The 144,179-nt window shown below is 43.9% G+C and overlaps 1 protein-coding gene across 2 annotated transcripts; it reads left to right on the top strand.

Annotated features, from left to right (window-relative positions):
- Nucleotides 1–49,275: 49,275 nt before the first annotated feature.
- SNX7 (sorting nexin 7) lies at nt 49,276–107,812 on the top strand. 2 transcript variants are annotated; one of them, XM_066624258.1, is made up of 9 exons: nt 49,276–49,502; nt 65,381–65,563; nt 67,274–67,384; nt 67,852–68,016; nt 68,850–69,054; nt 70,476–70,675; nt 78,158–78,244; nt 88,802–88,954; nt 107,389–107,812. In XM_066624258.1, exons 1-9 carry the CDS (start codon nt 49,317–49,319, stop codon nt 107,467–107,469), a joined length of 1,371 nt encoding a protein of 456 aa, XP_066480355.1. In that variant the 5' UTR covers nt 49,276–49,316; the 3' UTR covers nt 107,470–107,812. The 2 variants fall into 2 exon arrangements, with proteins under 2 accessions (XP_066480355.1, XP_066480356.1); XM_066624259.1 differs by lacking the exon at nt 67,852–68,016.
- Nucleotides 107,813–144,179: the final 36,367 nt, after the last annotated feature.

The raw sequence follows: 144,179 nt of genomic DNA on the forward strand, positions 1-144,179 counted from the left end.
AAGTAACGATGCATATAGCCTAATCTGCCCTGTTAGTTTCACGAACCACCAAAAACTGGGTCTCGAAGCACTGGTGGGTCCCAAACCCACACTTTTGGGAACCATTGGTCTAGCTTATGTTTTGTATACAGAAGGTCTCAGATGCAGTCCCTGATATCTCCCAATAGGGCTGTTCTTTTTAACCCCTTGAATATGACATGCTAATTCTAAGTCCTCTGGAAGCTTCTCTTCTGGGTTGTGCAGGCATGCCAGGTTGCCAGTGGGATATCCTGGGACCTGGGCACTATTTCTATGCTGGCCCTTCTTTGGAATCTAGGATCCTTGGCTCTTCTGTGCTCTGCTCCCTCAAGCTCTAGATTCCCCACAATAGATTACCATGTATCACCACCAACCCAGTTGCAGTCCTACTGGCATGGGATCTGGGATACCGCTGTGCACTTGTGCTCCCATGCATAGCAATGGGTCGTGTCCATTGCATTCAATAACCAACAGAAATACATGGCATCTTGATCCATAAACACCTTGATCCAATAATACGTAGTTTATGGATCCGCAAGAGACCTAAAGTGCACGCAAAGCTTCAGTATGTGCATATCACGTTTAAATGAAGGGACAGCTCTGAACATGAGTACTTGCACCTGCACGAAGCATTCCCCTCCATTGACATGAATGAGCAACTTCAGTGTAGTAACATTTGGCCTGGACAGGGTTTGGGAACCTCAGCTGTGAACCTGTAAAACGTTCCTAAGAAACATTACTTTCAACACATTTGTCTGTTAAGACTTCAACAGTATGTCTTTTTCCAAAGTGTGGTCACACCTTAACTTTTATTCTCACTTAAAAACCGAAAGCAATTAATTAACCTACCTAAATATGAGCATTAACTTTAAATTAGGCGGAAGGTGCAAAGCAGTTGGCTAATTTAATTAACAGATTGCTTTTTAGAAAAAAAAAATATATGGAAACAAATTCAGGATGAGCTTATTTACAATAGAAACGTGTCCAGTTCAATGAGCGTCTAAGCCTGTGTGCTTTCAAACAGGTTACAAGCCATGATGGGTATGTGCAACCTCTGATTTTAGAAGTAGGCTGCCTCAGAATGCCAGATGCAAGGGAGGGCACCAGGATGCAGGTCTCTTGTCATCTTGTGTGCCCCCGGAAGCATCTGGTGGGCCACTGTGAGATACAGGGAGCTGGACTAGGTGGGCCTTTGGCCTGTTCCAGCAGGGCTCAAGTTCTTATGTGCAAACATTCATCTCTTTAACCACAAGCAACTTGAGACCACTCTGAGAAAAAGATGGTGGGTGGTAGTCCAGGTTCCCCCGATCTTTGATTGCCTAACATCGATGTGGCCCTGAGGCTTCCCGTTGTTGATCCCAAGGCAGGACTGGGATTTAGGCCTTGTTGCTCCAAGGTTCATCAAGGCTTACCTTGATGGCAACAATGGTTTTGTGTGTGTGTGTTTGTGTATGTATTTCCATCTGGGGGTGGGAGTTCAGCAGTAGTAGTGCAGCTCCTCTTGGATGCCACCAGCCGTTCCGTTCCCCCCCCCCCCGCCCATGGTGTCTCTGATGTACCTATGGATACATGGCAGCCTTGCAAAGCCCAAAAGCAGGGGACCCGAAAGCAGGCAGTAGTGGCAGTTCCTCTAGCATTAGCCATGGACCCTGCCAAGAGGCAAGGGTCCTGGCATCTATCCAGCACTGCCTGGGCACTGCCAAGCATACCCCTAGGCTAGAACATGACCATTTGAAATATGAATGAAGAGTCATAGAATCCCAAACAATGGGCCAGAAGTTCAAATTTAGTGGCTGGTGGCATGGGTGTGTATGCACAGAGTTAAGGCAGCCCTCAGTCCTGATCGAGACCATTCTAGAATTAACTAGAAGAGTTTTATCATGAATGGCATCACTATAATATGAGAATGTGGCTGGAAAATATGCACCACATCCTCTGGGTTTTTATAATAGGCTCTCGGGTCAACAGCAAATTCCTCATTTCTTACCGATTTAGAAGAATAGCTGGAGTTCCCATAATGCACTGGGAGTGGTGGCGGAAAGCGAGTGATTCAGTATATGTGTGAGAAAGCCCTACTAGGCAATTCTTATGAGGGGATGAGACTGAGAGCCTTCCTGTCGAAAGCCTGTCTGTTCCAGAAACTCAGCAATTCAGTGGTTCCTCAGGAGCATCTTAAGTTCATGCTGTTGCTGTTAATGGAAATAAAAATATTCTCCTAGCCTGGAAAGTGTTAGCAGAACTACATCGGTTATCGTGGTATTGAGCAGCATGCACAAAACCATGTTTGCTTCTGTTAACTCAGGCATGATAGCTGAATAAAATACATTCTGCAGCTATGAAATGCAGCATCAATTTATGAAAAAAAAAAAATAGTAAAAACCAAACCCCAGTCTCAGGAGGATATATGTTTCTCCTCATCTTATTGTAGCTTTTTTCATTTCAGTATGGAATGGAGAACTTCAGTGATCTTCAGTTCCACAGTTTCTCATATGTGCAAATGTCACTCTATCTATGATGTATGTCAGTTCTTCACATATATGATCTATGCAATGCTGACTGGACAAAAAGGTTATTTAAAGCTAGTGTACATCGAACCCCTGGAAATCAGAGCTAGCATGAATGAAAATACCTATATGCCTTCTCTTTTTAATCCTGTGGCCACATGGATTTATGAAAAGATACTTTGGATGGAAGAAAGCTAGAACCCGATGTTACATCAAGCATGAGGCCACCAGGAAAACAGCAGCCCCATATCTTGTTCTCCTCCCCTAGTAATGTCAAGGGATACTCAGGGCATGACAAGATGTAGGCATACTGTGAATGCTCCTAGTAGACAGATTCATGGAGAACACATCTATCAATGGCTGCTGGTCATGATGGTGAAATGCTACCGCCAGGTTCAGAAGCAGCATCTGAAAATGAGCTGCTGGAAGCAATAGCGGGAAAGGGCTGCTTAAGTCCATGTCTCCCTTCTGGCTTTCCAGAGACATTTCCAGAGAAAAAGAAATCTTCTGCATTTTTAGTTGCTCTGAGGGGAGGAGTACAATGTTCTTGAGCCACGCCAAATTATTTGAAAGTACCACTCATACGTGGTATAAGGGTATTGTTCTCTGCAGGATTGTGTCCAGGTCAATGCATCTCAGTCACTAGTTTTCTGAACATTAGGTGTGTGTGTGTGTGTGTGTGTTTGTCTGTTTTAATCTCGGTCATTTGCATCTAACTGTAACTGGGCAAAAAAAACCCATGCCATATATCATAAGCCCTAAATTAGGCTATATATATACCAGCCCTAACCCTACTTTTGTGTTTTAAAAATTAAAAAGTACATCTAATATAAATATGCATATATTGGGACACAAATGTATGGGACACATGTATGTTAAATAAACAATAAAAAACAATAAAAAACAAACAAAAAGACAACAACAAATGTATGGGACACAAAAAGAACAGGCGCCGATGCATTTGACTGGGACACAGTTGTCCAGGACGCAAAGCTCCTGTCATTCTCATACATATGTGAGTCAGAGCCAATGACTGCTTCAGGCTTACTCTCAACAGTTCAATGGCAACTAGAAGTGATCCAAATATTCCTCCAAGATCCACTTGTGCCATTTGGGCACAAGTCAAAATGTGGGGTTCAGATGCAACTGCATTCTTCTCTGAGAGGGCAGCACATGATTCCGTAATTGAAGAAATGTTTACATTTTGTGTGGGAGGCATTTTGGCTCATAAGTACACAGTAGGAAGAAAAAAAATCCTTACTGCTTCTGGAAACTGGTGACAACCAACCACACATACAAACCATACATTTAACTCTTTAACTTAAGAAAGCATTGAGGGCACAATCCAGAGGCGCCCATGGGCTGGCGCAAGTCCCTTGCACCAGCCCAGGAGGGTCGCAAACATGCCATAAGGCATGTTTGCGCCTCCTCAGGAGGAAGCTGGGCCAGTGCTCAGAGGTGTGCTGGCCTGCAGAGGCTGACACAAACCTCCGCACCAGCTTCCTCCATGAGTCTTGCGTTGGCCCTGCTGGGCCGAAACAAGTCTCTGGGGTGGGTGGAGAGGAGGCGGGAGAGAGGTATTTCTGGGCAGGGGGAAGCGGGAGGTGGGCTGGGATCCAGTATTTATGCTGGCTCCCAACCCTTGTTCCCGAGGAGTTTGGAGTGGCTTGAAGCTGCTGCACTCTCCTTGGACTTGTGCTATCTCAGGAGGTGGTGTAAGTCTGAGGAGACCCATTGGGGCAAAGGTGCCTTACCTGGAGGTAAGGGGAAAAGTTTTTCCTTGCCTCTGGCTGAGCTGCCTTGGGCCCCTATCCTGCACTGGATACAGCACAAGCCTCTTGGCTTGCCTGTTCCAGCACAGGGTAGGATTGCACCCTTATTTGTACGTTTCAGCAAATTGGCTGGAGCAGGAACAATTTCATGCACTGAAAGGGTCAATCCATTACACTCTTAGGTTGCAATCTGAAATACACTTACTTGTGAGTAACTGTGTTGTTAATGTGCTTGTTCTTTCCATTCCTTCCTGCGCCAACTTGTAAGTAGACGATTTAACCCTTTCAGCTTCCCTAATATATTTTGATTGATTGAAGTCAGACATTAACTTCTTTGGTTCCTGACAATGAGGCTCACAGGGAAGGTTCCCCCCTTTCTTTTAGCTTTTACTTAGGTTGGCAGGGGAAGAGATGATACAGATTCATCACTGCTAACATATTGCAAACATCGATGACGTCTGGGAGAGGAGAGGTGGGAGAGAGAGCGCACACCCAAGGATTCTATTTCCTTACTGTCAAATAGGCTAGCAGAGAGGCAGCCCAATCCTGAGCTGCCTGGCATGTGGGGCTGCCACGACACCAAAATGGCTACCCCGGCATCCTGAGCATGGCGGGCAGCTGCTGACAGCTACTCGGGGGAAGGGAAGTAGCCCCTCAATGGGGCGACTCGATTCTGCAGCAGCTTTTTAGCAGGTGCAGAATCAAGGTGTTCCTTGTTGGGTCATGTGGCCTGACACAGGGCTCCTGACCCAGCAGAGCTCCCGCCCCCACTCCTGCCCTGTTCCCTCCCCTCGCCATGCCTTTCCCCCGCCCTCCACTCACCCCAGAACACCTCCTCCCCTCCCTGCCTCATCTTACCTCTCCACTGCCTGGCGCTTCACACAGAGAGCTGGGCAGAGGACTGCAGGCCCTGTGCTGGAGCTGGCCCAGCGTGGGCTCGCTCTGGTGCTGGGCCTGTAGTAAGGCTCGCAAACGTGTCTTGCGGTATGTTTGCAACATTGCGTGCCAGCGGTGAGCCGGCGTGCAAAGCTCTGGATAGGGCTCAAAGATGCATCTAGGGCAGTGGCTCTCAAACCTTTTAGCATTGAGACCTACTTTTTAGAATGACCATCTGTCAAGACCCACTGAAAATGATGTCATTAACTTGGAATTGATGTCATGCCCGGAAGAGACATAATTAATTTAGGCTTCAAACCTAAGCTGCAGTCAGCCAAAGGTCCCATTACACAGTGCACTGATGCTGTTATTATGCATAGCTTGGAATTCAAACATTTCAGCTCAGAAGTCAAAGCAAAATGCAGGCTTGGATCCTTCTCCAACCACACAGCCCTCCTTCCTTCCCAGCATCCAATCTTCCTACCTATTCAGGTCAAAGCACCATATCTCTCCCACCAGGAGTATGCCCTGCCCAGCAAACTGGGCATGCTCTGCCCTGGATTTTCATGGTACCCTGTATTTTCAATGGTGGCTGAGCAAGGACTATGCAACCCGAAATTGGCTCATGATCTGCCTAGTGGGTCCCAACCCGCAGTTTAGAAACACTGATCTGAGGGATTTAAAAGTCCATCCGTATATCTATAAACCACTCTGTATAAGGGATACATTTCTCACCCCACTGAATGATCTTTAATAATGTGGGACCCGGTACAACTGCTGATAATTGTTGAAAAGAAATCAAGGTGTAATGATGATTGGGCTCAGGCCTTCTCGAGAGTATCTGCGATCATTTTTTAAAAGGTAGTTTCTAGCCTTTGTGATTTGACGACTAAATCTCTGAGATGGAAGTGGGAAGGGTCGGGAAGAGGTCTGCAGTGGACAAGAGAAGGCTTTTCCATCCTTTGCCCATCTTTGTACTGGCATCATTTATACAGGAGTCACAGGAGGACACATCAATGCAAATTATCAGTGGGAGGGGAGCTTTGCCCGCTTCTCATTATCCCCAGCGCGGCTGGTGTTTAAATGCATGGGCTCCTCAAGTGTCGGAGGACCACCCTGAATTCTTCACCCTCATTATTCACATGTCACAGTGACAGAATATTGTGGCATCTGTACAGGCATCCCCAAAGGCTGACACTCACACTTCTCAAAACAATGTAATGTTTCTCTCAGATGGCTGCTAGCTTGTGCTCATTAGTAATGAAGCACATGCAGTACCTCCTTCCCCACCCCCAAAGCAGGAGAGCTTGAGAGTTTTGCAAAGCTTCTAGCTTTTCTGTCAGCCAATTTGTGGAAGTCCTAAATTTAGCTAGGAATGAAATCTGTTCTTCCACATGGTGGAATAATACATTATCTACAGCATCTCTTTACTGGCTTATATATACTACTTAGCATGATTCAGGAATTATAATGTCAGGCTTGGACTTTGCGTGCATGTGTATGAGTGCCGGTTTGTCATGTAGCAAACATTGCCTTTTCCAGAGGGGTGAAGGAATGTTTTTGATTTCCTTGGGAATTTGCAAAAGCTAGAAAACGTAAGCAAGTTACTCACATGAACTAGGATGGTCCAAAATGCCAACAAATTCATGTTTCGTTCAGAACAAGACTGAACTTGTGTTCACCAGGATTGTGTGGCCACAATCCTGTGCTGGATAGAGCACAAGCCTCTTGGCTTGCCTGTTCCAGCGCAAGATAGGATTGCGCCCTTATTTTGAGTAGGTGGGGGAGAAAGGCTCCTAGGTTGAAGGATACTTTCAGCCCAATCCTATGGACCATTTACAACAGCAGATCTATCGATCCACTGCCATAAATGGTCCTACAATTGTGCAAATGTTGCATGCCATCACATGCAACAGAGCCACTGGTGGAAATGGCCAGTGGCTCTGCACACATGCCAGGCTAGCCTAGATGCTCTGCTGGCCCAGGTGAGGTGGTACAGAGGTCAGTTTATGGATAGTTTCAGGGCAGGGAGGGAGAAGGCAGAAGTTAGGGAGTGGGATGGAGAAGTGGAGCTAGGTGGCAGAAGCACAAGCTGGATCCTATCTCCAATTTTTCAAACCAACCATCCCTTCAAGTTCTTCTTGAACTTATGCCAGCAAAATAGCTGGCGTGGTTCAAGGAGTCCCGTAGGCAATGAAGCAGCCTACCAGGTAGTAAGTAAAAAATATTTTTACTTATATGTTGCTGACTATCTGATTACCTGCTTTTTCACAGCACTCACTGCCCAATCTTGAACAGTGCGCACCATCTTACCACCAGCATGCACTGTCGCAAATGTGCCTTAAGATATGTTTGCACTGGGCTAGCGCCGGGTGGCCGCCAGAGCTCCGCCACTCGGTGGTCACATGGACCGCCAAGCAGCAAAGAGATAAGTGGTGGTGTGGGGGGAGGCAGGGAGGACAGTTCTGGGGAGGGGGGAGGCAGTCAGAGGGCAGGGAAAGGTCATTTTCAGTGCCACTGCAGCCCCGCACCCAGGGCAGCTCAGGATTGGGCTGTCGGTCAGCACAGCCATATGGGAGAAGATAATGGTGGATAGGCTTGGATTTTTTGTCATTTCACATTTGTTGCTGCTAAAATTATGACAGCAAAGAATTGGAAATTTTCCAATTTTCCCAAAGCTCAGAGTATGGTTAATTAAATTATGGGACATAGCATTAATGAACAGATGAACCTGTGTATATAAGAACTAATAATGATTTGCTAGTAGTTAATAAATTTAGGGTGGATTGGAATGTGAAACAACTAATTCCATGGAATCTGTTTTGTCTGTCGTGATTAAGGGTATGACTTTATAGCTTGAGTATCTTTAATCTATGGTACTCTGATTGCATCTGTAAGAATCTGCACTTCTTATATGTAAATGATATCCCTTACCTTGACTGGGTTTACAAGGATCTGTTGTTGTCGTCGTTGTCACATTTTGGTGTTAAATCTCATGCTTTGGTCAAATATATAAGACTTTCAGCTCAATCCTATTCCAGATTGGGCTGTCATGCATAGCCATTATGACAGCAGAACAGAATTGCACTGTCATAAAATGGCTGCCGACAGAGTTTGGGTCATTGATAGTGTAATCCCAGGTGACAGTAGAATTGAGGATGAAGAACACGTGAACACAAGATATCAAGACCTATGAGTAGAACTTAGGCCTCTCTGGGAGAAGAAGGTCAATATTGTACCAATTGTCATTGGGACCCTTGGAGCCTAGAAGTATGAAGAAACATCTAGATATCCTTGGCCTTGAGCAAATTACACCAGTTCAGCTCCAGAAAACAACACTGCTTGGAACAGGAAGAATCCTACAGATATATCACTGTGTTTCCCAGGATCTTGGATAGATCCTGAATTGCAGGCTCTAACCAGCCCAACATAATCTGTGATGAAGTACGTAATAAAATAGTAATTCATCTTAGAACTTGTGATGAGTTGGTGATGTACCTGCTCAGAAGATGAGTCTTCGTTTCAGCTTTCAAGCATTTCTATGAGACTTTCAGAAGTCTTTGGTATTCCTAAAAGGAAGTCAGTTCTAACCATTTTTAAAGGGTCACTAGAATTTCAGGCATAGACTTTTATCCACATTCTAACCATGTGAAACGAAAGGGCTACTTATTCTCTCTGTTTTGGTTTCTGATTAGTTTACAGCTCTGTAGTTCCAGCTATTTTATTCTGAAACTCTAAAACCCAATCACTAGGGAGGTCTGTGTAATTGCCCTTAATATGCGCCACATTATCCATTTCAGGAACTCTGCTGAAAGACAGCCGCAATAAGGGGTTTTCTAAAGGCAGTCTGGTTTACACTAATGGCCCTAACAGGAAGGAAATGCAATTTGAAAGAAGCTGATGCCTATGTTCTATTGTTGAATATAATATTTGATTTAATTATTAACTGTCAGTGATGGAGAGGCAGACCCTGCTTCGTTCCACATTGGTTCTGGGGGTTTGCTATTGACAAGAACCACCCTTAAGAGTCATGTTTGAGTGGAATGTCGATACCAGGCATGACTTAAAGATATTCACTCCTGTATCTTATTTGTATAATTCTCTTATTTCAGTGGTTCTCATACATTTAGCACCTGCACCCACTTTTTAGAATGAGAATCTGTCAGGACCCACCAGAAGTGATGTCATGACCGGAAGTGACATCATCAAGCAGGAAAATTTTTAACAATCCTAGGCTGCAATCCTACCCACACTTACCCAGGAATAAATCCCATTTACTATCATATCCCATTTACTATAACATTACCCCAAATGCAGTCATATACCATGGTAGCATCAAGTCTACTATATTAAAAATTAAATATTGAAATGAATGGGGACCCACCTGAAATTGGATCACAACCCTCCTAGTGGGTCCCGACCCACAGTTTTAAGAAACAGTTTTAAGGCGCAATCCTAACCCCTTAGGTCAGTGCTTTCCAGCATTGACATAAGGGCAATGCAGCTCCGAAGTAAGGGAACAAACATTCCCTTACTTTGAGGAGGCCTCAGTGAGTGACACCCAACTGCAGGATGCAGCACATGTCCCATTGGCACCGCTATGCCAGTGCTGGAAAACACTGACATAAGGGGTTAGGATTACGCCCTCTGTCTTATTTGAGCCTGTGCAGTACAGTGAATAATGTGCTGGGCTTAGACCTGTGGTCCTAATCTCTGCTATCCCATGAAGCTTTCTAGACAAGCTTGAGCTTCTCTCAGCAAAACCTAGTCATAGGGGTGTTGTGGGGATATAATGGGGGAAAAGCCCAAATGCCCTGCCCTGAGTTTCTTGGAGGAAGGATGGATGTAATTGTGGTTAATAATAAGATGAGCATGTATACATTCCTATGACATCTTTGAAATTGACAGAGGTTCACATTCAATGCTGTTATGTTATTGGAATTGGGAATATGTTGGAGAGGAAGGAGGGCTTTAACTGTTACTCCTTTTATACCTGCTATGATCCTGATCTAGGTCAGGGGGCTCTGTGTTTGGTAGTTCACTGGGGAGCAAAATTCCCTTTGGAATCCTGATTAGGAACAGGATACAGCAGGAACAAAGGGTTCAAATTCCCTTGATACAGTCCTAGTCCAGATCAGGTCAATTTGCTTGCTAATTAACAAAGAAAATTGATGCAACAGCAAAGCATATGTTTAAAATAACATCTGGTTTACCCTTTTCCTTTTAGGGATTTTTTTTAATAACACTTTGGAGCATTAAAAGTTATTGTCCCCTTGCTATGATCTGAGTGGTACAACCCATTCCAACCTAGGTTTCTAGCATTTCATTCCTACTTTTTCTGCTGCATGTATACAGATCCAGCTGGATTTCAGTCCAATTCTTTAACCAGCATTCCTTTTTTGCTAACCAATCTGTGTTCCAAAGATCATTCTCTTACATCCTATGCATGCCTACTCAGAAATAGATTCCACTAAGTCCAATGGGGCTTTACTTCCAGGAAAGTGTTATAGAATTGCAGCCTTATTGCGTTTGCTGGCATGGTCTGTCTGCAGGTCTGCACAATGCTACGGCCAGCACAGCAGCCATAAAGTCATGTGCTCCCAGCAGAGAGCCACAGACTAGGTGCCATCAGGATACTGCCAGCAGAGGGTTGGGGATTTTGCCAGGTCGGAGGTGGATCAGGGCAGGATGGGTCAAGATAGGGGTGGGTCACAGTGGCACCAACATCCACTCTATCCCAAACCCCCAGTCTGCCCTGGACATGCCCCCAGTAGATGCCTCAGAGTTATGCCAGCAAAAGAAAGGACATGGATCTGAGAAGTCTCATCAGTCTCTGGGATGCATAGAGCTCGCCTTGGCCAAAAAGATTCTGGGGCTGCAATCCTATTTACACTTCCCTGGGAGTAAGCTCCATTGACTATAATGTGACTTACTTCTGAGAAGACAGGCATAGGATTTCATTGGCATCCTTCAGTCTCGGGAGACTATGGTATCGAGCTCTGAAAAGTGGTCCTGGAACAGTGCCTAGTGTGGCTGAAAAGGCCGATTCGGGAGTGACAATCCCTTCCACACTGGGAGCAAATGCAGTCTGTCCTTGGTGTGTCTCCCTGGCTGTGGGCCTTCCTTCTTTGCCTCTTTGCCTCAGTCTGTTGGGCAAGTGCCTCTTCAAACTGGGAGAGGCCATGCTGCACAGCCTTCCTCCAAGTGGGGCACTCAGAGGCCAGGGTTTACCATCTGTTGAGGTCCATTCCTGAGGCCTTCAGATCCCTCTTGCAGATGTCCTTATGCAGATGGCATAGGATTGCACCCTAAGTACCATACTAAGATACTAAGAAAAGATGTGACATTTTTCATTTCTTACCTCTCTCAACTAGCCTGGTTCCTGATCAGCCCACTGGATGCAGCAAACGCTGTTCTCACAGCCTTGCATCAAGCACACCAGCCAAGGATAGGATCGGGCTGTTAGTTTACTTAAAAATGCAAAGGGATTCATTCATTAGGTGAACAGCTCTTAACCTAAAACTGGGGTTTTCCTTCCTTCTCAATGACCTCCCCAAGGCTGCAAGTCTCAATGAACACAGTGGAACTTACTTCTGAGTAAACATGTTTAGGATTGTGTAGCAAAAAAAACATTTTCCCTCTATAGACCAAACTAAGTACTGAAAGCAAAAACTTTCAACTACCAAAGAGTAAAAGTCCGAGCTCTCTTGAATCGTTTGGATAGAAAACAGGGGTTTAACACCATGAGCAAACAAAATTATTATGCTGTGTAATTTTAGTTGTGTATTTTGTAACTGTCTGCTAAGATTATTATCTTTGACACCGGGCTGGACAGATTCAGGAGCGGAGCTGAAATTAAACAATTGTAATGGTATTTGGAATCCATCCAGAATGTTCACCATTGTTTGTGAAAGTGGCTTCCACATCATTATTTGACCCACAAGTTCTCATCTTTCACTACATGTATGCTTTTGCATAGAGCTCGCATGGCATCATCTCAGTGGGGTGCATTTTCTTTGATGATTTCAAAAGGGCTTGTTTATTTTTGCCATGAGGATAATCGAAAGCAACAAAAGCTTCCTGGAAATACCCCACCACAACTGAAATGCCAAATTGACTTAGACAGATTAAGGAGAAAACAGCACGGCCATGGGGAGTGAATTTTTGCTCTTGGAATAAGAGTCGGGCATGTCTTGGTCAATCACCCACCCCCTGCAAATGGCAAACCATACTTATTACAGCATGATCCAGCTCAAGCTTTATAGTCCATCTGGGTTGTAAAGAGAAATTAGCTATTTGTATATTGGAGGGGGAGAAATGTATATACTCTGCATTCATATATACATATCTGGGGATGATTGTGACCCCATATTCCTTTTTTTTGGCCAGTTGTACAAACTGAATTTTAGAGAGCTGCAGTTGGACAGATTGAATCAATATTGTTGCACATTATTAGGGAAAGCGAAGGGACACCACGTGCAGTGCAATCCTATCTTGCGCTGAAATAGGCAGGCCAGGAGGCCTGCACTGTATCCAGCGCAAGATAGGGACCCAAAATGGTTCAGCGGGAGGCAAGGGGGAACTCTTCCTCTTACCCCCGGGTAAGCCACCACAGCCCCAATGGGTCTACTCAGATTTGCACCACCTCAGGAGGTGGCATAAGTCCGAGGAGAGTGGAGTGGCTGCAAGCCACTCAGGGAACAGGGTTCGGATCCGGCATAACAGCTGGGTCCCAGCCGTGCCTCCCACTTCCCACCTGCCCACCCCGGGAGCACCCTCTGCCCGCCCTCCCCCCACCCTGGAATGCTTCCCTCCCCCCTTCTCCCCGCCTCCTCCCTGCCCTCCCCAGACTCCTATTTTGGCTGAGCTCGGCCAATGCGAGCCTCCCTGCCTGAGTCGGCACGGAGGTTGAATGTAGCCTCCGCAGGCTGGCATGCCTCCCTGTGCTGGCCCAGCTGACTCTCAAGGACTTGTGTAGGCCCTAGGTGCAGTCAGGATTGTGCCCTGAGATGGTATGCTGTCACATATCACCAAATCTTGATAACTTGATAAAAGGACAGGTTTCGTGGTTTGTTTTCTTCCTTTTCTCATGGTAATTTCAGAGGGAGAGGAAAAGTTTCAGCCTCCATTACCCATGAGGTACCCAAGGGGGGGGGGAAGAATTTGCCTTTCTTTCCTTTAGCCAACACAATGAACTCTATCCCTGGTCAAGGCTGGAACTCAGCACCCCCTGGGGCCCACTTCACTATAGGTTAGACCAGTGGTACTCCAACTTTTCCAGCCAGTGGCTTCCTTGACCCCCGTGGCTGTCGGCCATGACTCCCCATCATGTTCCTGAGGGCTGGAAGTGACATCATTAAACAGGAAGTGGCCAGAAATATTAACTATATTAAATATATTAAATATAATATTATAATATTATATTTATTATAATATAATATTAAATATATCTTAACTACAATATTAATTATATTAATCATATCATTAATTAAATGCAGATCTTAATATATTATTAATAACAGCAATATACATGCTTTATAAATGATCAGCTGCTGATCACTGTTGGAGACAGGATGCTCGAGTAGGTAGATTTTATCTGATCCAGGAGGACTCATTTTTTTAAACTTTGTAAGCATACCAATAGAACTGTTTTATCAAATGAACTTTGTGAACAACCAGTCTGACCAACATTACACACATTACAGGTAACATTACACATTACCCTGTGGACCCCAATCCAACTAGTCATTTCTCCCATTCTCCTTGGATAGGATTCAACCCTTTATTAATTTAATGAAATTAAATTTTTCCAGCAGCTGGTGGGGAAAACAAACATAGACCATGAAAATAGTTCAGAGCTGATAAGGGTTTGGTTAGGAAGCTGATTTGTCTCCTATACTAGGAGATGCACAGCTCAAGCCTATGCATGTCTACTCAGAAGTCAGTCCCATTAGAGTCAAAGGGGCTTACTCCCAGGAAAATGTGGATAGGATTGGGCTGGCAATCACTTCATCAATGGCTGATAATTATTTCCTTCAAATAGCAAGATTCATCACTTAAAAAATACAGCCTCTCCTCTTCAGTCAAACAACAAGTTTAATAAATCACTTTAAAAACAGTACCCTTTTCCTGCTCCTGGCCAAGTAAAATGTGTGCTTCTCTCTCTCTCCCCCTCCCCCATGCCAACTGCATGGAAGCAACTTTAAGACCGCCTGGTGACTGGTAAAATAGGAAGCGTTTTATTTGGGGAGGGGGAAAAAAGCGGGAAGGTTTGGAGATCGAAAGGGGGGAGTGGAAGAGGGAGGGGGGTTGAAAAGAGAGATTTCACTTTGATGAGAAATGATCCCAGACTGGGAACTAGAAACCAACCAGACAAGGATCAGTGAAGGTTAAGGACTGCAAGCCGAGCATGCTCGGAAGAGGGCGGGGCGGCGGCAGCCACTCTGGCAGCTGAGCACTCCTGTTTCTTCTGCTTTTAAAAAAAGCGCAGACTACGGGCAAAAGACGGGCTCGTATTCTGCGCAGGGGTGTGACTGTATCGCTGCGAGAAGACATCCCGCGCCTCCCCTTTGAGTTCCTGGCGCCGCCCTAAAGAGCCGCGCCTCACCTTTTGAATAACACTGGGTTAGACTGATATCCATGGAGGATCCATTCTTGGACACCCCGTGAACATTGAAACTGGAGATAATCAAATCTGTGGGTGAGGTCCAATAGGACCTCTAAGCGTGACCAGAAGCACCCTCTGGTCATGACTGGAAGGCTTTCTGAGGTGGCCTCTCCTGGCCTCAGAAAGCCTCCCAGACATAACCAGAAGGCACATTTGGTTGTGTCCAGGAGGTCCTCTGTGAATTCTTCCATGGGTTTGGAACCCACAGTGGGTCAAATCTGCGGATTCCAAATCCGCTGATAAAGAGGACCCACTGTATTTCGCTCTAGATATAGGTGACATGTTCATTGACAATAGTTCTATCTACAGTTATTAAACACAGCAGTTACATAAATCTTCCATTTTCAGAGGCAATACACCAGATGCTGGGGACAAACAGCAGGGGAGGGCTAATGTCTTCATGTCCAACTGGTAAGCATTCAGAAGTGTGGGTTTGGTCACTTTTGGCAACAGAATGTTGGCTTAGATGAATCTCTAATCCAGCAGGGTCCTGTATGCTAAAAAAAAAAACACAAATCTTGGAACTCATAGAAATCAATACATGGACTCAGTACAGAATTGCCTAATACTAGTCCACTAGCTAGCTTAACCTTGTAATTTGTAGTAGATAAAAAGACCTTCCTTGCCTGTGATAAACTTCTCTTTCAACTACCATAGGCTACAAGCTTTAGAGGGTGGAGGGGGTCCATTTTCCATATCCACCTCTCACCATAATTTCCTCTTGATTTCCAATGGCCAGAGCACATTTCTTTTGAGAGAAACTCAGAGGTGAACCTAGTGACAGTAACTGTAGCACCTGTCAGGCAGGTGCGTCTGTATCTAAGTGAGCCATCCTAGTGAATGGTGAGTGTGAGTGTGGTGAGCCAAAGTATGGCAGGAAGGGTATCCAGACACCATCTTCTATGCTGAAACAGCGGCATGCAGAGCAGCTGTCTTCCTTCTGCAAGAACTTTGCAAGGAAAAATAAGCTGGACAAAATGAGTCCCACTTGTGAAGGCCTGGTGTGTCACAGCTAATTGTACACATAGCACCATCTGCACCTGCACTTATATAAGCAATATTTTTCCTTATACCCAAAGCCCCCCAGCTTTTGGCCACGGTCTTAGCTAATTCCACAAAGGGATAATAATAGCAGAATATGATAAGAAAATGTGAGGGAATGATTAAAATAATCAATTAAGACAAAATTAAGGCAATGATGTGAAACCAGTTAGAAGCCAAGGAAAATTGCAATCTGCCCACCCATTGAAAATCACTACCTATTATAATACCCACAAGCGTACACTGATTTAGGATACGAACTCTGGTCACCATTCAAACAGCCCTTTTAAGAATCGTGGCCTTCTTTGTCACTGTAGGGCCTTGGTGCTTCCTCTCCAGTTTCCTATAATCCATTGCATACACACTGTAATCCTTATCATGTAAAGAAGACCTGTCAGGTCAGGACTATTGTTTAGAAAAATAAAATGTGGGTTTCTTCCATAGGGCCCCACAAAGGACAAAAGAACTGAAAGTCCCACAGACTGTGTTCAGAAAAATAAGAAAATCCTTAGTCCCACAGGTATTTGTTCACCCTTTCATTCCCAAGACAGTTCATCTAGGCAGCAACCCAGGTCTCCAATGAATGTCCATCTGGGCAGAGATTGCCTGGATTGAGTCTTGAACGCAGTTATAATTTCCATCTAGACCATGTCCTTTTGCATTTCAGGGTGTCAAGAGCCTTGTTTTGCATTAAAAAAAAAAATTCATAGTCCAATCCTGCCTTTCCCTAGCTATTGGAAATTAGCAGTGATAGGTAACACCTTGAAAGAATATGTTGAATGACAAGTAGCTAAATTTGAAGCTCTGCGGTCCAAGTGTACAACTTTGTCCAAATAAAGAGGTACATGCTGCATTCTGTGTGGGGGGGGAGCAATAACAGCGGCCTCCTCAAGGTAAGGGAACATTTGTTCCCTGGGGCTCCATTGCAGTTGCATTGGCACTGAAAAGTTGATTAGGATTGGGCTGCAAAGCAAGCAAGAAGAGATAGGGTTATTCTTTGTTACACTGAAAGTAACCATGTTGTTAGAAGGAAAGATCATCTTTAATATTGTTTTCTTTTCCATTTTCTATTACGGAACATACCAGAACCACGGTCAGTGGTGTCCCTGGCACTGGGTTTATGTGGTACCAGGAGGAGAGGTGTTGCACAGCATTCCAGAGTACTCGGAAAGCCTTCTGAACCTCTGGAGGGCCCTTTAAACAGTACTTCTGGTTTTCTGTAAGTACTGTTTAAGGGCCCTTTGGAGGCTCAGAAGGCTTTTCAAGCATTCCAGGATGCCATGCAAGGCTCCAGAGCACTGAGGTAAGCAATGGGGGGGGTGCCAGTCTTGCGGGTGGGGTGGTGCCAGCCAGCGGAGCACTCTGCAGTCATGGTCCTGGGCATGACATCGTCCAGGGTCGCCACTGACCACAGCCTCAAAAAGCAAACACTTGAATTAACCTCCACAGATTACAACTGGCCCTCAGAAATTAATCCACTAAAGTTTGAGTTGATTGATCTCCTGACTAAAAGTGACACTTGCTCACATTAAAATCCTGCCTTTCAACCAAACTGAGATCTGCAATTAAAACAACCTAGCAGTAATAATCACAATTGAAACCTTTAAAGAATAAAGAGAATAGAATGGTGATGACATGAAATAGCTTTCAGGACATCCAAATAAAATGGGCTTCCAAAAGAGACATGGTTCTCCTGTGCCACAAAAACAAAAACTAGCTTTTGCAATCAAATGCTTGTACACAAGTAGTCCAATGTGTGTGGGTTTCTGCCAGGCATATGAATGCATACAAATGAAGCATTTTTTTCTGCATCCATGGAAAATGCTGAGAGATCGGTTTGAGAGAGCTCACTCTGAATGCCATGTACATGCATGGTGTACGGCAAGTATTAATGGCATTAGGTAGACCTCACTTAGCCTGTTGAGGGTTGTTCTCTGATGTCATTACAGGAGGGAATGAATTTTCCCCAATGCTGACTGTCAGCAAGGCAGCCGTGGGTTTCCTTAAAGTAATAGAGGTCTAGAAATAGAAAGAGTATTGATCGAGGCTTTCTTGCCTATAACTGAAAAGCAAAAAGACCCAGCAGGTAGAATACTAGAGTAGCTTGCAAAAAAAAAAAATTACATATATATCTTGCTGCTGGAGAAGCCACTGTACTAAATTTCAAGATGAATCATTAATGGGCATCCACAATGCTATCATTTTCCCATAGTAATTTATATTTGGGGGATGGATGATTAAAGTTTAAAAATCTAGGAAAACAAAGCAACATCTATGTTCAATTTTAATGCCACAGAAATCCAACAGAGATGGACCATCTCAAAATGCGTGGAGGACAACACTCTAAAAACACCTTTGTGTGACAAATCTCCCTGCTCATGGAAAACTGCTTTAGGCAGAAATCTGGGGCAGAGGGTTTGGTACTGATGTGTACACTTTTTCACAGGGGTGGCCCTTTCAAACATGAGCTTTCCCCGTGCGCATTCTGAAATGATATCAGGGACTGCCTGACTGAATTGAATCATGTCCATTATTTGTGAAGGGTAAGTGATTGGCTGACAGTAGCTCCAGGGGGATGAGCTTAAATGTATGACTGCCAATCCTGGTCTGATTTGGGCAGCTTGTGATGTGACTGTTACCATTTTCCTAGACCTGTCGGATCCCTGGATCTCTCTCCTTTATAGAAACATTCAGCATTTGACAGGCATGAGACCAGTGCAGTACAAGATTGCAGAGGTTTGAAGTATTGGAAGAGCCAATAATTTTCAGAACTGTCATGTGGGTGCATTTAAAAGAAAAAGGCCTCCAGACAGAGATCCTTGATGATAAAAACAAAATCATGTTTATTAAGTACACCCACTGCAGTGAGACTATTTATGAACTGAGCTGCTTGTCTTCCCAATTTTTACCATGAGAAAATCTGTTCCATGTCTTTTCTGTGGAACCTTCAAAAATCTACCTTAGACCTCGTCTATATTTCAAAGGATTCTGGGGAATAGGGTGCAGGCTCGCTTCACACAGATCTCACTGTTGCTCTGTGACTTCAGAGTACAGACTACACAGCTATGGGATGTGCTTTTTGGGGAAAGGCTGATTGTAGTGGCAAACTCTCATAGACTAGAAGGCATGTGGGATCCATACAACTGAAATATTAAACAGAGAAAGAAAAAAAATCAGGTTTAACCCCTTCCTTTCCCAAGATAAACATCTTTTAATAGCCCTCGAAGACTATAGTTGCTGTGAGTTCTGTGTGCTTACTGAACAAGTGACCTTTATGAGATTATTGTTTATGCTTTCTTGGTGTGTGGCAGAGGAAGAGAAAAGAATATTCCAATTTATTTCAAAGGTTACCTATCAAAACTGAATATTCAATACAACTGCATTATCATATTGCATAGATTTTACATATGCGATTAGACCCCCAGCTCTGGATGCCCTTGTGCCGGTTTAATTTTCTATTCCGAGGCCAGATGTAAGTGAATGATTTGTACTAAATCATTTTTTTTTCCAAAGCACCTTAGTTCTCTTTTCCCTAAAGCGCTACTGACTATGAATTAGTAACAAACAAAAAATATGGACGGTTATCGTTATTCAAAATAAGTCACAGGATTTCACTGAAGAGTGCTGTCCAAATACTTGGAACAATGCATGTGCTAAGGCAGCTCTTTGTTCCTACACGTAGGGCAGTTCTCAGTACAACCATCTTCAACTGGCATGCAATACTGAAGTGCTAGAATTCCACTAGAATCTTCCAAAAAAATTGCATTGCTTTAATTAGACATGAGAACATTTGCTCTTACTGCCTGTTGTCAGGCAATAAGTTATTTCTGTGCTCCCTGCCCAGCATTAATGGGGCCCTGCCTCTCACTGACACTGGCACCTTGTGCCTTTTTGAAAAGATGCTCCACTGTGCAGAAAGCTTTCTTGAAGCTCTGGAACATAGATGTGACATTCGTGCCCTGTTGCCAAGCTACGCCAATTGTCAAAAACTGCGGCCACATTTCTCTTCTCGACTGGATGTTTTCAGCGTCTATTCTGAACGGTTCTATGTGTCAACCAAGCTCATCTGTACTCTAAGAGAGATGGACACATGTGCAAAGCAGCAGCGTCCACAAAATGCGACAGAGTGGCATGAACCTGGATGGCTTCCATTGCGCCCGCGCGAGAATGCACAGGTCTCAAAAGGGCAAGGTGAACAAAATCTTGTTTTGTCGTTCCAAGCCAGACATGCTCTCTGCTTTGTGGCAGCAGCCCCAAAGATGATGTTTTGCAGCAGGCCATTAATTCAGTGGGCACTGGAAATGTTCATTGACCCCTTTTATCAATGGAAAGTTGAATTGGGTTGGATAACATTTGCATGTTTTCAATAGCGTAGTAGAAAGGTTGATTTAGGTCTCTGTCTTTCACCCAAGGGCTGGAATGTTTGGTTTGCTGTTCAAGAAGCAAAACCAAGTACTGTATATATGTTCTTTCTCATCCAGAGCCCTAACAGAGTCATCGTGGATAAGCCAACAGTTTCTCAGGATGTTTTTCATCTATGACCCTCTTTGCATGTACCTCAGGCACTGCGGTGTTGACTGCCTCCATAGCAGTTGCTTTCAGGACATGGATGTGCAAAGACTTCCACCATGTCACTGCCCTGCTATCATGATTAGCAACCATAGAAGCAGCATACTGGGAAAGAGCCATAGCTCAGTGGTAGAACGCATACTTTCCAAGCCAAAGGTGACATTTCTGGCATCTTCAGGTAGGGCTGGGAAATGGAGAAACCCTGCTGTCAGTCAGAACAGAGACAGTGAATCCACCATTTAATGGACCTCAGTTTAACAGTCTTTGGAAACAATGGATGTTTTCTGGTCCATTAAAAACTAGTCGTCTCTGTTTTCCACACGAGTGACTCCATTGATTGAATGCATTCAGATTTAAGAGATTTTTGGCATTAATGGGCACCCCTCCGCCCATTAGTCCTTTAAGTCTAGGGTTCATTGTATTACTGAGTTAAACAACTTAGGTCTGGCTCAGTATAAGGGTCTAGAGTCCCACAAGCTGTGAATCATGCAGATTGTCCTAACTGGGCCTTAGGTTTAATTCAGTATAGTGAGGTGGCACAAAACAGGGCCAACTATGCTGGGGTAGGGGAACTTCAGCAGTTTTTCCCTGATTTCCTTGGGGGAAAAAATTTCCTTTGGCTTTTATTACAACTGCAGTAGAAACTTTTTTTCATTAAAAATACTGGGGAGCAGTGTGATAGGGAGGAAAAAAAAAAACTACTAAAGCCGCCAACCTCTACCACTATGGTCTTGCCCCATTTTATTCCCCCCACTTGCTATATATAATTAAACCAAAGATCCAATTAGGGAACTTTGCCTGATTAAGTACTTGTTGCCTAAGGCAACACACTATGTTTCTGCAGCTCAAGGAAGTGTTTGCATAATTGCTTGCCATACCCCCCCATCTCTACCTACATCTCCTCACCACTTAGCACTGTAATACAGCTTCAGTCCATTTACCAAGTAGTTACATGCTTAGTGCCCTTTGTATGCGCCCCTTTTGCAGCTCCAAAGATATTGGCACATCTGCATTTGACCTCTTTAGGGATATGTTGAGATGGCCTATGTGAAGGAATCCATTTCTGTATGCAACCACAGTTAAACACTTGCCGGTCCTGTTGGTTTCCATGGATGATATATAGGTGCAAAAAGCTTCCCACTGACATCAGTGGGGGAAAATCCAGTCAAAGGTAAGCTGTTTCAAATTCTATAGATTTCAGTGGCAGAGATTTACATAAGAGCTTTAGCTCTTTCCCATTGAAATTGAGGGCAAGTGGCATGCAGCTCTAAGCTTGATTATTCGGATGTAAGTCCTAGTAAACTCAATGAGATTTATTGTCTGGTAGGTGTAGTCAGACCCTCCCATTCACAAAACTGACTGAAGGGGTCACCTCTGTCCATGGATTGGCAAGGAAAGCTCACCTTTGTCCTCTCACTCATTTCCATTGCTCCTCATCTTCCCACTTTCTGGATTTGAAAAGGGTGGGTGGAGTGGAAGAGAGTGGAGGACAGGAGATTGGTGGGCTACAATGTCTCTGATGCTCTAGTCCACTCTCTTCTCCACAGTACTTTTCTGGTCCATTCCCCTCTTCCTTAACCAATCTCAGGAGCAGGAGGAGGGGAAGCTGGCACATCACCAGGTAAGAGGAGCATCTGGCCCACCATCACAGCCACTGGGAGGTCTCTGGCTGGCCCTGGGAATATTTAGGATTACACCCTAATTTAATTTTGGCTGTATTATGCCCAGTGGGGGTTTAAAGTGCTTACTTGGTTCAGTTCAAGTTTAGATGTCTAGATGGGTTAGCCATAATAAGAACAATAGCATAACAGTAAGAAGAAATGCAGTAGAATAAAATCAGGCAATCATCAGGCAGAAGCTTAAAAATGTCATGTAAAAATGCATCTGGTATTCACATTAAGATCAAATATCACACAAAATCAAGTATCCAACTTGCAGTTGACTACCTGTGAAGCAAAGTAATTTTGTTGCTGCTTCACAGCAGCCAAGGCAAACGTGGCAACAGCTTGAGTGATCTCATTATCCTTGCTAGCACACAAATATTCTATTTTTTGTTGATTAGAGTGCTTACTTTGACTGGAGCATGCCCTTTGTGTCTGCCTGAGCAATTTCAGAACCAGCTGGTAGGTGCAGAAATCGGTCATCATCTCTATTTTTTTGTTTCTTCTCCATTTTCTAAAATTAATGTTGATCATTTCTGCATTTGCCCAGACCTAGCCACAATTGCTGAAGGTGTTAGATTCTCTTGTAAGCCATGTTATATACAACAGTACTTTAAAAAGTCTACATAAAGACTGAACGTTTGCAACACACTCTGATTAGGAGGGCAATCCATTCACTTCTATAGCATGTAGATTACAAACCTAGAATAAATCAGAAGGGGCCCTGAGTCATTGTCATCCATGGCCAGTTGATTTCTAGTTTTGCCTGGTTTAAACTGATATGATTAGCAGTTGACTGTGCTCACCTCCCTGTCATTTCATTTGTCATTTCAACAAAATTATGACTGTAGAAATCAGAGAATTGAAGGAGGGCTGGATTAAGTGTTATGCTAACAGTGTTGTGGACCTGTTGAGGATTGGGCTGGCACACAGAGCTCTTTGCGATAGCAGAAAGCACTTCTGCTGCAGGACTTCCAGTCTGCCAGTGGATGACCAAGCACCCACTGGAGCAGATAAGGTAGAGGAGGGCAGGATGCGAGCAAAACAGGGCAGGAAGACTCAATTTTGATTGAAACCCCTGCTTTCTCATTTCTCTTCTTCTTCCTTCTAACATATCCTTTCTTTCTGTCTGTCCATCCCTTACAAAACCTCTGCAGCTTCCACCTTTTGGATTATACTGCTTTCTGGACTGATAAACACCATTTCTCTGTCTCCTTTCACAATACTCAGAACAGAATCTATGCTGTCACATTCCAATCAGAAATATTTGTTTCAGCCATTGTGGCCTCAAGGACTGTACTGAGTTATGTTCATTCTATTTTAATAAAATTGCGCAGACAGATTTCTTAGTTTAGCAACTGAACACAGGAGTTGAATGGCAATCAAGCGGCATTTGAGGCAGTCTGGTCCAAGCTGTTGGCTCTGTTTAAAAAGACAGAGCACACCTCTGTGATTCTCCTGCCAAATCTGGCTCAAGAATGAGACAGGTGAAACATTTAGTTCCATTGTATCCTACTGCCTTGATCTCCACCTCTCAGATTTGTAGCTTGCATCAGCAAGTGTCTTTTTTCTTGTTGCTGTCCTACTGGAGAGATTATCCCTTTTGTTTCTTTGCCTCACAGTAGACAGTGATCTTGCCAGGAGCAGAGAGATTCGTTTTACTTTTAAGGAACCTTCCTCAATTCACTATTTGGCATGAGAATAATATTACAGGCATAACAGAAAAGGACTGTCTACATTTTTAGTCTATTGTATTACAGCTGTGTTATTAAATACACCAATATATCTCTAACTAGCGCCCAGTTATGCAGAGGGGGCAAAGGGGGCCTGATCTCTCCCTTTCATAACAGCCTCCTTAGCTAATTTTTAGAAGGCTGTAGGAGGGGAGGGGATTTGGCTAAAATTGGAAGGGAAATCAGGGTGTTGGATTTGTGGATTTAATTAAGGACCCCCTTATTTTTTTCTTCTATTATTCAAGCACTGTTATCACTACCTGTCTAGACAGACAAGCAGGCAGACGCACACACACACACACACACAGGTTTTTTGTTTGTTTGTTTTATTAAAGCCTGGGTGGAACTTCTTAAAAAGCTTCATTTCAGTGTATAGAAAATCCATTTGGGTGGCATTTCAGATTTTCCATGAAGACCTCTGTAAATACATGTGTGAGATTATTTCTTTACACATATATCCCAGCATTTCCCAACTGGGTTTTCTATTGTAAAATCATTTTAGACGGGGGGAAAAAAATTATTGACATGAAGTGGTATTTGGAAGACTATGTTGTCTGCGTAGGGCTAGGAACTGAAGCAGATATTTGCCTCTTGAATTGATTGCTTCCGTTGTTGATGCTGCTGAGAGTATATGTGGATCTAATTGCAGAATGAGTGGCACAACTCAAAAAAGAACCCAAGGAGGGGGTTGGGATTGCAGACAAAAGGTGAAGACCCCTGGGAAAATCTCCTTTGCAAACCCCTTGGAAATGAATGGGAGCTGTGAAAGAGCACCACAGGACCCTTGCACATAGCACTTGTTTCTATGGGACTAGCTCAGGAGTCTTTTTTCCAACAGACAAGTGTCTGTATTCTGAACATTCAATGCGAGTACAGTCACTTATGCATTCCCACTGGAAAAAAAAATGTCAATTTAAAGCTGATCCGTTATTTTTATATTAAAAAATCAACGAGAGAAAAAAGAAAAGGAGGGAATCATGTCAGTATAGATATAGATACATCCCTTCCCCCAATACTAAACTGGTAGCATAAACTTTACCCAATTAAAGTGATTTTCAGCTTATCAGATATAGCCAATTAGGAATGTTAAACTTATTTTAAAAGAAAGACACTGACAGTGTCTAATTATACACATATATGTTTGGGAGGCAAATTAGTTGATGTGAAAGTCAATGCGTCCGTCTTCCCGTCCTTATACAAGACTTCCATCTAGTGGATGTTGTTGGGATGGTTTGTTTTACTGAAAGGCAAGGCAGGAGAATTGGAATTAAACCATGTAGTATGAATATGGGGGGAGCCCATTCCATAAAACAAAGTGATTTAAAATAATCATTTCTAAAGCTGTGCATCATTACACCTTTTAACAGGCCTTTGAAATCTGTTCCTTCTGAAACCAATGAGATGTTTAGCAGTGAGTGGGCTTGGGGAGGTAGAGCTGGGCGCTGTGCCAAACAGCTTGTAAGCCCTTGATTCCAAATAAATGAAGGCTGAACTTCAATCATTTTTTTTCTTCCTGTGCTGTGATTTTTCTTGTGGAAATGGCATTATTTGGAAAGTGACAATGACATCCATTTTCTGCACCCCTGCTGTTAGTTGGGGCTGTTGGCTGAGCTACTAATTCAAAATGTATGATGATTGGAAGAATTTGGCAAAGGGTGCTGGGTTTCTGAAGAACAGAGTCCTGCACTTTTTTGGTTGGGTTTTTTTCCCCCACCTTTAATTTTCAAACACATCCTGCAGCAAGTTTTTCTCACAAAGCTTTTTTTTTTTTTTTGCCCAGTTCCCTGCCTAGCAATGATTATATTCAGCAATTTATATATATATATATATATATATATATATATATATATATATATATATATATAAATTGTGAAGCATTTAGAATGTTCCTATACATTCTCATGGGTATACATTACCCATGAGAGGCTCATGGGTAATCGAGAGGGTTGGCACTTAACCTACAGGGCCTTGTACATTCTCAACTCGCATGGCAGATTGGGTATCACTGCCACCAAAGTGAAAAAAAAATTCATTTATATCAAAAAGTCTTCTACCGATTCTAGTCTTTTGGCCCATTTTGCCCAGTATTGCCTATTCTGATGGACAATACACCTCCAAGTCTCAGGAAGTGCTCATGTATAGTCCTGCTATCTTCTAGCTGCAGATGACAGGAAATAGAAGCATCATTTATTTGTATTTTTTTTTCCCATCATGGAACTCAAGGTAGCTTCTCTAGAGTCCTAATGTGGTCACACATCCAGGCAAAGTACTGCTGAATCTTTTTTCCAACAAAGCATTGTAGAAATTGATGGCCCAATCCTATCATTAGGGCATAGGGCAGGAGGTCTGGTCTAGAGGGTAGAGCCTCCGTCTGCCTGAAGATAACATCCACAAGGTCGCCAGTTCGAGGCCACCGGCACCGTGTGACCTTGGAGCAGCTGACAAGCTGAAGCCGAGCTATTCCATCTGCTCTGAGCGTGGGAGGATGGAGGCCAGAATGTGAAGCCAGATCGGAATGAAACACCTGAATGTAGTGGTTCTTGAAAGAAAGAACTTTCTTTGAAATTGTAAAAATCCCTATTTAATAGGGATTTAATAAAGCCTGCCTATGTAAACCGCCTTGAATAAAGTCTTGAATAAAGACCAAGAAAGGTGGTATATAAATACCTATTATTATTATTATTATTATTATTATTATTATTATTATTATTATTATTATTATTATTATTATTATTATTGTGGTCTGCCACTGGAACTAGTGTTTCTGGCTCTTGTATATGGCAATCTGGTGACCCCCACAGGAAAGACGGCAAAGGTCCAGCACGTGATGGTGAGAAGAGGAGTGCCCGCGACAATGGTCAATCAATGGTGGTGTGTAATGGGGTGGGGGGCAGGAGGAAAATAGTCAAACGGGGGAGGGGGAGGCATGTTGGAGGCAGGAGCGGCTGGCACCCAGTATGGCACTTGTGCCAGATGCTACCCCCTTTGCAGCAAGCTGCTATGTCCCCCTTGTCTTCTTGAATTTGTGCCAGCTAAAGAGCTGGCACAGGTCCGAGGAGAACCACTGGTGATTGAGTGGCTTATGTTCCCTTACTCCTCCCAAGTCTCCCAGTTGGCTCCAATACCACCATAGCATGCAGCACAGTCTGGTTTTGGCACATCTGCACGCTATGCTGGAGCAAACCACAGAACTGGGCTGTGAGTTACTCAAAGCTAGTGATCCATAGATCTTTGGATCAGATTAACTGAACAATACGTGGAAGTCTCTGTACACCTTTTATGCCGCCCTAGACACTTAAAGACCTATTCCTTGTCCATTTCACAGAAAGGAGAAATATACTGCTGACGAGTTTCATCGTGAGATTTGTCAGTGCTGCTGCTGTTGCTGCTGCTGCTCAGGAAAATGAGAGTTAGAGCAAAACACTAGTCCCATGACAGTGTAGTCACTGGATTGTCATGTCTGCATTCATCCCATACCTCATGCTATGCTGCCCTTAGAGTAGGTTCATTTATCCTTAGAACACGTCTACTAAATGGCAGTCTATTGAATAAACATGCTTGCTTTTCTGCAACTCACTCCTGTGTCTAATTCCCAGGACTCTATCTGGCAGCAGTTGGAATACTCACAATATAACATTGCTGATTTCTTCAAGCACACCTGCAATCTGATGTTGTTGCACGTCACAGTTCTTTCTAAGCAAACATCACTGTGGTCCGCACCAGTAACATCTCATACTGGGTAAAGGTTGTTACTTGTTCACTGAGTTCTCGAGCTGGTTCCTGCATATTGGTTTCAACGTGCTGGTTGGTGATTTGCATGGGTGGGCGGGCCATCGCTGGCTGCACACCACAGCAATCTCACCATAATGCTTTTCACCATTAACTCATCACCTATCAGGACATGAGAAATCAAATGATCCATTTACTTGTGGGAGCTAACCCTCCTAATCTATTCTTACTTTGCTTTTCCTATATATTTATGCAACTCTGCACTGTCAAGAGGATGGCAGTCATATTACTCTGACTTTTTAGGCTGATAGCATGAAAGCTAAGAGAAGAGCGAAGTGCCAAGCATTGTATAACAGCTAATGGAAATCAGATTTCATGGAAAGGATTTTTTTTTTCTGCTTCTTCAAATGAGAAGAAAAACTTTCCTCTTCTGGGTTGTGTTCTTCTTCATAATCATCACTTTATAACAGAATGTCAGAGTGAAGCAGAAAGGGGGGGGAAATTGCAACAATTGGAATTGCCATGGCAACTCTTTAGATTTGCCATAAAAGTTTGATCCTGTGCAAATAGTGACATTAGCACTTGTTTTCCAAGTGGGTGTGATGCCAACTCTGGAGAACACTCCAGTCTATCCCTAAGAATTATTTTAAAAGACATAATTTGAAGCACAGATTCTCGACAACTCTACAAACAGAAACGGATATTTCACGCAGGGTTATTTTCCACACCAACAGAGACTGGTTGCAAATTAGATTCCATGATTACAATGGGTAATTGTCACAATAGTTGAGTCCAGAGATGGTTCATTGGCAGCTTGTAAGTCAGATCCACCCAGCCTGAGGCCATTTTTCCTGATCCCTGGTGACCTTACCAAATTTTAATCAACATACAGTAAAAGAGCTGCCTACATGCTCTGTGCATAGGGAAAAGGGAACATTGAAATTGTGCGTGAGAGAGGTTTCACACTATCATGTGTGGGAGAGGTTCTACACTATCAAGTCATCCCTGTGTTTTGTATCTAATTTATATATGCATTATTGCTAGATGGTGTCAATTCTATTGCAGTCTGTGTGCAGTAAAATACACTCCTGCCTCCCAGATCATTGTCAAGTGGCCCTTAAGGATAAAGATGCTAGCCATCCCCACCTTAAAAACATCCATACGTGTTCAGGATGGGATCAAATTGACAGGCACCAGTAATGTTTTAGACTTCTATCTATTCTAGCATTCTACTGTCCTTCACAGGTTCAATATCTCAAACTAATGCTCTCCCCAGGGAAAGCATATGGTGGAGCTAAGCAGGAGTTGGGGCTTGTTGGATCACTCCTTCACACACTGTAAGTGCGAACAGGTCCAGGATTACAGTAATGTCTTGTTAGGGAAGGAGAGAGTGCAAGACAGATATGTGGTCTGAAGGCTGAGCTGCCATCTTGCCTGAAGAAGTTAGCTTGGGTCTCACTTTGGACGGGCAACTGGAATGGAGTTGATTGATGGAGCTTCATGAAGGAATGCTGAGGGGTGTAGACTGTAGAGGAGTCAGCTGGCAAGAAATGGATAACGGCAACCCATCTGAGGCTTGATTTATAGCTGCCTCTGGAAGCTTGGAAGGTGAAAGCTGTGCAGGCAGAATGGCAACTGCACTATGAAGGGAAACAGATGGAGGAATGGAGGGTTCTATGAATTTTTCTCATAGAATAATGCTGGTAAAAAAAAAAAAACCCATTTGAGAAAATGGGGTTTATGATCAGCCTGCCTATGGAAACTCCCTTTTATGAGAGTGTATGAGAAGGGTGGTATACAAATACTGTAATAAATAAAAATGACAGGGCATGGAGCAACTCTATGCTCTTAGAGCCCAATGCTGTCTCCCATCAGTCCATAGTACACAGAACCAGTAGCATAGCTAGAGGGGATGCAGAGCACTAAGTTTTGCAGGCACCTGAACACACCATGCAAGGGTCCCTCCCCTTTGGCGCCATTCCTTGTGGTGAGAGCAAAAGGAAGATGAACGCTTTGCTCTCGCCACCAGGATTGGCTCCAAAGGGAAGGGGGAGGGGCACTTTGCATGGGTGCATTCGGGCACCTGTAAAACTTAGTGCTTTGCACCTTGCCTAGCTACACTACTGCACAGCACCACTGATCTACACCAGCTCTGTAGATGGTATATGTCCAAGTAGACTCCTGTGGAGAGGTTCAGGTTAGAAAGGTGGATAGGATCTGGTACACTCTGCTGCTGCTGAGGTTGACACCCCTCCCACCCCCTGCCTTCCCCATTCTCCTTCCTGAACCTCCCATGAATTGTCCCCTCTGCTATCTGGGAGCTGCTGCTATATGCGTGGGATGCATGGCCAATAGTTCTGGCAGCCCCAAAGCATGCAATGTTGCAGTGGCACTTACAGCTGTAGACCAGGAATTCCTCTGCTATAAATGCCTTAGAGCAGTGGTTCTCAAACTTTTGTACATCGGGGCCCACTTTTCAAAATGACAATCTGTGAGGTCCCACCAAAAGTGATGTCATTAACCTGGAAGTGATGTCATGGCCGGAAGTGACATCATCAAGCAGGAAATCAACAGAATTTATATACTGCTTTTCAACCAAAACCTCACAAAGCGGTTTACAGAGAATAATCAAATAACTAAATGGCTCCCTGTCCCAAAAGGAGCCCTCTGAAGGAGCAGGTCCGCAGCTTGGGGGTCCACCTGGACTCGCAGCTGCTCCTGGATTCCCAGGTGGCGGCTGTGGCAAGGGGGGCCTTCGCTCAGCTTCGGCTGGTGCGCCAGCTGCGGCCGTACTTGGATCGTGCAGACCTGGCCACGGTGATCCATGCCTCGGTGACATCGAGATTAGATTACTGTAACGCGCTCTATGTGGGGCTGCCCTTGAAGATGGTTCAGAAACTGCAACTAGTGCAGAATGCGGCGGCCCGCGTGGTTACTAGAGGTAGACGGTTCGACTCTGTCAGTCCGCTTCTCCTGCGGCTGCACTGGCTGCCCATTCGTTTCCGGGCCCAATTCAAGGTGCTGGTATTGACCTTTAAAGCCCTATACTGCTCTGGACCAGGGTATCTTAGAGATCGCCTGCTCCCGTACAATCCGGCTCGTCCTCTTAGGTCATCAGAGAAGGCCTTTTTACAATTGCCGCTGCCTAGGGAGGTACGTGGGGCGGCTGCAAGAAATAGGGCCTTCTCAGTAGTGGCACCAACGCTATGGAACTCCCTTCCCCTTGACTTAAGAATGGCTCCCTCTCTTGAGACCTTTCGGCAAGGCCTGAAGACCCTTCTGTTTAAACAGGCCTTCTGAGTTCTCGGCCTTTTAACATCTTTTTAACATCTTTTAATATTTTTTACAGGCCTGATTCTTTTATGACTTGCTGCTGCTCTATGCTCTTTTTACCTATTTTTGTACTCTGACTGCTGTTTTTTTATGATGTGTTAATATGTTTTTATCTGTTTTTAAATTGTTTTTAATATGTTGTAAGCCGCCTTGAGTCCCTTTGGGGAGAAAGGCGGGGTAAAAATAAAGTTATTATTATTATTATTATTATTATTATTATTATTATTATTATTATTATTATTATTATTATTGTTATTATTAAAAGGGCTCACAATCTAAAAAGATGCAAATGAATACCAGCAGACAGCCACTAGAACAGACACTGCTGGGGTGAGGTGGGCCCCAGCACTAATATAGCACCAATATAGCTATAAAAATGAATGATGATGATGCTAGTAACCATAGACGTTTCTTTTCTGATCAGTAAGTTTATTACACCAGGGAAGTGCATGTAATGCGTTTTCTTGCTAGTGCCCTGGTATTATAGCCCTAGCAACTCTAATAATTTATTAATCACTAGCCTCTTCATCTGTGAAGGGAAGCATTAAGAGTCTGAGTTTGATTGAGAAGCAGAATGTTCTCTCCGCATCTAGGAAAAGAGGAATACTGAGCCTGAGATGTGAATTTGTTAGGAATGGGGTGTGTCCACTTCACTGTCTGAGCCCTGTTGAGACTATAATGGGCAGATGCTTTCAATGTGATGGGGTGTGGGGGAATGGCTGGCAAGTCTCGCCATTTATGCACTGTTGAAATTCTGTTCCCTGTTCTCTTTGTGACAAGCAACTGTACTGACAAGTATACTCCACAAAACATTCTTAATCATGGATCGTCTCTTCCCATGGAAAGCATTTGTTACTGCAGACAAGCACTGTCCATGGAGTGAGAAGGGGCTTCAGGAGTCCATCGGTGCAGGGGCGGGCCTTGCTAGTATGCTCTCCACCCCCATTGCATGGCATCCATGCATTAGCATGTTTGAAAAGGGTTCCCTCATCCAGCCAACCTTCCATCCATCCATCCATGTCAGCTAAGTTTCGGACTTGCATCCCTCTCTGAACCATGTTGACTTGGAAATAAAAGCCAGTTTAAATAATCAGCAGAATGAAATGGTAACTTTTTTTTTGGACTGTCCCATTTCAGGCATCAGGTGAAGGGTTGCTTATTTTGTTGTTCCACCTAGGACAACAAAAACCACTATGCTGGACATAGATAAATATCATGCCAAGGGCAAAGGTTCAGCCTAACCTTCACGTAGGTAAGCTATTGTTCTATGTTTATTGAGGTTTTCCGTGAAGGAGCATTCAAACATGGAATAACACACACAAAGTATATGCAGCTTGCTGTCATATACTCCCAAGGTTACCTGACTTTTCAGGTTAAACAACTGACCTTGAATCTCCTTTATTTTAGTGACGTTTATATCTGCAGTTTAATGAGTTGTTGTTCTAAGTGCTTGGTGATGCCAAAAATGCATCTGTGCATGTAGTTCCTTCCTGTCCCTTCATACCATCTAGTTAGAACGTGGCCCTATGACATTTCATTAATTTGAAGCTTGAACCAAAGCCAATTGCAAGATATCCTCCCAAGAAAATAGCATTAGTCTAATTCATTAGTTTGACATTAGGGGTATCAAGCTCATTTCATAGAGTTGGTGAAATAGCATTCATGGCTCCAGCAGCAGACCTACGATTTAGTGAATGGGGCAAAAGCCCTGGGCACGCATCTCTAGAACTGCGCAGAAAGGCTTCTGAAGCTCCCGACATAGTCGGAAACTGTACTGGAAGTACAGCTGAAGATCACGAGGAAGCCTCAGATGGCTTCCCCGGTTGGTGCTGGAGCTGCACGAGGCTCCGTTGCATTGCAGGTGAGTAGGGGGGCTGCTTTGTGCTGGGGCGCCATTGCAGACCTTTGTCCCGGAGTTCCTCAAGGGAAGGTCCACTACTGCAAGGCTCCTACTGAGGGCAGGAAGTGACATCATTAAGCAGGAAGTGACATCATTAAGCAGATGATGGACAGTAATAAGCACTTTGTTCTCACACAGAAACTTGCTAACTAAAAATGACAGAAGAGAAAATGTGCAAATCTTGTTCATAAATTCTAGATATGAGAAAGCCCAATTATCATGCTGGGAGAGCCCAATGGGGGCTGAATAAATTGTTTCTCGGGGGGCCACATCTGGCCCACAGGTCTTATATTTGACACCCCTAGCCTAGTATGAGAAGCTGAAATGACAGTTTCCACATAGTACCTTCAGGAGCAGCCACTAACAAGGCCTGATGAAGCAGCTACCTCAGGTGGTGAACTGCAGGTTTGGTGGTCTGTGGCCCTGCACATTCCCAGTGTGCCCTCCACTTCTGCCCTTCACCCCTCTCCATACCGAACCAGTGGTACACCAACTGCAGCTATCATTTCTTCCATCAGCTCCTCTTGTAGTTTTAAAAAGCCAAAGGAAAGCGAAAGAAGTGTGTATAGAGGAGGGAGGCATAGAAGCAGCTCATGCTGACGACTTCTGGGTGAAGCAAATAGAGTTGAGCCGCTGGGATGTGTTCAGCCTCTGACATGGCAAGTCTTCCTTCACCAATCATTGGCCATTTCCAGGCAGCATCTTCCACTGAGGACTCTTTCTGATTCTTCCTACACTATGTCTACACGATGGATGGGAGAGGGAAGCTTGGAATGGGGTGACATCAGGGCACAGGTTCATATAAATTTTGGAATGGGAAGGGGAGCAAATAAGCAGGAAGAAATTTTTGATGGTCAGGGCAGTTTGGGAGTGTAACAGAATGCCAAGGGAAGTGGTGAATTCTCCTTCACTGAAGAGCCCCAAGCAGAGGCTCAACAAGCACCTGCTCAAGTTGCTGTAGGAGGATTTTCTGCTACAGGAAGGGGGTTGGACTAGATGACCTTGTAGTCCCTTCCGACTCTTTGATTCTAAGCAGCTGCCATTTTAGACAGCCACTGAACATTTAACGTAAGGGCTGGTTGAGCTCCAAATAAGCACACTTAGGATGAAAGTTTTTAAAAAGATAGAAAGCTGGAATTGGGAAGTAAACAACAAGCTGGGTAGTGCTCTAATGTTTCTCCAGTCTTGGCTCCTGTAGGGCATTTCTTGGTAGTTTGCTTTCTAGCAGAAGAATTTCTCACCCTCATTTCCCACTGCTCTCAGATACCTTGGCTGCGGTCCCACGCAGGTACCCAGGCATAACTATGCACATGGTTGAACTCTATTTCTACACCATCCACGGCTTTCTGTCGTGGTGCAGCTGTGATTTTATTATTGCTTTGCGGTGTTTTAATATTCATTTGAATATTATTGCACATTAGACGCTCTATTATAACTGTTACTAAGGACATGGGCCCCAAGAAGTGTCATTTATTTTATCAGATCACAGCTGCAACATAGCAAAAAAAGCCTTGGGCAGCAGCAGTGGGGGAGCTGAGGGAATCGGCATCTTGTGTTTTTTTCTGAAGAGAGAAAAATTGTGGAGAGAAAAAATCTTTAAAAAAGAAAAAAAAATGTATTTGCAAGCATTTCAACACAGCTATAAACACCCTTGGGTTTGTTTCGCTGCATCTGGCTTGCTCTCTTGTTTATTTTTAATTGCTGAAGGGTTTTCCACATTGGTTAGTGGAAACAAAGAATGCTGATACAATTTTCAACCATGTCTCGAGAACATCTTCAGTTTAAAAATAACAAAAAGAAAGAAAGGAAGGGAGATGAAAAGCTCCGCCAAAACAAAGAGAACTTTTTTCAGAGACGATGGAAATTTGATTTTCTTTGTTCAGACTTTTAAAATAAATCAGTGGCACAGTCACATTTTTCAATGCCATTTACAGTTCTGGTCATCCCCACCTCTTAAAGTGCCAAGATGAAAAAGCAGTAGCAAAATATAAAAAAAAATGACCATAGAGCTGGATCACTTCTCGGATAAAGAGAAAGCTTTGAATTTGTTTAGAGACTCTAATTAGGAAAAAGGAAAAAAACAAAACATATCCATTGTAATGTGTGAATTAAATAACCAGTGTGGCACCAAATGAAATGGTCACTTAAAAAATTCCCCAGAAGAGTTGCGTTTTTCAAATAATAAAAAAGAGAACACATATTTGATTTAGGGGTATTTATATTCCACCTTTCAACAGACTTCTCAAGGTGGTTTCAAAGTAAAGACATAAAAGCACATATCAGTGCATCATTTTGCCAACAGGCAGTGCAATCCTAACTTGCGCTGGAACAGGCAGGCCAGCATGCCTATGCTGTATCCAGCCAGAGGCTCAGCCAGGGGCAAGGGGAAACATTTCCCCTTACCCCAGGAAGAGCCACTGCAGTCCCAATGGAGCTACTCATATCTGTGCCACCTCTGGAGGTGGCGCAAATTCGAACAGCCCGGGACTGCCATGGGCCATCCGGGAATGGGGTCAGGATCCAGCATAACTGCCAGCACCTCCTGCTCCCCACCTGGGAACGCCCACCGCCAGCCCTCCTGCCGCCCTGAAACAGCACTTTCACAACACTGGTGGGCTGGTGCATGGAACTTGTGTTGGCTTTTCTCCTTTTTAGGATTGTGCCCTTATGGTACAATCCTATACCTACCTTATGCAGGCAGAGCAGTCACTCTGGTGGCATGCACTGTTACAAATGTGCCAAAAAGCATGTTGCAACACTGCAGGTTTCCAGGACTGTTGCTGGGAAGGCCTGAACCTTCCCACTGGTGCCAGCACAGGGAGCAGCACATTCTTGAGTGGGTAAGTTTCCGCTGAGCAGCGCAGGAGTGGGGAAGGGCATGGAAGGGTAGGGAGGTGGGGTAATGGGATGGGGAACGAAACAATGGGTGAGAGTGGGAAATCAGGCCAGGAGGGGGAAGGAATTGACACTGTTGGTGCATGCCATATCCTATCCCCCTTCTTGGGCCTGATCCTCTGACACAGATCAACTCGGACTTGCACCAGCAATTTTGCAGGCACATGTCCAATAGACATTGTGCAGCCCTGAGCAAGGGATGAATGTCCCATTACCTTGAGGAGACCTCCAGCATGCAAAATTCCCCTGTGGGATGCAGCACAAGCTGCACTGGTGCCGCTGCATCAGCGCTGGGGAATTTATGCTGGATTTGACTTCCTAATACCTTATTTATTACACTTACACCCCATTCTGTCTCCAAAGGGCTCAGGACAGCATACGCGGGTCTTCCCACCTTCCATTTTATCCTCACGACAACCATCTTGTGAGGTAGACTAAACTGAGAGAGTCTGGCCCAAGGTGAGAGTCACGGCAGAGAGGAGATTAGAACCTGGGTTTCCTCAGGCCTAGTAACATTGTAACCAAGATGGTAATTTGGTTAATTTTTTGGCAATATGGCTGTTTTGGATTCCATGCATGCCAATTCCATTGTGGGGCACTAGTATGTGTATCTTAAATGGTGGTCTCCAGCCAGGGACCGCTGCACCATAAGGCAACATGATGTCTTGCCTCAAGATGGGTGATGGGAGGAGCAGCAGATTCAGTGTGCCCTTCACCTGAGGTCTGCTATTGCCTCCTTCCAGCCTGCTGCAGACATGAGCTTCATTGATCTACTTGCTAAAAGTCAGCAAGAAATGGACAAAGCAAATGCTTTGCTACTATCATCTCCCTTCATTCCTTCCCCATTAAGTTGGAAAGGAGTGAGGGAACAGCTTACCACTACCTGTATCCAAAAAATCCGCATGGGCAGCAGTACGCTGCTTTGCTACCCATCCCCTGGTTCCTTTGCCATGTAGTTGCACCAAAGGAGAAAGGAATGAAAGGAGTGAACCAGCTCATCCATGCTCCCATCAGAAAACCAGGCAGGCAGTGGTGTGCTGCTTTGCAACCTCATCCCCTCATTCTTTCTTTTGCAGTCTGCAGGAAGCAGCCAGTTTCTTCCTTGCCATCCTGTTCAGTAAACAGGAACTGCAGTGCACGCTTGGAGTTCCCAGCATGACCTGCATTTCCTGTTTTATCAAGAGGTTTTTGTGGGAAGGAGCTGAGGAAAATAGTTGCCCCCCCCCAGTCGGCGGCATCTGCCCCTGCCTCTAGCAGCCCTTCTCAATATCTCATCCTGCTGTTGGTACCCATCTTTCAGCAAGCCAGGCAGATTAGTCTGTGGGTCAGGACATGCTCTCGGTTGCGGTAGTGAACACCATCAGCTGACCACACATCTTGAATGCAGTCAGCCAGAAACACAAATCAGAGACACACCAAGCTTTACAACACCCTGGCACATGAGTCAACTCCCCAGTCTGAGCGACGCATCCTACCAAATAGCAACAGACTTGCCTTACCCAATCCAGTACCGTCCCACCAACCGGTGGGATCTTATCTGTCGTTTGATCTCTTCGTATGGAAACCCATTCAAATCTGTGCCGAGGACTCCAGCACTGCATCCCAGGCAAAGTGAAGTCACATGGCCCTCCATTTCTAGTGTGATTAGTTCTCAGAAAATGTCTCCGCAAGCCACAGAATGAAAAAGTGGCGAGGAGAGTGACGGTACATGTCTTGGGGTAAAGAACCTCTGTGGGAGTTGATGAAAGTCTATGGAAGGAAACAGCCAGAACTGTGGATAATGGGACATTGCTGTTGGAGGTAGTGGTGCTTATCTAGATGACAAATTGATGAGAAGAGACTGGGAAACAATGTTGATTTAACGCCAGTGATTTGAAACTTAGGCTGCACAGCTGTTTCAGGCAGAACTACCAAGATAAATTCAGAAGCAAGCTCTGTTGTGGTAGATTAATAAAATACCCAGAAATTCTCAGAGCAGGGAGATCACTAAAGTGCCCTTGGAATACATAGAGATATTTTATCCATAAAGAGCAAGGGCAGAATCCAACAACATAAGGTTTCTTTTCTCTTTTAATCAAATTGAGCTTGATTTTGTTTAAGAACAAATAGAAGAAAGAAAAGTGAGAAAGATAAATATAAATGTCAAATAAAAATAATAAATCTACAATGGGCAAGTGGTTGAGGTTGGATTTTTCAAGCAGTGAGGTAGACTGGGCCTCTGTGAGGCATACATTGCTCATGCAATTTTATGCCGGGGTGTCAAACATAAAGCCCGCAGAAGCTTTTTATCCAGCCTTCAGGCTCTCAGCTGCTGAGCACTGCTGAGGAGTTACTGCTGAAAGGGCAGCCCACATGAAAATTGGGCTTTCCCATATCTTGAAATATAATCAAGATTTACATATTTTCTCTTCTGTCATTTGTAGCTAATGAGTTCCTAAGTGAGGAAAAAGTGCTTCTTTTTTGTTATGACCTATTTAATGACATCTTCTTGCCTAATGACATCACTACTGGCCTTCAGCAGGCATGATGAATGCTATTCGGCCTTCTGTATGAAATGAGTTTGACACCCCTGCTATACGCTTTGATTTAGTATATGGCAGATGGACTCATAAAATGATGGGTGGACTTTTTTTTTTGTTAGTTGTGATGGAGATCCCTCATTTGGAGCTCTTCTTGGTGGATCTGTAACACCCTTTTCATTGGAAAAGGGAATTCTACTATAGCAATTTGTGTTTTGTCTCAATAACACTTGGGGAAACTCATCTTTATGAAATCTAACACTGCTGAAATCCTGTCATTGTCTCACAACTGTTCTTTCCAGCTAAAGAAAATGGGAATAATAATGACACTATTCATAGGGTTATTGGGAATGCAGGCAAGAAGAATGGAAAAGACTTTAGATCAGGGGTGCTCACACTTTTTTGGCTCGAGAGCTACTTTGAAACCCAGCAAGGCCCGGAGATCTACCAGGGGGGAAGGAAGTGTCTGACAGACACCCCCTTTAATGTATGGAGCCCCTGCTGGAGTTTAGTCAGTTTCGTCAGTTTTGTTGCTACATGCCTGAAGAGCAGCTAAAGTGTCAGTTTCAGTGTCAGTTTAGTGTCAGCTAAATATGTCAGTTTTGTCTAGTCACTAGACGAAACTGACATATTAACGGTTTGGAGAGACAGGGCTCTGCGATCTACTCATTTTGCCTCGCGATCTACCGGTAGATCGCGATCCACCTATTGAGCACCCCTGCTTTAGATGTTAAGGCTGCAACCTGGTACACAGTTGCCTGGGAGTGAATCAGGTCAAGTTACCTGCATAAAAGCAAAGTCACTCAATTCAGAGAGCAATTCTTTGACAACTCAGCCCCAAGAGCAAACTATTCATTGGGCCTCATACTGATTATTTAGAAGTGATTTTAAATATAGCATTCTTTTTTTGTAGGTTGCTTTGAGGGCCTTCTTACAATGGTTGAACAGTGACTAATGGATGGGTTTTATAAATGTAAGTTCTGAGTTTGCTCAAGCTGGTTGTGGTGGTTTCATTTTTATGACAAAAATAAACACAGCGAAGGCAAATCAGTTAAATATCCTTTCAGAAATTAATTATTTTGTCAGCATCAGCTGAAAATTACTTCTTTACAAAGCCATGCCACAATACTTTCCTTGTCCTCCTCCGCAATTTCAGGCACCCCACATCCCTAAGAAAACTGAATCAGATTTATTTTTGGAAGCGAACAATGGTTTTGACAGATTTTGTGTCCCCACTAATACGTCTCTGCTTGGTTTTCTACTTCAGAGCAAAATGAATATTACATAGAAACAGAGCAGGCCACTGGTCTCTTTCCTGTTTTCTCAAATTTAGGGGGCAAATAACACTTGCCCAGTGTGTCCCTCTCTGCAGCATATACTGTTAAATCCACAGGATTTCCTGCAGAGATAAATATCATATCAAACTTAGCATAGGAACCTGCAAAACGAGGGACAAGAGTGTGTGTTATACTAGATATTCATTTGCTATCTTCAATGCTATGCTATAGAAGAAATGCATTGGTCTGTAAGCCTATAGTAGAACAGAAAAATGTGCCATCTTACTTCATGGGCAAAATGGCACTACTATAAAGTTTAAAAAATGGAATTATATAGTTGTCAAATTTTTTTCATAAGGTAATCTAATCTCTCTATTACTGCAAACATCGTACCCTATTCAGGGTTTTGTAAACATCACAATATGTGCACAGCTTGGTTCGCCTCTCTGTTCTGTTTTCATTCCCCAAGTTCAAGAGCAGCTGAGAAATACAGGGCTGGCACTGCAGGGGACTGGAGAAACTGAGGTTAGGAACAAAGGAAGCACCCTTTTAGCATTGCCCCCAGTCCACTCCCCCTGCCCCCCAAGGAATGCCTCGAGCCTCCTCTTCCCTGCCCATGGCCTGCCTCTGCCACTGAGTTAATAGCACCAGGGAGTACAGGAAGGCCACTGCCACTTGGCTGGCACTTCCAATTATTTCCGGCAGTAGTCTATACAGTGTCACATTGTGTATGACAGTTTACACGGCCAGACTGAGAGTTCCAATAGTGCAGCCTGATGATAGGATTGGTTGGTTGGTCACAATGCTACACCAACTCTCTTCTGGGTAGTAAGAAATGGCTGGTTTTAAGGTCAGATTGTAGGAGAAGATGTGGTTCTTGCCTGTTCATTGTTTGACGGGTTACCACCCCTCCAAAAAAAAAAAGGAACAATATCCAAACTTTCAAAAAAGTTTTTATTTTGAAGGAGGTAAAGTAGCTAAGCTAATCAATTGGGATTGATTAAATCTCTTTCAATAAAATTTAGAAACCTGTGAACTTTAAAGAGGCACTCTGTATGCACATTAAGCACTGGCATGAAGATGGCCAGAGGGTAAACTGGAGAATAAACCATAAGATAGAAAACAAGCATTTTTCAAAGAGAAAGTGAGAGCATAGAGTCAATTCTGCAATCAAACAGAAGGAAAATTGAGTCCCTAGCTGCAATCCACCACAAATTTTAGCATGCTTAAGCACATTGATTTCAGTGGCCTTAAGTGCACTTAATTCTGTGCTGGATTATGGTCAAGAATTCATGATCTTACTGTAATTATTTTATTGGGAAAATGTCACCAGCTCTTTCCATCTTGAAAGAGCAGAACATTGGAAGTGGACAAATATTAACCTTTTGCATACACATTGTTGTACCCAGTACACTAACTAAAGAAACTGTTAAAATATTCCTAGATGCAAAAGTCCAAAGTGCATTGTGATGAAAGTTGTGCGGAGGGCGTTCCTTAACAGTGTTCACAACATTTCTGTACAGTAGAAACTATGTACAGTAGAGGCTCTGCATAGTTACTTTGGTCGATGGGGGTGGGTGGGCAGATGAGCAGATGTGCAGCAGCACTCCCAGCAGGCAATAAGGGACCTCTAAGAAGTAGTTGTAGTTGCTGTCATATCAAAGAGCTGCTACAGTCACCAGGAGCAACAGTTTTCAACCTTTCTATCTAATGGCACACTGACAAAGCATTAACATTTTCAGGGCACACCATTCGTTTTTTGACAACTGGAAACACACACTGTGCTGCCAGCAGGGGGGGGTGGCCCACATCCCCAATGACCCTATTAATAAATTAACATCCCCCAAACTCCCACAGCACACCTGCAGACCATTTGCAGCACACTAATGTGCCACAGCACATTGTTGAAAACCACTGACCTGGAGACTTCTAACAATTTATTCACAGGTTGGCTCTGTGAGCTGGTCTTCTGTCATCTCTCTCTCTCTCTCTCTCTCTCACTCTGTGTGTGTGTGTGTGTGTGTGTGCGGCCGTGTGTGAACAGATGACACTGCTATTGGAAATCAGTAGCCTATACATAATGGCCTTGATTCAGAGGTGCTCACCCACCACAAAAATACTATGTACCAATAGTCCCGTGCACAACAAGCTATGGACAGCAGAAATGGATTGTCTGGAAAGGCCTGCAGTGTGGTTCTGCATGAGTCACCTAAATATTTTCTTTCAACATTCTGGAAAGAATTGCTGGCTGAAATGTACTCCATTTACTAGGACGAGAAAAGTGCAGCTAGAAAACAGCTGATGCCTTTAAAGCGTGAAGCTGGGTTAGTGGGTTAAAAGTGACTGAAATGAGAACTGGCAGGTTAAATGTCTACCAATATTTTCTAGTTAGTTTAAATTGCCAAAAACAAGTGAATGTGAAATTGTTGGGAAAAGTGTTTTGCTTTTGCCTCAGTAAGGCATGCGGGGTTTTCCCAAAGGTTCCTCAACTTTTACTCCTTTATTTTTTATTTTTTGCTTTCTATGTCTTTTATCCAACTGTAGCGATATCACTCCAGTAAATCATAATCTAGATTGAGAATATTGCTGCATTTTCTCAAGCTAAATGATGCTACATCATTGAAGAATGTATGCCTAGCTGCAATCAGTAGTGTTGTTTTGAATGATCCAGGTATTCGTGGTTTTTAAAACATTATTCACACAATCCATATTATATAGCATACCTTCCTATAGGAAGATGTGCTGTGGTGCCAGTCCTGCAATTTGTCAATCTGAAAATCACATCTAGACAGGCTTGGTTTCCAGTTACGCTCCTTTAGTCCTGACTCCAAACAAAGTCAATGGAGGATGTTGCAAAAGTTGATGGACACCCCTAGACCTGATTGTTTGCTGCATCAGCCTTTACAGCTTCCATACTCATTAATCAGGCCTCTGTGAACAGTGCTATAACCTAAATGGGCCATGATCCAGCCAATTTTAAGCATTGCTAAAGGCCAAAAGCCATGATTGGATCTCCCAAATTTGTTTCCTTTTACATCTGCTGTGAAACATCTCCTCTGCCCCCTAGCTGCTATCAGTCCTGCTAGAAAAAGAAAACAATAAATAAAACCAAGCAGAACAGAGGCATCTCTCTTTTTTCCCCATCAGAGCAAATAGCAACTTTGGGAAGGATTCCAGTTTAAAAAACAACCTGGATGAAAAGAGCTGAGTGGCCAGTTCAGTGCAAAGTGAAAAGAGTGACCAGTTCTGTGCAAAGACTGATACCTGCCCATTGGAGCAGGTAACGCAGTGCAAGGGTTGGGAGGGAGGTAAGGGTGGGTGGAATGGGGAGGAGAGGGTGGGGAGGGCAGATCAGGCCTGGGTAAGGAGAGCGTATGGCAGCAGCAGTGCTTGCCAAATCCTAACCTGGGCCTGATCCGCCCTCAAAGGTCAACGCAGACTTGCAACAGCTAGTGCTGGCACAGGTCTGAATTGACCCATTGTGGCTTCTGGGCCTTTTCCTGGGGCAAGGGAACAAAGGTTCCCTTACCCAGAGGAGGCCTCAACATGCTGAAACTCCCCTGCAGGACGCAGCAGAAGCTGCACTGGTGCCACTGCATCACCATATGGGATTGCTTAGGATTGGGTTGCCTGTGCTTAACTTCAGCTTCATAGCACATTTGCGACATTCTGAGTTGGCACAGGGGCGGTTGCACTGGCTCAGAGACATTAGGATTGAGCTGTGAACTGCTGCAGACAGAACTGTTAGCTTTTGTGATCACACACTCTGGCCTGATTCCTTTTTTTTTTTTTTCTTACCTGAATGGCACGGGAGTCACCGCAGTGTGGCTATTCCTACACCACTCTCCTAACATCTGAAGGAAAGCAATCACAAGTGAGCTGCCTGACATCAACAATCTCCACATCATGTCAGCCATGTCAGTCACTCCCATGACCTCCCACAGCATGTCCAGTGTCATCTCTGACTTCTTCCCCTTCAGCCTTAGCACAATCTGTTTCTCAGTTTGAAAAGAAAGGGTTTGTCATGTGTCACAGAGGGCTGCTGTTCAAGAAATATGAATCCCAACCCCCCTTGGACACACAGGGAGATTAGTTGCATGGTTCTTTGCATCCTGGCCTTTAAACAATTTAGACAACTGGAATGGATGTACATTGTTTGCAGTTCTCTTTCCCCTTACATAGGTTATTGGGAATCATTGGTGAATTTGTAATCAAATTCACCAATTAAGAACAGTTTGATTGGCTAAAAAGATGCCCTCCTTTAATCAGGCAAATGTTTAAATGCTTTTAAACACTATTTTCACTGCAACTTGTTAGAAAGATTGCAGATAGCAAGCTGTATCTCAGAAGAGACATTCCCTCCTGTGTGAGAGTGGTGATGCCTGCTGAGATGCATATCACATATCACTATAGAATTATTTTTTTTAAGTATGATTTTTTTTTTAGAACTAGTGGTCTTCAGGTGTCACGTATCCAGCTCGAATCAGTTCATTAACTGGCTCACAGCACAATCCTATGGATGTTTACTTAGAACTCCCAGTGTGGTCCAGGTAACTGTGCATATAATTGTAGCCTAAAATTCTTGCACATGCATCAATTACCATTCCTTTTATCAAGTGACAGCCCAACAGCACAATCCAGATAAAGGTAGACATCTTTACATTCAGTTAATTAAATGTATTATTAAACTGCACTACAGTATACAGGTGGGCCCCCACCCCGTATCAGCGGATCCAGTATCGGTGGTTTCAGTTATCCATGGATGTCCACCCCCACGCATGCATCAACATGTTTTTAGATTTACCAAAGTGAAATTGATCTTGCTTAACAAGTTTGCTATAACCTTACAAGGTTGCCTCCTGGGAGGTGGGGGGGGGGCTAAGTTAACAGGAAGCAGAAGTTAATCACTTCCTGTTAACTTCAATCTACTTTTTCTCAAGCATCCAGGCTGCCAGGAGGCAACCTGAAGGTTGCTATAAGCTTGTGTGCTTATAGTGACCCTGTTAAGCAAGATCACTTTCGCTTTGGTAAGTCTGAAAACAGGTTAATGGGCAGAGGGGACAGAGGCAGAAATCCACCATATCCATGGTCTCCATATTCGTAGGGTCCATGGAACAAATCCTCTGCGGATATGGGAACACCTGTATTGTATGTATCAGTGTACATACAATGTACACTCTACAATGTACACTGTACATACAGTGTACATACATACAGTGTACAGGCGTTTGACACGGACCCTCACCAAAGGCTACTGAAAAAACTCCAGTCAGGGAATTAGAGGACAGGTCCTCTCATGGATTGAGAACTGGTTGGAGGCCAGGAAGCAGAGAGTGGGTGTCAATGGGCAATTTTCACAATAGAGAGAGGTGAAAAGTGGTGTGCCCCAAGGATCTGTCCTGGGACTGGTGCTTTTCAACCTCTTCATAAATGACCTGGAGACAGGGTTGAGCAGTGAAGTGGCTAAGTTTGCAGACGACACCAAACTTTTCAGAATAGTGAAGACCAGAAGTGATTGTGAGGAGCTCCAGAAGGATCTCTCCAGACTGGCAGAATGGGAAGCAAAATGGCAGATGCGCTTCAATGTCAGTAAGTGTAAAGTCATGCACATTGGGGCAAAAAATCAAAACTTTAGATATAGGCTGATGGGTTCTGAGCTGTCTGTGACAGATCAGGAGAGAGATCTTGGGGTGGTGGTGGACAGGTCGATGAAAGTGTCGACCCAATGTGCGGCGGCAGTGAAGAAGGCCAATTCTATGCTTGGGATCATCAAGGGTATTGAGAACAAAACGGTTAGTATTATAATGCCGTTGTACAAATCTATGGTAAGGCCACACCTGGAGTATTGTGTCCAGTTCTGGTCGCCGCATCTCAAAAAAGACATAGTGGAAATGGAAAAGGTGCAAAAGAGAGCGACTAAGATGATTACGGGGCTGGGGCACCTTCCTTATGAGGAAAGGCTACGGCGCTTGGGCCTCTTCGGCATAGAAAAGAGACGCTTGAGGGGGGACATGATTGAGACATACAAAATTATGCAGGGAATGGACAAAGTGGATAGGGAGATGCTCTTTACACTCTCACATAATACCAGAACCAGGGGACATCCACTAAAATTGAGTGTTGGGCGGGTTAGGACAGACAAAAGAAAATATTTCTTTACTCAGCGTGTGGTCGGTCTGTGGAACTCCTTGCCACAGGATGTGGTGCTGGCGTCTAGCCTAGATGCCTTTAAAAGGGGATTGGACAAGTTTCTGGAGGAAAAATCCATTACGGGGTACAAGCCATGATGTGTATGCGCAACCTCCTGATTTTAGAAATGGGTTATGTCAGAATGCCAGATGCAAGGGAGGGCACCAGGATGAGGTCTCTTGTTATCTGGGGTGCTCCCTGGGGCATTTGGTGGGCCGCTGTGAGATACAGGAAGCTGGACTAGATGGGCCTATGGGGCTGTTCCAGTGGGGCTGTTCTTATGTTCTTATGTTCTTAGTGTATGCAAATGATTTACAGCCCAGTAACATGAGCACAGGTAAACAGTCAATCGTTTGCCCAAGGTCAAGTATCTTGAATCCATGCCTCACATACTGGGATATCTGTACATGGTCCTCAGAAGTCACAGCTTCATGACCTGCACCCAATGCAACAGAAATCACTCAGGAAAGGTACTACTATTAACACCCTGACAACTTGCCCTGGAATTTCTGTGCTCAGTGAATAGGTTCAGTTTTAAGGTTCAAATTTGTAGGATTGGTACCAATGTGGAAGTTGGATGACTCTGTTTCCATGTGGCAGTCATGGGATACCTACTTCAGTTGCAACTGGCAAGACACCTTTTTGTCACCACAGTTTGTTTAGCTGCTGGATACATCAACCTCCTCTTTTTTCAGATGAGCACATAGCATTCCAAAAGAAATGTGGACAATTTTGTTGGCTCTCCTTCTGACTGCGGGATTAGGGTTTTAAATCCTTCTACAGCTGGATGCTTTGTTTATTCAAAGATGCTGCCGACAGCATAAATGGGCAGGCCTCAGTTACGCAGAGAGGATTTTAAAATGTTGTTATTGGCACTCTGAAAAATGCAAAGCTGTGTATTTTAGTTCACAGCCAAACGCTCGGAAACATGGACAGCACACACAAGCATTTTATGCACGGGCCATATATTTCTGTTGTCAGGAAGTTGAATCTCCAATAAAGAATTCAGAATAAATTGTGTGAAAGAAATTGGTTATTTATTTAGCGTATGGGCATATAATACATGGACTTATATATCAGTTAGACTAGATCAAATGTCAATGTCCAGTTCATGCAGCTATTCAAGGACAGAGTTACCTTCAAAGAAAAAGTCAGACCAAGAGCCAGTATTTGCCCTCAGTTTGCAGCCAGACACAATGTGGTACATGGTTTGGTGGGAGAACCCGCAATCACACTGAGGGGTAGATACTAGCCCCCATTTAAACATTGAGTCCTGACAATCATGTAGGGTATGGATCCTATTCAAAGTTTTCCAGTGCTGATGAGGTACGTCAAAACCTGGCACCTTAAGTGTAGGATCCTGTATATATCTACCCGTTTCTGGGCGTTCGACTGCCCATTTAGCTTTCCATTGGGCATTAATGTTAAAATTGTTGTGCAGACGTTGTGCGAGTGCCAGAGAAGGCTTCCTGGATTTGAGCCTACCAATTGATAGGTGAAAAGATTGAAAAAAATTGAAAAGAAAAGATAGATTGAAAAGAAATTGGTGTGCTTATTTTATTATATTTATATCGTTTTCTAGCAAAAACAAAGCAATGAGTTTGAGGCAGTGATAGGGCCTCTGAGATGAATTTTATCAGGGGTGCAAAATTTCTTTTAGGCTCCTTTTGGGGCTACAAAGTTTCTTTTGGGTCCCTTCCCTTCTCCAGTGGATCATAATTTCATACACTTTCTACAAATTATGATATATAAAACAATGTAAGCTTACACAAAATGTGAATGCTAATCTTCACACAGTATATGCAAACATTTTCTGAGATCCTGCTCCCCTCCTTTGTACTCTCTGCATCCCCCTTTCATGGGCCCTGGTGAGATCAAAAAAATCTCAGGAAATTTTGGGGCCCTTCCTTTGGCTCCTGGGCCCTGGTACAATTTACCCACTGCAAGCCCCCCTCCCCTGGGCCCTGGGTGTAACAACACAATCACTTCTATGGGGATTCACTTTTCACTGTCCCCTTGAAAGGACTGAATTTACTATAAACAAACAATGGAGGTCTTTCCTCTGTTTAATAAGCTGAGTGAAATTATCTTCCCCCTTACCAGGGTGTTTAAAACTCTTTGCAGCTCAGTGTACTTTTATGCAGCAAATGAGCATCTGATGCCACAGATACAAAATAGAGGGAGACACAGCTGATTTCCATGACTTACTTACTTCAAAAACATGTGGACCTGCTTTTCTCATTTGGACCAAAATGACATCTAATCCAGCACTGTATCTTGAAAAGGAGCCTGTACTAAAAAGCTGACACTTTTTTTTTTCTCCCTTCTGGCAAGTCTCTTGTCCTTGTGACAACTTGAAGATGTGGCCTAGGGCTAGAAACATGTTGGGAAAAGACATATTGGTCTCTGCCAATGGTCAGAGGAACAAGGGATGCTAACAATTTTTTTTGTAATTGTAAACTGCCTTGGAAATTATGTGGTTGGAAGGCAAGGTATAAACATTGCAAATAAAACACAAAAATCAACAAATGAAGCTCCCCTCCTTGTTGCATCCTAATGTTAGGAAATACATCACCAGCTGAACTATTGCCTGCCCTGTGTTTACAGGCACAGGAGTCACATCTGGAAGAAGAGATGGCAACCATACCAGCCTGCAGGGAGATAGTAGTGTCTGATGGAAATAGTCTGTTATTTTCTTTCCCTTCTTCATTAGTAGATTCTTGAGGGAGGGGTGTGTGCCTGCACCAAAATAAGGCTGCAATCCTATGCATGCTTACCTGGGAGTCAGCCCCACTGAACTCAGTGAGACTTACTTCTGAGCAGACATGCATAGGATTGGGCTGTAAGGCTGCAATCTTCTGCTTATTTACCCAGGTGTAAGTGCCATTAAATTCAGTGAGACTTACCTCTGAGTAGACACACATAGGCTTGGGCTGCAATACTCCACTCATTTCCCCAGGAGTAAGTGCCACTGAACTCAATGAGACTTACTTCTAAGTAGACGTGCATAGGCTTGGGCTGTAAGACTTCAACGCTGATTATTTACTTAGGTGTAAAAACCATTAAACTCAATGAGACTTACTTCTGAGTAGACACGCATCGAATTGGGCGGTAAGGCTACAATCCTCCACTCAGCCAGGACTAAATGCCATTGAACTCAGTGGGGCTTACTTCTGAGTAGACACGCATCGGATTGGGCTGTAAGGCTGCAATCCTCCACTCATTTCCCCAGGACTAAATGCCATTGAACTCAGCGGGGCTTACTTCTGAGTAGACACGCATGGGATTGGGCTGCAATGCTTTGCTCATTTCCCCAGGAGTAGGTGCCACTGAACTCAGCGGGGCTTACTTCTGAGGAGACAGGGACGGGCTTGTGCTGTGAGTCGGGGAGCTGCGCTGCTGGCTGGCTCAGGCTGGGCCCCGATCCAAAGACAACACCCCCAGCACTCGCCTCTCCTTTGGCGTCGCGGGTTCCTCTGCGCTCGGCTCGGCTTTTCCTCCACTCCTGCGCAATAGGAGGAAAGGGGAGGCGAAGAGTGCCGGCGCCCAATGGCCTCGCCGAGAGGAGGGGCCCCCGCCGGGCCAGCCCGCCCCCGGGCCGGGGTGCACACACACAAGCGAGGCAAGGGAGGAATGGAGGCGTCTCGGCCGCCGCCACGGCTCTCCTCCTCCTCGCTTCCTCCGGGCTGCGGGGAGGGTGCAGCCCCGGCCGAGCTGCCCGCCTGCCCCCCGGGCTTGGCTCGCCCTCCGCCCCTTCTTCCCGCTTCTCCGGGGCTGCTGGAGTTGGACGACGACGAGGATCTGGAAGTGTTCAGCAAGGTACTGCAGGGGACGGGATCGCGCTCCCTGGGGCGCCCGCAGAGCCTGGCAGCCCTCGGCGCCCCTTCGGGGAAGGGGCTCGACGGGCAGGAGGGGAGAGGAGCGGAGCATCTCCCCCCACCAGTACCCCGGAAAGAGGCCCCATCGCCCTCCCCCTAGCCCTTGTGTGCAGAAAGTTTGCTTGCCCGTGCCAGGGGCGCTGAAGGGAGGCGCCCCCTCCCCGATCCCTGACCCCGAAGCTCCCATTACCTTGGCCAGGGCGCAGCCCTCGCTGGGGTGAGCAGAAGCAGCCCGAAGCCCTGGGGATCGGCCGGGGGAGGAAAGTTTGCCAGGCGCGTTTCGGTCCGCCTTGATCAGCAGGAAGGTTGGCGTTCAGGCAGCCCTTCTCCACGCCCTTGCTTGATGTGGCATCAGGGAGGCGAGGGAGGACATGCTGGGGCAATCAGGACGCCTGGGGCTCGGTCTGAAGATAGATACCTGGAAGCAAGCGGCTCTGTTCAATGACCTGACGACCACTGGGATGCTTGCTGAGCCCTGGCACACAGGGAAATGGGGAGACCCACCTCAATGCGCCATGCACAACTGCACCTTCTGTTTGCCCTGGCGCTGAAAACAGCTGCCCTGTGGAACAGTCCCTCTCCTCTCCATGACATGGATCGGGATGCCCTGTTGGGCGTCTCCAAGCTTGTGTTGCACCTGCCTAGTGACCTCAGGAGATGATGAAGAGACCCTTCCTTTAATTTACCTTCACACAACTTTCCAGCACCAATACAGCCCTGGGATTAGGGAACAAACATTTCCTTACTTTGAGGAGGCCTCCGTGATTGCCCCATCACCACCACAGGATCCGGCACACACCCAGGGTGACCAGATGTCATAACTGCAAAAGAGGACAAGGCACCCCAAAAATGTAGGACAGCCAAGAAAAATGTAGGGCAGAATAAAAGCTAGAAGCACTTGTATAGTGTTTTCACATGGTTAATTGAAACACTATATTGCTTATTATTAAATTTAAAACTATTACATATAATTTATTACATATAATTTACTAATTACAAGAAGGCTCTGCGCTGTCTGCTCACAGGGTAAAGGACATTTCCAGGACACTGGGTGAAAAAAGAGGACATGTCCTGGAAAAAGAGGACATCTGGTCACCCTGCACACGCCCCTTTTGGGACAGCTGCACTCGTGCTAGAAAATTGGATAGGACTGAGCCTTTTGTTTCATTCTTTGCCTACCACATTAATAGCTTTATTTCCCTAGGAACTCAGGAACTCCTATGATCCTAGGAACTCAGTTTGCTAGGAACTTAACATAAATAGGATTATTCCATTTTATCCTCCTAACAGGCTCAGCGTCCAACTAGACATAATGTTAAACTTCAGTTTTGTTTTAAAAACAACATCCTTTCCAGGACAAACAGCAACTTTGCTGGATTGGTTTTGTCAGACCACCATTCAGGGTGAAAGATCTATGCACCTTCTCCCACACTGCTGCTTCATGGCTGCAGCCTTGGAAAGACAAACACACAGAAGGGCAAAGATGAGTTTAACGTTGCATTTAATTGGACCGTAATAGAGAGTTTAGACTTGCCAGTGGCAACTCACTGCCTAGTCCTACCACATTATAGCATAAAGCTGCGCTAATGGAGGCTGCATTGCATGTTATGATGGGGAGAATCAGAGAGTCTGCAGGAGGAGAAAAGGAGTAGGGTAGCTTGAGAAAGAGGAGATAAGATCTGGTGCACATCTAGGCTATTAAAGAACCACCCTCTCCCATCCCCTGCCCTTCCCTGGTCCTCCTTGAAGCTCCACCTGCCCTCCCTTTCCCCACCCATGACATACCTCTGCCACCAATGTACTGATACTGATGGAGGCCTCTTGAACCACTGCTGCACCTGCCATGCCACTGCCTGTTTGTGGCAGTAACCTGGCAGCGCATGACAGCAATCTGGCTTTTGTGCAAATTTAAAGTACCTTGCACTGCCAGAATGCTAGTTCTAGCAACACAAGGTCTCAATAAGATTGAAGCCTCTGTGAGTTTGGTAGCTGATCAGTCCCACTCTGTCCCAGCTCAAGTCCACCATTCTCTATACATTGCTCCAAATATTATCGCAAGGAAGCTATAACAAGGAAGTTGTTGTATAGCAAGGAAGCTGTAACAAGGAAGTTGACTTGATTTACTAGCCATAATTTCCGCTCAGCACTGGCCACACTCATCTCCCAAGTCTTCTGCACTTGGGGGTGGAGAGTGGGACATCTTTCAGCCACACTGGGCTTTGAAGCAGATGGAAGTTTCCATGTTTCTTACAGTGCTTCTCCTTGCATTAAAACTCAGAGCAAACCTGCTCTTGGGCAGGGAGGGTTTTGTTGTCGTGTTGCTATGTCACACTGGACTTTTGAGCAGACCAGAACCAGTGTGGGTGGCAGATTTGAGGAGTACTGATGAAGGGAGGCTTTCCAGTACTTATTGTACCATCTGACTTGGTCCTCATCCTGCACTTCGAATGGAAGGTGGTAACCTGCCTTCTCACACCTTGTCTGTGACTCATCAGAGTAGTTGTGCCAGTTATACCCCTTGAACCGATAGCCTGCCAACTGCATTGCTCTGTGGGTAAAGGGCAAATGTGCCCCCATCTCTCACTGCTGTTAGCTTATACATGCTGGCTGAGTCTGAAGGCTCCAAATTGGAGTGTGGTCCTTTCTGAGTGGGTGAGAGAACTGCAGAAAACAGGTGGGCTGCAGCACAGTCCGTGTATGCTGTACATTGACAGTTTTCTTTCTTCATCATCAAGCTAATTATGAGGAGGTCGGCTAGGGCTTTAAAAAACAACTAGAAGTATAATTGAAAGGGATGGCCCAACTGGGAGTGATAGATGAAGTGCATTTGGTGAGGTGCTTTGGACCTCTCATTGTCCTGCCAATAATTTGCAGAAATGGTCACCGTTCCAAAAGTAATGCTGTGCATCAATCATCGTAATCACTACCCTTGTTGTTAATATAAATTCACTCTTTGTCAACTGAGAATCAAGGCATGCCCAAACAGGAGTCTCCCATGTTGCTGATTTGGTGCAAACACAGTATGCAAAGAAGATAATACCCTGTTCTTTCACTGCATGGACTGTGCTGCCTACCCTGACATTTCCCAATCTGCCATGCGGACTACTGAGGAACATCATCTGCTGGGTACCCAGTAGCCTTTTAGTTTTAAGAAATCAGGTGCCCTTGAGGATTTGTCAAATCTGGTCATTATGAATTTTCAGAGGGAATAAGGGGAACCATCCTACCTCCATTCATGGTGCCTTTGTCTAGCAGCCTCTGCTTGCTAGGAGAGGTGGCCTCTGGAACATCCTGCATCAAGCATCTGAGTTCTGTGCAGGCTCCACCATTCTAAGGAGAAACTACGAGTTCAGGGAGTTAGTGCATGTACACACCACTGCATGGGAAACTTGGGCGTGCATGTGTGGAGCTGGTTAGGTTTCCTCTGGTAGAAAATTAGGGACATTGAGGGCAAGTTCTTATGCAAAAGTACTAGTTTCACTCATATAGAAATATGTCCCCCAAACAAATTGCAGTTGCTGGATTTGTGAAAACCACAGATTTGGACTCTGTGATTGAACTAACAAAACCTTGCATTGTAAGAAAATGTTCAGTTTTGCATCTCTGCATTTTTGCTGGCAGCCAAATTTGCTACCATTCAGGGAAATCTCCTAGCCATATCCCCATGCACACGTATGTATCTACCCCTAAGAGGTGGAGAGAGCAAGGGCTCTCGTCTAGGTCAAGTGAGGTGAAAACCAAAGAGCCTTTTGACAGAGGCAACAAGGTCATGGGCTGAATGTCCATGACAGAGGACAGTGCTAAAGCGGGAACTTTAGATAACCAATCAGAAGACCAGTGTGGATGTTTTGTCACAAGGTGAACACAAATGATGGTGAAATAAATAAAAATATTATTTTGATTTCAATCAGATTTTTAAAAAGTTTCAGCTATAATAAAAAAATAAACTGGTCTTAAATAAAAAATGAACCTAATATAAAGATATAATTTATTCAAAAGTGACTGTATGAGTTTTACAAACTTGTGAAAGCTTATTTGTGGAGAAAGTATATTGGGGAACACAGCTTTGTTAGATCTACTCATACTACTGCTACTCGCACTACTGCTACTCATACTATTAGTGCACACATATAGTACACTATTAGTATAGTATTATAGTACACATATATACACTATTATAGTACACTATTACATATACACACATATAGTACACTATTAGTATAGTACACTATTAGTGTACACATATAGTACAATGCTATATGTGTATAAGGCATTTTACACAGAGTGGGGAAAACAGCACAATGGTTTATGCATTAACATCATGACTCAATGCTGGGGCCTCAGAATTGACAACTTGTGCAACCTACAGAGTCATCTGTATGACTTTTTACTCCTACATTATGCTTAGTAACTGCCTGATCTCTTCACTTAGCTCAGCATCAGCATTCTAATTATAAATTGCTATGACTAATTGGCCTACCAACCAATTAGTATGCACCGTTTGTTCAGAAGGATCTAAGTACTAAATGGAAAATTTTTGATTTCCATCAATAATTTAAACTGCTGAGATAGCTGGCCACCCTGAGTTCTAACCCCATGATGCCAATCTGTGATGTCAATTCTGTCTATGGTGGATGGTTGGTTGGTTGGTTGGTTGGTTTAAAAATTTGTATCCTACTTTATCTTCCGAGTGAGCATTCAAAGCAGATTACAGTAGGCTATTGGTTGAAAGCTAATGATTTGACATGGTAAACATTCAATGCTGATGCATTCCTGAAGATTAAGCAAAAAGGCCATTTATGGAGCAGCTGTAGGATACAATGCACATTTTTCATTCTTGAAAATATATGTTCTCAGATCTGTTTATGACAGAAATTTATGGAGTGAAAAATCTAAATGTCAGCATTTTAGGTTTGACTGCTAAGTTTGCTACAAAATATACGCCTAAGAGGCATTAATGAATCTTTTATGAATTGTGCACTTCATAGTGTTTAAAAATAAACCCAGCTAATGTAGAAATAATATTTCTGCTTCTGTTCTGTGCACAGGACCTTTTTTCTTAAACACTGTAACATTTTAATAGTCAGTGCTGTTCCAGGGTTCCTGAAAAATAAAAGCAGTTCGTATCAAGTAGGCTTAGGGGAAGGTTGGTACTATGAAATATACGGTAGGAAAAAGTGAATTGGATGAAGTCAGTTTCTTTACTGTTGAAGAGTATCATGTACAGGCGACTGTAAAGCAGGGAAGGGGGAAGATCAGGCAACCCTTCCTAGGCCTACCACTCCTGAAACTCCCCACCCCCAGCACACATACCACAGCACATTTCTGATTCTACGTCCATGTTCAATTTCGATTTCGAGAACCTTTATTGGCATTAAAACAAATATTAAACAGGACACAGGAAATGCAACAAGGTTCTGTTCACAACATAGAATTCAATTTGGTGGAACGCATGGGGATATTTTCCTTATAACGGCTAACAAATAGTCAGCAACCAAATCAGTGGTAGCCACAGAATAATCTTCCAAAAGGGAAAGCAGGAAATCATCAGGTGAACCAGAGAGGGCAGACAGAATTGGATCTAGAAAGGTATCACGGAATGATCGAAGAGCAGGACATTGACACAGAATATGAGCCACCGTGTCATGTTCCAGGGAGCAGAATTTACAAGACCTGCTATCGAACAGAACATTATGGAATCTTCCCTCCAGAACTGCGGAGGGAAAAATATTGAATCTGGCGAGCATAAAAGCCCGCCTCTTGCTTGGATTGATTAGTTCCCTAAAATAATTGGCAACACGGTCAGAAGATGGTAATAGGCCAAAATAATGGGGGGAGCAGGTGGGATTGATATTAGAAAATAATGACTGAGTTTCGACTTCAAAAAGTCTGGACTTGATGATAGAACGGGCCTGATTGAGACCAGTGTCAGCAAGTGATTCTAGGGTGATATCCAAGGACTGAAGTTTGGCTTCGAAGAGTCTGAACCAAATGAAGGTTACGTCCATGTATAATACATGGAGTGTCTTCCCTGGCTCTCTCCCCCCCCCCACCCCGGGTGCAAAGAGGCATGGAGAGTGTTTCAAGAGAAAAGTGGTAATTGGGGTAAGGGTTAAGCAAAGGGGGTTAACCACCTACACACACAGGTTTTTTCTTTTGCACTCCAAATTTCCCCTTCTCAAAACTGTAATCTAGTTCTTCCAATAAGTGTGTAAGTAATGTGTAGGTGAACCCATTTGGGCCTGGAATATGAGAGTCTGTCTCCTCTAGAGGCACTATAGTGTAGAAAAGTCATGTGCTCCTGCCTACTATTTTCCTTGTAATCATTTTGAATCAACAGTAAACCTGAAGATGTTTTTGACCATCCGTAAAACTTTTAAGTTTAAACGATTAAATCACAGCTGCCCAAACCCATGTGGGCATAATTCTCCAGGCAGAGCTGGGACTGGGGATTTGGCAGAACATATATGTGTCAGGAATTATTTTAACAACCCCCCTTTTCTGGATCTCGTGTATTACAAAAAAGCTCAGTAAAATTCATTTTTAATGAATGAGTAAGTTTAATGAATTTATAAGTTCCGTCTCTAATATATTCATTAATGTAAATTTATTCAAATTTGAAATGTACATTTCCCCCGGCCCCTGACACAGTGTCAGAGAGACACAGTGTCAGAGAGATGATGTGGCCCTCCTGCAAAAAAGTTTGGACACCCCTGGATTAAATTAAAAATATGAGTGTGGCCCAGCATAGCATATGGTGGAACTGAAAGAAATTATAAAACCAAATGAGCTTATCAGGGGCAGGTGTTGGACCTGATCGCATTAGTTCAAAAATCTCCTTTTGTGTATTGAAATGTTTTCAGCTTGCTCCTCAGTCAATACATTGTGACACCATGACTTTGCCGTCTTCACTGTCACATCAGTTTGCTTTTCAGTCTCCATCCTCTGTGAATGAAGTCTTTGGACACGGAGTTGCCGCCTTTGTTAGTTCCAAGATTTCTAGTCAAGTTCGGAAATACCATTTGAAATATTTACATATGTTACTCAGTAGGGGAGCAGCCACTGATCTTTGTCCCCAGATTGACTAGTTTTTGCAAACATCACTAGAAGAGTTCAACCAAAAGCTATATATATATGAATTGTATTCATCTGCAAAGTTTGTTGCCTAACCAAAACATTATTTTACTGGTGCTTGAGTACCTGGAAGTAAATTGACTTCATATATCATTTCCTACCGCTCGCACAATAGAAAGAGAACAGCTACCTAAGCGGTGAAAAATGAGAATCTTAAAACTGTCAGTTTTAATAATCTAGATGATTACTCAAAACATAAACATGAAGTTTATTCAGGGGAAAAGGCCAAGCTGGGTAGCCTAGCACTGCCTCTAGAGCGCAGCAACCTCGAATGGTGACTTGTGGAATAATAATATAGGTCCTCACCCTTGGTTGTCATTCTGTTTTGGTATTGGAAGACCAGAACCTTTATAATCTTTATATAGTTGTGGCTGCTTTGTTTCAAAAGGTTAAGAAGTGATTCTAGAAAGGGCTACTGTAACAGTTTCTGTCAGATATCTGCTGTAGAATCTGACTTGTCATCCAGAAATCATTTATCCCAGATTACTCATTTCGTGCCTACTGAGCTCGTGCTGGGCAGTTGCTAAGGTTGTTAGGATGGTAAGTTGGGAAGTCCCCAGTTCAAATTGACCCTATCATGAACTCACTACATGATGTGACTAGATCTCTCAGGGAGGTGCAGTCAATAAGCCAGAGTCTTTAGAATCACAAGTAAAATTGCAAGGTTTGTTTGTTTTTAATTCTATTGGTCATCCTTGTGCAAATCACTTCTTTCTCATGGTTCTTCACTGTCAAAACAGGAATATTGGTTGCCTTTGACTAAGCCAGGGGTGCTCAAACTTTCAACTTTAGGGATGCTGGACCTTTAACAAGTGTATAGAAGAGAGAATTTCAGCAGGTGCAACTTGTCATCCCACAGATGACAAGCTGCACCTGCTGAAATTCTCTTCTACACAATTTTAAAGGTCCAGGATCCCTAAAGTTGAAAGTTTGAGCACCCCTGGACTTGTGTATTTCTACTGACTAGCTTTGGAGTTTTGGGTTGGAAACTCTGGTCTGTAGTAACTGGGATGTAGATTTATACTTTTGTGTACAGGATATTCCATTGTACAGTTCATGAGGTACCAGGAGTCATTGGCCGTGCTGTCATTCTGTGCCTGTGTCCAGCCCACTGAGCCCTTATGTTTATACCATGCTCAAACTGGTGGACCTGGTAGTTCTAGTAAAATGAAAAAAAAATATTCTGGAGGCTTGAAGTCTACCGAAGCCTGATTTAGATAACATATGCAAAGTGGGTTTTGAACACTTGAAATGGGGTATATAAATGCTAAGTATTACTATTACTGCTCAGCTTACTACTACAATGGTGCTTGTGCCTTCATTTTTCTAATTTTTTTTAGTGATTGTAGAAAGTACATGTTTATTGTTTTGATAACTGCTGCAAACTACTGATGAGAGAAAATAGCTTTGAAATTCTTTCTATCTAAAGAGTCTAGAATTACTAGGTGCTGCTTAAAATTTAAAATAAAACAGACCCAACCCAACCCTACCCCTCTCCTTTTTAAGTTAAAAAAAGTTTAAAGTAACGGTTCAAAGTTAAACAAATTAGAGAGAGTGGGAAAGGGAAGAAGGATCAGATAGGAAAAGCTAGGGTTAAGCCATTTCTGCCCAACATTGCATATATGCAACAGGGACCAAATGTGTACACCTGTGGCCCGGACAAAAATGGGTTAATAAATATTTTTAATAAATAAACATGTATTATTAATGTTAATTCATTAATAATACTTATTCTTTAGTTTAGTGTCTTAAATAAGAATTTGATTAATTGACAGCCCAGTCCTAATCTTTGCTGGCACAGCCAGGCTACGTCACCTGCACTGTCCAACTCAGGTCAGGAAGGAGCTGGAGGCAGCTGGGGTAAGCAGCTGCTGGAGGCAGCTGGGGTAAGCAGGGGTCTCTAAACTTTTTGGATGAAGGGATGCATCAAATATCTGGTACGGTGTCGTGGGCCAGAAAAAATTAAATATGAAATTTAAATAAATACAGCAGAGATGGAACTTAGATAAATGACTGAAATATAAATGAATGGGCTCAAATGTCCAGGATTTCTCCAAGCACCAACACAGTCTAAGAAATCAAGTGCACTCACTTAAATGGATCCCCATCCCACAAGCACAACTCTGTTTGTGTTTGGTCATGTGGGCCAGAGGCTCTCAGGGGATCAGAGCATGGTCGTGGGCCAGATAGAGGCTCTCTGCGGGCTGCATCTGGCCCCCAGGTTTGGAGACCCCTAGGGTAAAGGGATATTTTTCCCTTACCTCGTGTTGTACCCCAGCCTGCCCTATAGGCTTTGGATCTGCACCAGTTATATAACTGGTGCAAATCTGGAAAGCCTGGTGTCCTGAGGATCACCAGGGCACCTGGTGAGGACAGCCAGGAGGTCCTGAGGATGTGTTAGGATATGGCAAAGGAGTCTTCCTGCAATCCCACCCCCCTTCTGGACCCAGATTGGGCCCTGAAAGTGGCAGGATTGGGGAAGGCCTCTTCCGCTGTGTCTTTTCCTCCCTTCCAGGCTAGGAAACCTTACACGGGGCTGCTCAAACTTCTGCCAGCTATATATCGGACGGAGTTCCAGGCAGCCCCATAGGGCAGGCTGGGGCATTTCCTGCGGTAAGAGGGATAATATTCCTTTACTCTGAGGAAACCTCCAGTCACCTCCTAACCTGCTCTGGATACAGCACAGGCCTGGTTGCGCCAACACAGGATTGGGCTACCCAACTGATAAGACTTAGCTTTAGCCTTACCATAGGGAGAAATGGAAAGGGAAAAACCAAAAGGTGATTCTGAACTTGAAGAGAGGAACACACAGCAATAATTACTGTGAACGAGAGATGCTTAGAGGAAATCACAGATCCTGTAAGTTATTGTTTAAAGTTTACTTTTTAAAAAATATTATCCTGGAACAGTTTTTGTCAAGGCAGATTCTCTCTGAATTATCTACAGTTCAGTTCCAACTTAAGTCTTTACTATAATCCTGCCAGGTAGGTTAGACTGAGAGTTACTGATCTAGAGTGATTCAGAGATGAGTGGAGTTCTGAACCTGGGTACCTCCTGGTCCTTGTCAAATACTTTGCCATGCTGGCTTTTGATTCTACCTCCATGTATATACTACATGAATATGTAACAGAGGTGGCCAGTTTTTTTAAATGTAAGAGCAACATACAATAAACTTCAGATGCCTGAGAGTCACAAGGAAGATGTTTGAGAACAGGGGTGTCCAAACTTTCTGGCAGGAGGGCCACATCACCCCTCTGACACTGTGAGGGGGGCCGGGGGAAAAAAATAATTAATTTACATTTAAAATTTGAAGAAATTTACATGAGTGAATATATTAGGGATGGAACTTATATGAAGGAATAAAGGTCTTGTAATAGCTCAAGGTCTATAAAAGGCCTTGCACAAAGCAAGGCTGGCCTTTCCTTCACTACCGCTGCTACATTACAGACATGTAACAGCAAGCAGTGGAGGGAGCCGCCACGCAAGAGGTCAGTCACCCTCACACTGAGAGCAGCTGTGTCAGGCCAGCACAGACTCCAGCAAGACTCCAGAGGCCAGAGGCTCATTGGAGACTGGGGGCTCCCCGCGGGCCAGATTGGGAGTCCCCAAGGGCCACAACTGGCCCCCGGGCCGGGGTTTGGGCACCCCTGTTTTAGAGCTATAATATTTAAGAAGCATTTAAAATCATAAATATATTTACTGACCATGAACATGTAACATAAAGTTGTAGTCTAGTGGACTCTGAATATACAGTAAATAACTATAAAGTTTGGAAATATCTATACCTTTTATATTAAATGTGATGCAAAAAGTTGCTCAGCCAACATATTTGCACGAGACGTGCACGTTGTATGTCAAAGAGCTAGATGTGGCTCCTGAGCCACTGTTTGGCCACTCCTAATATATGCATTTATATGGCATGCTAGAATGTTCAAAGCATTGTGGACACATTGCCTCATTAATTGTCATAATATTTTTGTTAGGTAAGTCACTGTTAACTTCCATTCTGTAGATTGAATTGAAGACCATCTTGTGCAGTGTTTCTCAAACCGTGAGTCAGGACCCACTAGGTGGGTTGCGAGCCAATTTCGGGTGGGTCCCCATTCATTTCAATATTTTATTTTTAATATATTAGACTTGATGCTACCATGGTATGTGACTGCATCTGGGGAAATGTTACAGACCTGTCCTTTTAACAAGCTACTATGTATATTCTTTCAACAGTGGTAGTAATTGCTACTAATTACCTGCTAATTGGGTAAGAGGCACTTTTTCAAGTGGGTGCTCCTTTTTTTAGCAGGGGGAGAGTAACTGGCCCATCTCACCCCAGCAGTGTCTGCTCTAGTGGCTGTCTGCTGGTGTTCTTTTGCATCTTTTTAGATTGTGAACCCTTTTGGGAAGGGTCCTAAAGACTTCCAGAGTCACAGTTCCTTAGCTGCCACATTCAACAAGTTGTGATCCTTGAGTACAAGTGGGCCCTCTTTTTTCTGTGGGTTCAGCAACCATGGATGTGGTTCAGTTCAGGTGTCAGACCTGCATTGTAGGGCCCCCCCTGACCTGGACATGACTGGAAGCACCATCTGATCATAAGAACAGCCCCACTGGATCAGGCCATAGGCCCATCTAGTCCAGCTTCCTGTATCTCACAGCGGCCCACCAAATGCCCCAGGGAGCACACCAGATAACAAGAGACCTCATCCTGGTGCCCTCCCTTGCATCTGGCATTCTGACATAGCCCATTTCCAAAATCAGGAGGTTGTGCATACACATCATGGCTTGTACCCCATAATGGATTTTTCCTCCAGAAACTTGTCCAATCCCCTTTTAAAGGCGTCCAGGCCAGATGTCGTCACCACATCCTGTGGCAAGGAGTTCCACAGACCAACCACACGCTGAGTAAAGAAATATTTTCTCTTGTCTGTTCTAACTCTCCCAACACTCAATTTTAGTGGATGTCCCCTGGTTCTGGTGTTATGTGAGAGTGTAAAGAGCATCTCCCTATCCACTCTGTCCATCCCCTGCATAATTTTGTACTCTCAATCATGTCCCCCCAATCACGTCTGGGAGGCTTCATGAGGCCTTTGCGACACCTCTGGGACAGGACTAGAAGGAGCTTCTGGTTGCATCTGGAGCTCCTCCAGTGGCTCCCACCTGCTGATTCGATTATCCACAAGTTTCAGTATCCACAGAGGGTCCGAAAATGGATTCCCTACAGATATCAAGGGCCAACCTGTATTTCGATTTTTTTCCCCCCATTTCTGTCCGTCAGTGCTGAGTCCAAACCAGGAATCATTCAGCAGCTCAGGGGAAGCCAAGTAACCTTTTCGTGGCCTTTAGCAATTTATGTTATGATCTACTAGAGAAAGCAACGTGGGATATTGGCACTTAAACCACTGTAAAAATGCAGTTTTTGGTGCAAAGTTTGACTCCCCTACAAAGGAGCCCTATTGCCTGAAAAAAAGCAGGAGCAGGCATGTGTGAACTTGGTGGATCATGGAAAGGGAAAGAAATGCACTGTACCAAGGCACCAAGTTAATTTTCAAGACAACAAAAGCTATAGTGGCTTGTTGCTTGATTGATATGTCTATTATTATTATTTTTGGTTCTTGCTGCTTCATTGATAACTGAGTGGCCATTAAGGAGATAGTCATTGTGGAAGTGGCGTAACTTGGCAATAAAAGAACAGCTGTCTGAGACTAGTATGCTGTTGGGAATACCAAAAGAGCTCTAGAATCTTGCTATTTATTGGAAAGGTCATTCATTCTAGAGCAGTATTAATAATTTGATCTTTCTTTCATAAGTCATGCAGCTCTCTTCTATAGCCATATTTCAGAATATGGAGTCCAGTGTATATCTGGGGCTGCTGAAAGGTTGTTTTGTCTCCCAAGGAAAGGGGTGTGATAACATAAAGCCATTATTTAATGCAATGTATCTGGTCTGCTCCACTGCAGCATCTCAGACATTTATTAGTCAGCACCCCCCTTCAAAAATCATGAGAGCTAGACACATGATATCGCAACAATATAATGTGTGATGGTGGCACACATTAAAAATGTCTTGCGGACTGTGTTCAACACTTGGCTTAATGTTGGCCCCACCAACTATGAGTAATCGGATGCATGTTTGAGCAGACACAACTGTCTCTTATGCAGAGGTCTACTAGTGGCGACTGAGTTTACTAGCTAAGCGCTACTTGTCAGCTCTGAAGTTGAATCCTTCCACAATGTCAGTGTTTTAAGTAAGGATGTTTATAGGATAACAGTCTTAAATGGATTGCTAGCATCACAGCCTTATGGCCCAATCCTATGCTTCCCCTTCCGTTTGTGCAGCCATGCTGAAAAGGCATGTTCTGTAGTCACTGGGGGTGGGAGGATGGAGCAAGACGCTTTGGAGCAGGAAGGGGATTTAAATATTTCAATCCTGTTACCCCTCCATAAGACTCCCACTCTGCGATGAAAATCCCTGGACCTACACCAGCAATTTCACTGGTGCAAGTCTGAGGAGAGATGTCAGGGTTGGAGCATAACCCAGACAGAATTTGCAGGCCTGAATAAGGCAGGGCCGAATGTATTCCATGCATCCTATATGTAAAGTGCTGAGTCATCACAAAGGGTTCACAATGCACTGCAGTGTAAGTGTAATGTAAGTATGTGTGGAGGATGCAGTCCTCACAGGGATGAGATCACACATTACACGACAGGATGAGGTAAGAGGATGATGATTGGCTAATTGGCTCCATAAGAACAGCCCCACTGGATCAGGCCATAAGCCCATCCAGTCCAGCCTCCTGTATCTCACAGCGGCCCACCAAATGCCCTAGCAAGCACACCAGATAACAAGAGACCTGCATCCTGGTGCCCTCCCTTGCATTCTGACATAGCCCATTTCTAAAATCAGGAGGTTGCACATACACATCATGGCTTGTAACCAGTAATGGATTTTTCCTCCAGAAACTTGTCCAATCCCCTTTTAAAGGCATCCAGGCCAGATGCCGTCACCACATCCTGCTGCAAGGGGTTCCACAGACCAACCACACGCTGAGTAAAGAAATATTTTCTTTTGTCTGTCCTAACCCTCCCAACACTCAATTTTAGTGGATGTCCCCTGGTTCTGGTGTTATGTGAGAGTGTAAAGAGCATCTCTCTATCCACTTTATCCTTCCCATGCATAATTTTGTATGTCTCAATCATGTCCCCCCTCAGGCGTCTCTTTTCTATGCCGAAGAGGCCCAAACGCAGTAGCCTTTCCTCATAAGGAAGGTGCCCCAGCCCGGTAATCATCTTAGTCGCTCTCTTTTGTACCTTTTCCATTTCCACTATGTCCTTTTTGAGATGTGGCGACCAGAACTGGACACAGTACTCCAGGTGTGGCGTTACCATCAATTTGTACAATGGCATTATAATATTGGCTGTTTTGTTCTCAATACCTTTTCTAATGATCCCAAGCATATAATTGACCTTCTTCACTGCTGCCGCACATTGGGTCGACACTTTCATCGACCTGTCCACCACCACCCCAAGATCTCTCTCCTGATCTGTCACAGACAGCTCAGAACCCATTAGCCTATATGTGAAGTTTTGATTTTTTGCCCCAATGTGTGCATGACTTTACAATTACTTCCATTGAAATGCATCTGCCATTTTGCTGCCCATTCTGCCAGTCTGGAGAGATCTTTCTGGAGCTCCTCACAATCACTTCTGGTCTTCACCACTCGGAAAAGTTTGGTGTCATCTGCAAACTTAGCCACCTCACTCTCACCCCTGTCTCCAGGTCATTTATGAAGAGGTTGAAAAGTACCGGTCCCAGGACAGATCCTTGGGGCACACCACTTTTCACCTCTCTCCATTGTGAAAATTGCCCATTGACACCACTTTCTGTTTCCTGGTCTTCAACCAGGTCTCAATCCATGAGAGGAGCTGTCCTCTAATTCCCTGTGGAGTTTTTTTAGTAGCCTTTCAGGGCTTTTCAGGGCTCCATCCTGATTGGCTCACAGATCCTTATAAGGAAGGCTGTGAGAGCCCTAATTTGTGGGTCGTTGGTGGTCGTGGAAAGTCATGTGTGGTGTGTTACTTGCTGTATCCTCTTCGCTGTCCTGCAAGCGTCTTTGCAGTGCTGCTTTATCTGTCCTGCTGCTGCTGTAAATATTTGTAAATGCAGACTTAATTGGTGGTGGAAATCTGCCGTGTCTCTGTATTCTCTGCTGGGTTGCAAGCTCTATCTGCAATTCTGCCTGATAAGGAGAAACTCCCTCCTCAACAAGAGAAAGGGGGCAAGGAGGCTGCTGCAAGAGGTGATAGGGTCCAATCTGTGCCATCACCACCAGAGCCACCCCTTATCGCAGCCTCCCTGCCCCATTCCACCCCCTCCCCACCCAGTTTTGTCCCATCCCTGCCCCCATTTTGCCCTCTATCCCCAATCCTCCTACCTCTCTTGCTGGCTTACCTGCTCTGGTGGGTAGCTAGCAGACTGGTGACATGTGTAAGAAGGCTTCCACCTTCCCGCTCATGTCCCAGCAGCACACCATACAGCTGCTTTTCAGCAGCCAGTGCTAGTGGAACATGTGTTCCATCAGTGGGGCAGCCCAATGGACTGCTAGTTGTATTTGGGAGCTTAATAAATATAAGGCAGCAAACTGTGTATTTTGATATGAGTGACAATAACTACCAATATCTTGTTTGTCTGCAGGATGCGTCACTAACGGAAGTAAATTCATTCAGTCCTTTGATGCCAACATCCCCTTCTTCAATGATAAACCAGTACAGATTTGAAGATGAACCTGAATTAAAGGATCTTTTTATTACAGTTGACGATCCAGAAAGCCACATCACCCCCATTGAGACGTTCATCACCTACAGGGTGGTTACAAAGGTCAGCTTTCCATTACCGCAAAGTGGAGCTTCAATTTAAACATGATTAAACAATAAATAATTAACATTAATAACAATTAATAATGTTGCAGAGGACAGGGCTTGCTTTATATAGACTTGTACATGCAGGTCAATTAAGTAAAGTGTTCACAAGAGGATGGTATAAGGCAGGGGTGGGCAGACCCTGTCTTGCGGACCATATGTGGCTGTCAGGGACCTCCAATTCGACCCACGGGGAGCCCCAAGTTTCCAATAAGTCTCTGGTCCATCAGAGTCTGTTAGAACCGTCGCTGGCCTTCTGGTCGTGACCACCAAATGCGAGCCGTGGGTCGAGTTAGAGCAAGGCTTTTTATAGTCTCCATGTGTTTTGTGCTTTTCCTTGGGTATTATTTTAAATCCCCCCATTGCCTCTGAACAACTTGTGTCTCCCTGTGTTTCTGGCTTGGTCTGTATGTTTTCACTGTGTAAGAGGTATGTGGCAAACAGTTCATAGTTCTCATGTGGTTCTACATGCCTGCGTTATAGTTCTCATGTGTATTATAAATAAGCTCAGTAAAATTCATTCATTCGTATAAGTTCCGTCTCTAATGTATTCATTTATGTAAATTTATTCAAATTTGAAATGCAAATCCCCAGCCCCTGACACAATGTCAGAGAGATGATGTGGCCCTCCTGCCAAAATGTTTGTCCACCCCAGCTATTATGGAAGTATTTTAAAATGGTTAAATAAAATGGTCATATATATTCAAAAAGAGAGTGATACAGTGCAGTCCGTCTAAGGATGGGATTCAGAGAACTATACATCTACTTGCACTTGCTCTGGTGGGCTTTGGATGTATCTGTCTCGAATAGCAATTCTCTCTGCAAAGTTGCAATCCGCTTTTAAAACTGATGCAGTTTTCTGAAGCATTTTGTGATATGGTTTGTGTGGCATGTGTATTAATAAATCACCAGGAAGTAGTTTGTGGTGCTGCCTGTCAGTTTGGGAGATGTACACGTGTCCCTCTCTCCTTTCCTCATACATGCCCTGATTGCACACAATCAGAGTGCAACATCTTTACCTTGGTGCTAAAGGTAGTTGTGATAGTGTTTTGGGAAAGATATGTTCAGAATCCTACTGTGGGCAGAGTCAGGATTGCTAGGATATAGATTGGGGGGAAGGAGGCAAGGTGGCTTGGAGGACCTGACCTTGTGAACAAATAGAAGTATTTGATTAAAAAAAGTCTCATAATGGTCATCATATGCAGTTGGATCTCAGTATCCCCAGGGGATCCATTTGCAGACCCCTCACAGACACCAATATCTGCAGATAATGGAATCAGCAGGGAGAGTCTCAAGGACCTCCTGGATGCCACCAGAAGCACCTTCTGAAACTCTGAACCTCCAAAAACAGGAAGTGCCACTTGGAAGCATCCAGGAGGCCTCCTGAGGGTCAGGGAGGCTGCTCATGGCCTAGCTGCACCTCAAAACCCCTCCCAGATGTGACCAGAAGACTTCAGGTCATGTCCAGGAGGTATAGTGAGGCCCTCCAGATGTGGGTTAGCACCCACATTGAGTCAAATCTGTGGGTAACAAACCCGCAAATAAGGATGGTCCGCTTATCTTGTTTTCAAATTTGTCACTTACCTTCTCAAATAATAGCTACACAGAATAAATGCCTATGGCATTTTTTAGACATGTTAATCGCTTGCTTTTGTTAATGATTTTTCAGACATCCCGTGGTGAATTTGATTCCAGCGAATATGAAGTTAGGCGACGCTATCAAGATTTCCTGTGGTTAAAGGGGAGACTTGAAGAAGCACATCCAACACTGATCATTCCCGTAGGTCTAGTACATTTCAAAATAGCTTTTTAAAAAATTACATAGAAAGCTGGGGTCCAAAGAAGAGTCATAGCATTTTGGGGAGGGAGGATCACTGCGCATGCAGCTAGAAGGTTGTTTTTGCTGCTGTAATTCTCCCTGCTAAAGAAACGAGCCTTCTCTGTTCACTGAGCAACAGCCAGTCTCTTCTCTTTGAATTCCGTTGTTGAAATTTATCTGCCTTCTTGGAATCGGACACACAAAGTAATTTGTCAGATTGAAATTGTGGGCATAGATGTTAAAGTGACAAATGGATCTGTTCCTTTTCCTTAGCATGCTATCATATTTGTTCTAATAATGAAACTGCTGCTGGCTATCTCTTTTCAAAGCACAGTTTTGCATAAGAAATGTGTCTTAGAGCTGATGTTTTGATATCTGCATGATTATGCAGTTTAGCTATTTTTTTCTTTTATTTTTTTTTTTGTTAGCCACTGCCTGAAAAATTCATAATGAAAGGCGTCATGGAACGATTTAATGAAGAATTCATTGAAACGAGAAGGAAAGCACTGCATAAATTTTTAAACCGGATTGCCGATCATCCCACTTTAACTTTTAATGAAGACTTAAAAATTTTTCTTACTGCACAAGCATGGGTAAAGAAATATTAAATTTTATTGGTGATGTTTTATCATAAAGTAGGATTTTCTATGTCTGACTGAAGCACCTATCTGAATAGGTTAGGATGACTTCCTTAACTAGGGCTCTATTCAGATTATTTTTGTCTCTGAGACTGTATTTCAAGAGACATGGAACATAACAAGGCTGATACAGGTCTCCATTTTGTGAATGCCTTTGAATCCTTAAGGAAGCCCATTCACTTGTCAGGAGGTCCTTTTATGTCGTGGATTATGGATGAAGCCACAGTTGGCAATGCAAGGAAATCCTCAAAGGGTTCAACGGAGAGTGGATAGAAGTGGCAGGTGGAGTCACCAGTGAGGGCATTGACCGGGTGGGTGTCACCCCCTCCACACCGCATGACACCCCTGTACTGACCTGGACTAACATGTGGCAACTAGAAGTGGTTTGGTGGTGATATAATGACGTCACATCATTGCGCGCACTGTCAAATTGATTCCAGGTGGCCATTGCAGCCATTTGGAGCTGGAAGCGGGTGGGCATCTGCCACCAAATGCAGCATGAGTATCCTCTCAACGGGGACTTGGGTGGCATGCCAGTCACACAACCCCCCCAAGGCACATCATTCGGGGTGGACCACTCCAGCTTGCTATGCTACTGAAAGTGTCTTATTTTGGTAGTGGTGATGGACACCTTGGCCTGCCATAATTTACCCACACTGTATTTGAAATCAGTGTGTGGACCATGATGTGGTTTGGGGTTTCACTATAGGGATTTTTTTTTTTTAAATTAGTGTAGGTAAGGAAGCATTTACGCACGTCAAAGCTGAATTTCCTGCTTTAATTTTTAGGAACTTTCATCTCACAAGAAGCAGGGTCCCGGCTTCCTCAGCAGAATGGGACAAACTGTCAAAGCAGTGGCATCATCAATGCGAGGAGGAGTCGTGAAAAACCGCCCAGAGGCATTTACAGAAATGAATGACTACGTGGATGTGTTTAGCCAGAAAATCAGTCTGTTGGATAAAATTTCCCGCAGAGTTTATAAGGAAGAAAAAGGTTGGTCAGAAAGAAGAGCCAGGCACAACTACAGAGCAGACCATGGTCCATGAGTCAACTGCTGGCTGACTCCCAATGGATAACCAGCTTCTTTTTCTCTTACCAGTCTCAGAACAGCCATGCTGAGTCATTTGGAATCCAGGTGCCACTCTCTGTGCTGACATAGTTTGCTGTTGTTGCCTTGATCACTCACAGAGGAGAAGGTTTGAGTGGTGTCATTTGAGTGTCAGAATGCCTTTCTCCCTGTCAAATGATTCTAGCACAGAGAACAGCCTTTGGGTAATAATAAAGTACCAATATAGTCATGCCGAGGCTGGAGGAAAGAAGCTGTTGAATCCTAGTCACTGCCCTGATAAGACCTGGATTTCCCTGGTGGGGAAGGTCCGTATGGGACTTCAAGCAACTAGGCAATCATGCAAAGGCAGGTGCCAGGTCAGAGCAATTTCCTCGCTCTTTCCTAATAGGGCAAATACTGTGTGCATAAGAGGTGGGGCAGGGGAGAGTCACCCTACTGGAAGAAGGGCATAATGGTGCCATTTTCCGACATCACCTGGGCAGCCATCAGAGTTGCTGTCTCTACTGCAACAGCTATTTTCTGCTGTCAGCTATGCCCCATTTTCTTGACTCTGGCTGTTTGGTTGACCATCTTGGCCTCCATTTTCCTTAACCTTGTGCTTGTGCTTGTGCTTGGATATGGAGTAGGCATCCCATAAGGCAGGCAACAGAAGGCACAGCTGAGAATTCCTCAGATGTGGACATTTTGTCTAATGCAGGTAACTCCAGTTTACTGCTCATAGGGTACAATTGGTAGTTGTGACCAGCTCTGCCTCCCCAAGCTCTCAGTCTGTGGCTGAAGCTTGACATGAAGTCCTACTAGAGCGCTATGTGGATTGTACCTGCTCCTGGCTTAAAGCATGATGGGGGGAATGAGCAGTGGTCTTTATTCCACCTCTCCCACAAGCACACACAGTGTGCAAAGGTTTCTGGTACTTTGTAGGAATTTAAAGCTCTCCGTTATACTCTTGCTGAAAATTCCAACAATTAGTTTTTATTTCTCATAAGTGAGAGAAGATACGGTGAGCAGAAGGCCTGAGCAGAACACAGTCAAGGCTGATACATGAATATAACAATTCAGCGACATGTCCTGGGTTTCTGCTTGTATGTGTCTATAAATCTCATTAATGCAACCTGTATATTTAAACTGCTCTGTGTCTTGCTGACATTGACATCAGGCATTGTGCCTTGGTGGATTCCACGGTTAGATTTTTTGATAAAACAGAAACAGAGCGGCAGAACACTTGTCCTCTCTTTGCCCAGATTCTGAAGATTTAGTTTAATTTCATGTATAGCGTGCATTCATTAATGTTAGTTCCTGATTTACAATGCAAATCACAAATACGCCTTTTCCCCCTCCTCTTAAGACTATTTTAACGAAATGAAGGAATTCGGTCCAATCCACACGCTTTGGTCTGCATCTGAAGAAGATCTCGTCGACACGCTAAAAGGGGTGGCAGGCTGCATCGACACATGTGGCAAAGCTACAGAGAGACGGATGACAGCGCTCGCTGAAAGCCTCTTCCCGACAATCAACGAATATATGCTTTACAGTGAAATCTTAATGGTAAGACGGATTAGGAATTGAATAGATTTTAGTGGTTGTGGAGCCCCGTTTCCCTCCAACGCATGCCTAGGATGTTGTCTTTTTTGAATTTCATGAAGGGGGGAATCTTCTGTGTCTGTGAACTACCACGACATTGTTCTTGCTTGCAGAGGATGCCTCTTCCCTCTCTTACAGCGCAATCCTATCTTGTGCTGGAACAGGCAGGAACAGACCTGTTCCTTTTCCTAAAGCACTGGGCCAGGGGTACTTTAGAATTGCACCCTTAGCCACACAACTGATAGCTCCTGCTTTGATGACTGCCTGCCTCCAGAAAGAAAATGAGGGGTATGCCTGAAAGAAACACAATAGGTTGGGAATGTGGGTAGCATAATGAGGTGGTAGAATGGACTGCATCACTTGAAACTGCCATTGGGGATCACTTCTCTTTCAGAGGAGGATATCTAGACAAGAGTAACTCTTCTCATTAGACTCTGGAGACTGGACTAATCAAGCAGACTTCCTGCTTCCTCCAGTGAAGGAGATTCTCTACTAGGTTCGACACCATGTTGGCACCAGAATGGCAAAAATTCTATTTTTTTAATTTTTGTGGCAAGGCCAGGAGGGTTCTTTTTTTTCTTTTTTTTAAAGTGAATCTACCTTTATAAACTGATATTTATGTCTTCTGATGTTCTGATATTCGTTGCAATATAAAAGAATGTTTCAATCTGGATTTTTCCTCCTCTGTAGCATAAACAGAGATGTTCAAATCAAATGTGTTTTCTTATCTATGATCCTCTTTTATTTGTATTTGTCATGGATGGAGTATAAGAGCATAAGGCCTTAAATGCAGAAAATTAACAGAGCACTCCATCCCATCTTCTATATCCATTTTGACCTTACAGTCTACAGCTCATGGCACAAAGCAGTAACAGATAAAAACAGAATGACTAATGGGGACGGGAAGGGGCCCAAAAGAAACTTTGTACCCCCTGATAAAATTCCTTTCAGAGGCTCTGCCCTGTCTTATTGAAATCACTCTCAAATAGGAGCCTGTGCTCATAAACCAAATTTTTGTAGGGGCCATCTGTAGGATATCTTATCCCTCGGATCTGAGGTAATCAGTCATTCATGTTGACTGGGATGTGCAGTGATGGCTTGGCTGGTGAGGCTCAACACCACCAAGCTCCATGATTTGGAAGTGACATCACTTCTGGAAGTGATGTTGCTTATGGGTCACCTTCGAACTTGACTGGTCCAGTCGCATCCTGAGATATTCTGAGGGCCAGAGAGGCAGTGCATGGCCTCCCTGGCTCTCAGAATGCCTTCTGAGGCCTCCAGAAGGTCTTAGAAACATACAGGTTGAGACTCATTATTTGTGAGGGTTCCTTTCTTGAGACCTCCGCAATTAAAAAAATTTGCGTAGATCTAAACCGGAACCAGAAATGACGTTTTTTGTAATTTTACGCAATTTGCGTACATTCCTAAGTTACACAGATAACGTTAGATTCTACCATTTGGATACACAAATTAACTAAGACATGCACAAATAGTGCTGCAGCCTAAACCAACGTTTGGGCAGCCTATAGAAATTTAGATTTAAATAGAAACCACCCAGGACAAAGGAAGAGGACTACAGGCAGGTGTTTAAAATACGAACAGTTTAATTTTACAGGTACTGTACTGTAAATACTGTGCTGTAACATGCCTCATTAAAGTATGCAAACTGTTGATAAATTGTAAATACAATATTCTATAAAAGTTAGTGCAGTACTGTACTGTAAATAATCACTGTAATAAATACCTGTACAGGCATGGTAACTTGCTATTTATTAACACAACTTATGAGGGCACTGTACTGTATCAGTACAATAAAATAAACAAACTTGCACAAACTTTTGTAAATTAGTCTTTTTTAAACTACTATTTACAGCTCTATTAAGGTGCTCCATCTGCTATTCCTGCCAGTAGCATACACCTGGAAAATTCACAATCTTGCCACTGGCCACTGGTGTATTGCTATTGAATATGGAGGTTCTCTTAATTACTCCAATTGCAGGTGCTTTTCAGGTGGCTCAAGGAAATAGATGTCAGGACCTGTGGAGGCTGATAGGTAGGGGTTGTGGAGGTGGACGCAGAGGGATGAGGAGCTATGGAGGTGCAGCTGTGGGCTGAGGCTGCACAACTGCAGGTTTTACTTTAGTGAAAAACATAGTTATGGGAAGCTGCCTCTTCCTTTCCTTCTCCTCATCGAATAAATCCTGCAGTGGCATGCTGTAATGGCTCTGGTGATATGAGCAGCTCTTTCCAGAGAAGGATCAAAATCTTGAATCATGTCCTTCAGGAATTGGGCCTGCTGAAACACTGCTGCAAATTTTTCCAGTGTCCACATTTGTGGCTCCGACTACACCACATGTTCTGTGTCACCCTCATCCTCTTCATCTGTTGAGGAGCTCAGCAGGTCTGCCAGTTCCTCATTTGTCAGGGCATCGCCTTGCTCCTGAATGTGCTCCTCTACATCTTCCTCTGCCATGTCAGAGAAGCCTTCCCCACCAAATTCCCTGGCAATCTCCATGATAGCCCTGACCTCTTCATCAATATTGGGGAAGCCCCTAAAATCATGGACAACTTCAGCCCATGTTGCCTTCCAGCAAGCAATGAGGGTTTCAGGCTGAACAGCATTTACAGCCTCTGCAATGAAAATAATTGCATCAGCAATTGTAAAGTCTTTCCAGAAGGCCATGATGCTGCTCTCAGGATTGGCATCAAGGGCAGCACGGATCCTCCTAAAGGCTAGACGGTATAGGTAGCCTTGATATACTTGATGACACCCTGATCAAGTGGCTGCAGGAGGGATGTCGTATTTGGAGGAAGGAACATCACCTCTACATTATCATCTTCAAAGCAGAGAGTGGGGATGGCCAGGAGCATTGTCCAGTAATAAAAGGACCTGGAATGGCAGCCCCTCATCCTGAAGATAGCGCCTCACCTCAGGGACAAAACACTGGTGGAACCATTCTATACATAAGGTGGTTGTCACCCATGCCTTTTTGTTGTGCTGCCAGAACACAGAGAGGCTGTTTTTGTTTTTAAGAGCCCTGGGATTTTTAGCTTTGTAGATAAGGCCAGGCTTTATCATGTGCCCTGCTGCATTTCCACAGAGCACCAGAGTCAGGCGGTCTTTCTTTGCCTTGAACCCTGGGGCCTGTCTTACACTCTTGTTGATGCAGGTTCTTTTGGGCATTTTTTCCCAAAAAAGACCTGTCTCATCACAATTAAAAACCTGCTCTGGAAGATAGCCCTTGGCCTTGATTATTTGCTGGAAGTGCGTTGGAAATTCTGATGCTGCCTGTTCATCAGCTGATGCAGATTCTCCCGTGATTCTGAGGTTTTTTTAGGTTGTACCGTTTAATGTAGTTACCCAGCCATCCTTTACTTGCCTTGAAATCCTTCCTCTGGCTCTCATCCACTCCCTCATTGTAGTGCTGATAAAGGCTGAGTGCCTTCTCTTGAAGAACTGCTCCATCCACTTGGACATGTTTCTGGTTCATATCCTCCAGCCAGATGTGCAGTGCTTTCTCTGTCTTAACAAGTGCCACATCACGTACCACAAATGTCGGTTTTGCAATGGTAGGCTCACCTCTTACACTGGCACGTATTTCAGCCTCCTTCTGTTTGATTGCTCTAATACTGGACTCATTTTTTCCAACTTGGCGCCCAACCTCAATTGCAGACAACCCACTTTTCAGCATGTCCAGGATTTTGATCTTTTCACTAAGAGTCAGCACCTTACACGCCCTCTTCTCTGTACCCTTTGTGGTACTGGTACTGCTTTTAGCACCTGGTTGCTTTTTTGAAGCCATTTCTGTTCTTTCACAGGGTGGGTTCTGCCTATTTCTGTGCAAAATCACCAGCACAAGACAGAAGAGTTGTGAACTGGTGGGCGGAGCTTTGTCTGTTTACCAAATTGCCTCCTCAGTGTTTGGGGACTGCCAGCACAACCCTGTGCATGTCTACTCTGAAGCAAATGCCATTTTCTTCAATGGTGTTTACTCCCAGGAAAGTGTATAGGATTGCAGGCTGCATCTGAACCTGTACCCTACTGTATGCAGAATTTTGTTCTGCTATTTAAAAATGCTCCTTATGGTGCTTACTGTAACTTTTTAAAAACATTTGGGGGGGGATGGGGGCTTCAACACGGAAATGCTGTGTGTTGATGCTTCATTTTTGGTGCTTGTGTAACTTTAAAAACTTTTTGGGGAACTTGCTTTGGGACTGCTTGATGGGAACTTTGTGGATTGGGGGTACTGCACCATACCTTATGCTGTGTGCAGCGCACGAGGTGGGTGCAATATTAATGAGCCTTTTCTATGGCTCTTTACGGGGCTTCTGTGGTGTTTACAGCACCTGCGCTAGGCATTCCCAGTCAAAGAGCCGTAGAAAAGGCTCTTTACGGAGACTGCGAGCGATGATGGGGGGAAGGTTCTATTGCATTTGCTGTGCCCGCCCGCAGCAGGCGCAACTTGAGGAAACCTCTTCCAAGCTCCAGGGGCTACATCTGCGCCTGTGCAAGGCGCATCCATGTTTTCACTCTCGGAGCTGCCTACAAATGGAGGTGATTGAGGCTTCCGACAATGTTTTGAGGTACAGTGTGTGATGTGAGTGACACTTAATTTTTCCCCCCACCCGAGACATGTTGAGACAAAAACATGGATAAATAATTCACGGTTAAATAGGTTACACCTGTACTTAGAAGTACCTTTCTAAGGCTTCTGGATTGTTCTGATTGCTGGAGAGGCCATGCATGGAATTGTGCAACCTGGATCATGTGTAGCAGTGGGTCAGGTGAGGCAGTGCCTCGCCTGCCTCTAGTGACCACATGTTCCTACTATAAGAAAGAGTCCTCCCGTCCTTCCCCCATTTGACATGACAATACATGAAAGTTAGGTAGGAAAGGTATTATGAACCTTATCTCTCCCCCCCCCCCCCCCCCGTTTACATCTGAGAAAATATATTTTCTCTATCGGAGCAACATGGGTTGAAGTTACAGAGCAGCAGCAATTGCATCTTTCCCATAATAATGAAAGCAGAGGGTCTCAGTTCTCAAGCCTGCAGTGATAAATATTAACTGTATCCACAAGGGGGAGCCTTCACAAAGTAGGTTGACTTTGTGAAGCCGTCAAGCTAAACATCAATAAGCAGAGCAAATCAGAAGTGGTGCCTGTGTTGTCAGTTAGGATTCTAATAGGAGGAGAAATGTCCTAGGCTGGTTTGAGTTGCTTGAATGGAAGTGGGGGGGTTAGGCCCAGAAGGGTTTTGTTGCATTTGTTAGATCCCTAAACTCCTCTTCAGCTTTATAATTAGGCTGCATTTGGTGAATGCAGGGGGTAGCTCATCCTTCCATTAGCACAGCATCTCAGTATCCTTTCTTTTCCTTTGACTGCTGCTGGACCTCCATCTGGCTGTACATTCCCTTAGCAGGGGGTGGGAGGTAGCACTTACCGAATGCAAGCCTCTTTTTGAAGGATGAAAAACAGCACTGTAGTTTAATTCACACACGCTCACTTGTAGTACCCCAGCACGATAGATTTTTAGCCTTTCAAGTCAAGCAAGGGAAAAAAAGTGAATCTAAAAATAAAATCTCGGGTTAGATTTCAGGTATAATGAAAGGGGAGGGGAGAGTGGAAATTAATTGCATGTCCCTAGCTAAGCTCATGAACTGTTAAAATGAAGAACATAAGCACAGCTCTGCCGGCTCGTCTAGCCACTGTGAGCTTTTCTCAGACGTTGAAGAAGCAGGATAAAAAAGGTGCATAATAAAATAATAAACGATAGATCAGCATCCTATTTCCAACAGAGACCAGTCAATTCTGAGAAGCCTGCAAGTAGAGAACAAAGGCTGTAGTTCTCCACCATGTTTGCTCTCCAGCAACTAGTATTCAGAAACAGGAGGTTGCCTTAAGCTACTGTGACTATAAATCCATGATATTTTGACTAGTCAGCTGTGTCAGCATCGATCACCACATCTTGTGCCAGTGAGTTCCATATGTTATTTATGAATTGTAGGAAAAAAGACTTTTTGTCAGTCCTGAATCCAATGCCAATCAATTTCACTGGATGACCTCAAAGTTGTAGTGTTATATTGGGGAGATTAAAAAATATCTCTTATCCACTTTCTCACACATTCTAAAGAAAACATACGCTCAAGTACCAGTGCTGCTATGTGGCTCCGGGCAGCAGCTTGCCTGATTGTGGGAGAAGGAGATAAGGGCAACAATATGCACAAAGATGCAAGTTACCTTTCTAGGTGCCTGGGTTGGCGCAAAGAATTCTGTGGAGCCACTAGGGTGGAAGTGTGTGACACAGCACAGTGGGTGTCTCCCAGACCCACCAAAACTGCAGTGGAAGGAGAGAGAGAACTTGGGAGTCTTTGGTCAGACTTTTTATAGGATTTTTGAGCATAAGCCAAAAAAAATATCCTTCTGAGTCCCTTCTGAGCAACTAGGAATACATTCCTATTGGTCTTTGCTGCCCAAAGCTTTAACTTTTTAAAACTGGTTTCTCAGAGTTGCATAGGTTTATCTTTTGTGTGCTAGAGGAAGATAATAGAATGAAGGATTGAGGAGCTATTTTAGGTCTTCAGGCTCTCAGAAGGTGTGTGGTTACTGAACCATCTTTGATATTGATAGATATCAAGAACCCTGAGGTTTGAGTCTATTGTTTCTTTGCTGACCTAAACAACTTTGTTTTTCTCTAAGACAGAATGTCCCAGTGTTTGTGGCATGCTCTGCAGATTCACATAAGGCAGCTAAGCGAGTACAGTCTCTTCAGAAAATTTACATAAGCCTTCTCCAGGCCACAGTGGGACAGAATAGGAGAGATAAATGAACCACAGAAAAAATACAGGTGTGAGCCCCATATCCACAAGGGGTTCTGTTCCAGAACCCCCCACAGATACCTGAATCCATGGATATGATGAGATGCCTACCCCCACTCTACAGAAGTGAGGGGAACTGAGGACTCCAGAGGTCCTCTGAGCTCAGCCACAGCCTCTGCTGGGCTCAGACTGAGTCCTAGAGGCAAAAAAACAGCATTTCTGGTTTTACAGAAAAACTGAACATGACGTTTTTTCACCTCTAGGGCTTGGTCTGAGCCCAGCAAAGGCTGCAGACAGATGTCTGCAGCCTCTGCTGGGCTCAGAGGACCCTACAGTCTCCAGAGGAGCCGTGTGCCAGGGGCGCGCACAGTGGGGCCCTGTGAACCCAGTCCGCAGATAAGTGAATCCACAGATAAGGGATCCGTGGATATCGGGGGCTCCCACATGTCCTTTTGACTTTTGTTTGGGTTTGATGCATTCCTAGCATCAGTCTTGGACAAAAGACTCATCTGATTTAAGCTTCATACCTTTCCAGCATTGAACCTTGGCCAAAGACATGAGTACCCCAAAACAATAAGAGAGCTGAGTAATAGCTACAATATATTTATCTCCACTTTTTTACAATTTAGGGGGTCTTGAAAAGAAGAGACCACATTCAAGCAGAGCTGGATTCCAAAGTTGATGCTATTAATAATAAAAAGCCAGAAAATGATCTGGTAAGTATGCAAACCTTTGCTTAATGGTAATGGTGAATTTTTTGCTATACTTAAAAATCAGGTGCTGTCATATCACACAAGACTGCTGTCGATGACTTTTGCATATGCAAGTGTAAGTCTTCTTACACTCTTCCAGATACAGTTGTGCTTACACTCTTCCAGATACAGTTGTGATACAAGGTGCTTGTATTTTGAATGAAGATTTAACATAGTTAGGGAATGCTTGCCTGCCTTCATCATGAATGAAACCTCTTGATTATAGTATCTTCATGTTTGACTAGTCAATACATTCTTGGAGCCTGTACCACAATAGCAAAGTGTGATGGGAGAGAAAATGAAGAGGTGACTATAGAGTCAGAGAAAGCACGAGTAACGTGTATGAGAATTTTCCTCCACCTACCGAACTCCTTGCGCTTAGAAAAGTATCAGGTTTGCAAGAAGGCTGGACTAGAACATGTACCCCTTACATGCTAGCTTTCAACAGGTGGCAAGTTCCTGATATGGGGAAGGATCATTCAGATGCTTTTTCTGAACATGTAGATACACTTGGGCTGCAATCCTAACCACACTTTCCTGAGAGTAAGCCCCATTGAAGAAAATAGGACTTACTGCTGAGTAGACCTGGTTAGGATTGTGCCCTAAGAAATTTATACTTGCAGTCAGGGTCACTAAAATAAAAGAAGCATGAAATAATTCATTTTCCGTTATGAAGTACATAACAGTAAAGGCTTTTCTCTATAGAGAGTTTTGTCAGGAATCAAATGGTAAGACTGAAGAAGGTGAAAATATATCTGACATCCCTAATAGGTGTAGTACGTGTTCCAGTGCAACAGCATTAAATAGATTTCATCTTTGGGAGGGGGGAATTTACATCGGAGAATGGAGGGACAGGAGTCCTTACCCCTTAGCTATTTTACCGGTGTGGAGTTCCAGACTCATGCTTGTTTGGTGAACATGTATCAGAAATACTGGCAGAGGTAAAAGCAACTGGGGGAAGGAATGTTAGGAGGACAGTAGTTAGGAGGGCTGAATGCTCCTTTCCCTTCTTTCTCAAACATAAATTGAAGACTCCCAAGGCTTTTTTTTTTCCGCCAGGGGAGAAAGGGGTACCTGGACTCCTGTGCACACTGCTGCATCATAATGTATAGGTTGCCTTAAGAGAAAGCAATTCAAGCACTGCATCAATTAGTGCTGAGATGTAATTTATATTCCACAACACTTATATGATAAGCGATACCAAAGAGTTATGGAATGTAAATTACATCTCAACGCTAATTGATTCAGTACTTGAACTGCAAAACATTACAGGTATGATCCAGTTCTATAGCAGATACATCCATGCGTGAGGCTTTCCTGAAGGTCTTAGAAGACTTTCTGTTCCCTTTTCCTGTGTGGGCACGTAGGTTCCTCCTATATCCTCATCTAGCCTGTCCTGTCTCCACAATGCAAGTGACTTTCAGGCTTCATGGAGGGGTAGGTTGGGGAGGACCTTATTGAACTCTTTAGGAATCTTTTGCATGCAGGTGATGTGCACACAGTGGTATGAGTTCATGCCCATTATGTGGCACTGAGTCGGGCTGCGACATACTTGGGTAGTCTGTCAAAACCAATTGCAGTGTAGCAAAGAAATGAGTTTTTGACTTTCCACAGTACATCCCCTTCTTTCACACATGAGGAAATTATTACCACTGCTACTATCATGCCTCGTTATCCACTGGGGTTCCGTTCCAGAACCCCCAGTGGTTAAAAAGAAATCAGCGGATAACAAACTAGTGAAAAAATAGCTTCAAAGACTAACTCCCAGATTTGTTTCTCCATTGTCACCTCAGAATGCATTGGTATAGAGCAGGGGTGTCAAACTCATTTCATACAGTGGGCCAAATTGTATTCTTGATGCCTGCTGAGGGCCAGAAGTGACATCATTAAGCAGGAAGTGATAGCATAAAGCAGGCCATGACCAGAAATAAGCTCTTTTTTTCTCACTTAGGAACTCATTAGCTGCAAGAAGAGAAAATATGAAAATCTTATTTTCAAGATATGAGAGAGCCCAATTATCACGCAGATTGCCCTTTCAGCACCGAGACCTCAATACAGCTCAGCAGCTGAGAGCACCTGGTGGTGGTGCTGAGAGATCCCAAGGGCCAGATAAAGAGCTTCTGTGGGCCACATTCGGTCCCTGAGCCTTATGTTTGACACCCCTGGTATAAATGCTATATCGTAGGGCTTTTCAAACTGGGGCATCGCGACGGCCCAGCCTGTGGGCCCTGGCCTCTGCCCCCTTAAGGGGTGGGGGCAGCCTAGAGGCAGGGAGGAGGCAGCGGTGCAATCCCCAGGATTGCACCACTCAGGGGGCTGCAGGAGCTTGGGTGCACTTACCCAAGCCTCCTGCAGCCTCCCCAGGGTGTGGGGAGTCCGGTGTGAACCTTTGGCAGGGCTCCTGGCAGCAGTGAAAGTGAAAGCGGAACGATCGCACTCTACTTCTGCTTTAGCGGAGGCAGGGAGCGATCACTCTGCTTTTACATTCACTGCTGCGGGGAGCCCTGCCGAAGGTTCACAGCAGGCTCCCCACACCCTGGGGAGGCTGCAGGAAGCTTGGGTAAGTGCACCCAAGCCCCTGCAGCTCCCTGAGCGGCGCGATCCTGGGGATTGCACCGCTGCCTTCCTCCCGCTCCCACTGCCTCCCCCCGCCCCCACAAGCACTTACAGTGGCTCAAACTCTCCATGAGAGTTTGAAAACCACTGCTTTATCACATTCAGCCACTAAATGGGATGAATAATATAATCTAATGGAATGAAATCATAATTATTTAACAGTGCAAGGGTAGGAAATTGGATTTTGGTGCTTTTTTTCCTTGTTACAAGGCATTTAAATGTGGACCTTGGTATCAGTGGTGAGTCAAATAGTGGATACCAAGGCACCACCTCTACTCCTGTGTATCAAAGACACACAGAAAAAATTAATTTCCCCCCTCCTCGTGTGCATACCACCATCACTGGAACTGGTTCAAGCTAAGAGAGGCATTGTCCTGGGAGCAGTGTGTGTTTGAATAACATAGGACACAAACCAGTTGTGGTGGGGAATAGCAGGAAGTAAAGACTTCTTCTTGCTCAGCTAGGGATCATACCTTATCTGGAAGCTCTTATAGATGTCAGTCCTAATCACATAATTTGTTCTGGCATATTGCTATTTGAGAAGCTTCTTTGCTAGTCTGGCCAGTTGTTCTGGAGCTTCCTTCCTTGACCGCAATCTGGTGGCAGTGAACAATTCTAATGTCCATGTCTCTTCTGTCATTATCCCTTAAACCACAGGCTGAAGATCTGCTTCAGGCTCATCCTGTCAGGGGGTCCAGTACCCATCACTTAATATGCAGTTCCACATAAATTAATATTAAGCACACTAATGACCACTTACCCATTTCATATGCCCTGAAGAGACAAATCAGAAAATCCAAGCTGAAATTGCTACATCATTATTAAGAACTCTTAAATGAATGCAAATTCTTTTGTAGACTTCAAAAGGAGCTTTTAACAGGTATGTAAAGTGGACCACTGCTGTTTCCTTGGGCCTTGATATCTAATTTGTTTGGAATTTAAATGCAGTGCTACTGTTTTATATGTAAAATTCATGGCCTTTCCAATTTTGTGCATTGAGATTTTTTTTTAAACTCTTGGGCTCCAGCAATTCTATAGTAAGGAAGTGCAGTTATAAGATTAAATAATCTGATACAGAACTTAATTTACTTGCATGATGGCTTCTGTTTAAATATAAGTGTTTTGTCACAGTCTTCTGTAGCTATGAATCACCTATCAGATTTTAGGGATACAGACCTAAGACTTGAAGATTGAAGATCTTTTGATTGATTGAGGATCTTTGCAGTGCAATTCTAAGCATGTTTAGTTTCTCAAATATAAGTTCCATTGGACCTGAGTTTTATACCTTGTAAGTTTGCTTAACTTTGGTTGATGAACAATCTGCCATTTAGGTTTATTCATCTATTTATTACATTTAAATACAAATCCATTCTATTAAAAACTTTTGAGAGGGGTTGCTGTGGGGAATATTGATAGAACTGTGAAACTTTTTACAATTTAATAAATAAAAAGTATTACTCATTCTTAGAAGATTAGGGAACCTTTCAAAACCTTTTTCTCCATTTCCTAAAGCAACAGAGTCAAAATGACTCCAAAAATAGTCACAGCCACTTCCATGCCACCATATCGCCCCTGCCTGTGACACTTCCCACTTCCAGAACAGCTCCACTTCAAAGCCCTACAGACACAAGGGAGGATGGGTAGGCCCAATTCAAGGTGCTCGCTGCTTCCAACAATGAGAGCTGTGCATCTACCCTCCCCCCCCAATGAGTCTGGGAGACACCCAGGGTGCCATGGAGAGGAAGTGCATCACCCCAGACACCCCCCTGCCACTTAAGACCCGGCCAACCTGGCCACCCCCCTTTGTCCACTGCTGGCCACATCAATATACAGTTTGCTTTCATTGTTCTGATATTTTGTGCCTGCTCATAGGTGCTCACATCACCTTCCACAACAGTTTTACCTGATTCGTGGGCTAAAATATGTGCATTTAATATGTATGCTTGCATTCAGCTAGATGCATGCAACTAAATTGTGCTACCACTAAGATCAAGACCCGAAAATTAGGCCAGAAACTGTTATGAATAGTTCAATTACATCTGGGATCAGGGCCGCAACATGCCATGACTGACTCCTTGATTCACAGCACTGTGCTATATCAGTAGAACAAGGAAGGGTTCCTTTGACATATGAGAGAATGAATTTGGTGCTAAGGACACCCCTTTCTTTGCCGTTGTGCAGAGCAGAAGCTGGCTGATCTCCACAGTGTTTTTCCTTTGGCAGGCTTTTCATAGGTCTTAATGAGCTCTACGCAACTGTCCACTTGAGCTTGCCTTTGGAAGCTGATAGCCAAAAATTATGTTGACAGTGACTGGCATGAACATGGATTCACTGTGAAGAGAGTGTATGGCAGAGAGAGAGAGAAAATCACAAACATGTCATTAGTGCTGAGAAAAGGCTGCAGTGCATGGTCCTTAAATGGGGCATCATTTCATTCCTTCAGGGTTTACTTGTGGCTGCTAAGCAGTAGACATGCATTTGGGAATGGTCCTGCCATCATTCGATCCTACTCTCCAAGCTTAAAATAGAGATGTCATTTTCAAGCTAGAGCTCATGTCTGTTGGCAATGGTCCTTTTCTGCTCTCCTCAGCTAGGATCCTGGGTTGGTATACAAATCGGGTCCTTCTGTAAGAGAACTAACAGGGTGGAGTAATGGACAGAGTACTGGACCTGGACCAAAAAGGCCCAGATTCAAATTAAACATCAGAGTCACCAAGTGACTCTGTGCCAGTCTGTCTTTCAGCCTAATATATGACCACTCTGAACTCCAGAGGGAGGGCAAGATAAAATTGAAATAACAAGTGTGTGTCTAGCAGCGGTGTTTGGAATCCCACCAAAGGCTCATTAAATCTGTTTTTGCTGTGTGTCTGAGATTCGCCACAAAACAGTGTGCCGGGTTGAGTTGTTTTATTCTGGTCTTCAGCTTGGTGGGTCACAAGCTGTGCTGGCCTGGTTCTAATGCTTGTGTATATATTGCATGTTATCCTTTGGTTACTATAACTTCTCCACTTACCTCCAAGAAAGATACAAACAAGAGATGAGTGAGTCCTTCTGTTCATACTGAGTTGATCCACGTCTAAGCCAAGCTAACTCCCTAAACAGGGGAAAGTAGTTTGGCTTATTTCAGAGACAAGCTGAATTCAACTTCCTTAAGCCTCCAGTCCTCTCGCTGCTTCACACCAAATTTCCTGGATTAAAGTGGGTACTGACAGAGGCAAAAGTTGAAGGTAAAGAACAGAAAGGAAGATGGATCTTTCATTTTCCCATGTTCTGACACCTGGTGTACTCTGTAGCCACATGTCTGGTCAAGCTAAATCAGGGGTGTCAAACCTGGTTCGTACGTCAAGCTGAACAGCATTCGTGGCAGTTGCTGAGTGCAGGAAGTGACATCATAACAGGGCAGGAGGTCTGGTATAGAGGTAGAGCCGCTGTTAGCATGAAGATAGCATCTGAAGGTTACCAGTTTGAGGCTCCAGAAGCTCCGTGAATGATAAGACCTTGAGAAGCAGCTGACAAGCTGAGCTGAGTATTTCCACCTACACTTCAGTGTGAGCAAAGAAGCATCTTGGCTGCCCTTCAAGTAAGAGATGAAGGAGCTGCTTGTCAGCCAGTGTGGGAGGCAGCTGGGGGGTCAGAAGTGATACCAGACTTTTGAAAGATCCATCTGGAATGTTGTTCCAGATAGAACCTCTCTGTCATTGTAAAAAACCCCTTGGGGGTTTAGAGAAAGCCTGCCTATGTGAACCCCCTTGAGTAAAGTCAAAGGAGTAATCCAATGACCAGAAAGGTGGTATATAAATACTTATTATTATTATTATTAATTAAACAGGAAATATCATTAAGTAGATATTGGCTAGAAATAAGTTCTTTGCTCTCATTAAGGAACTCATTAATTGCAAACGACAGAAGATAAATCTTGATCATATTTTCAAGATATGGGAGATCCCAATTAAAATGTGGGCTGCCCTTTCAGCGGCATTGCTTCTGCCAAGGCATCACTTTGCAGCTCAGTACTTCAGAGGCGCTCTGCGCAGTGATGCCTCACCGAAGAAGTAATGCTGAAATGGCAGACTGCATGATAATTGGCCTCTCCCAGCACCTCAGTAGCATCTTCCTCTCTCATCCATCTTGGACTGCCCCTTCCCCTGCAGTGTTCCTTCTGCCTCTCCCTCCCAGAGCCTTAGCAGAAGTGGCGCTGCTGAAATGGTGACACTGGGAGAGCCCAGTTATCATGTACGCTGGATAAAGAGCTTCCACAGGCTGTATCCAGCCCCTGGGCCTTATGTTAGAGTCACCTGAGCTAAATAGTCCTTGGGAAATGTAGTTTTCCCAAGGACTATTGCTATGTCAGTATCCTTTAGGAAAGTTGTATCTCCTGGGGGGCTATATGTGCCCAGATGCCAGGGAGGGGAGGCCTCATTCCTATTTCTGTGGCTTACTGCCTTTACCATTTGCTCCACCCTGGCAAGTATATTAAAGAGAAGGGATGTGGATTGAAAGGAAGCTGTAGTTTGGGGGTAGCTTGATGGCTGTCTAGGTAAGGGGTTTGAGAGGGATTTTTCTCTGGTTAATGTTGAGCCAGAGAAGAATTTGGGAAGTCATCACACTTGCCTTGTAGCCAAGGGGATTATTATGAACCTTCTGAAACTTCCCAGTCTGGACACCTGAGTTTAGTAATACCATTCATACAACCTGCCACTGTAATATGGTGAACAGGTACAGTAGAAGACAAAGCTGCCATACTTTTAATAGCTCTATAGAAGAGGAAATTTGGCATATGTCATTTCTCTAATCCCAGCAGGCCTATGATGTGAGCTTCACCAGTCGAAATTGTCTCTTCTACGCAACTGTCAGAGGTTTGGGAGTTCTCTCCTTGTACACAGCAGTAAACAAGAATTGATTAGGAAGTAATTGCAGCCTCTCTCAAGTCTCTCATACCCAAAGGCAGTTACTATGGTAACTACCAGGAAGTAAGTACTGCAAAAATTTGCATTCATGACCCCCCTAGAAGCCACCACAGCTACCAGAATTGGTTCTGTAAATGAAGACCTGATGCCAATATGGGTGTGCACTCTTTTTTTTTCCCCCCAGAAGAACTTCTATAGCTAACAGTTGCATGGCAACAAGTAATGTCTCAGATGAGTCAGATTACCTGGGCACATTAGTGTGGTGTAAAATATGTGAGGCAGGTATTCACAGGTGAAAACTTTTACTATTGCTTTATTTCCATAATGAGAAAAGCTCTCTTGCTCTGTTTCTGCCTATCCTAAAGCTGTTAAAGACTGAGGAACCCTGACAGACAAAGGGCCCAATCCTATCCAACTTTCCAGCTCCAGTTTAACCACAATGTAGCCCCAGGGTAAGAGAACACATACCTTGAGAAGGTCCTAGTCACTGCCCCTCCACCACAGGATGCAGCGCACACCCCAGTGGCACAACTGCACCAGCACTGGAAAATTGGATAGGATTGGGCCCAAAGTCTCTTGGGCAAAGGTGGCCAGTCTGCAGCACTAGTGGCACATGGACACTTGCACATGCAAAGTTGCCATGTATTTTTGAAAAAACACCGCAGCAGTTTATGGGTTGCTTGATTTCTTTGCTACTCCTTACACTGCATTCTCCCAAGTTTCTAATGCTGTAATGGGCAAAGTCAGGCAGCCATGACTATTCTCCTTTATTTGCTCTTGGAAAATGGGGAGGAAAGCAGGGAAAAAATGGACAAGAGAGAAAGCCAATACGGTGAATGCTAGTGAGCGCGGAGATGGCCAGTGAGATCAGCAAAGCCCAGGTGGACTAGCTAGAGGAGATACCGTCTTCAAGAAAATCATCCTCAAAGAGATCCCATCTAAGATAATTTCTGAGGATGAAAAGGTGAGTAGGCAGAGGAGGGCTGGACTGCACAGAAGGGCAATGAACACATCTTATATGGAACTTGGAACAAGTCCTTCTGGGCTGGAGTAAAGGTCCATGCAGGTTGCCTTTCTGGCCTCATCAGCAGCAAGCCAGCTATTTGGAAAGCTCCAAATAGGCAACAGCATCCCCCATGTTTCTTAATCTATACCTTCTGGCAGTCAAAGATATACTACCCTTGAACTTGGAGGTTCTATTTAGATACTGTGGTAACCAATAAAAGAGACATTAAGGTGGAGTGGCACCACTGGCGTCGCTAGGCTCCCTCGCTAGGTTCCTGCCTCCCTCCCAGCTGCGTCTATTGAGCCAGAAACAAAGCCATGTGGCCGCATTTACTCGTGAGTAGGCAAACGTGCCTTAGTCTGTCAGAAAGGGCAGGCAGAGAGGACTTAAAGGATGTCAGAATGGTTCTGATCCAATGAATGCAGCCCCCAAAAACCTGAGAAGGAAGTCCCTACCTCCCTCCCTCCCTACCTCCTGCAGTCTATTGAGCTCTATGGAAAGCAAACTCAGCCACGTGGTCGTGTTTACTTGCGAGTAGGCAGACGTGCCTTGCCTTCTGGTCAGGCCAGGCAAAGGGGAATGTGAGGCCACCAGAAGGGTCCCGATCTGATGGAGCTGGAGTGCTACAAATGCTCCAGAAGGCAGCCTCCCCCCCCCCAAAAAAGGGCAAAAAAAAGAAGCTTCAACTGGTAAGGGGAATGTTTTCTATTTTGCACTTGCAAAGCTAGGTCGGTCTTTATCTTGATCTGCTTGAAATAGAAGAACTTTAAACTGGGCACTGGGGAGGGCTGGAAATCTCCCTGATTCTTTTTGGGGGTTTGTTATTGCAGGCAGACTAGCTCCATTGACCACTATGGGACTTAGAGTAGACATGCATAGGATTGGGCTCACAGGCTGCAATCCTACCCACACTTTCCTGAGAGTAAGCACCATTGACCGCTATGGGACTTACTTCAGAGTAGACATGCATAGAATTGGGCTCACAGGATGCAATGCTACCCACGCTTTCCTGAGAGTAAGCCCCATTGACCGCTAAGGGACTTACTTCAGAGTAGACATGCATAGAATTGGGCTCACAGGATGCAATGCTACCGACACTTTCCTGAGAGTAAGCCCCATTGACCACTATGGGACTTACTTCAGAGTAGATTCACTTGGTGGAACAGGACTGACACCCCCTTATTTAATTATTTCTTTTATTTTAATTTAATTATTTGTAATTATTTATTTTAATTTGCTTGATGATGTCACTTCTGGCCATGACATCACTTCCAATGGGTCCTGGACAGATTGTCATTCTAAAAAGTGGGTCCCAGTGCTAAAAGTTTGAGAACTGCTGCAATAAGGTGTTAGTAAGTCGACATGGGTGTGTGTGTGACTCTACAAGTTTTCAAAATCACTAAAATCAGAATTTGGAGGAATTATACCATCATGTTATATATCAATCAATGCGTAATTTCATGCAGAATGCAATGAAACAAACCACATTGAAATATCTGTTTTCTATCAAAAGGTACAGCCAAAAAACCAGTGGGGGCAGGGTGATGGTACATCACCATGCCCACCACCTGGGGTGTTGCCCCGCCCACTGCATGGAGTGACGCGCAGGCCTTCCACACCGGGTGACACAAATCCTAGTGACACCACTGAGTGGCATGTTCAAAATTCTCTACATATAAAGTGGCCCGTGGCTTGCTGTGGGTTGGCCACTCCTGTTCTAGAGCTTTAACTGCATGGGAATTCCAGAAATGGTAGACATGATGCCATTCAGGGTAACTTCTCCCCTACAACTGAACCCTTGATAAGTTTTCAAGGGACCCCAGAGTTTCAGAGAACATGGTTCAAAGATAACTAGATGACAGAAAAGGAGTCTTATCAAAATTCTAGCTGATCATGTCTTTCTTTTGGTATTAGTAAAATTGTTATACTGAGTTATCCATAGTGAACCACCCCCTTCCCCATATTTCTTATATTATTCTGATTCTTGTTTAGCTGTCAGAAGAGATTGGAAAACTTGAAGACAAAGTGGAATGTGCCAATAATGCTTTGCAGGCAGACTGGGATCGATGGAAGCAAAATATGTGCCTTGATATGAAGTCAGCATTTAGCGACATGGCAGAAAATAATATCCGCCATTATGAACAGGTAAAAGAAACTTTACAAAAATGTCGTGCAGCCATTGGCTCTGTGCACTTGCTATCCGATCTTTTTTTAAAAAAATGTGTTTAAAAATGAAAATGCTACTTTATTTTCCCAACTAGGCCTTTGCTATATGCTCCAATATGCTTTTGAGTTCAGTGTCAACAGAGGGCAGTCTTGTTTTACAAAGCATAAGAATGTTTGCATCTCCTTTCTTGCTTCAAGAGAGCTGTAAGTGCTTAAGGCAGGAAAGCTTTTTTTTGGTTGTTTTTTTTTTCCAGGCCTCTCTAGGAGTAGATCAGTAGATTATTCACCTTGGAGTTCAGTTGATTAAAGAGCAGGCAATTGAAGTTTTAATCAATAGAGATGGGTTTTAATTGGTGGAGCTGAGATGGAAGATTTAAGTTGCCATCTTTTCTATTGGACCAGCTGCGAAGCCCCTAATAACAGTATGATAAGCACAAATTACGAAGTTAGAGCATTTCCCACCCTTTCTCTACATGTGAGAAAAAGTTTTACCTGCTAAATTTCTGTGCGTCAGGCTGCTTTTGAAGGTGGGGACAATAGTTAGCAATCCTAATCGAAGGGCACTTGTGTTCTGTTTCCTAAAAGCACTTTTGGCTCTCATGGGTCATTGTAAGGAGGAGTGAAAAAAAGAAAATACTAAAAATAGCCTTTTGCCTAACTAGCAATGGCAGCTTTTGTTTAAGAGCTTACAACTTATCTCACACGTCAGTATGCTCAAAAGAGTAAGAAAGCAAATGCATTTAAAATTAATCTCTTATTTAACAAATGAAGGATTTTGTACTAGTATTAAAAGCCAGAAAAAGGGGCAGTTTAAATATTATTTATTCAAATAATACTTCAGATATTATCTTCATTACAAGTGCACTCCATAGAGGGGCATCTTCTATTCCTTTAATATATAAGTATGCAGGAAACTGCTTTATATGGAGTCAGACCATTGGTTCCTTTCGCTCAGTGTTGTCTACACCAGGGGTCTCTAAACTGCAGGCCATTGCATTGAGAAAAAGTCTTCCCCATCCTGCATTGTGCTTTCTGTTCCGCTGCTGCTTCTTATCTTTCTGGCTGATCTTGTAAGAAAGTCGTGCCAGGCAGCCACTTCCGCCACAAATCAGAATGCAAAGCCTGCTGGGGCTTTGAACAGCAGAAGTGGCTGCCCTCCACAACTTTCTGACAAGATCAGCTTGAAAGATCAGAGGCAACAGCCCAGAATGAAAATCACCGCTCAGGACAGGGAAGAGGTTTTCCTGGTACCAGAGCTGGCCCATGGGTGCTCTGCCACAGAACTGTGGCCCCTCCCGAGTAGCAAGAAATTTTGGCACCTGCCAAGGACCCAAAACACGAAAAACATCCATGGTTCACCTCACTGCTGCATTGGATTGTATGCCAGATGTGAAATTCTGAAGTCCAATATTATTCTCTTTGGAAAGGACATTGAATAAAGGATACCTTTGAACAAATGAGTTTACCATATAAATAAAAGCTCTTTTTTCCAACAGTGTTGCTGAAAAAGTACTTTAGTGCTTATGGTTGACTGCACTTTATTAATATATTTTTAAAGCAGTCACTGTTCCTTCTAATAATCTCCTTTGCATCTATTTTTTTTTTAAATGTAGTTGTTTTCATTTGACTTGTTGTGTCCTGAATTCATGGATCATTTTAACGGAACATAATTGGAAAGACAGAGCTCTTGATGATCAGGGTTGCTTAATTAGCCTGAGAGGGGTGAGGGGGCATTGACAGCCTGCTGTTAGACATCAAGATAAAAAAACGCTGTCTGAAATTGGGAGGTTTGCTTTCCCTTGACATCTCTTCAGCCCCTTTCTGTCCTCACGTGACTTCTGGATTTTGCATCAGATACATGTCCCCAAACTCTTCTGCTGCAAAAATAATAGACTATTTGCAGACGGGCCACTTTTTTCCCTTATAGGGAAAGTCCCTTAGTCCTCTCCAGGTCTCCCTAGGAAGAGAAAATGTGTTGGGGCAATGGAAGTTCCCGTGGTCCTCCATTATGTGGAGCAGGGTTCTGAATGTTTGTTCCTGACTTCTGCAGTCAAGCCAAATGTGTGTGAAACCTAACAGTCTGGCCAGTGACCATTTGCTCTACACAGGAACATGACATCTCTGTACACTTCTGCCCCTACACTCTCTAAACAAGAACGAATACCTAGCATCTCTCTTCAGTCCTAGAACCTCTGAAAGCAGCGCTCAGGAAAACACATTAGTTTGATCTGATAATAGGTTTTCCTTGTCTATAGGATAGATGTTCTGTTTAGGCATCCTTCATCACACTTCTGAGAACTTATTCATTTATTCTAATCTTCTACCAAGAAGTCAGTAAGGGAGGGGGAAATATATGAAAGTGACTCTTCTTCCAGGTTAAGTAGTGATTTGACCCTCAGTTCAAACCCAGCACTTTTTACACTACCCCAAAATGGTGAATACTGATAATAAACTTGGCAATTAAGGGCACAATCCTAACCAACTTTCCAGTACTGATATAGCTGTGGCAGTGGGGCATGTGCTGCATCCTGCATTTGGGGAATGGTCATAGAGACCTCCTCAAGGTAAGGCAATGTTTGTTCCCTTACCTCGGAGTTGCATTGTCCTTAACTCGGTGCTGGAAAGTTGGTTAGGATTGCGCCCTAACTCACCTGCAGTTATGAAATCACACACCCATATACTCTCTCTCTCTCTCTCTCTCTCTCTCTCTCTCTCTCTCTCTCTCTCTCTCTCTCAAAAATTGTTGCAGAGAAGGAACTTCTGAAGAGCCAGAAGTCAGGAAAATCATTGATTGCTGCTTTCATCTTTCCTTAAGAGCTCAGAACACATCTATCTTGATAATGCTACAACAGCCCTATAATGTAGACTAATATTATCCCCATATGACTGAGCTGAGAGAACCATTACTTGCTTACAAGACCCTAATGGCTGAAGTGACATTTGTATCTGTAACTTCTTGGTTCATTCAGGCTAAAATCCTATACACCTTACTAGAGAGCAAGCCCCACCGAACACAGTGGAACTTTTTTCTGAATAAATGTGCATAGGATTGCACTGCTGTTCTCCTAAAAATGATACTGTACTTCCACTTGCATGGTGGAGCTAAATGTATACAAAACCATGCATGTTAGCCTGGATGGAATTTGGTCTTACTGTGGCACTCAGTACAATCACCTCCAAGTGTGAGAACCTGTTCCTTCACTTTTCATGACAATGCAACCCACAGAGATAAAGCTCCTTATTAAGCTGTACAAGTCATTCTAAAATGTCATTTCTCCTTGGTTAAGATCAGGGTAAAGATGTGACCTTAGAGTTGTACACAGCCTTTCTAAGGGTTTTTTTTCTTTTGCCTGAGGATTTTCGCTGTCAATCTGTCGAGCCCCATTTAGCTCGTATATAAGAACATGTCTTATCCTTCTTAAGCCAGATTAATGCTGTCACTGTATGAAGTGTTTCTTCAGAGTTTTACCTGTGAATTGGTCAGTACTGAGAAGAATGGTTGAAAATGAGCTGCAGAGCTTGATGTGCCTTGTCGCTTTATGCGTTGCTGTTGGATAGAGAGGATTTGTGTTGGTGTTACACCAGGGGTGCTCAAAGTTTTTGGCAGGAGGACCACAACATCTCTCTGACACAGTGTCGGGGGCTGGGGGGAAAAAAAGAATTAATTTACATATCAAATTTGAATAAATTTACATAAATGAATATATTAGAGAGGGAAAATGAATGAATGAAATCAATCCAGTTTATGATCTCATTCACCCTAATAAGGGAGGGGAGATCTTCCATACTTTCACACACATACACCCACCTGCTCACCTGCCCCCTCGCCCTCCCTCCTTACCTCCCTTGTTTGCTTGGGCTGCCTGCCTGCTCGCCCAGTTGCATGCCTGCCCGCCTGCCTGCCTGCCCACCTAACCGCCCTTCCTCACTAGCTAGGGCAGCATGTGCTGCTGCCTGCCTGGCCAGCAACCCAACCAGCCCTTCCTCCCTCAGAGACATGTGCTGCAGGCTGGGCTGCGCTCCCTCGAGGGGGATCTCTCTCTCTCTCTCCCTCTCCCTCTCCTGCACTCCCCTGGCTCAGGTTGTGGGAGAGGAGGGGAGCCAAGCCCAGCTGAGCGGAGCCCAGCCCAGCCCAGCCCATGGACAAGTCAGGAAGAGACCAGTCAGCAAGCACGCAGGGTCTTTTATAGTGGGAAGTAACGCGAGACCTGCAAGTCTCACGTTACCTTCCCATTATGAAAAGCCCTGCTCATGCGCTGGGCTTGTCTTTCCTTCACTGCCACTGAGCTCAGCGGCAGCGAGGGAAAGCAAGGCGCGGAGCTCCTGCGGCAGGCCAGTGCAGGCTGGGGTGAGGGCCAAGTGCCCATTGGAGATGGGGAGGCCCCCTGGGGGCCGGATGGGGACCCGCAGCAGGCTGCAAATGGTCTGCGGGCTGGGGTTTGGGCACACCTGTGCTACACCAATGAAGCCCTCTCCAGAGTGTTTTTCTAATGTACATATGTATCTGCTACCATAGCCTCAATAGACTCTGAAGAAGCCAAAAGAAGGCAGGAAACATGCCAGGAGACATGCCATGGACCAGCAGCCAATGGGTCGTGGACCGGCAACCAGTCCACTGACCACGGTTTGAGTAGCACTGCCTTAAAATATATTTGGTAGTCTCAAGACCACTCACAGAACAGAGGGCCATCCGCATCCCATTAAACTTTGTGACGAACATCTCATTAACTTTAATTAGAGTTGTCAATTAAATAAAGAATTGTCAGTTTCATCAATCTGTGAAGAGGCAGGTGCTTTCAGCTGTTAAACTTAAGAACGTGGTTAGATTATCCAAACCTCAGTAGGATTGTCTTGGTCTTTTTGAATTATTGAAGCTAGTGTAAGATAACTTAGAATCTTTAATAAACACTGCCACTCAAGGTCATTTGTAACACTTTTCCTTTTCATTCCCTTTTGTAGCAACATAACAAAACAGCCTCAAATTATACAATGCCCTTGACTCACATTCCTGTCAATTTAAAAGCAGACCTCAAACTAGCACTAAGGGCCCAATTCTATCCAACTTTCGAGTGCTGATGCAGCTGCAGTGCAGCCCCAATATAAGGGAACAAACAGTCCCTTGAGGTGGCCTCTGTTCTCCTCACTGGTGGATGCAGTGCACACCCTGTTGGCACAGCTGCATCAGTGCTGGAAAGTTGTATAGGTTTGGGCCCAAGGTCCGTTTTGCAGATAACATCACGCTAGTTACTACCCCATTGAAATTATTGGCCTGCCTACCCATAACATATCTAAGAGACATGTTGTATTGGAGACATGTTGTATCAGGAACCATTGGAACCTGAACAAGAAGCCCATAAATCAGCCATTTTCAACCACTGTGCTATGGCACACTGGTGTGCCGCGTATGGTCTGCAGGTGTGCTGCAGAAGTTTGGGGGAGGATCATTTGTTAATAGGGCCACTGGGGGATGCAAGCCCCTGCTTGTCAGTGCAGCGTGCCTTGTCAATTGTTAAAAAAAACGGTGGTGTTCCTTGACAATTTTAGTGCCTTTTCAGTGTGACATGAGATGAAAAAGGTTGAAAATCGCTGCCATAGATCTTTGCTCCTCCCCCACCTGGTAAGCCACTAGATTTACAAGTCACAGGGTTTCCTGGGTGGTGTAGTGTGTTGGTTTCAGAAGTGACTTTGCCCTTTCATGCCAACCATTTGTTCCTCTTGACCTGGAAAGGCTTCCAGATGAAATCAGCATTTTGCATGAGCAACCATATTCTCCATTGTTGGGCTTCAGCTTCTGACCTGTGATTTAATTCTCAAGTCTAATAATGGCTGCCCACAACCCACCGTTGATACATTGAAGGTCTGGAAGCAACGAGATGTGAAGCAAGAACCAACAATTATCTTAGAAAAGTTTCCCTAACCAATAACTTGGTCATACTTCTATCATACAAGTGGGTGTGCAAAGATCTTGCTACCAGGATACTGGAACAATACATGAGTTGAAATGGGTTTTAATTACAATCATTTTTTAAAATTGCATGATCCTAGATTTGAAGTCTGCCAGGTAGGCTGCAGCAGCAAATATGTTTTTGGAATTGTTGTATCACAGTGTTTCTTTGAGAGCTTACTCAGATTTAGCAGCATGATGGAAGTAGTAGTTCAGGACAAGGGATTCAAAATGCTTTCATAAGTGAAGAGGTGAATACATTTTTTTTGTCACAGTGATGGCTTTTGCAGCTCTCAGCACAGAAACCTAATTCCACCTTGATCCCTTCCATTTTATGAGCAGCAGTGCATGAATCATAGGAAAACCAGTAGGTCTGTGATTGAGCATGGGCTTTCTCTGTACAAAGCCAGGAGATTAACTGCTGGCTTCTCCACTTCAAGGAACTCAGGTAGCAGAGCTGGTAAGATGCTGTAATCGACAACCTGCAGAACCACTGCCAATCACAGTGGGGTGGACACTCTGAGGCTACAAGGATCATTGCTTTGAATCTGTATAAGACAGTACCTTCTGTCTAAAGAAAGTGCTTTCTAAGCTATTTACATTATCTATGGAAAAATGTGTTTCTTTTTAAAATGCACAATAGATCCAACATATCTGAGGGCATATCTTCACAGCGAGCGGCTGTATTCTTGCATTAGCAATGCATCTGGAGCTTTGGTCTGTCTGTACACATGGCTGACTGGGAACTACTGAGGGATCAGTACGGGTTATGCAGCCTGTACAGCTGGCTTCCCACTTTTTACACTGTGTGCTCAAATGGGAAAAGCATGACATCTTTCTAGAGTTGTGTCTTGTGTTCCTGGCTGGGTACAACAGTGCCCAAACAAGTGGCATGCAGACTATCTCTTGAAATAACTTCAAAGGCAACTTAAAGCCCAATTCTGTGCCAGGCTGGGCTGCTGGCCATAGTGCTTTGCAACAGCAGAACTCAGTACTGCTGTCTCAGAATGGCTGCTACCCATGTGATATTCATGTTTTTTAGTTATTGTTTTTTTCAAAGGAAATTACTAGAATCCAATTCCCATATAGGGGAATCAACATGGAAGACTATGAACATTACTAGTGGCTTCAGCCTAGTGTTGTGGGCCTGAATGGTCAAGGTCAGAAGCTCCCAGGCCTCTGTTATGGGGAGATGATGATGGCTCAGGGATAGCATACCTCTTGTACATGCAGAGGGTCCCAACTTCGATCTCTGGCGTCCTCAGGTAGGGCCTATGAAAATTCCTATCTGAAATTCCTATGGAGAGCCACTGTCAGTCTGCATTGGCAATACTAATGGACCAATGATCTAATTCAGTATGGGGCAGCTACCTATAATTGGACACTTTGCAGGACCAAAAGGGAATGCAGTCATGGAAGCTGTTTTCCTCCTGTACGTCGAGTGCTGGATTGAGAGAGCAGAATAAAGCTCTTTTCCATAATGTAGGTTGACAAGAGTTATTTCATTTTTTTGTGTATCATTGGAAGAATGGCTAAGCTGTTGTTTTATCATTTTTCTCTCAGTTAAGGCCTATATGTCAGTGATACTGTTTGCCTCCTGAATAAGCAGCTGAAGATATACCAGACTTTTTCTGTGTTATTCTTTTAGAGGCTTAACAGTGCAGGTATTGCTCCAAGACAGTGGTTCCCAAACTTTTTCGACTAGTGGCTCCCTTGACCTACTGGGTTATTGGCTGGGGCTCCCCATTAGGACTACAATCCTATACATTGTATAGGGCAGCTGGTTTTTCGCAAGAATTCTGCGGCTCCCCTGACTGGTTTCCGAAGCTCCCCAGGGAGCCACAGCTCAGAGCTGGGAACCACTGCTTTAAGAGATTGGCACTATTTCTATGTTATATATTTCACTGCATTTGTAAAAGGGGTCTTTCTTGACCCTGGTTGCTGATCACACAAGTGCACATGGATCAACTAATTAAAAAAAGGTCCACAGAAATAACTTTGCCTGTGTGGCACCATGAAAGAAGCAAGAAGGTAGGATTGATTCACAGAACAGAATCTAGACTGGGGTGGGATACTGGGAGCCCACAATCCAGATCTGCCCCAGAGATCTAGCAGGAAAGAGTTGAAATTATTATCAAGTTTATGTGGAATGAGCCTAGTTAGAATGCACTGGGCCATCTAATAATGAAGCAGTGCTAACGATTGGTATGAATCTGACCAGCCCCTTGCATGGGAGACCACTCAAGAGCCAGATGAGAGCAGGTTGTAAATGTGTTTTGTTTTGTTTTTTAAAATGTATTTTTAAAAAGAGTAACTAAGAGGTTGTTAAAAAAAAATGCCCACAGAAGCAGGGTAGGAAAAGAAAAGTTGTTTTCAAAAATTGTGATAGTGAGAGATCTTTGACATTGTTCCATTTAAGATTTATATGTAATGCTCCAGCTCTGCAGTGCCTAAGCTCCATGAGTGTGAAGTTTATAACTTCTGGATTTTATAAACTATATTATAGAGGTTGCTTGCCTGTAAAGGTGTCAGATTGTTTCATAAAATACACACTTCTGGCTCCCAGACTAGAGTTCCCTAATACTGTGTACGCTTTACAAAGAGCAAGTCCCATTGAACACAAGGGGACTGACTTTTACATAGACGTGCATGGGCTGGCGCTATATGAATATCAAAGCTGGAAATTTGACCATAGTACATTATATGACTTAGAACCCAATGTTATCCTTCTTTTCACCAAAAATGCCCCCTTACTTCTCTATAAGCCTCTAACCCCCAATGGGTCTTCTTAGACCTGTGCTAGCAATTTCACTAATGCATGTTTGAGGAGAGAAAGGGGGCGGGAAGACAGTAAAAATGGGGAAAAGGATTCAGCACGTGCCATCGCTTCCAGATCCACCCCCACTCGTAGCCTTCCCATCCCTGTCATGCCCCCTTCCCACCCAGTTTCGCCCCTTCCCACCTTCGTTCCACCCTCCTCCTGCCTCTCCCACTTTCTTACCTGCTGTGGCAGGCAGCAGGCGAGCTGACGACAGCCTTCCTACCAGCATCCCAGCAGTGCATGACTCAGCACACTGATGGCAGGTGCTTTATGACTGCTTATCAGCAGTCTCCAGCAGTGGAACACATTTCAACCAGAGCCCATAGAATTGGGCTGTTAGAGATACCGTGATGTGTGCATAAGGATTCCCAGGTTGGGGTCCTTAAAATGAAAGTAATAAAAGCACAGTGCTTGTTATGATATGCTAGCAAATGGTTAAAGCCTCAAGCAAGTTGTAGATGTGGTGGCCAACATTACACAAGCATCACAGAGAGTTAACAATGCCAAAAAATAATTTACTGTTTTGTAAAAGGAAAAGAAAGGGTCAACCTTGCCACCAAGAAACATGGCAAGGTTCTGGCCTGATTCATACATACATGTTCCTACCTTAATGGCTGTAGCATTAAGCATTTAGTATGTAGTCTCATCCGTGTACAAGGCCCCTGACGGAATAACCTCAGCATAGCCAACAGGCCCCTGCTTTGAAGATCTATCATTTATGAATGAACCTTCACAGATCAAACACCACAGATGGAACTTCCATGTCACTTTAAAACACAATGGAATCTGTTCATACATTCAGTTGCTATTCATGTGTTGAATCATCACATGAGTAGATATCAAGTGCTGTGCATGCATTGTGAATGATCCCTCAGTGGCTGCATAGCAGGTGCCTGTTTTTGTCCCCGAACACATGAAGGGAATTATAAAAACACGGATACGCAAATACAACTTGTTTGACAATCAAAAGAGCAGCATGCTGTTCACCAACCAGCAGGTAACCAGCACTATTGTGCTTGTACTATCATGTATCAGCAGGGCCTCTCTTGCAAGAAGAACAGATGAGTTTTATGCTGCTCTCCATAGTGCTCCATCTCTATAATGTTTAATTCATCATTTTAGGGGATGGCTTCATTAGTAATCACATCATCCCGCTTGAGGAGGGGGTGTATGGCCAGAGTGTGTAAAGCAGCTTAACTGAACTGGAAATCAGTAGCGCTTAAAAACACTTATCTTTATATGGTGTTGATTGTATGTGCTGTTGATTTCAGTGGGAAAGGGTGAGCACTGTAGCACGGAACCAGAAGGGGGGTGCACAGCCGCTAAAAAGAATCAGCTTCAAAACAGGGAGCTTGTTTGTTGCATTTGTTACTGTTATTGAGAATGTTTCTATTCCACTTTTCAACCAAAAAGAGCGAACAAAGTGGTTTATGCCACAAAATGAATGAAAGGATATATTTGTGTATTCCTCTAAGGGTGGCCTAAATGAAGCTTAGGTTGACAGACAGTGACTGACCCAAGGCCATCTGCTAGTCTTCCTGCCTAAGTGAGGATCTGAACGGAGATCTCCCTAGTCAAATATTCTAACCGAATATTCCAATATTCTGCACAACATTGTTAAATTCACTTCAGGGGGACTGTCGCTTCATAGAAAATATCCAGTAGGTGCTTGTGACCCTCTCACAACCAGCAGTGACACAGAAAACACAACACAATAGCCACACAGTGGAAGGAATGCATTATGCTTTTTCATAACTTTGAGAAAATGCCTGCAGTGTCAATGAAATATGGAGCTATGCATAACAAAGTAAAAAAAACAAAAAAACAGTAGTATTTATTTTGTACACACACACACAAACACACACAAAACAATTGGTTGAACAGAAAGGCTCCAGGAGTGAGCAACCTCCAAACTGATAGATTGGTTATACTTATATACTGTATTTCAGACCAGACCTTGCACAAAGTTTTAAAACAACAATCCATCAGCGGCAGACTTGGGGCAGAGCAAATGGGGCAAAGGCTCCAGGCATTTGCGCTGAGCCTGCGCAACTTTAGGACCACGCAGGAAGCCACCTGAGCCTCCTGACGCAATCGGAAACCATACTTCCAGTTTTCTGTTTAAGACCATGGGGAAGCTTCAGAATGCTTCCATTCAGTCTTGGAATCATGTGAGGCTCCATTGTGCTAGGTAAGTATGGGGGTGGCTTTGCAAGGGGGGGAGGCTTCTAAATATCCAAAATTTATCAATGCAAAGTTGTCCTCTATAGATTCAAGTATTGACAGAATTAAAAGGTCCTCAATCCATTGAGAAATAATGGGAAGGCACGTATCTTCCCAACGTTGGGAAAAAGAGCAGTTGATAACTCAACCAGTGTTCCTATGGGTGATCACAGAATCACTTTTCTTTAAGATTTTCCAGAAGAGGTAGCCAGACGTCTGTCACAGGTGCTCTACATGTGAAGAATTACATTTTTGGCTAAAGGCATTTGGTTAGATGATATGTAAGGGGCAGATCAGTCCTTAACTATTCAGATGTCACAGCCTGAAGTAGGAACCCTCACGGTGAGATAGTGGGTCTTTTGTTTACTGTGCCACTACATTACCATAGGCAGATGACAGTGTGTGAAATCTACTGAGCCAAGGAGTCAGGTGACCAGAAAGAATCACTGTCACTCACTTCCTCCTATGCAAACTTCAGGACCTCTTCCACATCTTCCTTCTGAGCACACCTTCCTCAGTCTCTTAGACACCCTCACAGACATCTTCCTGTATTTGTCATATCCAGCAATTTCAGTGATAAACAGCGCAACTCTAATCTTTGGCTCTGCCAGTGCAGCAGCTGCCACACCAGCCTAGAGTTACACAAACATGCTATAAAGCATATTTGCGACTACTATAGAGCAAGCTACACCAGTGTGAAGGCCTTCACAGCCTGCTGGTGCTGTATCCAAAGGAAAGGCCACTGGTGGTGAGTATTCCTTCAAGTGTCACTTGGGTGGGGGAAGGGTGGAACGAAGCAGGGGAGGGGTGGAATGGGGGTCACAGGCCAGAGAGGGAGACCGGATCAGTAGAGGAAGTTTCCACCATCCCTAATCCCCTTCCCGCACCTGGCAGCTTTAAACGGAGCTGCTTGGATTTGTGCCAGGGATTTAGCTGGTGCAGAGCCCCATGATAGTGAGTAGCCCCATTGGGAAGGCTGGGGAGTTGCACGGGAAAAATATCTCCTTACCCCAAGGAGACCTCCAGTCTGCGCCTTAACCTGCACTGGATATGGCGTAGGCCACTCAATCCAGCTTCTCCAGCACAGGTTAGGATTGGGATTCCCAGTGGGTCTTTGGTTTTACTGTGAGTCCCATAATATTTTCCCAGCACTCTCCATTGATAAATATGGGAGAAATATTTTTGTGGAACTCCATAATGTTCTGCTGGTAAACCTGTCAATTCCTGCCTCATTTCAACATGATTTGTATGCCAGGACCACCACAGTAGGAAGGTGGCAGCGCATACTGAAAAGCCAGTCACTATACCACAACCATCTGGATGGGCCAGGGACCAGCACAGGCTGGAGCCGCAAGCACTATATGGAGCGCATTACTATAGTCAGATGCACTGCATGAGCAGCTCACAAACCCATCCCCAAAATGAACACAATGTAAGCATAAACTAAATGCAAAGTGGTATTGGTTTAAACAACATTGAAAGGGCTTTCATTTGTCCCTGACAAAACATAGATTTCTAAATTAAAATCACAGTAAGTGGCTCATCTTTGAAGCGACAGTATAGCAAAGCCTTCCGGAGCAAAGATGCGAAGCCTCTTTTATTTGAATAAGTTATTCAGTTTTTAAAGCTTATTCTCATTTATGTAACCAAATGCGTGTTCCAAAATTCAGATGCTTCCGTGGCTTATTTTGTTGTCGGAGATCAGAGTGCTGTTCCAGCTGGCAAGATATATAATTAACCACACCAATACAAAAGTAGGTCTCTGTGCCTCAGGCTCTGGGCCTTTCTTCTGCAAAACATCAGCTGCAGAAGTGACATTACTTTTGAGACAGCATTTGAGTTGCTCTGAAATTATGTTATTCCCATCCCTTAGCAAGAAAAAAGGGGGTTGTTTCCAAATAAATGATGGTTAACACAAGCTAACCAGAGAGAGAGAGAGCGCGCAATGTTAAGAGGAGATTTAATTTATATGTGTAGGATTGGATTTGTAATTTAGAGTCTAATTACGCATAAAACTGTTATGGGTCACAAGGCAAAGATAACTACCCTAAAATGAAATGGCAAGTGTTTTCCTGAAATTGCACATTGCATCAGAGTACCACTGTAAGTCATAATATACAGTGTTGGCTTTAGGAAAAGGAAAAAAAAAAAAAAACACCCTAGAAAGTGTCTCAGTATTGCAGACAGCTGTGTGTGCAGTTCATTAGCAGATATGATAATTACACCATCATCATATTGGGAGCATTAACAGGGATCATGAAGCATTTAAGAATATGAAGTAATTTCTGCTCCTGTGCAGTGAACATTATGAATATCATGTAGGGCTGAGACCAGCAAAGCTTGGCCTATGGTTCATAAGAGCATTTGAGCCTCCCCACACGGATTTGATTCATTGGTCTCACTTGGCACTGGATGGCCTGCAGACAGTAAAAATTTAAGATCTGCACTACATGCTCAAGGTAGCATCATAATACCTTTGTTAATTAATCTGGAGTTTAGAAACACTCCTGTTTCTATTTCAAAATGTCTAGCACAGATTACAAGACCCATTTTGCCCATAAGCAAGCACTGAAAAGAGGGTGGGAATCCACTCTCTTGTTACACCATGGCCACCCTGAGAGGCTGCAGAGGACAGCATAACATAATATATGCAAGTTAAGTGACACTGAATATGTGCCATTGAATATCCTTCAGTTTTGGTGGCTGTAATCCTAAACATACTGGCAAGGGAGCAAGTTGCATTGACTAATTTGCACTGGAATATCCCTGGGAGAGAATGCAAAATCTTTATTTTGCGCCTCTGCTTCTTTATGCTGATGAGCTGCCCTTTTAATTCTGGCTTGGCATTGCTGCTACCACTCTTCTCCTGATGTGCAAGACTTGATCATGCCACAATAGCATCCAGAGGAAGGAAAAGAGAAGAAATTCTCTCTCCTTCCCACAAAGACTCATCTGCTGTCTAATTCCCACTGGCTCACCCTTATGGAAAGATGGAGGGCTGACAACGGGTGGAAAATTTGTCTGAACATAAGAAGAGCCTCGATAGATCACGCCAAAGGCTCATCTAGTCCAGCTTCCTGTATCTCACAGTGACCCACCAAATGCCCCAGGGAGTACATAAGACAACAGGCACAACTTGCGTCCTGGTGTCCTCCCCTGCTCTGGCAATCAGAGGCACCCTGCCTCTAAAACCAAGAGCTTGCACGTACCTACTATTGACTTGTAACCTGTAATGAACTTTTCTTCCAGAAATTTGTCCAATTCCCTCTTAAAGGCATCCAGGCAAGATGCCATCACTACTTCCTGTGGCAGAGTTCCCACAAACACTTTGGGTAAAGAAATATTTTCTTCTGTCTGTCCTAACTCTCCCAACACTCAACTTTCGTGGATGTCCCCTAGTTCTGGTGTTGTGTGAGAGGCAAAAGAGTATCTCTCTATCCACTCTGTCCATCCCCTGCATAATTTTGTATGTCTCAATCATGTCCTCCCTCAGGCACCTCTTTTCTAGACTGAAAAGCCCCAAACACTGTAGCCTTTCCTCATAAGGGAACCGCAACCCAGTAATCATTTTGGTTGCTGTCCTTTGCACCTTTTCCATCTCCACTATATCTTTTTTGAAATGTGGCACCCAGAACTGGATACAATACTCCAGGTGTGGACTTACCATCAATTTGTACAGTGGCATTACAATATTAGCTGTCTTATTCTCAATGCCTTTTCTAATGATCCCAAGCATGGAATTAGCCCTCCTCACTGCCACCACACGTTGGGTCGACACTTTCATCGAACTGTCCACAAGCACCCCAAGATCTGATCTGTCTCAGACAGCTCAGAACCCATTAACTCAGTGTTTCTCAAACTGTATGTTGGGACCCACTAGGTGGGTCACGAGCCAATTTCAAGTGGGTCCCCATTCATTTCAATATTTTATTTTTAATATATTAGACTTGATGCTATCATGGTATGTGACTGCATTTGGGGAAATGTTACAGACCTTTGTTTTTAACAAGCTACTATGTATATTATTTTAACAATGATAGTAAATGGGACTTACCCCTGGGTAAGTGTAAGTAGGTTTGCAGCCTGGGATTGTTAAAAATTTCCCTGCTTGATGATGTCACTTCCGGTCATGACATCACTTCCGGTGGGTCCTGACAGATTCTCATTCTAAAAAGTGGGTCCCGGTGCTAAATGTGTGAGAACCACTGCATTAACCTATATGTAAAGTTTTGATTCTTTGCCCCAATGTGCATGACTTTACACTTACTTACATTGAAACGCATCTGCCATTTTGCTGCCCAGTCTCCCAGTTTGGAGAGATCCTTCTGGAGCTCTTCACAATCTCTTCTGGTCTTCACTACTCGAAAAAATGTGGTGTCATCTGCAAACTTGGCCACCTCACTGCTTAGCCTTGCCTCCAGGTCATTTACAAACAGGTTGAAAATGATCTGAGCATAAACTTAAAATGATTCTTGATGCTCAACAAGTTTGGCTCTCCTCTTAGAAAGAGGATTCCAAGCTTCAAGAATTCTTTACCAAGCCCAGACTCAGCAAAATCCCCCAGCATCCCTAGATCTAACACAGAGGTGAACAAAAGGTAGACCGCTTTCTCTTGGAAGTTTCCTGGTCAATTTCTAGGGCTTCATCAAGTTGCTTGCTAGTTTCTGGGATTCTTGCAAAGAACACAGGGCTGGTTGGACTTTGCTTAGGTCCAACAAGGTTCTTTTCATGTTCTTAAGGAAGAATGCTTACTCCAGTACAGATTGGTTATGCTTTACTTGTTAAGAGATCTGGAGTACGGAGTCTCGCTTGTGGATTTAAGATGCACCGATGAACCATGGGAATTTTTCTTTAAAACAAAATAGTACACCACAGAAGAATGAAGTCAACCCACTCCAGTCACACAGGCACACTCTTGTCTCTTGCAGAACAGAAGGAAATGAAGTAATTAATCTGTGTTAAGAACGCACCTTCAAAAGAGCACTGTGTAACATTGCAGTGAATGTACAAATTCATTTGTCACATTTTATTTATCTGGCCACTCTGATTTCGTCTGCATTCATTGGACCCAATTTAGGAAAAGACAAACTTTTTTAATCTGAAAAGTTGAGGATGCCTTTTTATAAAAGTCATGACAAGCAATCAGCCTGTTCTCCCCTCTCTATCCTGCTCTCCTGCGAATATTGAATGGTGTTTATTACTATCATCATTTGAAAGTTGTGTGCTTTTGCTCTCCTGTGTTGCAGTGCAAAAAGGTTCTTGGATTCACACAGTCCCCTTGAAATGGGACCTCTGTTCTTTATCCCTTCACATAATCTCTGCTACTGTTGAATTTTATTAGTGCAAGGGAAACTCTCTAATGACTCAAGGCACGTAGAGCTTATTGCAGTAACTCTGGTCTGGCTTTATTTTGCTTTCAGTTCACTTGGCAGTGACTGTAGCTCATGGCTCACTTTTCTATTACTAGAGCTCTTCCTTTATTTAGCACTTGCTATTTACTTTTTCCATTTCAAGCACCTTTTTCGCTAGAATAGTCAGGCAGGAGAGGGGAGAAAAACACCTATCAATATGACTGTTGCAGACTTTCTGCATTCCCTTCATTCTGCAGTAATTTCATATGCATAGCCTCATTACCAGAAGGCACAAGGTTGTTCACCTTTGCTTATGAGGAATGACAAAAATGGAAAGGCCATTTCGCACATTACTCAGCTGCAAACTTAGGTTTGCTATCAAGAGTACAGTGAAAAGGAGCCAAACGGCTGCATAACATGCGTGCCTGTATGATTCAGTACTGTACATGGATGAACTTGCAATCCATGTTTGTTGCAATCATGTCTTACCTTTTGAGATGTCCACTTAAAATATCTTTGATGTGCTGCAAAACAATGTATGAATCTAAAGCTTAATTTAAAATGTCCTAAGAGTTCCCCAACCTTCCCGGGTTTTCCTGGCCCTCCTAATGCCTTCTAGGGGATTAAAACATCACTTCCAGTTTTCAGCTGAAAACCAGAAGTAATGTTTCTCAGCCGAAAACAGCCATTCTGTGGCCAGCCAAGGCAGATATCCACGGCCTCTGCGGGTCTCATAAGCCCCTCCAGAGGTGAGCACTGCTCCCCTCGCTTTTAGAGGGTCCAAAACACAGGGTCAGGCGTTCACTCGTATCTGTGGTTTCAGATATCTGTTGGGGGTTCTGGAACAGAATTCCTGCAGATAAGGCGGCACCCTTGTATACTGGTGTCTTCTCTCACCCCAGTCTTCAATTTCAGTTCAATTGAATGTTCAATCTTCAAGTTCAATTTATAGGTTCAATGCAGCTCCCACAGCACCCTAATAAGGCTTTGTATCCTGGCCGTGTAGGCATGGCCAATTTTTTGGTTCTCTCTCATCAGCTTGTTATATGTTCCTATCTTTTCCTGAATCCTACCATTTGGAATTCACTCTCACACCACTGCTAGCAAGCATGAATTGGGCCTTATTCTGTTTGAAGGAAATGTCATGTAGGTTATGATTCTATACACGTGTACTTGCTTCTTCCGCCTTAAAAGTCAGGGTCTTGAAGATGGAAGCATAAAGTAGATAAAGTCCTAGTTCATGGACAGTCAGTATGAAGCTCAGGCTACATAAGTGATATCACCACTAGAAATTTGGGACCTTAGATCTAGCTAAGTCACAGAATCAGGCTTCTAAGTTCTCCTGGCTACCTCTTCTGCAGAATTCTATCTACTCACAAGTTCAATAGACAAGAAGCAAGATCACCCAAAGGCAAGCAGAAAATGTAAAGTGTGTGGCACACATGCCAAAAAGTTTGGTTACCCCTCCCTCAGTATTTCAGTGCAACTAGTTTGTGCTGTAGCTAGATTGTTTTTCATAACTATTGTTATACTGTAGTGCAGGGGTGCTCACACTTTTTTGGCTCGAGAGCTACTTTGAAACCCAGCAAGGCCCAGAGATCTACCAGAGTTTTTTTTTTTACAATGTTCGCGCCATCGTAACATATAACATTTATGTGTACAATGTATGTTGGTGTACCTTGAGCCCCACTGAGTATAACAGGACTTACTCCTGAGTAGACATGCCTAGGATTAGGCTGTGAGGCTGCAATCCTAGCCACACTTACCTGGGAGTAAGCCCCATTGAGTACAATGGGCCTTACTCCCGGCGTTTCCTCCCAGAGGCACCTGAAGGGGGGGGTCGGCACTCCGTGATCTACTCATTTTGCCTCGCGATCTACCGGTAGATCGCGATCCACCTATTGAGTACCCCTGCTGTAGTGCCTCTTCTTATTCATTCCTGTGGTTCAGAAGTGGACATCAAATTTTGTTTTCATTAGGAAAAGATTATAATGCCTGTGTTGCAAAAATTATTTCATGCATGTCGAGGTGGCTGTCTAGGTTTGCAAAACTTACTTATCCAATTTGTTTCTAGTGCCTTGCTACCTGGGAGTCCTTCTTGACATCTCAAACAACCGATGTTTGCCTGGAAGAAAACTCTGAAGATCAGTCCTGACTTCTCAACACAAGGATCTCTCACCCATCTTCCTCGGAAATGTTGCTCTTGCCAACCAAAGAAGTGCTCTGTGTTTGAGATCAAATACAATTTAATCCACATAACTGTTAAGATTCAGTGACTCATGGAAAACAAGCCTATTGAAATCTCAGGTATTCCATCCTCCTGGACCATATTTTGGATCATAGTATATATATTGGGGGGGAGGGGAGGAAGGGATTTGGTTTGACTTTCAACAGTTTTTTGCATATATTTGTTTTCTGGAATATTCTGTAATTTGAATATAAAATATTTTAAACATGTAAAAATAGCTCAATTTTAATAAAAAAGTTAATAAGTAAAAATAGGAACAATTTGTCCTTTTTTGTGTTTTATATTGATTGACATATAGAGGACCCAGTTTTAGGGCCCAATCCTATCCAGCTTTCCAGCACTGATGCAGCTGCACTAAAGGAGTGTGTACTGCATCCTGCAATGGAGGATGCAGTCATGGAGGCTTCCTCAAAGTAAGGGAATGTTTGTTCCTTTACCTTGGGCCTGCATTGCACTGGAAAGTTGGATAGGATCGGACCCTCAGTTAGCTGTGGGGATTTTCCAAAACTTCCTAAAATACCCAAGTAAAACTTTTTTTTTAATTAGTAAGTGCATCACAATGAAGCTTTCTCTGCTAGATAAAAATGGAGGTTGCTAACTGCAGTTTCAGCACCAGTCTGCCAAGTCTGACACCAACAGAAGGTTTTAAGAAAAAATTAAGATTTCATGCAGGCTTCCTGCCTTCTTTCTTCTGAAACCATTTTGCAATGTTTGTGTATGTGTACACACATTCATAGTTATCTTCAAAGGAATGCATTATTTTTGAAACTGCTATTTTCTATGTGAATCATTTAACTAAGGGTGGTCTCCTCACACCTCCTTCCGGGAATAGAACACACTTTCATTCACTCATGGGTAGAGGGAGTTATCCTTGTTTTGCCCTTCACTCTGCAACCCTCTGCACCTTATACTGTCCAAAGGGTTCCCCAACCCTCTGGAGCTGCTGCCGAACCTTCCCCCTTCTTGGACCCGATCCACCCCTTTCCCCCATCACCACCCTGTCCTGCCCTGCCTACCTTCTTTTGCCTCTCCCACCATTCTATTTGACACTGGTGATCATCCAGTGGGTGCGGGAAGGCTCTGAAATGAGTTGTATGACTTCCATTCACTGCAAATGTAATGTGTCATTCACTGGTGGCTGGGCTCAATAGGATTGAACTGTAAGAAAGCTGTGTGTGATTTGACTAAAATTGGGGGGGGGAGTTCGGCTGGGGCATGTAGATTTCATTAAAGGCCCTCCCTGCCTCCTCTGCCCCAATAATTCAAGCACCGCAACCCTCCCTGGCTATTTCCTACTACCCTGGGATTTTTGTAGCTTAAACTAGAACTGGTCTTAAAACCACACGGCACTGCAGCATGCAAAGATATTCACATTTTCAAATTTGAGATTTGCTGTGCAAACGTTTCCGTTCCAGTAGGGACAACTAGTGAGTCTGATTCTCCTAGCACCTTTCCTCTGCCTGTAAGAAGTATATATGAATGTGACATTTTTGAAAAGACACTGAAGCGAAGCTTATTTGAAATGTGTGCCTAGTTTTATTTTTCTGATTCACGTTTCTGCTTTCATGATTCAGCAAACCTGTAAATTATGGAAAGAAGAATCCAGTTAGTAACCCACAAACACGAGACTCTTGCATATCACTATATTGCACGTTCTATAATTTTCATCTTTTCATCCTGGTGCATAAAATATGCCAGCCAGTTCTTGTTTTCATGATTCATTTATAGTGTTATTGGAAAGCTGCGAGAAGGTTCTTGTCATCAAACTGCCAATAACATTGTTTATATTGTGTGGCTGTATCTTTTATGGTTTCTCAGGAGTAATCTTTCTGACAACGTATTGCCTCTTTAGCCCTATTTCTGGAGATTCATTTTTCTCAACCATTGATGGGTGTTGACATTTGTCTTACCTTGGGCCACAGCAAACACCACACTTCCAAGAACCTTGTTAACACCCAAATCACCAATCAGTTTTTGTGGAAATAAATTTCTGTTCCATTCGTTTTGTTTAGATATCTGCAGGTCAGCAGTTTAAATGATTTTTTCTAATTATCCTGAGGCAGAAGCAAAACAAATTGAGATTGACCTCAGTGGGCTCTGCCACATGTATCCTGTCTCCATTACATGTTACAGAACTGGGTGTGGAACACAAAAAAAACAGTTGTGTACCTCCCTGAAAAATTTTGAATAACAAAATACCTATTGTGAGGCTAGACCAATAAGGCCAGGATATGGTGGCAGGGATGATGTGTGTTTGCATCCAGAGCACCAGAGAAAAAGGCAGAGTGCAGAGAAACTTACAGGTGGAGCCTGTTTATTCGCAGATTTTTCATCCACGGATTTGGCTCAGTCTCCCAGACCTGCACTGAGCCAGGTTCAGCTCCACCTGAATTCTGCACTCTGATCCCCTCTGGAGGACTTTCTGAAACCTGCAGTGGCATGACTGGCTCTAGGGTCTTCCCCGAACCTCCGAATGCCTTATGTGACAGAAAAGCTATTTTTTTGCCTCTCCAGGCCATTCTAAAGCCCGCAGAGGCAGCGGGTGGATGCACATTGCCTCTGCGGGCTTCAGAAAGCCCTCCAGAGGAGACGGGAGTGCAACTCCAGTCCCCTTCGGTGGGAGAAAGGGGTGGAAAATCACAGATTTGTTTAATTGCAATTTTCTGTATCAGTGAGGGTTCAGAGAACAGAACCTTTGTGGATACTGAGGCCTGTATTATAATAATTATAATACACCTATATTATACACCTGTATTATATCCTGTATACAATATATTATATTGTATATAATACACCTGTATTATATCCCCAGCATGTAAGTTCCTTGTCTGCGGAAGCCAGAATCTGGGCTGAATGAAAGGTTTGGTTACCACCATCACAGCGTCTCCAAGCGCACCATTCTACTTTCTCTCAGTGAACAGCTGCTATTTACTCCTACTGGTAAAATCAAAGGGGTGTGTGCCACTGCTCCAAGCAACTATAGTTTTTGCCCCTTCTCCAACATGTGTTTTTGCCCTGAGAAGCTAAGGGGAGTCACTGGAACCAAGTCTGCTTCTATCGGCTTAGCTCTGTCCTGCCATAGATCTAGCTATATAAAAGGTTCCCCACCTCCTTCCAACCCGCTATATAGTCTTACCTGCTCCAGCAGGTGTTCATGGGTCTGCCAGAATGCAGGAGGCCACTGAGTCCTCCCTGCCTGTGAGCCCGCTGTCCTCATTGACAGAGGCTACTTTACAGCAGCGGTAAAGCAGCCTCTACCAGTGCAAAAGCTAGTTATGCTGGCAGGGGAGGTGTGTGTATACCTCTGCTTTTCAACAAAACGTTCACAAAGCACTTTGCATAGTGCAAAGAATGAGAAAATGGTGCCATGTCCCAAAGGGGCTCACAATCAAAATAGAAGCACAAGGGCAAGACCAGGAATGGCAGCAGGGAGGCAAGGCCTCCATTTGGAGCTGTGGGGCCCAATTTTTGGCAGCACCCCAGGTTCACAGCCAAAGTCTGTAGAGTCTCCGAGAAATGAATAATAAACTTTATATCTTCATGGCAGAATGAAAAGCAATCCAAATGTGTGCTTAAAAAGTGCATGTGAGTAAATGGACCAAATGGATCTAAGCACATTTTAATATAAAATTGCATACATGTAGGCCTATAAGTAAGATGTATGTATTTGTCAAGAAGAGAGTGGATTATCTTAGCATGGGGGGGCCCTTAGGTGTGGGGCCCAATTAGGAACAATAGGATACTGTGCTGGTATAAAGAGGGACAATTGCTATCCCCTGCCAAGTATAAGAGCCACAACTTGAAAAGGTGTGTCTTTGCTTCAGATTCAGGCTTTTTCACCATTGTTATCAATCTGCTTTTCATAGGAGACAAGTAGCAGGCAGGGGAAGGTGAGTTGTGAAAAGGCGTAGCTGCACCCTGATGAGACCAAAGGAAGTGAAGAATAGTTCTTAAACACTGTAAGTTAACTGCCTAATGGGAGAAAAGGAAGCTTTATAAACCAAATTAATAGTGGCAGAGTGCCCTATTAAAATGAACCCTTCAATATTTATTGGTACACTTTAGTACGTTATTGGATTGCCTTGACCTGAAGAGTTTGTGATTTTTTTATAATACAGAAAATTTTAAAAAAGCAAACCTATAAAGCTAACCATTGCATGCAAAATATAGGACAGTACAAAAAAGGTTCTTACTTGAAAGACCAAAAACTTTCTTACAGTTAATCATATTTTATTTGCTTTTTATGCTCCTGGTTTTGGAAGCAGTGTATATTTGGAAAATGAAATGTATTTCCATTAAAGAGTTACTACATGATTCCCTTAAAAGGAATGACTAGGCCAACAACTGCAGAGAAGATACTGCTGGAAAAATTGCAAATTGCTATAATATTCCCTATCTGAAACTCACTCATGGACATTGTTTCAGGGATATTGTCAATGTACTTCCACAACACATAAAAAGCTGGGCTTTGGTCACATATATGCCAACTGACGAATGTTAGAAGAATCAGAAAACTGGACTTTTTTTTTTACCTTTTTCCATAGAAAAAGCAAAAGGCTTCAGGAGTCAACCTCGAGGCAAAATCCGGAGCCAGAGTCCCTGAGGCAGTTAATGGCTGAACACAGTCATGTTCTGGCAACTCCTGCGACGCTGCTGGAACCAATCGTATTGGCCTCTCCCTTTCCATTGGACAATTTCAGCGACGTGGAGAGGGGGGATTTGCTGCATGGGTAACAGCCTATCCTCCATACCTACTTTACCCAGGCTTTGCGCACTGGAGAGGACACTCTGTTCCAGAACCACCATTCAGAGCGTGACACCATAGTCTTCCGAGACTGAAGGATGCCAACTACTTTCCATAGAAAGACAGACATAGAAATTGGTCTGTCTCATAAGGGCAGCCGGCACTTCAGGGAAGAACAAGCCTAGGCACAGATGGGAATGTTTCGCTGTGGGAGTTTCACCTCCACACACTTTTTGAGAATTACGTTTTCGGTTGCAACATTACAAAAACTATCATTTGAATGGAATGTGTTTACCACGTTCTGTCCAATAATGAATAAAAGGCATAAATTTACACATGAAAATCTGGGTATAATCCACTCTTTTTGTGTATGTGATATCTATCAGTGTTTCCATTTCAAGCAATGTCCAAGCGTTTTCTGACTCTGAAATCACTGGAAGGTTTCCAGATTACCAGTGCCTAGTCATGACCGTATTGGGGTCAGGTTTCTGTAAGCAGTTATAAGGGAAAAAAATAGCAACAGTTAATATGTCCAAATGTATCATAAGGCTTGCTGTCTGGTGTATAGTTTCTCAGGCATTTCCCAGCAGTCATCAGACGCAATCCTAACCAACTTTCCAGCACCAAGGTGAGAGCAATGCAGCTCCGAGGTAAGGGAACAAACATTCCCTTGTCTTAAGGAGGCCTCCGTGAGTGTCACCCAACTGCAGGATGCAGCGCACACCCCATTGGCACAGCAGTGTCCATGCTGGAAAGTTGGTTAGGATTTGGGCCATAAACTGCTATTCTGTTTTGTGGATCAAGGGTGTAACTGATTGCTTTGGGAGAAAAGTCAGCGGATCTTTAAGAATGCAAACACCTATTGCAGGCATGTCCAACAGGTAGATCACGAAGTGTGTTATATACCGGGCGATATCCATTTGCCCGGGATTTAACTGAATACACTTACCGTATTAGTTGTGTCGTGTGCTGGTCGTTGGTTACTTTATAGTTCGCTTTCATTAAACGTTTTCAGGCAGACACAACAAAGTGTCAAGAATTTGGTGATTTTGGCGGGCTTTTCCAATTTTGTTCTAACTTGCCTATGCCTTGCCTTCGAATTGGTTCAAACCACTGTGACTTTTGCTTGCCTCTGCAATTTTATTTTGCCTTGCCTTTGCGTTGATTCTACACTGTGTGCAGAATTTATTAAATCGCGTGTAGTGGTATTTGAACTTGTTTGGCAGTATTTGATTTTATCTGGTTTGCTGGACAGGTGTTTGAGTTTTTTTATGATTGTTTGGTGGTATTTGATTATTGGTGCCAGTATGATTAATTCTTATTTTTACTTTTAGAACTGCATGTGTGGTTTTGGCATCTCCAGTCCTTGTATTGCACATCATCCAGAGGTCTTCAGTTCCTGTTGATCTTTAATACTTTGGGACAGTGACAGTTTTGGACCAGATTCAGCCAGTGTTTATACTAACTTAGCAGATTTGGCCTTCTTACATCCAGCCACCCCAGTATAACAAAGATGAGTGTTCCAAAGAAGAGCAAAACCTACCACTTTCATGATGAATGGGAAATTGACTACTTCTTCATCATGGTGAAAGACAAGTGTTGTTGTCTAATTTGTAATGCCCCAGTATCCTTGCCCAAAAAGGGTAATCTGGAATGTCATTATAAGGCTCTGCATAGCAATAAGTTTGATGCTGATTTTCCACCCAAAAGTGAAATTCATAAACTGAAGCTCAAAGAACTTAAATCGAAATTGGCTACTCAGCAACAGTTGATGGCAAAGCCAAGGTCACAATCGGTCAGTGCAACCATAGCATCCTTCAAGGTCAGCAACCTGATTGCAAAGAAATGCAAACCTTTCACTGAAGGGGAATTTGTAAAAGATTGTTTTCTTGAAGCAGCTAACAATCTTTTTGAAGGATTTAAAAATAAGAAAGAGATCATAGCTACTATTCAAGATGTACAATTGTCAAGAAACACCGTCGTGTGGCGAATAGAAAAGATGTGTGGAGACACAACTGAACAATTGTTGGAGGATGTTTCAAATTGTGTTGCTTTCTCACTTCAACTGGATGAATCTACAGACATAAGAGACATAGCCCAGTTACTAGTCTTTATCTGGATGGTTTTTGAAGACTTCAGTGTTAAAGAAGAACTACCTGGAATGATTTCTTTAAAAAGGGAGTACTACCGGTCAGGAAATATTCAGTTCTTTCCATTCTTTTGTGACAAAGTGTAATTTTCCATTGCATAGACTTGTTTCCATCACTACTAATGGAGCAAGAGCAATGACAGGTGAGGTTAACCGTTTCATAGCCCTCTGTAGACAGCATGACGACTTCCCAGATTTCCTTTCTTACCACTGCATCATTCTCCAGCATGTTTTGGCAAGCAAGAGACTCAATACAAAGACGGTCATGGACATCACTTTCAAAATTGTAAATTCAGTTCATGGAAGATCGCTTCAAAGACAGCTTTTCAATCTTACTCTTGATGAAGGGGCAGTGGAAATCATTTTGCACACAGATGTAAGGTGGCTAAGGAGGCACAAATTTCTGCAAAGATTTCGTGATTTGCTGAATGAAATAAGAAGTTTTTTGAAGGAGAGGAGATGACCAAGCAGAGTTGGAAGATGAGGAGTGGTTATGTGATCTGGCATTTCTTGCTGACTTTACAGGCGAACTAAGTGATATGAAACTTGAACTACAAGGTAAAAACAAATGCATTGGCGAGATGATGAGTACAGTTTCATCCTACAAGAGCAAATTTGAGCTATTGATGACTGACCTTGCAAACTACACTTTTGATCATTTTCCTAATACGCAGGACCATCTGGGACAATATCCAAATTTTGTTTTTCAGAACGAGAAGTATGTGACAGAAATCTGTTCTGTTATCCAGGAATTTGAAAATAGATTCTGTGACTTCCAAAAAATTGAAACAGTTGTTGACAAGAGTACAAGAGTTGACAAGAGTACTTGTCATACCCATTCAAAGCAGATGTGGACATTAAAGAAACTGCAGCTGCTATCAGTAAAAATTACTTATTGAACAAGCCATCTCTTGAAAACAAAATATTAACCCTTAAAAATGACATTTTTCTCAAGACCCATGCTGAGCAAGAATCACTTTGGAAGCTAGTGCCTAGAGACAAATTTCCCAACTTGAGAAGATGCAGTGAAGCTGTACACTCCTGTTTCGGTTCAACTTATTTGTGTGAATCTGCATTTTCCCCTCTGAAAATGACAAAGAGTACACAACGTTCCAACATGACAGATGAACATCTCCAGGATTCCTTGAGACTGGCCCTCACGCAATATTCACCCAACTTCAAAAAGCTGGTGGATGAAATGCAGGCTCAGACATCTCACTAATGAGCAAGAGCAAAATATTAAAGATTGTGCAAGATCAGCCTAAATCAATACTCAACCTAAATTTAACACAAATTACTCAATAAAAGTTAAAGAAAGTTATTAAGACAGTTAAAGAAAGTTATTACTCAATAAAACTTTAAGAAAAAATGTACTTTCCATTTCCCCTCACAGTTCTTACTGGATCTTCGTCTCTCTGTTTTGTTTTTGCTTAATTTGCTTAACGGCTGATCACATCCAAGTAAATGACAGAAGGTTCATTAAAAATGGGGGAGGGGGAATCCTCCAACTTTATTGGGTTAAAATTTAATTTGAAACTAATTTGAAACTTAATTTTCATGGTGGTAGATCACTGGCACTTTTAGCCAGAAAAAGTAGATCACGACCTGTTCGAAGTTGGACGTGCCTGACCTATTGCACTGGCTCACAGCCCAATCCTCTCCACACTTTCCTGGGAGTAAGCCCCATTGACTCTAATGGGACTTACTTCTGAGTAGACATGCATAGGATTGGGCTCTCAATTGCCTGAATATTCAAAGAAGGCAGAAATCACAGCTTTGAATACTATTGGATTGCTCTTAAGTCACTGCAAAATGCCCAAGGCATAAAATGTAGATTGGTGAAGGAAAAGAAACAAGGAAGCACAATAGATCTGTAGACTCTTTCAGCTTCTGGTCAATCACACAGGCCCAACCATGCATGCTGGCTTTTGCTGCAAAACAAAAAGTGTTCTGCCAGCACTGTCACGTGGCCATCTCATCCTGAGGCCTTCTGGGCATGCCTCTTAAAGACACAGTAGACCAAGTCTTTGAGGTGTAATTATCTCTGCTGCTCTGGAAGGAATGTGCTCAAATGCAGCAGCTTAAAAAACAATAATACCATCCCGGCATTTTTCCTGTCAGAACCTTTCAGTCTGAGTTTATATTTGCAGAGCTATTACCCTTTCATCGTAAGCATTCTGGCCCTCATTTTGTATGAATTGCTTCATGTTGGGAAATTGTGTTGTGGAATGTATGGTATTTTTTTTTCTTGGAATATAAGGGTTGCTATGGGAATTCTGTTCCTCAGAGAGCTGCAGCTTGCAGTTGGCACAGATGATGGAAATGATTGCTTTGCACATCCAGATTAGTCCTCTGACCTTCCAGTGTGCAATGAGACTAGGAGAAACAGGCTTTGCTCTATTTTAAAATCCGAGCCTTTAAATGTGTCCTTTTCGATACTGATCTTGCATTCCGCAGGGATGGAGTTGTTTCAATATATGTACATTTTAACAGTGCGAGTATTTGGCTTGGACGCATATCTGTAGCCGCATGCATTTGAGCTGCAGACACAATTAGTGGTTGTCAGCGATCTCATAATGAGGGACATGTGTAGCCAGAAGCCCCCCCAAAACGAGGGTATAAAAGAACCTCGAGCCAAACTCTCCAGGGCGATACAATGCTTTGACCTCTCTGGAACTCTGAAAACCAGTTCTGGGGGTTTGTGCATGGAAGTTTGACACATGGGAGAAAAGGGAAATGCTCCAGGGCATGGTTCCTCCAGCTCACCAGAGTTCTCCGACTTCCAACTGCATTTTTATACTTAGAGCAGCTGAATATGGGGTGAGGGCTGCTTCACACATGCATGTTCATGATAACTAAAGCAATGGCTTGCAAGCAATGGCTTGAAAGTGACTATACGAATGTGAAAACAATACAAACAGAAGCTTGCCAGCTCAGACCCATTTCTTTCCATCTGAGTCTATTCATACTTGCAACTGCCAGTCATCATGCACGGAAATCAACTGAAGTAGATGAATGGGCAGGGTGACCAGATACAACAGAGTGCCTATACCTTTAACCCATGTTGGCAGCTCAACATGGAAGGGTTTAAAAAAATGCACCTGCCAAAATTCCCTCTTCTACGCAATGGTTAACGGTAGAGGCACTCTGTTCCCGTTTGTACCTAGTCACCCTGCACATGTATGAACAAGGCCCAGGTCTTGTGTTCTACTGCCTTAGAAATTCCATAATAACTCAAACTCTGAGGCATCCATTGCCACCCAGTCAGACTATAGCTATGAAGGAAGGGCAAGTTAAGCCAAACTTTCTCCTCCTTTCATCCTTTGACTGCAACAGTGACCGTGTCTTCCCAAATGCACAGCTGCCCAGGCCTTGGTGGGAAGTGAAGCCTCCACTTCATCCTGGTCTTAGGCTGCTGCTTCTTTTCCTAGGTTGTTCAGCAACCTTTTCCTAGGTTGTTATCTCCAATTCGGCTGCCACTTTGTCTCTTAGGTCTTGGTCTCTTAACTTCCATTTCATTAACTGTGTTTCAGTGCGGAAGCCTGAATGACCCAACCCACAGTTTGCTATCCCTCGTTCTTTCCAATGGCTGGTTAACTCAAATCAATGTGCACAATTAACAATGCAATCCTAATGGGCTGTTGAACCAGCATGTCCGTTTCTGCACCGTTTCAGAGTATCGGAAATGTGCCACAAGACATGCATGTGCCTGCTTGAGAGCTGCCTGAACCAGCACTGGCTTGGCAGTGCCAGATTAAGACCCTGTGCCAGCCAGCACAGGTAAGTTGTGATGGGTAGTGCAAGAGCTGGCAGGAGGGCATTTTAGAGGCAGGGAGGCAGCTTTTGGGGGCAGGCGGAAGTGCAATGGGAGGTGGATCAGGCCTGGGGGCCGGGATTGGTGAAAGTAGAGCACAATGTATCCTAACCTCTGCTCCTGGGCCAGGAAGCCCTACACAGCTAAATAGCTGGCACAGTTCCAAGAAGCACCTTAGGAATGGCTGGGCTTTAGGACCTGATTCTGTGCTTCGTGTGCCAGCTTACTGATGACATGCACTGTCACAAATGTGCCATAAAGCATGTTTGCAGGGGTTAGGGCCAGCCAAGTGCCGGAGCTGGCTCAGTGCGAACCTGTGCTGGAACAGCACCCATGGGAGGTTGGAGATCTGCCACCAGGTGCTCCTTGTGAAGTGCCTGGCAGCAGAGAGGTAAGATGAGGCAGGGAGGAAGGCATAGTGGGACGGGATGGGAGTGGGACCTGTGGGTTCGGGACTTCTTGATTCTGCAGCTGCTAAAGAGCCCCATTGCGCACTTACTTCCCTTACTCGGGGGAAGGGGACAAATGTCCCCTTCCCTCGAGAAGCTGCCGCCGGCTGTCTGGTGTGCACAGGATACTGCAGCAGCTATCTTTGCGTGCTGGGCAGCTCAGGATTGGGCTGCCCCTCTGGATAAACAGAATTTCTTTAACTCAGAACTGACCAAAGAGACTTATTGTTCCAAGGGTCAATGAGGTGTTATAACACAGCAGGAAACTAATAAGATGTTAACTCTCATGTCCATGTACCAGAGCTAATACTAGAACTCTTTGCACACGACACAAGAGGAAGCTGAACGCTTTCCACAAGTGCTGCCTCTGACGCATCCTCGGTATCACCTGGCAGGACAAAGTTCCAAACAACACAGTCCTGGAACGAGCTGGAATCCCTAGCATGTATGCACTGCTGAAACAGAGACGCCTGTGTTGGTTTGGTCATGTCGTGAGAATGGATGATGGCCAGATCCCAAAGGATCTCTTCTATGGAGAATTAGCACCCTACAGGTAGACCACATCTGTGATACAAGGATATCTGCAAGAGGGATCTGAAGGCCTTAGGAGTGGACTTCAACAGATGGGAAATCTTGGCCTCTGTGCGTCCCGCTTGGAGGCAGGCTGGGCAGCATGGCCTCTCCCAGTTTGAAGAGGCACTTGCCCAACAGACTGAGGCAAAGAGGCAAAGAAGGAAGGCCCACAGCCAGGAAGACACACCAGGGACAGATTACACTTGCTCCCAGTGTGGAAGGGATTGTCACTCCCGGATTGGCCTTTTCAACCACACTAGACACTGTGCCAGAACCACCATTCAGAGCCCGATACCATAGTCTTCTGAGACTGAAGGTTGCCAACAGTAGATTCAGTTGTGTGAGTGTCATCACGTTGGCCATTTGTTTTTTTGTTGGTATCTGATTTTTTAGAGACCTGTACTGTTATGTATAAAAATAAATAAGCAAATAAATAAAGTCAATGGGAGTTATAACAACCCTAGTGATGCCACTGCATTTAGGCTGTGTGTATGATATTGTAATTTATCCTGTATGGTTTGGTATGGGAGGAGTCCCATCATGGGAGCGATGCAATGAGCTCTTGCACAGGGTGATGCAATCCTAGTGATGCCTCTGACCCCACCTCAAGAGGCACTCACCCAATCCAGCACCTGTTCAGCAGCCTAAACTGATGAGGCATGCTGCATGACCCCCGTCTGTAACTGTTCATTGAAAGATCATAAGTATCAGATTTTACCCCAAATGTCCAGTTCATCCAAGCCCGAGGAGGGAGCACAAAGGTCTCAGCTTAAAACAGGAATCTGCACATTAAAGATGGACTTGTAGTGAGTGGGACACAAAACTAATTCAGATCCTGAAGCACTGATTTTTGACATGTCAAGAGTGATCAGAAAATTCATGGATGTCAGTTTCATTTTCTAGTTTGGTGAGGCTATGCAAAACAGGGGTGTGTGTGTTTAAGTGAGTTTCTCAGCTTTTCCACATCTCATAGCAACATGCATAGAAAGGAAGCAGCAATGTCTTAATTATAGGGCAGTCCAACCACTACGCATGCATGTTCTCCGACTAGATATTCCCCCAGAAAGATGTAATCAATTCACACTGTTTGCTTGAATGGCATTTTAGATTGTGATCTCAAAAACAGACCGTAACGTTTCCCATTTATAAAGAAAGTCTAATTCCTATAATTAGGGAGACTGCTGTTTTCCCTTCCCCCCCCCCAAGTTAATCCAAAAATGGAGAAGGGGGAGGTATAGCAACTTGCCACTAGAAAAATAAAACATGAGCAATGTTGAAGTACTGTATGTCGAGAAAGAGCATAGTGATTAAATTGCAACATCTGAATGCTGGTGGTGAGAAATGACATGAAAAGGACATTTCTGAGTGGACGCTGAATTTCTCTGCATGTAGCCTTGGCAAACAGTCCTAACTGAGCTTGTGTCAGTTGCACTTGATGGAGTTTTTCCTTTGCAGTGCTGCTGAAAGGCTCTCCTGGATTTTGCAAGCCGCATAATCTCTTGGGGATTCATCTGACACGTTGTGCTGCTGTTAGCTTGATGGAGCATAGTGAAGACAGGCTGCAAAATGACTGCTATTTCTGATCTTCTCCAAGGCTAGTGTCTCAGTCACTGGCAACTGCTACCTTGCTGCATACTGCTTTGGTGAACACAGCTTTATATAGAAGCAATGCTGCAGATCTTTCCATTTTCTAGATTCCAGTTTGAATATTTGCTGGCAGGAATGGAGGTTCACCACCCAGAAGCATCAAACTGAGGTCTAGTTCTCAATGAGGTGGTAGAGCTGTATCTGGGGTGTGCCTCTTAATACCACATCATACTACTTTATACTAAGAGGAGTATAATGGGAGGCTGAGTTCAAGGGACAAGTTTCTCCCAACACACACCCAGACATCCCTGAACAAGGAAATCCAGCATTGTAGGGATAGGCTAGAAGGCTTCTCCCTGCCATTTTTAAGCACAGGAATATTTTAAATAGAGAACCATTTGCTCATGCAAATCCCCACTTGCTGCCCAAAGTGAAAAAGCCAAATTCCAACAGAACAACTGTGGCATCTCATTTGGGAGGGCAAAATCCCTCTTTGTTTACTTTTGCGTGTGGGGTGTTGGAGCTCCTTTTTAAAAAAAAATGGAAAATCTCAAATTGCAAAGTTTGTCAAAGACAAGAGGTGACATCAGGCAAGATTATTATTTCAATTTGACCGTTCTGTCATGAGTGGGTTCAAGGCTATGTTAAGAACATATGTATACCTGGAAAATACTCAACATCAAAATAATCAAAAGGGGGATTTTGACGAGGAAAAAAAATAGGGTGTATAAAATGTGTTTCAACTCTCATTTCTTCTTTCCTGTTTGCTTTGTTAAGCAAAACAAATATTTTTGAAAAGGAAGACAAATGGATAGCTAGAAAAATGGACACCACGAAAAATACTGCTTCACACTGGCTCAGCATGTTGCTGCATGCGCATGCGTGTGGATGAAATAACAGCCGATGGTCTGTCTCCCGGTGATGGTGATGTCTCCCTCAGGTTGGCTTCATCTATCAAAAAAAGTATGTCTAAGGGCGCAATCCTACCCTGCAATGGAACAGGTAAGCCAAGAGGTTTGTGCTGTATCCACTGCAGGATAGGGGCCAAAAGCAACTCAGCCAGAGGCAAGGGGAAACTTTTCCCCTTATCTCTGGGAAAGGCGCCCTTTCCCCTATGGGTCTCCTCAGACTTTTGCCACCTCTTGAGGTGGTGCAAGTCTGAGGAGAGCGAAGCGACTTGAAGCCGCTCCATTCTCCCCGGGAGCGGGGGTTGGGGTCTGGCATAACTGCCAGATACCAGCCCCACCTCCCGCTCCCCGCCCCGGGGGGCCACCCACAGCCTGCTCTCTCCTACCCAGGAACACCTCCCTCCCCATCTACCTCGGAGGCTTGAGTTGGCCCAGCTGGGCCTAGGCAAACCTTAGTGCCTCCATCAGCATGGAGGCTTCTTTCAGCCTACACAGGCCAGCATGCCTCTGTGCACTGGCCTAGCCAACTCCTGAGTAAGGTTGTAACGCGTGACCCTCCTAGCCCGGCACAAGGGACTTGCGCCAGCCCAAGTCAAGGGCTGGATTGCGCCCTAAATTGTCCTGTTTTGTGCAGTATTTCATCTGCTGGACAGGCTCATTTCAATGTAGTTTCTAATTAAAAGTCTAATGATATGTTGCTCTCCATTCCCAATTTAGCTCTTAAATGACTGTTAAGTGGTTTTATTGCTACCTAATCCAACCATGACTGATCAGGAAAAAGAAAAAGAAAAAAATCACACATATTGAACAGCTAAGAAAAGTATAGCCTGACCACAACTTGCAATTACGCTTTCAGAATGTTCTGATCAGGTTTGTGCTTTCGGTTTTGTTTTCTTTTTTTTAACGCGATGCAACATTCAGGCCTTTAACTTCCAATTTTTACTTCTTCTTTTAAAAAAAATTACAAGTGACAATGTGATCACTGGCGGGAAGTCCCCAGACAGAACTAGATACTTCACAAATACACAATCCAAGACATTTTGCGGCCTAAAACTAAGGACAAGATGGCGTCCCAGAGCTATGTTGCCAAGCTGGCAACAACAGGAGGCATTGCTGACTCATAAAATGTCCTAGGACTTCTGCCTTTCTCCACAGAGTTTATGACTCCTCTATGACACTCGTGGCGCCTTCCCCCCCCCCCTTTACCCTTACAGCAAACCTTTAAGATATTTATGCTGAGGATTGGTGACAATGAATTTCATGGCTGGGCCAATGAATTTCATGGCTGAGTGGAGATCTGGATCCAGACCAAGACAACCTGGGACTCCATTTCCTAACAATTACACTCACATTGACACACCCAGTGGCACCATTGACTCTCTCAAGTCCATGTGCACAAGACTGAAAGGAGGCATTCTTGGTCAACTAAAAGTAAAATCAGCAGTAAAAGAAAATTACCACTCTGGTATTATCAAAGCACCATACTTACAGACCTTCTCTACTTGTCAATTCCATAGGGGCAATGACCAGAAGACCATGTTATGACTCACCAAATGGTCAAGAGTATTAAATGGTTTTAATTTGTACCAGAAGATAGATAGAAGATGCCATATGCAAGGGAGGGCACCAGGATGCAGGTCTCTTGTTTTCTGGTGTGCTCCCTGGGGCATTTGGTGGGCCGCTGTGAGATACAGGAAGCTGGACTAGATGGGCCTATGGCCTGATCCAGTGGGGCTGTTCTTATGTTCTAAGAGTAGGTACCAAATGAGTATGTGGGAGTATACAGCATTGCATAATCAGAGTGACGTCATAGAAAAGACCCTATCCAAGGTAACCACCCACCTAATTTCCAAAGATGAAAGCAGCTGGAATATGGACCCAATATGATGACCTCAATGAAAAGCAGGTTTATATGGGGAAAGCAACCCTTCAGATCAGCAATGTTTGAAACAGGGTTCCCAGGGGCTTAGTCCTATAACATGGCATTGTTCCATATTATCCTTACGTCAACACTGTTATTCTGGAAGACTCCTCCAAGGCCATCCAGTAACTTCACGGCTGAGCCCTGGGTGAAGTTGATCACACTGGCTCTTTTGTTGTCTTATGGAAAGTCAGATTAATCAATATGAGTGAGAAAACAGATCCAGCGAGATTTTCTTAGATTAGAGATAAGGCTGGCAAGAATGAATCAACTCAATCCTAGGAGTTTCATTATTGTGCTTTCATGTCATGCTTTCTACCTGCACCCACAGAACCTAGTTACATGGTGGTGGTAATGAATACTCATCTGTCTTCTATTCCCAAGTTTGACCCACGGAAACAATTCTGGATTGATATTAAGTGCCGCTTGTCAAAATCTAAGGGCTCCGCAGGACCAGTGGCAATAAGATGGATCGTAAGAATTCACTTAACAAATACAGATACTAAAACGAAATGTCAAATTTTATTACACACTTCTATCCCTTCTGTCTAAGTGATTTTAAATGCCAGGGATTTTTTTTTTTCTCCAAAGGAAGTGCCAACAAGCCATGTCCCTTGGAGGTCTTGCTTACTGCTAGGCTGGCTTTTAACATTTGCTTTTCATAAAAGGGATGATTCATCAGCACTAGAAGCTGCTAGCTGGAACTGAAGTATGGTACAGATTCATTTTTCTTATCTGCGTTCTGTCCCTTGTAAGGTTGGACACTCATATATAACAGTAATCCCTGAAGTTGCTTGCTACTAATATACATCCTGTTGAACATACCTGGCTTTGTACCAGGTCAGACCATGTTGCCAAGTCTGCCTGGCAGCTATTCTCTGGGGTTTCAGATGGATTTTGTCTCCTAGCTCTTCCTGGAATCATCGAGGACTGAATTCGACATTTTCTCATGCAAACTATAGGGTCTACCATTGCCCTGCACACAGTTTCTCCTCTGTCCCTGCCATTTGTGTACCATAACAGACAGCACAAGTCTATGCATGTCTACTCAGAAGTCAGTCCCATTGCCTTCAGTGAGGCTTACTCGCAGGAAAGTGAGGATTGCAGTCAGAGTCTATTATTGTTGTATCCTAAATAATACAAGAGCATGAAGAGAATCTTGAAAGTCGCTGATTACTGATTTCCTACAGTTGATACCATTATGCTTTTTGAAAACAGGTTTTGAAAGAATTACCAACCTGAGACATAAGGAGAAAAGATGCAGAAACAGAAGTATTATAACACAAGGCCTGCAGCCCAATCCTGAGCTGCCCGGAACACGGGGCTATAGCAGCACCAAAAATGGCTGCTGCCACATCCTCAGCGCTCCAGGCAGCTGCCGGCAGCTCCTCAGGAGAAGGGGACATTCATCCCCTTCCCCAAAGTAAATCAAGTAGCCTCACAATGGTTGGCAACCTTCAGTCTCGAAAGACTATGGTATAAGCCTACAGCACCCGGTATTCCCAAGCGGTCTCCCATCCAAGTACTAACCAGGCCTGACCCTGCTTAGCTACTCAATTCTATGGCAACCCAAAGGTCGGCCTAGAATCAAGAGCCTCCATGTCAGGTGGCAGTCTGACAAGGAGGCTCTGGGTTCAGTGAAGCAAAGCTCCACCGCTCCCGCCTCCATATCCAACCCAGCTCCCTCCCCCTGGAACACCATTGGCATCATTATCATTTGATACAATTTGCATCATGATAACAAGCAAGCACCCCTCTCCTGAGGAAACCCCTTTCTTTCCTAAGAAAGTGTGTGTTGGTGCTGCTGATGCCACCCCCACCCTGGCTCTATCACTGCCCTGTTGCACCCCCTCCCCGCTCTCCTCTGCCCCTGCAGCAGACTCCCCTGCTCCAGCGGGTGTCACTTTCACTCTAGAGCAGGGGTGCTCAAACTTTCAACTTTAGGGATGCTGGACCTTTAACAAGTGTATAGAAGAGAGAATTGCAGCAGGTGCAACTTGTCATCCCACAGATGACAAGCTGCACCTGCTGAAATTCTCTCTTCTATACACTTGTTAAAGGTCCAGCATCCCTAAAGTTGAAAGTTTGAGCACCCCTGCTCTAGAGGGTAGAGCCTCCATCTGCCTGAAGATAACATCCACAAGGTCGCCAGTTCGAGGCCACCGGCACCCTGCGACCTTGGAGCAGCTGACAAGCTGAAGCCGAGCTGAGCTATTCCATCTGCTCTGAGCGTGGGAGGATGGAGGCCAGAATGTGAGGCCAGATCGGAATGAAACACCTGAATGTTGTGGTTCTTGAAAGAGAGAACCTTCTTTCAATTGTAAAAATCCCTATTTAATAAGGGATTTGGATAAGCCTGCCTATGTAAACCGCCTTGAATAAAGTCTTGAATAAAGACCAAGAAAGGTGGTATATAAATACCTGTTGTTGTTGTTGTTATTATTATTTCACCACCAGTATGCACGGGAAGACTCTGGTCTACCACACAGCCTTTGCACCTCTCTGCTGCAGAGAGGTATAACTGACTGTCACTCCCCAGTATGTGCACGTGTACTTCAAACGTGATGTACTTCAAACGTGTACATCCAATGCCTCGCCTATTGGTCAAGAAGCAGTTTTCATGGTGTCCTGCAGCAGCATTTCTTACTAAGGTACATATTTCAGAGCATGCCAGAAACAACCGATACACTTCGTCCTAAGTGATATCCCTGATTGAGATCCACTTCCAGAGTTTGTAATAGAAAAGTCAGTATGCCAAGAGGGGCCATCTTCTCCCCAGGTACTGTAATTGATCCCAGCAAGCTTACCAGCTGAAACAGCAGCCTTTGTTGCTTTCATCTGAATAGATCTGCTTGCAGGTATGTGCTCCACTGTGCCCCTTGGTTTGGTAGGCTGTGAGCAGATCTCAGTGGAGAAAGCCATTCCAGCCTGCTGTTTCACATCCCAAGACTTTGCACATGTGCCAGCAGGACTACCTGAGACTCCAGTTAGAAGCGCAAAGGGCTCCGGAGCCAAAAACAAATTTGAGAACAGCTGTTCTAGAACAATGATGAGGACACTGAAAAGAAAAATAAATCAGATGAATAATTTAATTAAGATCTAGCCTTGTAGAAACACGTGTCATGGTTTGAGCATGTTGATTTGAATGCCCATTCACTTCATTTTCTCATTGGGTTGTTTAATGTACATGAGACCCCTAATATTATTGCAACTGTGGAGCTTTCTACGACCCTAAGTTCCCTCTTTAACACAACTGATAGATTTATAATTTGTTAAAAGCAGTGGCATGTTTGTGATAAAAGGCTGTGCTCCTCTGTATGTTCTTTGAAAGTTGGAATTAGACCTTTTGCTGTAATTTTTTCAAAGTATCACATAGGAATGATAGCCTGAGTTTAGCACTGGCATGAAAACTTACTTAGAGACAGAATACAAAACTAATAATAGCCCGAAGTTCCCATACCATGGATTAGACTAAAAGCAGTGCTCTAACTGTGCTGTTGCCTCCGGACAGATTTGCATCCAACAGATTGTTCCATTAAGCTTCCAATCTGCTGAAAAGTCACACCAGTCGTTTGCATCTGCATAAAGGAATTAGCCAAGCTTTGGCACTGAAGTTCATTTGTTGGTGTGCTTGTGTAATCAGAGAATGGCTTAAAATGCATTGTGCATTAGTTGCACAGTTCCAAAGGACTAACCACCCTCCCAGTCAGGCTTGGTGTAATATTAGGAGTTTTGCATCCTTTATTAAAAAAAAAAAAAAAGCAATAAATTCCTCTCTCTGTCTCTTACACAAACACACACTCACTCTCTGCAGTAGCTGTTCACCACCGTGCCAAACTGCAGGTACATCCCTCCAGCGTACAACTCTAGCTAGGCTTTTCAAGCTTCATCTTGGAACTGGCATCCTTCCTGAGGGCTTCCCTTGATTTTACAAGCCACTTGTATCTCTCAGGTCCACACTCCTCATTGTGATCAGCTCAAGCACATATGAGAGGAGGTAGAAACGCTTATGCTTCCTCTCACAGCAGCAATTCTCACCCTATCTTCAGTTTCTCTGGTCAGTAGCCATGGCTTTCAGACCTGAGTCTCAATCGTATGCTGGCTGAGCACTGGCATCCTGACTGTTACACTGGCTGAGGTTACATTACAACAGTCACAAAGCAGCCTCTGTGGTGCTCGCTGCCAGACTGCTGGCTGGGAGGCTGGAGTGGCAAGGGGCAGAATGGGGTAGGGAGGGGAAGGAATGCGGGAGATGCTGGGTGGGAAGTGGGAGGGCAGGAGGCAGAATGGGGGAAGGAGGGGATGTTAATGGTGGTAGTAACTTGCACCAGATCATAGCCCCATTTCTTCTCCCCTTTCCCTTCCTCTCCTTGGACCTGTACTAGCAAAATGGCTGGTGCAGATAACTGAGGTGACCCATTCAGACAGCAGAGTCTTGTCCCAGGATAAGGGAACAAAAGTTCCCTTACCATAAGGAGACCTCCTCAACTCTCCCCCCACCCTGGATGCGGGATGCTTTCCATTGACACAGCTGTCTATTTTATATGTGCGTATTACCAAACTTTACCTAACTTTTTGAGATCACGAAGGAAGCGTGCGATCACTTACATTTTAATTGAGAAAACTACGCCCATTCCTCAAAGTCCAGGTCATCTTTAAAATGCTCCTGTTTTCATCTCTATTGCAGTAAAACAAGAGCCCAAAGAGCATCAGATTAAACAAATACTACTTAAATAATAGTCTTTTGCCCTATACTATGTATTAAATAGCTCAGGGCACAATAACCAACTTTCCAGCACTGACCTAGCTGCAATGCAGACTCAAGGTATAAAGTCAATGTGTAAAGTCTCAAGGTATAAAGACTCAAGGTATAAAGACTCAATGTGTAAAGTCATGCACATTGGGGCAAAAAATCAAAACTTTAGATATAGGCTGATGGGTTCTGAGCTGTCTGTGACAGATCAGGAGAGAGATCTTGGGGTGGTGGTGGACAGGTCGATGAAAGTGTCGACCCAATGTGCGGCGGCAGCGAAGAAGGCCAATTCTATGCTTGGGATCATTAGGAAGGGTATTGAGAACAAAACGGCTAGTATTATAATGCTGTTGTACAAATCTATGGTAAGGCCACACCTGGAGTATTGTGTCCAGTTCTGGTCGCCGCATCTCAAAAAAGACATAGTGGAAATGGAAAAGGTGCAAAAGAGAGCGACTAAGATGATTACGGGGCTGGGGCACCTTCCTTATGAGGAAAGGCTATGGCGCTTGGGCCTCTTCAGCCTAGAAAAGAGATGCCTGAGGGGGGACATGATTGAGACATACAAAATTATGCAGGGAATGGACAGAGTGGATAGGGAGATGCTCTTTACACTCTCACATAATACCAGAACCAGAGGACATCCACTAAAATTGAGTGTTGGGCGGGTTAGGACAGACAAAAGAAAATATTTCTTTACTCAGCGTGTGGTTGGTCTGTGGAACTCCTTGCCGCAGGATGTGGTGACGACATCTGACCTGGATGCCTTTAAAAGGGGTTTGGACAAGTTTCTGGAGGAAAAATCCATTACGGGTTACAAGCCATGATGTGTATGTGCAACCTCCTGATTTTAGAAATGAGCTATGTCAGAATGCCAGATGCAAGGGAGGGCACCAGGATGAGGTCTCTTGTTATCTGGTGTGCTCCCTGGGGCATTTGGTGGGCCGCTGTGAGATACAGGAAGCTGGACTAGATAGGCCTATGGCCTGATCCAGTGGGGCTGTTCTTATGTTCTTATGTTCTTAAGGTAAGGCAACAGACAAGTCCCTCAACAAACCTTGAGGAAGCCTCCTTGACTGACTCCTCACTGCGGGATGCAGTGCACGCCACCTTGGCACAGCTATGTCAGTGCTGGAAAGTTGGTTAGGATTACCAACTAAAAGTTTTAACAGTGAAAGGACGTGATCATATTCTTTGCTTATTCAAAGCAGGGCATGCTCTGTCCCCTACTCCATGCTCCAGGCTTAGTCTTAGGAGCTGTGAGGCCCAATTGGAAATATTTTTGGCAGGGCCCTGGTTCATAGCCAAAGTCTGTAGGATCTTAGAGATATAAGTAAAATTTATTGAATGGAAAGGCAATCAAAATGTGTGCTTAAAAAGTGCATGTGAGTTAATGGACCGAATGGATCTAAGTACATTTTAATATAAGATTGCACACATGTAATCCTACAAGCAACATGTTGTTGTGTGTATTTGACAAGACTCGAGTAGCCGATCCAAGTACAGGCCTGCCTTAGGCACAGGGTCCAATTGGGAGCAAATTATCCAATTGGCTTAAAGCTAGCCCTGTCATGCTCACCAGGATGGGGATCCCTCTAAGTCTCAATTGATCACCTCACCTCCCCATTGCCAAACATACCGCCCTGTCCCTGGAATGCCAGAACCAGCTATGCCTCCCATAGAGTCAACCCGCCATCTCATTCTACGTGTGTAGGCTATTTATTCTCCATGCTCCAGAGCTGAACAGACGAATTGCTATGGTAAAATAGCTACTGCATGCACTACTCTCCTTCTAAAGAGCAGTCTTAAATAAGCCACACACAAGACTTGTGTAAGCTGTTTACTGGTTCCTGTGATTCAACCGTATTTGACTGTTAGTCATTGATACACAGAACAGCAGGTGATTACTGAAAAAGAGCTGGGAATGAAAGACAATATTTATCTATATGTGTGTGGGAGTATTTTGATGACATTTAATGGTGATTGCTTCTGATTAATAAAGTTCATGGTCAGAACTGAAACCTCAGCATTTCTGAACCAACAGGATGCCCAACCTCTAATTTCAACACTGTCTTGAAAAATCAATGATTTTGCAGCCCAACAACATTGGAATGTAAATGCACTTAGTTAAGACATAAGGAAAACCAGACAAGATCAAAGAAAAACCATATATAATTGTAGCAATTCTCTTCACATCAAAGAGAAAAAAGCTGTCACAGACCATGTAGCAGAGACAGCTGGGATGGCAAGCAAGCATAGATTGGATTTTGAGAAGCAGGACATAATTAGGAAAATCAGTTGTATAGCAATCAACTATGCTTCTAAACATTACAGGCAGGAAGAGATTACACTACCAAAACCCACTACCCCAGCACTAATGGTAGATGGTCCAAGCTGTAATTAACTTAATAGAAAACATTATCTGCTGAAATCTGCCAGCTTGGCCATAAAGTGCCGCTTGTCGCAGAGTCTTTGATGATGTTGTAATTGTAAGAATTTAAGCTGAAAGCATATCAGTTTAATTAGTCACTTTCGAGTTCGTACAGGCATCCTCAAAGCAATCTCCAGTGACAAACTGTTAATAAACAAACCTCAAGCCACAGTCAAGGCTGTGTGTATTCTGCAATTCACCACGCAGGTGAAGAATTTGTTAATGGATGGGGTAGTTCGCTTCCTGAGAACTAATGGGCTCAAGCCTGCTTAACTGTGTTATTGAGATGTTGCAAGGATGCCACCAAAAGTAGCAAGCTTATGCCTCACCATACACTTCAGCCCACATGTACAGGAAATGCTTCTTGTGGCATGGGACTAGAACTTGCTGCATAGCAAGTGCATGAAGGATTTTTTTTTTTTTAAATTTCATTTCCCGGTAACCCACTTATATCATCCACTAGCACTCTTGGTTCCAGAGACAAGAGGTCAGGGGAGGCAGAACCTCACCTATCATATTCCAATGAAAATAAGCTGCTACAAAACGTAAAAAAATAATAATTTAAGAATGTTCCACTGATCTGTATGATAAATGTCATTTCTGTATTATTCCGATCAATGTTTATAGTCAAATCACCAAATTTGCAGGACTTCGCTGCAAATACAGTGAAAGACAAGAAACATGGTAGCGATGAGCTCGGCCTCCCTTCTGATTGCAGCCAGGTAGCATTCCAGAATGCCTTGCAAGATCACAGCTAGTACTTCCCCAGCCATTGACCTCACTGCACGTCACTGCTTGGTTCCCCATTATGATCCTCACAGTCCTGTGAAGTACCATACATTATGCTGAGAGATCACCTAGTGAACTTCATTGCTGAGTGGCAATTTCAAATCCAAGCCACCTCAGTCATACTCTAATATTCTACCCACTATAGTATACAGTGCATGACTAGTGCACAAATATTACCTTAATGCATCCTTTTGGAATTAATAATCCAAACCAACATAAGAAGCAAACTCAAACACCATGAATCATGCCATTCAATATATGTGTACTGCATTGAAAATGCCTTCTTCCAAACAGTTCAGTTTGTCAGGCCTGTTATGATAGTTAAGGTAAATAGATTAAGCAATTGATTCCAGTGAGATTAGAAGAGAACTCTGAAAAGGTGACATGCTTTATATTATCAATAGCTATTGACAATAAGCCACAAGTCAATCTACACCTGAACTGAAACTTTTACTCTTTTTTCCTCTTGAATCCAAATGGAACTTGAACCGTTATTTACAAGCCCTTATTTCAACTAAACTGGAACAGAACTAAACGCTAAAAAAAATGGGAACGACAATAGTTTACTGGTACAGAATAAGAGTTTTACTAAAGGATTTGATGTGAAAATGCATTCACTGAACCCCATGAATCATGAGAATATAAATATCTAAGATTGTCAGTGGCATAGCTAAGGGGGTGCAGGGGGTAGCAGTTGCACCGGGCATCAAGCTTTAGGGGGGCAACAAGCTGAGCTTGACACTAGTGACCAAAATTGTGAAAATCTTGGCATGTATGAGTAATACCATCATGTTATATCATTGGAAAGGTAAATTTATGCTGAATGCAATGAAACAAACTGCATTGGAATATCTGTATTCTATCAGAAGTTATGGCCAATTAACCATAAATTGAAAACACAACTGCCTTATGGAACAAAAAGTGGATTTCTTACCTCAAAACTGACCTATGAAACTGATTGTTCTAAGAGGCAATGACATGTTATTATGTTATTAACATGTTGCAATGAGATGTTATCATGATACAGCAAGAAACCAATAAGGTATTAATAGGAGTCAGCTCTCATTTCCATGTATCATAATACATTTACCCCTGCTAACTGGGTAAAAAGACACTTTTTCAAGTGGTGCCCCTCTTATATTTAGCAAGGGGAGAATAACCATCCCTCTTCACCCCAGCATAGTGTCTCTGACTGATAAGGGGCATACTTTTTATTTATTCACTTAATTAAATTTGATTTTGTTTGGGGGGGGGCTACAAATCTTGTTTTACTGCAGGTACCAGATAGATGCCTTAGCTATGGCACTGACTGAGGGGAGGCAGCAGAGCAAGTGGGTGGTGAGCTGCTGGGGGGAGGTGGTGGGTTCCTCCCAATTTTCACTTTTTAAAAAACCCTGGTGTGATGTCACTTGCTGTTGTGACATCACTTCTGGGGCAACATTTTGAGCTTGGCACCGGGCCACACGATCATTAGCTATGCCACTGAAGATTGTTTTAATAGTTAGGAGGAAGAATTGGCCCAAATTGGACTCCTGTGTGTAAAGGCCCCTACCAGGGCGGGAAGGGGCATTGCACATTAACATCAAGTTAATGCCGTACTACAAGTTATATATATCTTGTTCCCTGGCAGCAGAAACTTCTCTCTACCCAAAACAGTGAGAGTGTCTTCCAGTTACAGATCTGCCCCTTGTTGCGCTCCAGGGCACAGGTCCAAGATGCTCCCCCCCCCCTGCATCATGCCCCCTGCCCAGATAAATACCCAGCACAACAGAGCCTCGCGCAACATTCAGGACCACTCAGAAAACTTTCTGAGGCTTCCAACACAATCTTAAGAAGTACTTCCAGTTTCCCAGAAGTAAAACTTAAGACAGCGCAGGAAGCCTCAGAAGGCTTTTCAAGTGGTCCTAAATACCACACGGCTTCACCTGTCCCCTGGCTCCAGAGGGCAGGCAGAGGCAGTGCAGCAGGAGGAGACAGTAGCAGTGACAGCATGGCAGGCATGATGGTGCTGCACATGCCTGATCTTGTCTGATCTCGGAAGCTAAGCAGGGTCAGGCCTGGTCAGTACTTGGATGGGAGACCGCTTGGGAATACCAGGTGCTGTAGGCTTATACCATAGTCTTTCGAGACTGAAGGTTGCCAACCATGCAAGGCCCATGGGCATGGTGGCTGGGGCTTTTGCCACTTCTCCCCTTTCCAAGCCCACCATGGGTGCCTCCAGGCCAAAGAGCAAAATGGCCGCCACTCCCAAAGAGCATGATGGTGCTCCTGAAATCCATAACTAATTGATAAATAGTATTTCATGTTACAAGAGGTGTGTGGGGAACAGTAGGGTGTGAAAAGATCAGCTAGCCTAGTTTGAGACTGGGTCACAAAGTTAACCCCCTCTGGAAGTTCTTAGGTTTATATCATCACTCATTGATGCCCTGTAGTTTGCTACCTTGAGCCCAGGACTGGATTTGTTAACAAATTTACCTACTTCTTTACCTACTTCTTCCTGCCAAAAATATTGTTCATGTGGAAAGTCTGGTCAAGATAAAGATACCCTCTTCCCATAGACTGTTCAAGTAAACTAACTATCCCCTTGAGTAGGGGAAGAGCTCAGACATACAGAAAACAAAGTTATTTGACAAGACAGCTTCTTTTGTGATATATCAGCCAAGAACAAATGACTTTGGGGTGGTTCAGATATAATACCAATTTATTTATTTATTTTTCACATTTTTATACCGCCCTTCATCCAAAGAGCTCAGCACGGTTTACACAGCTGCTGCTCCCCTCATTCTTGTCCTCACAACAACCCTGTGAGGTAGGTGAGGCTGAGAGAAAGTGACTGGCCCAAGGTCACCCAGGAAGCTTTGTGGCTGAGGGGGGATTTGAACCTGAGTCATCCAGGTCTAAGTCCACCTTCCAAACCACTACACCACCCTGGTATGGTACTACATGAATGAGCCTTGAGCTCACACTGTTCCAATTTTATTTCTCATTTCTGGTTTGCTGGCTTACATCTAAACTGGCCAAACCATGATTTGTGCAAACCATCATCTGCCTACAAACCAGGATTGCAAACCACAGTTTGCTGCTTTTGGATGTAAGGTTTACTGCTAAATGTGTTTTGCCACTGATTCAGAAGTGAGAAATTCAGAGTGTGTGAGTACAGGGCTTACTCACATGTTACTGACCATACCGTGGATCATTATTATGTCAGAACTGGCTCTTTGCCTTCCCCAATATGATTTGTCCCATCCAATACAACATCATTTCTTCCAGTATAATTTTATTTACTGCTGCGTCTAGCATAATCATGTCCTTCATCATCTTCCCATCCCTTAAGTTAGAGTTCCTTGAAAACACATCTTGCCCATCATTAATTTACACCACAATTATGAGTAAGGAATAAACAGCAGGGGGGAAAAATCCAGGAATAAATAAAAATGGGTATATCAACTCAATAAATTATTCATTTCAAATTGGATGCACTCAGTTCTATTAAAATGTTACTCAATTGCAATATTGCTCATACAGAACTTCATTTCATCTGCTCAATACAAAGAGTTTATTTGTACTATTAATAAACAAGATTGCCGTTGGGACTTGTGCAGCAACAATATATCTCTGTTATCCTCTGTGTTTTTTTCCCCCTGCTTGCTATATGGAGGTGCATTTAATTCTAAACACTTCTGTTTGCCATGACTTGAAGCAATGTGTAGACATCTCAATGAAAGCAATCTTTTAAAAATGGACTCATTCATTAAGCTAAGCACATTTGTCAAGTGGTTATATGCCAAACGTATAAGAATCAGGAAGGAGACAACAGTATTCTACAATGTTCCTAACACTGGCAATTATACAACAGCTTCCATAACTAGAACTCAGCTGAAAGTCACACAGAATTTAATTCAAAGATGGACTTGGGCAGTCCCAGTGGACTATAACTTCTTCCTCTTGAACGACAGATCCCCATGCAGTATCACAAACTTTGATGAAGAGTCAAAAAGAAGTCTGTGATCTGCGATGGAGATCCATCACTCAGGACCCAATCCAGAGAGATCTGCGCCAGCCCAGAGCTAGCAAAACATACCATAAAGCACACTTCGAGTGTTGCAAAACATGCCATAAAGCACACTTTGAGTGTTGCAAAACATGCCATAAAGCATGTTGCGATGCTCACTGCTGGCTCGGCACAGGCAATGACCCATCTCGAGCCTGTGCTGAAGCAGTGCCAAGAGAAAGACCACGGACTGTTGCTGGGAGATCCTGCTGAGCATCTGGCAGCAGAGCGGTAAGTCTGGATGGGGGGAGGTATTCTGGGGCAGGGGGAGGACGGGGGAAGGTTGGTGAGGGAGGGAGTGGGACAGAAAGAGTAGAGATAGCAGTAGGCCCGCCCACCATAGCCTAACCCCCATTCGGGCCTGGGAGACCCGACATGGGTCTCCTCAAATCTGTTCTTGCTCAATAGCTTCCTTACTCCATGTAGCCCCAGCGGTGCTTCTCAATCCCTTGGGACGGCGCGGTAGCCATTTTGGCACCGCTGCAGCCCTGGGAAGCTTAGGATTGGGTTTCCTTCCAAAGGAAGAAGTCAATGATTTCACTGGGAGGGCCCAAGCACATCTTTGAATCTAAACAAAGGTCTGGACCTAGCCCACTGGCAGTATTCAAATGCCTCTGCAAAGGAAAAGATAAACATACATCCGGAAATGGGACTCGAGCAGTCAGAAATGGGACTCAAGTCCCCTATCACTCTCTCCATGTCATGTAGTCTTGCTGGGCAAGAAGCATAGCTGGTACATGTGGTGCATCTAACACAGATGTGGTGGTGTAAGTGTTCAGCAGAGGATGTGGTTTTTGGCAGCAGCCCCATATTATTCACAATGTACAATTCTGCTTGTTTATACATGTTTTACTACATGTATAACGTGATTACAGTATCTCAGTGTAGGGTGGAAGTAGCATATGCATTGACCCTCAGATTATCAAAGCTAAAAAAAGGAGATAAAAAGAAGGTGAATGCGTAGCTGCTTCGTTCTTACACAAGCCAGAAGTGAAGAATGTTAGGGGAGCATATGGTGGAACCCCATACATTTCTGAACTAAAAAGCAGGCCTCCTAGTCTGTTCTGTTCTGCCGGGATTCATTCTCGTGGGCAGGTACAATTAACGATGATTCTTGTTTTCTTCTGTAGGCAATTTTGGATTTTTTCTCTTGGAGAAATATTTACTTACTCACTAATGTGCTCATTTGTTTCCTATGTGTTTATTCAGCTGCCCAGACTGCAGTATGGAGAGTGTTGCGTTGCAAATGAAAATGCACATTGATTTTGTTTAGGACAGAGCCAGGGGCTTGAGTATCAGGAAGCGGTGCATCAGAAACAGTCATGAGGTTCTAGGAGGCCACCTGACCTCTTTCTGCCCTGGAATTCTTCTGCAGTACACAAGCCGTTTTCTGATCCACGTGCCACCCTCGTAGGATTTGCCTGTGATGCAGACATGGTTGCCAGTCCTCCATCTTGCATTGGAGTACAAGAACCAGGACAGACATTTCCTGCATGCTGGAAGCTCCAGGATAACTACATTGTAACAGGAGCCCCACTCAGGGCCCGTCCATTAATAAGGCTGACTGAATTACGGCCCAAACCTATCCAATGCTGACCTACACAATGCAGGGAAGTTGACACAGCCACCACAGCATCTTGTGGGCCAGCTGGGGACTAAGCCAGTCAAGGAAGTTAAGTAAATTTTTACCTCCTCTGCCACTCCGTGGGCCTACACAGATCTATGGGCCTACACAGATCTATGCCAGCTGGTGTAGATCTGAATTGCTGCCAGGGGTGTGTCAGGCTTAAGATTCTGGATCTCATGAATGATCCTGATCTGGTGGCTTCAAATCTCATGAACACTACTGCTGTTGAGATCTGCCTCCTTCCTGCCCCTGATCTGCCCTGGTCCAATCCTCCCCAATCCTCTCCCACTACCAAAATACCCGCATCACCCAGCTGGTCTGAAGCAAGCCACCGACGGTGCAGTGCTTACAGTTTCTGTGCCATCGGCAGCAGGCTGCAGACCAGTGGAGTGTCTGGTGTGATGGGAGCCATGTGATACCCTAGTGCAGTGGTTCTCAAACATTTTAGCATTGTGGCCTACCTTAAAAAAAGTTTCATTTTGCCAGTCACTCAAGCCTCTGTGGCTGTAATGGTAGTTGGATAGCAGTGCTCCCCCTCCCCAAGTAGCAGGTTGTTTTAACTCTTGATGCACACAACAAATCTACCTGGTCAGTTTCATGAACCACCAAAAACTGGGACACGACTCAATGGTGGGTTCCAGACCCACAGTTTGAGAGCCACTGCACTAGATGGCATAAGATCCAACAGCGTATCACATGAATAGGATTGGGCTATAAGTAGCCTCATGCTGGGAACGAAGAGTGGAGCAAAAGAGCAAACTTTCTGACATTCCAGTCCTCCACACAACCTCCTTGACTCCACTCTCTCTTCCTTTCTGAATCCAGGAATCAGCAGGAGGAGAAATAGAGATACTTGCTGCATCCCCAGGTAAGAGGGGCATTTGGCACTGAACCTCAGGTTCCAGAAGGGCTTGTGCCAGCCCTGGCTCCTCTTTTCCTGAGCCTCACATGTAGCTTACTGCATGCTATGTATGCTGCCATTGTGTTGTGTAAGCTTAGATGTCACTTACACAGCATAATGGTCAATGTAGCCAGATTACTAGCAATTAAGAAATTCAGGAGATGGCCTCCTTTATGAGGGCAAAGCCTTCTCCAACTATTATTAAACATCTCCATGGAAAATGAAATGGTGAAATATATTCCCCGCAGTCTCATAAACATGAGGATAAAAATCTTGGGAATTAGAACAATATATTCAACTCTCAAGCCGTCTGCAGTATACGAAGCACTGGAATTTTAAACAGAGAGACTGGAATAAGTGGTTTCAAACACCAAGGCCTTGCCCTGGCAAATATCCAGCCTCGTACATGACAGCCATGGGCCAAGTGCTGCATTCAGAGATCAAAGACTCTGCATTCCCACCAAGGATTCTATTGCATCCTCCCCTTTATGATGAGATTCAACAGCATCAATCAGGAGAAAGTTTAATAAGCCCTGCAGAGGCTGTGGCATCTGCCAAGAGAGCTCATTCTTGAGAAGCACAGTTGACAACAAGCTGCTTCGAAGTTCAGGGAAGTTGTCATTTCAGAAACCCATCTCTACCTCTTCTTTACAGGACTCTTTGGGGTGGGGATCTAAGACAGGAAAATTCTCACGCTGGGATAGGATCCCTTTCCAAGTACAGAAAGAGAGAATGCAAAATTTCCTAGCGTGGTGACAAGTCATCACATCGATAATATCTGCAACTGATTTGACTTTCAATCAGTCAATGAATGTATCCCAGCAAAGCTAACAGGTATTGACAGCAGGGCTGTCAAGCAAATTTAAGAATTGATTAACTGCTCTTAATTGATCGGTGAAATCCAAATACAATTCCTTGCATCTGAAACCTCAAACTTCAAACATTTTGAGAAAATGAAGGAAGTAATACATTTTGGTTGAATAAACACAGACTTCGGTTCACACCGGGTATGTAAGAGGAACCATACGAGGAACTTGTAGGTGCCAGGAACCATGTGCTTGGTTCCTATCACTAATCCAGATGTTGAAGCCCACTTTAAGAAGCAGTTGCTGCACCTATCAACTGTTTGTCAGTGAGTGTGGGTTCCATTTTGTTTCTCTCCCCCCCACCTCCTGTCACTTTTTTCACCTGGTCAAAGCACTGGTCAGTGCTGCCATGAGGTGGACTTTCATTTGCCATGATCCTTAAGGGCTGACATGCTTCGGTTTTAAATAAAACAGCCACCCTAGGAAGAGAGCATCAGTGCTTCTGTGCACAGTGCATCTTAAACAGCAAAAGAACCTCTTTTCTTTGTCCTTCCTATGCCAGCCAGTCAGTCAGTCAGCACTGTGTGTCCTGTAAATGCTCTAATTCCTTTCAGGCAACCCTATGAGAGTGTTAATTAGCCGTATCACCGTCCTGGTTCTATCTATATTCTCTCTGGCTGGCTGCAGCTAGATGAGGATGAGGTGCCACCACCCACTCCGTTGGCTTGGCTGAGACCAAACTGCCAGGGCTTCCCTTCTCCCAGGACTCCTTCCATTAGGCAGCCATTCCACCTGGATGCTGCAGAGAATGAGGTCAGGCAGCAGAACCCACTCAGTTCACGGTTTGAGCCCATCTGCCATTCAGAGACCTGAATCAGCTCGTTTTCCTTTTCCCCATCCATCCCTTTTCCTTTCTGTATTATGCATCTTCAACGGCAAGCCTGTGTCGTTCAAATTTAATTTTAACCATTCATAGAATGTTGTTGGTGTTTGATAGATAAATAAAAGACAGTAGTGATAGTAATCTAATCCGGGAACATGTGAGTTTGGCTCATTGGGTGATGTGAACTCTGCAAGGGTTAGCTTTCTTACAAGCCTCAACCCTTGCCCTCATGTACAGTATTGATGTGCTCATGACACCAAAGGAGTTGGCCTCCTTCCTCCCTATCCTCACAGTTTTTCACTGCTACCGAGCTAGACTCTGTTGCTTGCTGGATTCAGATTTTCAGTTTCAGACTCTGTTTCGAGTGGTTGTGGGGGATAAACTTTTTGGTTCATGCTTCCTTTCTTCTTTCTATAGAACGATGTGACCTTGGACCTAATGCAGTTATGGAAAATAGACACCACTCCTAGAATTCTGTCATTTTTTAGATTTTAGTGCCATGTGATTCGGACTGCCTGGCAATAAACTTGTCTTTTTACTTTATTGCATTACTCTGCCTGTGCATGTAAGGCCCCTGAGCCACCCTGCACACTTAAACTGCTCTATTGTGACTTTAGTCAACATACCACTGAAAAATAAATATGTGCCCTTCATTTTCAGCTGCCAATTAAAATTGGCCTATCCAAATTAAACAGCTAAAGCTTTAGTTGATTAATCCAACAATTAATCAGATTAAAGCAAATGGTGGCCAAAAGCCAACAGGGAATTTTGTTGCAGATGCTGGAATATTGGAATAATGCATTCCTAACAGTGGCATCGACCATTGGTAGGTGAGCCAATTTGCGTTTTAATCCTTCTCTGGAGCATTTAGTGCCCGTTTATTTCAAGGATTTGAGCTGATCTGAAATTGCCTCTAGAGAGTAAAAGCATCTATAGTAATCTTATTCTTTATTTTCTCCATAAGGCTCATTTTTTCCCCTCTCTGATTTCCACGATGAGATCTTACACATGAGCTCCATAGAAGGGAGGGAATTGTTGTCTCCCCACACCATGAGCTGTTATATTTCACTTAGAAAGAGCTTTTCCCTCCTTCACACCCTCCAATTCTGGTAGTTTTATCAGTAGGTGGCCCTGCAAATGAACTTGCAATGGCAAAAGTATGGAGGAACAAAGATGATGGTGAGGAGAAAATTCTGCGTCCTATGAAGATCTCTGTTGTGCATGTGGGAATGGTTCCTAAAAAAGTATTCACAGCGTCCATGCCACTCTGTATGTGGACTAGGGCCTCCATTTTGGAGCTGCTGGGCAGTGCCATAGCTAGGTCATTTGCCACCTGGGGCCCATAAATTTTTGTCACCCCATATGACATAATTAATTGATTAATTATTAATTATGATTAATTATTGATTCATTCACATTTTTATACCACCCTTCTTCTAAGCAGCTCAGAATCTGAAATGAATAATAATAATGGCCAGAAAATAAATGCAGTGAATATTTCCCCACAAGTAATGGATGAAATTCTGCATCAAATGGTATATAACATGATGGTATTATTCCTCAAAGCAATGATCTCCAGAATTTTGGTCACTAGGGTGTCACACCTCCCCCCCCCCAACAAAAATGTCTAATTGACCTGTTTTGAATTAAGGCAGTGGTTCTCAAACTTTTAATACTGGGACCCACTTTTTAGAATGACAATCTGTCCAGGACCCACTGGAAGTGATGTCATGGCTGGAAGTGACATCATCAAGCACAATTAAATAAATAATTATAAATAATTAAATTAAAGAAAAATAAATAATTAAATAAGGGGAAGCCAGCCCTGTTCCACCAAGTGAATTTTCTCTGTAGCCTGCCTGCAATAACACCACCCCCCCCACACACACACACAAATCAGTGAGATTTTCAGCCCTCCCCAGTGCCCGGTTCAGTGTAAATTCTTATATTTCAAGTAAAGCACTATCAAGACCCACCTCGCTTTACTAGTCTAAAAACAAATAAAATGGACCTTACCAGCTGAAGCCTCTGTTTTATTCTTGGGGGTGGGGGTGGGGGGGAGGAATGCCTTCTGGAGCATTTGTTGAGCTCCACTTTCATCAGATGGGGACCATGCAGCTAGCCTTGCATTCCCCCTTTGCCTGACTTGACCAGCAGCCAAGGCATGTTTGCTTACTCGCAAGTAAATGCAACCGTGTGGCTTACTTTCACTTTCCACAGGACTCATTACATTCATCTGCCTGGAGGGTGGGACCTCCTTCTTGGGTGTTTTTGGAGGGCTGCTTTCATTGGATAGGAACCATTCTGGTGTCATTGGATTCCTCTCAGCTCACCCTTTCCAACGAACTATGGCAAGTTCGCCTACTTGCAAGTAAAGGCGTGATATGGCTCAGTTTCATTTTCCATAGGGTTCCATGCATTTTTGGGTTTCTGGTTTTTTGGCCATAACTTTTGATGGAAAGGAGATATTTCAATCTGGTTTTTTGCATTGCATTCTGCTGGGAATTCTGCATCTAATGGTATATAGCATGATGGGGTTATTCCTAACCTCTACGATGTTAGCGATGTTGGGTCTTTTTTGGTGTCATCCCCCCAAGGGTGGTACTCAGGGCGGATCCCCCCGTCCCCCGCAAGCTACGCCACTACTGCTGGGTCAAATATATAAATCATAGCAATGAAATTTGGATAAGAATCCTCTATGTTTGAATCCATGTGGCTACTAAAATTAGTGCATTCATTTGCATGGCAGTAGCTCAGACCAAGTACCTCACACTAATGATCCAACAATGATTTGGTGCTATAGAACAGTAAATGCAGTGGAGGTCAAAGACATAGTTTAGGACAACTCTTAGTTAACGCATTTATTATTTTGTTTTGCTAAACGTTTATATCCCCCCTTCCTGTCAAAGATCTCCAAGGAGGAGTGGTTCCCAAACTTTTTCAGATGGTGACCTAGTCGGCCATTGGCCATGGCTCCTTGTTAGGGGTACAATCCTATACATTGTATCGGGCGGCGAGGTTTTTGTGAGGATTCCGCAGCTCCCCTGGCTGGTTTCCATGGCTCCCCAGAGAGCCACGGCTCACAGTTTGGGAACTATTGCCAAGGAGGAATGCAACTCCTCACATTTAAAACCACCAGTGCTATTATCTCCAGCTTTCCAGTTTGATATGATTCCACTCTGCAGTTTCTTAGGTGGTTAATTATGATTCTTTCTTTAGATGATTCTTTTTATTTTTTTTCTCCAACTTCATACACATCTGAGCTGTAATGGCGAAATGAGAAGTGGCATAGATTTCAAGAGTCCTGGAAGGTGGAACGCAGCAGCTCTCAGATATGCAAGGAATGTGATGCATTATTGATGGTGTTTGCAAAGAGGAGGCTCTTTCACCGGGGACCCTTCTGGGTTTTGTGATGATGCCACAGAATAATTGAGACTGTTCCTTCCCTTGTGCTCATCTCAATTATTAATATTCCCCTTCATTAATTTCCAAGGCGCAATACTGGCTGCTGCACTGTATAGAATCATGCATTTTTCAGATCCGTCCACCTTTCTTCATCTCTTTTTCTAGGGCTTGATTATTTTGCTTTGCAGAATAACGATTATCCTAACTGTGAATGGAATAGGCTGTTGAATGAAGGGTAATAAAACAGCAGCTTCAATATTCCAGTCCTGATGAAATTATAATACTGGAGTGCACAACCACTGATTACTGAGAGCCTTTACCAATGATCAGCTAAACCACCAGATCTGAGAGACTTACTTCTGCCCAGTCACAATTTACTATTGCTTTAATCCTACTAGTAAATATTGTTTTTGAGGCAAGGGTGTGCTATGCACTGCACAAGATCAGACCACAGTTCATCTTGTCCAATACTCTATTCATGACAATAGCCAGGCAGATGCCGATGGGAGTTCACAACAGTGGCGTGAATTTTATGTGCTTTACTTATATTTCTGTGTTTGTTTCTAGCCTGCCAACAACACAGAGCCCTCAGGGCAGCTTGCAACAAATGCATCTTAGATAAACTCCTTTCTAAAAGCAACTACACCACGAGTTAAAATAACCTAAAAGCAATAAAATAATACTAAAAACCGATTTTTGTCTGAAGGCTCCCTTTCACACCTTTCCTCTCATCAGGGGTGTATCCAGTGCCTTAGGCATTCCTCAGTACAGAAGCTAGTTGCTGAAGAACTGATGGAAATGACATCTGAACAGGCTGACCCCAACT

The sequence above is a fragment of the Tiliqua scincoides genome, chromosome 4 (assembly GCF_035046505.1).
Source record: "Tiliqua scincoides isolate rTilSci1 chromosome 4, rTilSci1.hap2, whole genome shotgun sequence".
In the NCBI taxonomy this organism is placed as follows: Eukaryota; Metazoa; Chordata; class Lepidosauria; order Squamata; family Scincidae; genus Tiliqua; species Tiliqua scincoides.

Bases quoted from the DNA above. Each gene is read 5' to 3' on its own strand.
- SNX7 (XM_066624258.1), top strand. From the start codon at position 49,317: ATGGAGGCGTCTCGGCCGCCGCCACGGCTCTCCTCCTCCTCGCTTCCT. The intron at 49,503-65,380 runs GTACTGCAGGGG...GTTTGTCTGCAG, and splicing joins ATCTGGAAGTGTTCAGCAAG to GATGCGTCACTAACGGAAGT. The intron at 70,676-78,157 runs GTAAGACGGATT...TTTACAATTTAG, and splicing joins TTTACAGTGAAATCTTAATG to GGGGTCTTGAAAAGAAGAGA.